Genomic DNA, 144,179 nt, shown 5'->3' with positions numbered 1-144,179 from the left:
TGAAATCTGAGACCATCCTTCCTATTTGTCACACTCTAAACATGGTCCTGGTAGATACCAGCAGTTAATTTGCAAAAGGACAAGCATAAACTGTAAAACAGAACTGGTTCCTGAAATTCTAACATTGGAAGGGACCTTACAGTTCAAGCTCAGACTTCCGTTTTACAGGTGGAGATGCTAAGACCCAAAGAGACTGAGTCACTGCCTGTCTAAGATGGCACAGGAAGTTGGTTTTAGTCAGGACAAGAACCCAGTACTCCTAACTTGATATCTCATGGATTCTCTGCTATGCTTTTACTAAGGGACAAGAAAGTGACTCAAGAGTAAATGGGGCCGGCGCCGCGGCTCAAAAGGCTAATCCTCCACCTAGCGGCACCAGCACACCAGATTCTAGTCCTGGTAGGGGCGCCAGATTCTGTCCCGGTTGCCCCTCTTCCAGGCCAGCTCTCTGCTGTGGCCAGGGAGTGCAGGGAGGATGGCCCAAGTGCTTGGGCCCTGCACCCCCATGGGATACCAGGAGAAGCACCTGGCTCCTGGCTTCGGATCAGTGCGATGCACCGGCCGCAGTGCGCCGGCCGCGGCGGGCATTGGAGGGTGAACCAATGGCAAAGGAAGACCTTTCTCTCTGTCTCTCTCTCTCTTACTGTCCATTCCGCCTGTAAAAAAAAAAAAAAAAAAAAAAAAAAAAAAAAAAAGAGTAAATGGTCAATTCTCCCACCTAATACACACACCCATCCACACAAGTTAAAATGAATAACACAATTACTTCTGAGACAAGCAGATGTCAACCACCATGGTAAGAGATTTCAATTATCTGACAATGCTTTCGCAGGAAAGACATGTAAGACTTTCCAGAGATTCTAGTGGTGTAACAAACTAACATGATGGTCAAAAGCCAACATCTAATGCTTCTTTAATACACCAAACTCTCCTTAGGAGATTGTGCAGTTTATTCACCAAACTTTAAAAGAGAACTGGACAAACTGGACAGATTCAGAACAGAGAAACAGATTCCAATGGAATCCACTGTCCTTCCTGAAAAATGAATCAAGGCTAGAAAAGGATGGCCTGGGTACCTGGTGAACTCAGTGCCAAAAAGGAGCTAAAAGAGAAGGGCAGATTGGAGACGTCAATAACTTGAGGTTGATCACAACAAAGACGTTCCTTGAACATCCAGGTAACCATGCCCTGGAATGGCCTACAGAGGGGTCTTGAACTTTTCTTCATCAAGAAGTGCTTGTATCTGCCTAAAACAGACCCTAGAAGGCCCAGCTTTGTGACACAGTGGTTTGACCTGCTGCTTGCAACACCTGTATCCCATGTCAAAGTATGGTTCAAATCCCAAATGTTCTGCTTCCAATCATGTGAGAGGAGGAATGAGGGTGCCTGGCTGTTCAGTTTCCTGGGGCACCCAGGGGTCAGACACCAAAAGAGAATAGCATTTAACAGTCAAAGGAGCTGCCCTTGCAGGAGGACAGTAGAGGAAACTCACTGTGGACTGTTGATGCTGCCTATGGCTAGTGAGAACTTTTAAGAACTGGATCACATGGCTCAGGTCCTGAGAGATGAGAGGTAGGAGAGAAAAGGCAGAGAGAATATGTGTAAACTGGAGAATTTTGGAGCTTGACTGAGATGCAAAGCACCATCTGGCCCCTCTCAACCCCCATCTCCCCTCATCAGCAGAACGGCCATGAGGTGTAGGGTCTCTCTAGATAACAGCCAAGGCACACAAACAGCAGGCACCTTCTGAGCCCTGCTAAGGCTTGTGAGTACATATCTCAGCATTCACATGATGGACCCTAAGCTTAGAGCCCCAGTACTCGCTCTTTCATTCTAGTCTCCCTACAAGCCTAGTAATACAGTCGATATGTTATCTCAGTTTATTGGATGCTCAAAGAGCTTCTCCCCTGGGGTGGGCATTTGACAACACCAGTTAAGAGAAATCATTTGGCAATGCCATATCCCATATCTGAGAGCTGAGATGCAAATCCCAGTTTCACTCTCAATGCCAGCTTCCTGCTAATGCGTACCCCTGCAAGGCATCAGATGATGTCTCAAATACTTGGGTCCCTGCCATCCATGGGGGAGACCTGGCTTGACTTCCAGGCTCCAGGCTTTGGCCTGGTCCAGCCCTGGTTATTATGGCCATTTGAGGAGTGACCCATTGAATGGAAGATTCATATTCATTCTCTCTCTCTCTCTCTCAATTTTTTTTTGAAAAAAGAATTTCCTTTTGACCAAAGTAAAAAGGCAGAAAATAAGAGAACTGCGATTTGAGCCTGCATCTGTCTGACTCCAGATTCCATATTCATTGAGCCAAGCCAGGTGTATTTTCAAGGTACTGAATCACTAGCCAATGCTTACTATCCAGATAGACATTCTTGCATTTTCTCTCCATTTGAGGCACAAGGGAAAAAGAGGTGGCAAAAGATGAAATACAAGGCTTTTTGACACAGATGAAACTCCTTGAAAGTACTCAGCTTTTTAAAGTTAGCTCTCTTGGGTGTTCTTTTTAATATGCATGTCACAGTTGATAAGGTGTCAGCAGGAAGGAATCATACACTTATGGCAGACATCTGAAGAACATAATTGCCCCAGCTGACATGTGTGACTGCTCTTTCATTATCATGTCAAGAGGACAGTTCTGCTTATAAATTGTTTGCGGTGAAAATAAAATAGGAAGCACTTGCTTAAAGTTTATTATAGCCTTTTAGAGTAACATAATTATAATTATAAAGTGTTCTTCCTTGGTGTGAACATTTTTATTTGTTCTTCAGAGATTTTCTTTTAAGATCAGAAAATGTTATTTCGGTAGAAGATGTTAAGCATAAAAGTTCCATTCATAGAAACTTTGCTTGAGTGCTCATCCAGGCTTTCTGGAAGGAGTTAAGTGTACAAGGCCTACTGCGGATTAAGGACATCCCACTATGCTTCCTTGAGGCTGCAATTCTCCTGAAACATCAAGGCCCCAAACTAGCATCAGTTTGCAGTAGAATTTAAAATGAAAATGGGAATGGGATTTATTAAAGTCAGGGCCAGGGCTCTCACCACCAGCAAAACCAATCAAACCAGAAGTGCCTTTGGCATGTGTTAAAGGAAAAGGCCACTGGGAAGGGTCCTTCCCATGGGTCAATGCCAGGATATACTCAGTATTCATACAAGCATAGGTGTGAGAAGGCACTTAGAGACTGCCTATCCAATGCATCATCTCACAGGTGATATAACTAAACTCTGAGAAAATGAGTGCTTTACTTGATATTAAACAAGTAGGAGGTCAAAGAACTAGGAAGCAGACCCAGGGGAAAAGGGGGAAAGAGGAATCAGGCAAAAATGTGTCCCTGATATTCCCCATCTTCCTATTCTGTTCCCTATGTTCAGCGAAGTAGGAAGGTGGAAAATCACACAGCAGACGGCTGCAGAGCAAGCGTTGTAGGTAAACATTATTCTCTGTGTTCTGCTGAACAGGATCCGATCCATACCACCTGACTGCTGGAGAAAAGGAGTTTAGTTATGTGACCAGAAGATGGAAGAACCTGATGCGTGTAAAAACATTTCCTTGAAATTTTCTATCCCCTTGTCTTCCTTAACATCTTTATTTTCATGTTCTTTTCTTGTTCATAAACTCAGAGCCCACTAATTGAAAAGGAAAGAAGATCCTCTTAAGGAAAAGCCATGGAACCCATCACAAGTTTACATAAAAGTATTTCCCCTATTCTTCCTCCAAAAATCTGAAACCATTTGCAAAGGTAACTGTAAACCAGAGAAACAAATTTCCAGAGTATTCAGATTCTTGGAAGATTGTGCAATAAAAGATCTGAATTGTCATTAATAATAAAAAACCCACAACATCACCCTTATTCTCTGGTTAAAGTGAATCCCCATGGAAGCCAGGTCATAAACGAAGTTTTGCTGCAAGGCCATTTCAGAGAGGGTCTAATGGGACTGCAGACATGTCCTGTGGTTGTTCCTCAATTCCCAGGTCTACAATCAAATAAATAGACAGCAGCTAGAAGAGTTCTCATGTTCACTCTCTAGTTTATGGAATAAGAGCCATTATAATAGGATAGACCAAGTCTTGAAGCTACCCCAGTCTTAGCCGACATAAGTCAGAAACAACACTATGTATCGAGAGGAATTTCAGAGACTAGCATGTCCCTGTAAGACCTAAAAGAAAAGGCATGGGGCATTGGCGCTGTGGCATAGTAGGTTAAACCTCTGCTTGCGGTGCTTGCAGTCCATATAGGCACCCGTTCCAGTCCTGGCTTCACCACATCTGATCCAGCTCCCTGCTAATGGCCTGGGAAAGCAATGGAAGTTCTTGGGCCCCTGTACCCATGTGGGAGACACGGAAGAATCTCTTGGCTCCTGGCTTCCAATCAGCCCAGGTCCATCCATTGTGGCCATTTAGGAAGTGAACCAGCAGATGGAAGACTTCTGTCTCTCCCTCTCTTTGTCTGTAACCTGTCTCTCTAATAGATAAATAAATTTTTTAAAAAGAAAGAAAGGGAGGAAGGAAGAGAGAGAAGGAGGGAGGGAGGAGGGAGGGAGGAAGGAAGGAAAGAAGGGAGGAAGGAAGGAAAAAGGAGAGGAGAAGAGAAGAGAGGAGAGTAAAAGGGGTGGATGGGTGTTTAGCCTAATGGTTAAGATGCCCACATCCCATATCAATGCGCCTGGGGTGAATTTCTGGCTCCAGCTCCTGATTCCAGTTTCCTGCTACTGTGCACCCTGGGAGACAGAAGGTGATGGCTTAATAGTTGAGTCTTTTAATAGTCCAACCACCCTCATGGGAGACCCAGATTGAGCCTCTGGCTCCCACCTTTGGCCAAGACCCCATGTGCTCAACTTTGATTGTTCTTATGCCTCTTCTTGCTCAGATGTGTATGACGTTGTGGCCCAGTTCTAGCCATTACAGACATTAGGTGAGTGGATTAATGATTAATTAATTAATGTAATAAAAAATAATAATGATTGATCAAATAAAAAGAAACAGGAACCACACTTTCTGTCATAAATCCTTTCAGTGTTTTGACCCCTTGGGAAACCTGATGAAATACAACAGATGACGGTTGGCTGCTGTAAGCTTAACCAGGTAGCAGCCTCAAGCACAGATGTACAGATGCTCTTTCCAGATGTTGTATCTTTATTGCAGCAAAACGATATGGCCTTGGGCACTTGCTGTGCAAGTACAGATCTAGAGATGTGTTCTTCTGTAACCCCATCAGTAGAGAGACTACATCAACCATCTTACCTAAGGGCCAACCTAACTTCCTGTTATGTCAAAATCTAATCAAAAGGGATCTTGATCATCTTGATACTACACAAAACATAGTAGTGTTCCTCTAAACTGATGACATCACACTAGCAGAACTGATGCATAAAATACTTTGGTTGACTAAGAAATATGCATTATGGTAGAAAGTACAAGAAAAGCCCTATGAAGACATAGGGCCCTGCCACTTCAGCAGTTTTAAGCAACTGCCAAGGGTAAGCCATGACATCCCCTCTATAAGACATTGTTTCAATGTTTACCTCCTATACTAAATGTTTGGTTGTCTCTGGATTTTAGAGGTCATACATGTCACATTTGAAAATACTAGCACACCCACACCATGTGTCAGTTATCTGACAATTTTGGATGAGATACAGGCCAGGTTTAAGTCACCTTCCTGCTCAGATGTGTATGACGTTGTGGTACAGCAGGTTAAGCTGCCACATGTGACATCTGGATCCCATATTAATGTGCCCATTCAAGATCTAGCCACTTTGCCTCCAATCCAGCTTCCTGCTAATGCACCTAGGAAAGCAGCAGATGGTGAACCAAGTACTTGGGTCCCTGCCCAATAGGAGGGGAGATAGAGACCTAGAAGGAGTTCCTGGTTTCTGGTTTTGGCCTGGCCCAGCCCTGGCTGTTGTGGGCATTTAGGGAATGAACCAGCAGATGAAAATTTACTTACTTTCTCTCTCTCTCTCTCTCTCTCTCTCTCCCCCTCCTTCCCTCACTCTCACTCTCCCTCTCCCTCTCACTCTCTCTCTCCCCCTCTCTGTACCCTGCCTTTCAAAAAAAGATATTTTCAAAAAAAAAAAAGGTTGAATGTTACTAAAAGTATTCTTAGCATATCATGTGAAATCTAAAATTTAAAATCTTTGGAAAGCCCAAATAAAAGAGCCTAGTACAGATTCCCTAGTATTTTGGAGCATAGCTGAGCAGTCTACAGCAGAAAACTATGTGCCACTTGAAAAGTAGTTCCCAGAGTGCGACTGGGCCTTAATGGAGATGGAACAGGTCCAGAAAACATGATTAAATCAGCAGAACAGGGAGCCTAGACCCCATGTGCTCAACTTTGATTGTTCTTATGCCTCTTTTTAAACTCATGACTGTGGCTTCATTGGGGGTTTCCTATAATAACCAACAGAGAAGGGCAAAAAGCAGGAAGGGCTCACAGAAGGACTGGGAAATATGATGGTGTTAACAAAAAAGCAGCCTACTACCATAATACAAGCCCAGTCAAGAGTAGCCTCGAAGGTCAAAGGAAAAAGTAAGCTATCCTAGTGAGTATATCTACAATCAGAACACTTGATGATCCAATTTGTATGCAGAGAGAAATGGCTAGAATAAAGTATTGCAAGCTCCTGGAGTGGTGGCAAATGGCTTGAGTGGTTGAGGACCTCTAAGTAACAAGATTGGAAGACTGCAGACAAGAGTATTGGGGGAAGAGTTACAGGAGTGGATTTATGGAATGGACATCTATTTCTCATGTTAATCCTCTGAAATAAGCAGAGAGGAAACTCAATAACCAAAGACAACAACTCACCTGTGGATAGTTCCACGTCTCTCTTCTTGGCCACCCTGGTGTTTGTGCAATGTGCCCATGAACACAGTGCATGTAATGCCAAAAGTGGAGGTTATGTTAGGGTTCAACAGTATGGGCTCCCTCTCACCAAGGCAGATCTGCCCCCTGCCAGCACATCATATCTAATTTGATATGGAATCATTCCTCAAGGAGTAAAACCAACCACTTGCTGTACACATTATAGCCCTTACACCCTGGGAAAAGTAAAAGATCACGCTACTGTAATAGACATTCTCCAGCTAAGAGTTTGTTTTCCTTATCCTCAGTGTCTCTGCCAGCCCCTTTATCTTAGAGCTTACAGAATATTTCATCTATCAACATGAGACCCCAGATAATTTTTTTGCCAACCTGAGGAACTCCCTGATAGCAAAAATGATGCTCTCTCCATGTACCCTCTTCTCTGAAACAGCCAGTCTTGTAGAATGGTTGGATGTTCTTAAAAGTTCACTGAGGTGTATGCTATGGTATACCGCCCAAATTCCATTTCAAGAATGAAGGAGGGGCCAGCATTGTGGTGAAGCAGGTAAAACCACTGCCTGGAATCCCAGAATCCCATATTTGTGCCGATTTGTGTCCTGGCTGCTCCACTTCCGATCCAGATCCTTGCTAATGGCCTGGGAAAGCAGCAGAATATGGCTGAAGTGCATGGGCCCCTAGAGGTATAAAGGCAGCCTTTTTACTCCACCTTAAAAGAATTCTGACAGGCTTTTCCATCTGCTGAGTTCTCTGTAGGGAGGATGGGGCCTTTGCTGTGTTGCAGCACAGTCCAAGTTCTCTGTCTGCCCAATCCTGGTTCCTTTGTATTCCTTCACCATAGGTGGTGACCCAAAGCATTGCCTAATAAAACTGCTGCACCATGAGCTCTGTCTCATTTGTGCTTTCTATCCTCATGACTTTAGATTCTACTGAGTTAGAAATTCTGGATTAGGGGTAGATATTTGGCACAGCAGGCAAGACACTCACTGGGACACCTCCACCTCGTATCAGAGTGCCTAAGTTCAAATGCCAGCTCAGCTCTAGATTCTAGCTTCTGCTAATGTATACCGTGAGAGGCAATAGGAAATGGCTAAGGCACTGTGTCCCTGTCACCCATGTGGGACACTTGAATGGCATTCCAGCCTCCTGGTCCGTTTCAGACTGGTCCAGCCCCAACTATATATGTAGACATTTGGGGAGTGAATCAATGGTTAGGATATTCATATTCATTCTCTCTCTCTCTCTCTCTCTCTCTCTCTCTCTCTTCATCTTTCTGAATCTAAAATAAATAAATAAATATTTTTTTAAAAAATTCTGGTTCAGAGAAGGAAGTAGGAAGCAGCAGTATGAGACTCACAGTCAGGAGTCTAATGAACTTGTAGCTGAGACCACCACCTGATCAGTTCGCTCTTCATGTCAGCGGCCCAGCAGACACACAGGGAGTTACTGAGGTAGCAAAAGAGTTACATGAGGAGCCAAGTGTGCTCCCATCCAAAGGGAACAGGGAAGAATATGTTTGGAATCCAAGGCGTGCTCTGGAGTACTTATTCCTATTTCCATACTCAAGGTGTCAGTACAAAGAGCAAATGTATCACCCATGTCTAAACAAGGGCAAAGAAATTAAGAGTTCAGACCCCTAGGGGCTGAAGGTCTCTGTTATCCCAAAGCTAACCAACCCAGACTGGCCAAAAGGGATGACTGAGGCTGAAAGAAATTGGTTATAGAAAAGGGAGAATGGAAATGTCAGCTAAGGTTTCAGGAAAGCTCCTGTAATGGAAATTGTACCCGTTTCACTAACCTTCTTGCCTGAGGTCACTCAGACTGCAGCTAACCACCACCATGAAAAGGACTTTGTGAGTGATTAGATTTATAATTCCTTTCTAGGGGAAGAATGGAGAAAACAGTGTTCTTACACACATATGGGCACACACACGTGCGCACACACACACACACACTTACACACAAAAGAATTTGCTCCCATTGGTAATATGGGGAAATTATCTGCATGATGTAAGTGGGGAACTATAGAAGTCATGGGTTAGACACCACCCTAGCTCCTGGCACCTCACGCCTCCCATCCAGTTCCATATGCTTTCTCATCAAATTTAGGCAGTTGCATCTTGACACTGCCTTACCTCCTATCTGTGACCTACCTCTGTCCATTCTCATTCATGTGTTGCTCTTCTAAATTAATTACTCTGGTGGCCAGATGGATATTGCCTCTTTGTATGGACTCTTCTTCCTTGCCTGAGTTACTCACCATGGTCCCTCACTCCTGCTACCTGAGATGGCACTTACTAATAAAGTAACAGCTCAGGAGTCCTTTAGCTAATGTTCTATTTTCTTAGGAAATTAGAAAGCCTACAATAGTCACTGCTGATTTTATTATTGTTATTGTTATTAAGACTACTTCACCAGTTTGTTGGAAAAATTATTATTACCAATGCCCATAAAATGGTTAGAAGCAAGGGCTAAATACTACCTGGCATCATTAACATTACTATTAATGTCACTGTTAGCTCCTAGCCACAATCCCCATCCCTTTCAATATTTATATTCTGTAAAAGTGGGGTTTTTCCATAAAAAAGAGGATATGTTTCAAGTTGTCCCTGCCCCTCCTTTAGCTGAGGGGGTGAGAGAAGTGCCAAGGTAGCTGGGGACCATGCTGGATTACCAAAGCCTTTGGATTATTCTAAACTTTATTAATGTCTCACCCTTGGGATTATGTATCACTAATTGTCTTTTTGATTTTATGATGTTCTGTGATATTTCATTTATATAGACCGGGGGACCCACTTGAATACCCTTCTAGGTTCCTGAGGCTGACCATGGCTTGGTGCTTGCTAACACCATGGACTGACGGACAGACTGAACTGAGTTTGATCTTCTGGATCCTCCTGGCACTCTCAATCATTCATCTCACCTGTCTACATCCACAGCAAAACATGAACTACTTGTCTCTAGCACTTCTTTCCCATGGTCCTATAGCTATTTCTTCTCTAATTAAAGATTATTTTTATTATACAGAGAAAACTATACTTTTGTGAGAAAAGATGCAAAAGATCCCCTCCCCAAGAGGTCTTAAATCTCCCTGAGATACTCTGCCCCAGCCTAAAGCTGGTCTGAGTGCCATGATCCTTGACCTGAGTGCTATAGATCCTTGTCTTGCACACCTTGGTATGAATTTGTGTGGTTGTGTGGGGACAGGGCACAGAACCATCAAAGCTGAGAAATGAGGCCAACACCTCCAGCAGATCCAACCCCAGATCTTCTATGATCCACATGTAGGGGCTGAGTGAGTACGGGGAGTTTACAAGTAAACGATGTGGGAGAGAAGGAAAGTTTCTCCCATATCACCCCACATTTCTCTGTAACCATTTTCCACATCTATTTCTGCAATGTGTGGGTCACAAACTGGCTCTGGGACTGGCTCTTGTTCTTGGTGTTTTAATTTGCTCTCACTGTTTTCAAAATTAAAGGGGCTCTATTTTTACTTCACACCTACCTGCCTTCCTTTCTCACCACATTGCTTGGAATATAATCTGTCAAAAGAGAAAAAAAAAAAACTGCCCCCCACTCCCCATCCCCGCCTTCAATGTCACCAAGACTTTTATCATTGTCAACCAAAAGGGACAGCAGCTGTTAATGGCTTCCATGGATACATCAAACTGAGGGAGGAAGAAACCCACAGAGCTCTGTGTGTTCCCTGCCAACTTCATTACTTTTATGGCTCACTTAGGTATCCTTTAGATAAAAGATTCCCCACCTAAAGAGTTTCATCTTTGAGGTTCTATAAAAAACAATCATTTTTCTGGATTTCTTTTCACATCAGAAATTTTAATTACTGAAAAATAGCCTTAAGAACTTCAGTTCTACTGCTATAAAAGTAATGATAACTTTCAGACATTCTACAACAGGGAAAAACCTGGTATCCATTAGCTTTTAAAACTGAGGCAATACAGTGTTGCAGTTCTGAGCATGACCTTAGGATTTTACTCAGGACTAGATTTTAGTTCAACCATTCTACTTACTAGCTAATGGTTGTGGGAAATTAATTAAATTCTTTAAATAAGGGAATCCTCTTCTAGAAAAATGATAAATAAAGTAATATGTAGAAATCATTTAACCAGGTACCTAGATCATGGTAACTAGTCAGTAAATGTTAGTTGATTTTAATTATAAAATCAACTTTCCTTAATTTACAGATCGGAACTGATGGTCAGAGAAGGGGAGTTAATGAGCTAAAGATGTAGGTCTTGAACAGTGAACAGTGAACAACTGAACATAATAATCAGAGACTCTATCCCTTAAAAAAAAAAAAACTCATATCATAGGCAAATGAATGGATGTTCCAAACAGGAAAATCACACTATGTCTATTGAAAAGAAGGCTTGTCTCTCCCATACACAGACAGAGACCAAGTAACAAATTAAAATATGGAAGAACTATAATCCTGTCTTTTTAACACTTAAAATTGATGTGGAGAGACAAGAGATTACCTTAATAAGATAATGAAGCATTTTCTAAGCAAATGCTGGGTACGTGAAACAGGCCAGAGATTCTTTCTTCCTTACAATGAAGAGGTGAGAAACCCCTGAAACAGCCCGAGAAGTCTTCTTGACAAGACTAGGTCATAAGATGGGGTTTCCGATTGGGCAGCCAAAGATGGAAGAAAATAACATGAACAAGGTCCTAGCATTGGGAATGCATTTATCTAGGAAGACATCGCCAAAGTCGTTAACTCAGGGATTTCACAGAAATACAGTCTGTATTAGTAAAGTCAGGCTTCTACAGTGGATTTCATTTCATTCAAGGAGTGTACAGTATCCTTTTTTGTTACTTTGAAACATTAAATATTCTCATATGCCAAAATATAAATGGCAAATGATTCAGGGACAAAAGGCATATATGTAAACACAGTATTCTATAGTACCAGGAGCATGCTGTCCTTTGTTGTCATTAAACATTTCCTTTTTATCCATTAATTTGCTTAGTAGGCTTTCTCTTTTAAGATAAATCATTACAAAAACACATTTCAGCCCATTTTCTTAAATTCCAAATCAATGGGAGTTGGTTCTTCTGGGAAGCTGATGCTGAGACAGAGCTAAGAGTTTTTTTATAAAGTACATAATTATGGAATAACTCATGCAAAAGGAAGAGGGCAGAAAAGTGGGTTAGCCAAGTGGAGATGTCAAACCACGGTGTATATCAGACTAAGTCTCCGCCAGCCCAGTGGGGTGCTCTGGAGTCATTAATTGGGTGTAACTGGCAAGACTCTTTTTAAAAAAAGATTCATTTACTGATTTGAAAGGCAGAGTGACAGAGGGCGAAGGGAGGAAAGAGGAAAAGAGGAAGAGAGAGAGAGATGGATCTTTCATCTGCTGGCTTACTCCCAAAATGGTCTCAGGAGCCAGAGCTAGACCTGGCCAAAGCAAGGAGCCAGGAACTCCATCCAGGTTTTCCACATGGATGGCAGAGGCTCGAATACTTGAGCCATGATCTGCTGTTTCCCAGGGGCATTCTCAAGAGTTAGCATAGACCAACGGCAAAGGAAGACCTTTCTCTCTGTCTCTCTCTCTCTCTCACACTGTCCACTCTGCCTGTAAAAAAAAAAAAAAAAGAATAGTCAGGATGCATGAGGTATAGCCAGGACCTGAACCGACACTCTAATATGGGATGCAGACATCCCAAGCTGCTGCTTAACCTGCTATACTATGTTACCAACCCCAACAGCAACACTCTCGCACAGAAACCTGCTATACTATGTTACCAACCCCAACAGCAACACTCTTGCACCGAAGTCTTCCTTAATCACTCACAGGGGCCACACTGAGAAAAGCAGTGAGCTCAGCTCAAATGCTGAGGTGAACCATAAATAGTCAACAGCTGCCAACTTCAGAGAACCACATGCCCCACAGTTGGGATAGAGAGATGTTTCTTAAGCAGAAGATAACTGCCTCATTTCCATATCTGCCACAGTTCACCTCTTGTGTTGCATGAAGCCATTGCTCCAAACAAGTTTGAGAGGAAGTTTCTTTGGGTTCTTGCAGCCCTCTTTATCAAAGCATAAACTGAAAGGAATATTAATGACACAAAGTACAGTCTCATTGCTGCCCTTAATCTTAGGGCCACAGCTGCTTCTGAACGATTTCCTCCACATGATGCACTAGAATCTCCATTTATCCTTAACAACCAGCATTGCGGATCTCGGTGGCTTTTCTGCTGGTGTGACCAAAATCCTGTTCCTTTGAAATATGAGCCCTAAGTAATCCTATCTTTTTAGGTCAGCTTATGCTGCACTTGTCCATGCGTAGACGCCACTGGGCAAGGGAATACCATGAAGTTCTCCAAGTGGATTACCCACCCCTACTGTGTAACAGCAATCTTACCTCTTCCTGTTGCTCAATAACTGCTGCAAAGCTGCTAATTCTTCTTACCTGTGTGTCCCTGAGTGCAAGAGTCCAGAGCTCTCAGAAGGTAGACACAGCTTACGGTGTACTGAGATCCTTACTTGTTTCTCCCGGCGTGAGTGTTCCCCTTTTTAAAACATTAGAGCTCCTTCAATGTGTCAGAGCCTAGAGTTGCAGTGGGGAAGAAGCAACAAATTCCCCAGTAGGTTACTTGGAATGATGGTAAATGAGGCCATTCTTATTTTCATCCCTTAGTTCCAGGACTCATGTGTTCTTCCTTTGGGGGGGGGGGGCACACCACCACACAGCGGCCTCTAATGTAAGTGAATGCACTGTCTCCTGGAGCACTGAATCTGACCTGTGATTCAGCTGTAATCTCAGCAAACGATCCCAACGCTCTTCTAGACCAAATGCATCCGAATGAAGCAGTATGATGACTACCATGAGCATATACAGAGGAAATGCTGCTGGTACAACTATGGTGAGTGTAGGGTAGTTACTCACATAGCTTTCTTTTTCCCCTGGTCTTATTTGTTCTAACCCTCCATGTACCAGCTTATAACAGAATGCTGCAGGGTACACATGGTTGTATAACTTGGTGTTTCACCAGGACCTTACACATCATAGGAAGCTCTGGACTCATGATCATTTGGTGTCCAATGACCAATCATTACATCTTTATAGGAAATAGCAAAAGGCCTGATGGTTTTGTGTCAGAAATTCAGAGGTGTGCATTCTTATTCTCATATTAACATACTTTGCTGAATCAAAAACCAAGCAGCAGAGCTAGTTGTGTCGCAACCTGGACACATTACAAATGTCTTTCTAGTTTGGAGCCCCATTCAAAGGTGGCTCCCTTCATGTCACCAAGTATTTGGGCCCAAACACTATTCCTGCACTGAGAATTTGGTACCTTCAAAAGCCCATTGCTATCAATGGATTAAATTCTATGAAAACCTCCACTACCATCAGACCTGGTCTGTAAAGAGAATCAACACTGAAATTCGTACTGCTGCTTCCCAGTGCCTCCTAGTGGCTTTGGTAAGTTGTAAGGCTCCTTCCAATGGGATGTAAGCCTTTGATGGGCTTTCTGGTCACAAATATCTCCATTCCAGCAGGCCTGCTTCCCTGAGACTTTTATTCCCTTCCTCCAGGATCTGCAACAGCAATTCTGGCATCTCCATTTCACATAGCTTGGACCATCATTTTTTCTTGCTTTTAGAAATCACCTGTTTTAAGACAACCTGGTGTATGAGGACAGGCTAAAAAAAGCAGAAGGGGTCATGAGACCAAAGAAATGTAGAAAAAATTTAGAATTACAGAGCTTAACTTATTGACGGGACAAAACCAGCATCTGGAGTGGTAAGAGACAAATAGATCTCTGCATTCCAATGCAGTAGGAAGGAGTTTATATGCTAAGTTAGACATACATGGCCATGGCCAACTGGAGTATAGCCAGACATCCTCAAGAAATATTAACAGGCCAAGCATCCATTAAGGGACATTCTACGCACTAATTCTTGGCATGGGACACTGGTAGAATGCCTTAATGACTTAATTTATTCCATAGTTTGGGATGAGTGCCAGGATCACCTGCTGGCAAGATGGTGGTTATGACTTAGGCAGCTGCAGTCGTGTCAAGTTGAATTCTTACACTACCGTAGCAGTGAGTCTGCACCACACCCTGGAGTCTTTGCACAGTACCAATTCCTTTGTCCTAAGAGAATCATCATTGTATCTTTCTTATCCAAGATCATGTTTAAAACTCTCAAAATCCAGGACCATGGATATTGCCCTGGACCTGTCAGTACACACTGACTGGGTTTTATAGCTTACTCCTTTGGAGTACAGTACCCAGGACATCCCCAACTAGGTCACGCTGTTAGTTAACTCTAATACAGGCCTAGCAGTCAAAAGAATAGCTAAGGCTATACCTTGATTGGGATGGGGTAGGTCTATTACAATGCAGAGGATGGCCTACATATATATTACCTGGTCTATAATGGTTTCAAAAGGAAAAGGTGACATTTTCAAACTCAAATACTTAGAAAAATCTAAGGGCCAACATCTTGGAAGAAGCTAACTAGTTGTCCCTTTAAAGATAAAGGCCTCCTTATAAGTTACCAGAGAGGACTTATGACCTTTTTAGTTTTCAAGGAAAAAAAATAATCTTCAGTTTTTTATTATCCATACAACAGGCAGTAACACAAAAACAAGAAGCCAAAATAAATACATAATCAGCCAATTCCATTTTCCCATAAATTCTTTCTGCTGTACTTTCCAAATGCCTAAATCATCACATTGAAACATTTTCTCTATTCACCAGAGAAAGTTTTTACAGTTGGACTAACGTCTCATATGAGAGACTCTCTGTGCCCCCACCTTTCCAATACCACTTAGGATAGCGCTGTCATTACCAGCCAAGCCTTGAGTGATCCAGACCCAAAACCACATCTCACCACCTGTTTTCTTCAAACATTCCTGGGACCACTGTCAATTAGGTCCTCTGGGAAGCAGATACTGAGAGTTAAGAATGCAAACAGCAGATTGAAGAGTAACACCTCTGAAAAGAAAAGAGAGGAAGTAGAACTGGGTAGAGAGAGACAAAATTGTAAGGCATATTGGAAAAGTCTCTGCCAGCTCAGTGCAAATATTTGGAGCAACCATTGTCCATTAGGCAATCCCAGTTCAAATGCTAAGGTAGATTTGAAAAAGAAAAATACGGTTGTTGCAACTAAAAAACAAGTCCTTACTTGAAGGAGGATCTGAGCACTGCATATCTGTTTGCCATTATGATGTCTAAAATAATAAGGTTTTACCCTACATGTGGGCCTGAACACATACTGATTTAATTAAGGCCCAAATTCCCCAAGTGGGTACTTGGACAAATTCTGTGAGGCTTAATGAGTCCCTCAACCTTTGCTTCTCTCTAGAAGCCTCTCATTCCCTCAGTTCTTTGCTAGTATGTAACCAGCTATCTTCTTGACATTTCCACATCAAAATAAATTGGACATAACCTTAGAGGCAGAAGCAAGTAAATATAGCATACTTACCTTTAAAACTGTGCCTCATTTTTTAACCAGCTGGTTCAGAAAAGGAATGTCTCTCATTTGAATCAACCAAAGAACTCAAGTCAGTGGCTACAAATTCTCCAATGAGACTCTGAGTGTGGAACAGCTCTCATGCTGGCATCTTGCAGCCTACACAGTTCATTGGTCCCAGCACAAAGTGCTGAAGATAAAATAACTGCCTAAGCCATCATCTTAAGCTTGCAGGATTTCTGAGAGTAACAGAAAATTCTACAACACTGAGGCAAGAGTAGATAAGACATTCATACTACAAGCTCTTGCTTGAGGGTCATTTCTTGATAAAGTAGCTCTTCAGAAGCAGAAAGTGATATCATTTTCAAAATTTTCATTTGTTAGCACTTTGGAGCACCTTTGGACAAACATGATTTCCAAAAATTGAATCTCCAGCCCATAAAACCACAAATTTCTTCTCCCCAAAATAATTGCTACTGATCTAATAATATGCTAGAAACAGTACTTGAAACAGTAATGAGGTTAAATGGGGATATTATCAAAGAACAATCTGATCCAGAAGCATGAAAAGGTGCTTCTCTGAAAATGAAGAAAGGTGTGTCTAACCCCCCCCCCCCCCCCCGAGAAGAGGGAAGTGAAAGAACTGGAGGAAAAATAAAAGAAGAAGCAATAGGTTTTAGGATGCTCCATGGCTCCATAAAGGCAAAGAGGCAAGGAAGAGCTGGGTAGAATCAGGACCTTGCTGAAGGAAGTGTCACGTAAGCTCAGGGAGAAAACCACATGGGACATGGTCAGTGAACACTCCCTGAGTACATTTACTTCAGAAGGCTGGGATCACCAATGCAGCTGGTGGCTCAAGGTACCAGGAGAAGATTAGTTTTGCCTAAGGTGAAGTAAAATCAATAGTCACTTCTCACATTCCTAAAGACCACACCCAGAGAGTAAGTTCAGTAGGACTCTGGGGATAGAAGGAAGACCAGCTGTTAAGAAAGACAATGAAGGCCGGCACCGCGGCTCAATAGGCTAATCCTCCGCCTAGCGGCGCCGGCACACCGGGTTCTAGTCCCGGTCGGGGCGCCGGATTCTGTCCCGGTTGCCCCTCTTCCAGGCCAGCTCTCTGCTGTGTCCAGGGAGTGCAGTGGAGGATGGCCCAGGTGCTTGGGCCCTGCACCCCATGGGAGACCAGGAAAAGCACCTGGCTCCTGGCTCCTGCCATCGGATCAGCGCGGTGCGCCGGCCGCAGCGCGCCAGCCGCGGCGGCCATTGGAGGGTGAACCAACGGCAAAGGAAGACCTTTCTCTCTCTCTCTCTCTCTCACTGTCCACTCTGCCTGTCAAAAAAAAAAAAAAAAAAAAAAAAAAAAGACAATGATGCCAAGTTTGTGGCAGAAACAGCAGCTCAGGAATGGATGCATGATTTGTGTGATCTAGTGCAAAATGAAAGATGGGGGGTCTCTTGTTCAAGTGATTTAGAATTTAGAGATTGGACAACTGATCATTAGGCCAAGTGAACATGTGGCCTCACATTCATGAACCTACTTCTAAAGCAGCTGATTGTATTATTTATTGCTATGGAAGGAGAATTAAGCTCTGCCACTGAAAAAAAGCACATCAAAAAGTTTGCTGACACATTTTTAAATTTCTACAGCTGCCTTCTGGTCAGAAATTATTTACATTCTGGGATGTGCATTTGGAGCAGTAATTAAGATGTTGCTTGAGAGGTCCCTGTCCCCTATTAGAGTATCTGTGATTATGTCCAGCTTTGCTCCTGATTCCAACTTCCTGCTAATGTGAACCCTAGGAAGTACAGGTGATGGCTCAAGTAATTTAGTGCCTGACACCCATGAGGGAGCTTTGGATTGGGTCTTTGGTTCCTGGCTCCAGCCTGGCCCAGTATTGGCTATTGTGAACATTTGAAGAATGAACCAGAAAAGATTCTCTCTCCCCCTCTCTCTCTCTCCCTCTCCCTGTCTCCCTCCTTCCCTCCCCCACCTTTTAAATAAATAATTTATATTCTTCCCACTTTCAAAAGTCTCATCCCTTTTGTCAACTCAAAATCCTGAACCTTGGCATTTATATCAAGTTCAAGTATACATGGCCAACATCTGTTTAATTATCTATTGTGGCATTAAAAATTGCACCAAACCTCAGTGATTGAAACATTTACCATCTCACAGTGTCTGTGGTCAGGAATTCAGGAGCAACTTACCTGATGGTTTTGCTCAGGACATCTCCCAAGGCTGCTGCCAAGATACGGTCATCTGAAAGTCCCACTGTGGCTGAATTTGCAGGGCAGTCACTCATGACTTTTGTCAAAAGGCCTCATTTTGCTTCTTGGCTACTGGATAGAGGCCTTAGTTCCTACCCACATGGGTTTTTCCACAGAGATGCCTGAATGGCAAAACTCCTCAAAATGGATGCTATAAGAATATCACAATGCCTTTTTACATACTAAAATGAGGCATCACACATCATCACTGCTGCTGTATTTTATGGGTTAGGACAAGTCATTAGGTCTAGTCCCCACTCAAGGGTAATTAAGTGAGGGCAGGGCATCAAAGAATTGGAAGACCTATTTTTAAAACCACCACACTGAACAAGTCAGTACTCACAAAGAGCATTATTTTACTCAAAAAAAAAAAAAAAAAAAAAAAAAAAAAACCTTCCTGTAAGAATATTATTAGCCAAATGGAAGTAGTAGAAAAAGCAGTGGGCCCAGGAAGTATCCCAAAGCCTACCAGTTGTAAAAAGGAGCTCCCTGAATTTCTGTGAGTTCAAAACTCATCCCCCTCAACACTGCTGATATTATTCTATCTTAACTTAAACCAGCTTGGGTATGGCTTGGGTTGGAGTACCTTCCTACGATGCTAACAGAGAGAGAACATGGTGATGTGGGTACAGGATCTGCAACCCAAATGCATGAATACCGTAGACCTACCAGAACAGCGCAGCAGATTCAGCACAGGAAGTGACTGGTGCTTGGAGAGCACGCCAGGGCAGACATGACATAATATAATATGGGCAGTTCTCTTTGTCAACTTCTCTATTACCCTTTCTGCATTTCTTTCCTTCCATCCTGTGGAAGACTAGACTCCGTTCCCTGCACTTGGTCCTCCAAAGTTAGGAAACACAACCTCAAAGCTGCCCCAAAAGCCTGAAGGCCTCAGGTATCAATGCACCATATTCTGTAGTCATGAAAGAAAGAGGGAGGGAGGGAGAGACGGAGGGAGGGAGGGAGGGAAGAAAGTATTGAAAAATTTTATCTGTTCTAATTTTCTCACAGGACTTTCTAAATAGCAAAAAATATGTAGCAAGAACCTAAGCTGTGTATCTATAATGAACTTGAGAGACCTAAAAATGTCTTCCTTGGCATGTAGGAAAAGCCTGTATCTCAGGAGTTAAGACTTTCCAGAAAATCAGGAGAAAAAAAAAAACTGTCAATTAACCACTCAGGCAGTACACTGGATGGGGGAAAGCAAAACTTCCAATCAATCCCATCACTTCAATCCTTTTGCAGTTTTACCTTGAAAAATCTTGGGGTATAACCCAGAATCCTAAATCATACAGCCATACCTGGATCTGTAACTAAGACCAGCTATGAACAGTTCTGTGACTGGAGCCCAGAAGCCTGTGACATGGGAGGATATGGTAGCCCCTATGCAAGAGAAGGAGAAGATGGACACTTCCAAAAGAAGAGGGCTACATATCTCAGAAGATGTGGGAAGGATTCCTGAGCAACTAAAACAATACTGACAACTTTCAGGAAAAAATGAAAGCTGCAGCAAAGTTAAAAGTCATCAAAGGGAACTGAAGTGTGGTCTTGCCATCCCATGAGCCTGTTTCAAACACGAAGAAAAGTACAAAGAAAGTATGTTCTACCTACTGAATTTGACTACCATAAATAAAGCAAACTCCAACACCCCAGTATGGGTAATATCAGTGAGAAGTGTTTGGGGTAGGAAAGAGAGACATCAAAGAAAAAACTCACACGTGTTAGGAATGCCTTGAGCTAGCCAGGTAAGACAAGTGCTTAGGGACTCTTGGATGACTCCCTGGATGAGATTTGAGGTATTTGGGGGAAAAAACACAGTAACCGCTATGAGCCAGAACAAAATTTGTTAACATTGATTTATGCCACAATTATATCATCTCGGTTGCTGTTGCTCAGGAAACCATTGACTACTGAAATAATAATGCCAATGAGCCAAACAAATTAAAAGTATCCATTTTAGAAGTGATAGAGAGCATCAATTGAAAGAAGGCAGAAGAGAACCAAAATTTATAGGAAAACTACCAAGTCCTGGGCCTGAACTAGGAATTTTATGTAAAGTGTCACTTAATCTTCAGAAGCCATCTGTGATTCTCTGAAACAGAAGCTCCTTGAAGGCTGAGTTTTTGTCCATTTGGTCATTGCTGTATCCCTTGTACCTGATAAGCAGCCTATAACTTAGAAAGTGTTTAATAAACACCTGTTGAAAAAAATAATTACTTCTGTTTCTCATTTGGTAAAACTAAGATTCAAAGTAATTAAATGGCTCAAAGTGACAGAGTCAGCCAAGACTTTTTTAGCACTTTGACTAACAGTTTTAAATGTACAAGACAAAAATTTTAAGGTAGTAATACAGAGAGTTTCCATATACCCCTCACCCCATTTCCCCTATTAACATCTCATATTAGTATCTTTGTCACAATTAATGAGTCACATCCAGCATCCTGTACTTTTTAAATCCTGACTCTGTTTCTCCTACCTCTCCCAGCCTCCAGCAGTCAATTTTCTCTGTTTAAAGAATGCTCTCTGTGTTTGGCTTATTTCACTAACCATGGTGTCCTCTAGTTCCATCCATGTTACTGCAAACGGCAGGATTTTGTTCTTTTTTGAAAGCTGAATGGTACTCCATTATGTATATCTATGATTTTTTTAATCCACTCATCTGATGATGGACACTTTGATTGACTCCATATTTTGGCTTCTGTGAACAGTGCTGCTATAAACATGGTGGTACAGGTATCTCTTTGATACAATGAATTCAATAGTAGGATTTCTGCATCATATGAAAGTTCCATTTATAGCTTTTTAAGAAATCTCCAGACTCTTTTCCACAGTGACAGCATTGATTTACATTCCCAACAACAATCTATAAGAGTTCCCCTTACTCCACATCCTCACCAGCACTTGTTACTCGTTGTCTTTTTGATAATACCCATTCTGAAAAAGGAGAGGTAATACCTCATTGTGGTTTTAATTAGCATTTCTATATGTATAGAAGAGGGCTACATATCTTAGAAGTGGGAACACAGCAGACTCATAGAATGATAATCACCTTAAGGAGCATTCTGACCTCAGAATCAGCACTTAAGGCATTCTGGTCTGGATGAAAAGCCCACGAGAGCAAGGAAACCCAAGACACTGTGGCAAAAAGTATCCTACATCTTCAGGGATGAGACCCCAGTAAAAAGAAGGGGTCATCAAAGGAGGTACTTTTCTCTGAAGGGAGGAGAGAACTTCACTTTGCTTATGGCCTTGTCTAAATATGGACAGAGTTTGTGGATTCAAAAGGCTTCCATAGCCTAGGCAACTCATGTCAAGAGCCTCTGGTGTCACTGACGTCATACATAAGAGAGTTAATTGCTAAATTAACAACAGGAGTCACTGTGCTCTAACTTCCCATGCAGGACCTCTGTCTTCAAAGAGTTATAATTATATCTAAGTGCTTGCAAAAGATATATCATTCTTGGGAGCTTCTTCAAAATTAATTAAGTTTCTTAAAAAAAAAGTGAAATTAACTTCAAGGTGCAATGACTTTGAACAGCCCTTGTCTCAACTGTTGAGGAACAGTTTTTTCTGTTGTTTGTTTTTGTGCAAATTATTGAACCCTTTATTTAGTGTAGAGTTGGTCATCTGTGTATAAAGTTAATCAAAAATGGATGCTCGTGGAAAATGGGACTGAGAATGGGAGAGGGAGGGGAAGGAGGGTTAGGAGAGTGGTTGGGAGGGTGGGTATGAGGAAAGAATGACTATATTCCTAAAGTTGTATTTATGAAATGCTGAGGCCTGTGCTGTGGCATAGTGAGTAAAGCCACCACCTGCAGTGCCAGCATCCCATATGGGCGCTGGTTTGAGTCCTGGCTGTTCCACTTTGGATCCAGGTCTCTGCTATGGCATGAGAAAGCAGTAGATGGCCCAAGTTCTTGGGCCCCTGAACCCATGTGGGAGATCCAGAAGAGGCTCCTGGCTCCTGGCTCCTGGCTCCTGGCTCCTGGCTCCTGGCTCCTGGCTTCAGATTGGTGCAGCTCTGGCTGTTGCCACCAATTGGGAAGTGAACCAGTGGATGGAGTACCTCTCTCTCTCTCTCTCTCTCTGCCTCTGTTTCTCTCTGTGTGTAACTCTGACTTTCAAATAAATAAATCTTTTTAAAAAAAGAAATGTATGAAGTTTGTATTCCTTCAGTTAAAGGTTTCTTTGGAGAAAAAAAAGCAGGAGGACACAAGAGAGAAGACTTCCTTCAACAGTTTTTTAAGGATTTATTTATTTATTTTATTTGAAGGGCAGAGTTACAAAAAGAGGGAGAGACACAGAGACAGAGATCTTCCATGTGCTGGTTCAGCCCCCAAATGGCCACAATGGCCAGGGATGGACCAGACAAAAACAAGGAGCCAGGAGCTTCTTCCAGGTCTTCCATGTGGGTGGCCACAAGGACTTGGGCCATCTTCTGCTGCTTCCCAGGCAGATTAACAGGGAGCTAGATTGGAAGTGGAGCAGCTAGGACTCAAACCAATGCTCTAATATGGGATGCTGGCTTCATAGGCAGCAGCTTAACTGCTAAACCACAATGCCAGCCCCCATCAACAGTTTAATAAACATACTGGACATGCTGCAATATGTGCACTTTGATAGAAAGAAAAAGTATCCCAATGAAAAACAAGAGGAAATAGAGTGAGAGAAAAAAAAAAGAAAAGAACAGAGCACAAAACATCTAAGAGCTGTAGCAAAATATCAAATTGTTGTGGGAGTCAGAATCTGGGTGTTTCCAGCTGTATTTATTTCAGGTTCTGGACTTGCATAAGAGATAGATTCAAAGCAAAGACATAGATAAAGTGTAAGAATGGGAACAGGGTTTGTTTAAAGGGATGAAAGAGATAATACAAAATGAGAAGTGAATTGGGACAGTCTCATGAGGGAAAAGCATACACACTCTAGTTTGCTCACCCCTTTATCAGGTAGGGGTGGTGTTTTAATTGAATATCCAAATGAGGTGAAGTTTGGGTGGGGTTTAGTGCACATGATGATATCTGGGAAGGTTTCATAGCATCTCCACATGGAGCATCATGTGCATGTTCATGGTGGCATCTTCCGCATGATACAGGAAACTCAGGTGCATGCTGGAAAAGTGGGTGTGTGGAATCAGCATGGACGGTGTTGGAGTTGGGGCAGTGCAGGGCTACAGTAGGGGACAACTGGTAGTCTCTTAGCTCCTATGTTCACTAACTAGCCCCCTACTTAGCACATATCAAGTGATCTAACATGTAAAACCCGGAGTCCCACCAAGGAGAAACAAGAATAAGAAAGGGGAAACAGAAATAATTGAAGAGTAACAGCTGAAAATTCTCCAAAATTAATTAAAGGCAACAATAGATATGGAAACCTCAAAGAAATCATGCATGATAATGAGCTTGATGATAAAGAGAGAATCTTAAAAACAGAATAAAAAGAAACATTACACACAAAGGAATAAGGATTGACAGACATTTCATCAGAAATTATGTAAGTCATAAATTAATCTTTAAACAAATTTAAAATATTATTAGTTATTCCAGAGTCCTTTACCTGGTGAAATTAACTTTAAAAATTAAGGGGTAATAGGCCGGCGCCGCGGCTCACTAGGCTAATCCTCCAACTTGCGGCGCCAGCACACTGGGTTCTAGTCCCGGTCAGGGCGCCAGATTCTGTCCCGGTTGCCCCTCTTTCAGGCCAGCTCTCTGCCGTGGCCCAGGAGTGCAGTAGAGGATGGCCCAAGTACTTGGGCCCTGCACCCCATGAGAGACCAGGGTAAGTACCTGGCTCCTGCCATCGGATCAGCGCGGTGCGCCAGCTGCAGCGCACTGGCCGCGGCGGCCATTGGAGGGTGAACCAACAGCAAAGGAAGACCTTTCTCTCTGTCTCTCTCTCTCACTGTCCACTCTGCCTGTCAAAAATAAATAAAAAAATTTAAAAAAATTAAGGGGTAATAAAGTTTTTTTTTTTTCAGAAAAACAAAAGATAAGTCAATGACAGCAAATCTGCACTACAAGAAATCCTAAAGGAAGTTCTTCGGGCAAACAAACTATATTTATAATACAAGATGAAAATTTGGATTCACACATATAATGGAAGAGCACTGTATATGGTTTAAAAAAGATGCAAAATTGATTTTTCTTAGTTTTGAAGATTTATTTATTTATTTGGAATTCAAAGAGAGACATAAAGAGATCTTCCATCCACTGGCTCACTCCCCTAGAAGGTTACAAGGACCAGGGCTGAGCCAGGCCAAAGCCACAATCTAGGAGCTTTATCCAGGTCTACCATGTGGGTGGCAGGGATCCAAACATGTGGGCCACCTTCCAGTAATGTTCCCAGGAACAGCCAGAACACAAACCAGTGCCCATATGGGATGCCAGTATCACAGGTGGTGTCTTTACCCATCATGCTACTCTGGTCCCATTATTTTTAATATCTTTAAAAAATCAGTGACTGTTTAAAATGAAAGAAAATAGGGGCTGACAGTGGTACAGCAGGTTAAGCTGCCATCTTCAGTGCCAGCATCCCATGTGGGCACCAGTTTGTGTCCTGGTTGTTCCACTTCCAATCCAGGTCCCTGATGATGCACCTGTGAAGGCAGAGGAGGATGGCCCCTTGCTTGGGCCCCAGGACCCACGTGGGAGACCCAGAGGAAGTTCCTGGCTCCTGGCTTCAGACCAGCCCTGCTGTAGCAGTTGCAGCCATTTGGGGAGTGAACCAGCAGACAGAGGATCTCTGTCTTTCCTCTCTCTCTTTTTCTCTCTTTCTGTAATTCTGACTTTCAAATAAATAAATAATAAATAAATCTTTTTAAAAAATAAAAGAAAACAGATCAAAATATATCATAAGTCTTATATACAAAAGCAACAAGTATGGCAGCAATAGCAAAAGGGATGGGTGGGAAGAAATACAGTACACTATTGTAAGGTTCTTACAATATTATAATATAATTAATGTAATATATAATTATATATTATATAATTATAATTAATACTATAATATTATTTGTTGGCAGAACTGATACATTAAAGAGATAGACAGAAACATTTTAGTTTTTATTTACTTATTCAAGAGACACAGAGGAAGAGGGAACTCCCATCCATTGGTTCACTACCCAATGCCAGCAATATCCAAGGCACGGCCAGGCTGAGTACAGGAACTTGGAATTCAATCTTAGTCTCCCAAGTGGGTGGCAGAGAGAAAAGCATATGCATCATCAGCTTCTGCATTAACAGGAAGCTGGAATCAGGAGTGGAGACAGACTTGTACCCAGGCACTCCAGTATGGGATGTGGGTATCCTAAGCAACATCTTAACTGCTATGCTAAATGCCTATGTCCAAGAGAAATGTTAAACCATAGATCAGGGACCAGCATTGTGATATAGTAGGTAAAGCCACTGCCTCTGATGTTGGCATTCCATATGGGTGCCAGTTCAAGTCCTGGCTGCTCCACTTTCAACCCAGCTCCCTGCTAATGACCTGGGAAAAAGAGCAAAAAATGATCCAAGTACTTGGTCCTGTGCCACTCATGTGGGAAACCCAGATGAAACTCCTAGCTCCCTGCTTCAGCCATCTAGGGAGTGAACCAATGGATGGAAAATCTCTCTCTGTCTCTCCCCTTCTCTGTGTAACTCTTTCAAATAAAAATAATTTTTTAAAAAAATTTAAAAATTATAGAGCAAAAACTAAAAACTAAGACAAAGAATTATAACTAAAAATACATACACATAATATATATTCCTATAAATATTTATATAAACATATATGTAGTGTGCGTGGTGGGGGTAAAACTGCATCTCCATGTGGAGATAAAATGGAATGCTAAAAAAATGCTCAATTAAAACAAAGTCAGATATGGAAAGGGGGGGTGATGAGCAAAAACTAGATGGAACAAATGGAAAACAACTAGCAAAAGAATGAATTAAGTCCAATCATATAAATAATTGTATTAAATATAAATAATCTAAACACAATGTTAAAAAAGATTGCTAGGATGTATTTTTCTCTGAAGGGGGAAGAGAATGTCCACATTGCTTTTGACCTTGTCAAAATACTAACGGAGTTGTGTCGCTCCCAGTCTTCGTGGAGGAGCAACACAGGACCCTGCGCTGTTCTTTTGTCTGCTCGGCCCTCCCCGGGTTTGCTGCTGGTTCTTCCCGGGTTGGCTGCCGTCCCTTCCACCTCCGTGGAAGGGCGGTTCCCCCTAGCCACTTTCCCCACTTCCGCGGGGGAGCGGCACACCGCCGGCCGGCTCTCTCGGGGGCTGCACAGGTGTTCCTCTTAGATAGATGTTCCCCTTAGATGTTCCTGGTGCATGTTGTCTCTCTCCTCCTTTATAGTCCTCTTCCGCCAATCCCAACTCGGCTGCCCACACGCCGAGTACGCTGCTCTCCTCCAATCAGGAGCAGGATCAGCTCCTGGAGGTCATCACTCAAGTTGGCAAGAGGCAGCTGCGTAGAAGCTGTTTTCTCCTCTCCCAGCACCATATTGTGGGAGAGCAGATGCATAGAATAAGTCTTAATTCCAGTAACTTAGTCTAGTCCGAGTTGCTTCCAGTTGCTCCCCATAGAGTTGTGGATCTAAAAGGCTTCCATAATTCAGGCAACTCATGTCAAGAGCCTCAGATGATCACTGACACCATACATAAGCATGTTAATTGTTAAATAAACAATAGGAGTCACTGTACACTAACTCCCCATGCAGGAAGTCAGTCCTCAAAGAGTTCGATTATGAGACTTAATAGTAACACTTGTTCTCAAAGAATTACTTCATTTCAGTGTATTAAGTGGAGGATATTCTTGTGTTTCATATATTATACTTAGGTGTAAGTGCTTGCAAAAGATGTGTCATTCTTGAGTTCTTCTTTAAAGAAAATTAAGTTTCTAAAAAAAAAAAGCGAAATTACCTTTGAGATGCAATGACTTTGAACAGCTCTTGTCTGGCCTATTGAAGAACCTGTTTTGTTTTGTTTTTTCCTTTCTCAGACAAAGTGTTGAGGTACTCTATCTACCTAGAGTAGAGTTAATCTTGTGTGTATAAAGTTAAATGAAAATAGATCTCAGTAAAAAACAAGATGGGGAACATGAGAGAGAAGAAGAGGGGTGGGAGTGTGGGTGGGAGGGCGGGTACAGTGTGAAGAATTACTTTGTTCCTAAAGTTGTATTTATGAAATGCATGCAAACAAATAAAATTTTAAAAAGATTGCCAGGTCAGATTTTTAAAAGATGTGTATCCTATATATAATAAAATTCACTTTAAATATAAAAGTATAGATAAGTTAGAGTTAAGCTGATGGATATCTTGCACAAATGAGCACAAGAAAGCTGGAGTGACCATGCTAATAAGGAGACTTTAGAACCAGGACCATTAGAGGGATGAGCGGGGATGTTAAATAAGGATGAAAGGCTCTCAGATGGGTGTTTGGCACAGGTATTTCAGCTGGGTCTTGAGACAACCACATCCCATAGCTGAGTGCTGGGTTCAAATCTCTGCTGTGCTTCTGATTCTGCTTCCTGCTACTGCCCATCCTCAGAGGCAGCAGTGGTGGCTCAAGTACCTACACCTCTGCCACCACACAAGAAACCCAGAATGGGGGCCGGCGCCATGGCTCACTTCATTAATCCTCCACCTGCAGTGCCAGCATCCCATATGGGCGCCGGGTTCTAGTCCCAGTTGTTCCTCCAGTCCAGCTCTCTGCTGTGGCCAGGGAAGGCAGTGGAGGATGGTCCAAGTGCTTGGGCACCTGCACCCACGTGAAAGACCAGGAAGAAGCACCTAGCTCCTGGCTTCGGATCAGCGTAGCTCTAGCCGTAGCAGCCATCTGGGGGGTGAACCAATGGAAGGAAGACCTTTTTCTCTGTCTCTCTCTCACTGTCTAACTCTGTCTGTCAAATAAAAGAAAAAGAAAAGAAAAGAAAAAGAAACCCGGATGAGTTAGAAGTTCCTGCTTCAGGCTGGCAGTTGGAGGCATCTGGGGAGTGAACTAGTGAATGGAGGACATTCTCTCTCTCTCTCTCTCTCCCCCACCCCTTCAAATAAAATGAAAATAAATGTTTTAAAAAGGATTGTATGATAGCAAAGAGGCTGAAACACATCACTTAAGGAGTGAGTGAGAACTTTGTCTTTGGTCCTTTTTAAGCAGAACTGTACTTTTTGTTTCAAAACCCATGACTGTTTTAAAAAAAATCTTCATATTTCCAGATTTAAGTAAATTACATCCTAGGGTACAAGAGTGATGAGATCAAAGGAATGCTGTCAGCCAGCTCGGAGATGGAATGGACCCCCCCTTGCAGAGAGGGACTATTTAGAGCAACACCATAAGGTTAAACTGGAAATTACTAAGGTCCTTGGACAGCTACTTAAACTATCTATGGCTTCAAAATTCTATTAATGCGTATTTATAAATGCACAGTAACTACACAAAATGTGAATTGTTAGAGTGCCAAAATGTCATAGGCACTTCCCCTAAAACATGATAAACGTGTTTGTCTTTTTAATTGTTAAAGCCATAGTATTTATTCAATACATGCTACATGGTGATATGAATATATAAATTGTTATTCCTCAAATATTGAACATTCAGTGCCTTTAGCCTTCATTGTCTCTATTGTATTTAAGCACATTAACGATTGCAGGGAGTTTGCTAACACCAGCATTTCTAACTGTGATTATGATAAAATAACCACTATTTGCATTCTCAGGGTAGAGCACCAAACTGGAAGTCAGCAAACATGGCTTTAGAATGAACTCTGTGACTTCCTACTTCTGTGACCTTGCCCAAAGCCCCTCAAGAGGAAGGGATTTTTTTCTGTTCTGTTGAATATAGATGTTGGATTGTGCATGAATGCCAAAGAGAAAATTCTCACTTTAATAGAGGGCTCTGGATTTTTTAAAGTTTTCAAAGAATCAAGTCTCTAACAGCGCCATTTCAGGGCCTGTGATTGATACTTGCTGAGGAAACCACATCCAATTTGTTTCTCTGCTTCTGCACTTGGAGTTCCAAGCCCAAAGTCAAGCCCCAGGTTCCATACGCAGCATGGATTCCACTATAACTCTGTCAATAGGAAGTTTTCAGGAATCATGGATATCAGATTACTCTTCCCATACTGACATATTTAAAGTCCACACACTCATTTTCACTCATCACAGTCAAAATTACAAAGAATGATAATATGCATGGTTGGTACAGTGTGAGGGAAGGTGCACTGTCACATAATGGAAAGAACAAACTAACAAAATCGTTTTGGACATTAGTTTGGCAGCGTCCACCAGACATTTACATATTCTTCCCTTTGCCTCAGCAATTCCAATGGTAAGAATTTACCTTATTTTAAAAACCTATACATGTGCATACAGATACACATGTAATAGTAAACAGCTGGAAGAAACTCAAATGCTAATTAATTGAGGATTGGTTGAACAAAGTTCAGTACAGCCAAGCAATGAAATGCCATTCAGCCACTAAGAAACATGAAAAAGATCTATACGTACTGATAAGGTGCTCAGAAGAAGTTGTTAGTAAATGAAATATGAAAGTTGTACAACAAAATGTAGACTACGACCTCATTCACAACACTGTAGCTAATTATGTAGACATGTTTATATTTTCATGAACAGACACATATGTATAACATATGAGATAACATGGACAAAGGGAAAGTCTGAACAACCACGCACTGCAGCTGCCATGACAAGGTGCCTGCTAGATCTTTTACTGCCTACATAAACAATGGATTCCAGCTGCTGTCCCCTCAAATCCATCACTCCATTCCCTGGATACGGATCTCAGCCCTCAACTAAGTGCAGAAGAAATACAAAGGCAGGCCCTTTTCTGAAAGATGCAGAATTCCTGACAGGAGACTTTGTCTCAAAGATTCCCTCATAGGCATTTTCCTAGTAAATCTCTTGCATGTCTAATCTCAGATTGGCATCTGCTTCTTAGTATATCCAAACACCAATTTGACAGTGCTCGCTTAAGGGAAATGGAAATTTTTTGCTGCAAGTAATATTCTTTGCAATTATTTTTCTTAAAGATCCAAAAATAATAGTAATAGCAACAAAATCCACAGGCTCAATGTAATTCCCTGTGTGGCAGGAGCGCACAGGAGCATGTGCAGAGACTCTCACTCCCACGTAGGTACTCTGGCCCTCCATCAACACAGCAGGTAATGACTCCTGCTAATGTTTCAACAGCAGTGTACAGTTTTCAGTCTCATTAGATTTCTTCCACAATCTTGGCAAGTAGGTAGGTTTTGCATTATAAATTAATTTTTAGAGCGATAACTTCAGCTCTCTGAGTTCTAGACACCTTGATTCAACCCAGTGTTCCTTCCTGTTTACTAGATTGCCGCTCTGTACTGGAGACTCTAGGACCTGGATGAAAACCCTAGGGAACCAGCGGGCTGTGCTCAGAACTCACTTGGCAGCTCTGACCAAACATCGGCAACCAGGCCCAGCTTTCTTGCCTGCAGGGTGTGTTTGTGGAAGAGGCTACACTAGCCAGAAGACCTTGACAGCTCTGCACAGTACCGAAAACTCATTACTAGAGCAGATGGTTTATAGAAAGTAGGTCTTCATGGCTGTACTGTAACGTACTGATGGTTTAAATCCTTTTGTAACCTACCCTTCTTTGATGTTTGACACCAGCTAGGAGGAAAGCCAGGCTGGAATTCCATTCCTGAGCACACAGCAAGCAGACAAAACACCATGTTCTGTTTGGAAAGGCAAGGATACAGACTGGCGGTGGCTTCAAAATTTCATCTGTTTTGTCTCTGCTCCCATTGCCCCCAAAATGACAGAGGCTCCTGTTCTCCCCCTGAGGACCAGGCCTGCAAACACACGCCTCCAGCTTTAGACTACACTAAGTGTTGATCACAAATATTGTCATCACTATTATGGTCACTTAATATTGGCCAATTAGAGCAAAACTATAAGGCTTTTTTAAAAGTCAAATATTTTGGAAATTTACCATATGCTAGGCAGTGTTCTCAACACTTTGGTAATTGAGTTCTCACCCAAAAGGTAAATACTATCCTAACTTCACAGACAAAATAAAACCCTGGAGTCAAGAGATGTTAAATGACTTGTCCAAAGTCACACAGCAGTCAACAGTAGAGCTGATGTTTAAACCATGGTAATATGACTCCAAGCAAGCTCATTTCATCAAACTACCTGTTGCCAAAGAGAAAATAACACTTTTAAAATGTGCTAACATGCAGGCATGGTGGTGCAGTGTGTTAAGCCACCTCACACAACCATATCCCATATTGGAGTGCCTGGGATCAAGCCCCACCTTTGTGTCTGATCTAACTTCCTGCTCATGCACACCCTGGGAAGCAGATGATGATACAAGTACACGGGTGTTGGCCAGCCACATGGAAGACTCAGACGGAATTCCTGGCTCCTGGCTTTGGCCTCACCCAGCCCTTGCTATTATGGGCATCTGGGTAAACCAACAAATGGAAGATTTCTTTCTTCTTCCATAGCCATGTTTCCAATTTATTCTTCCTCCTCTCCCCACTCCAACAGAGGCATCTTTCTACCTTCTTTCCCCATTCTCTCTTTCCTGAGTGATATTTACTCTGCAGAAATCCTGCCCTCAAACCATAGTCAATTAAGGCAGGATATACAATCTTACTGAACCTATAAAGCAAGAGGGCCATTTGCTTGGCAGGCATTGAAGACATATCTGATCAGACAAGGCTAAAAGAGATGATAAATGGTTTAGGAGGAACCAGAAAGTGTTCTGTAAGAGTTTGTGATCCCGGGATAGGCTGAATGTAGTTCCACCAAACAAGTTCTGTAAGTTCTCCCAATGCCTCTGTAAACTGAAGATCGGCTCCAGATTTTTAAACTAGTATGAGACTCGTGAACTGTTATCTCCAGGAGTAGCCTAAGAAAATGAATACAAGAATGTGGGGAGATGGAAGACTATTGAGAAGTGGGAAGACATTTCAAAAACTTCATGGAAAAAAAGAATTAAAAGACAAGTTTATTTTGGGGCCCAAAACTATTCACACACAGTTTTTCATAAAACATTTTTCCATGAACTTTTTAAAGACTACTCATAATTTCATCAAGAGAAATGGGATTTTTCTTTAATAAGGGTTTAATATTTCCTATAAATCAGAGGTATTGTAAGTCAAATCAAGGCTAGCACCACCAAATTAAGCACCTGTACAGGAGACTGCACTAACTGTTCCCAACCACCCTCCTTGGAGATCATCAAGGGTCTGATGTCTTCTGACCAAAACAAACAGAAAAGGAATAGCACCTGCATCAACACCCACCACCTCCAAGCCAAGCAATTCTTTGTCGGAATCCCAAGGGGTCAACAATCCCAAATTTTTGAGGTTGCTTCTCTATTTCTCCCAAAGAAAGAAACCTGAGCGAGGAGGGTAGTGCCAATTCCCTGCCTGGGTCAGTGAGAGTACAAGCAGAAGACAAGAGAATTCTCCAGAAACTCGAGGGAGGCCAGCAGTCAGCCACAGTCAGCAGAATGCTAGCTCCCCGAGAACTCGCTCCCAGAACATGGGCCATGTGCATGGTCTCTGAATTGCCAGGACAAATCTAAGATGCAGGGGAAACAGAGCCAACTGCTGGCCTGAGCAACAGCAGGAAAAGGACAAGAGGAACGCTGGGTAATGCTGCTTCCAAGATGTGGGTTGCTGGGGTCAGTACCCAGAGGGAAGCACCTTAAGTAAGAAGGAAAAAGATGAAAGATACAGACAAAAGTAGAAGTAGTCCCCCACCAGCCTGGGGGGAGGCTTATGACCACTCTGTTTTTTGATGTTTGGAGAACAGGGCCCTTTTAGTTCTCCTCTAAACTAAGTGGCCTCCATGGATGACAAGAAAACATAAAGAGAATAGGAAGGAAATTCAGCAACAGTCTAGTGGAGCCAAGGGTAGGACTGAATAGTTCAAAACCAAACTAACAACAAGAAAGCCATTTCAAATGATCACTCAAGCTCTTCCAGCTTTGGTTTGGTTTGATTTTCTCAGATGGTAGTCACAGTGGGTCTCTACCTTGCTTAGCCATAGTAAAAACCATTTGTGTTATTTGAAAAAGCAGGTAGGTCTGGAGGAAACATTTGCCATCACAGCTGTAATCATGGAAATTTTTCCCATGCAGGAATAGAAGCCAGCTCATGAGCCTCCTATTTAGGCACAGTATAGGGACGTATTTTAATGTCAATATTTCAAACGTGACTGCTTCTCCTAAGATTGTGCTTCCCAGACACTATCACGTCTTTTATTATTATTTTTTTTTGACAGGCAGAGTGGAAAGTCAGAGAGAGAAAGAAAGGTCTTCCTTTTCCGTTGGTTCACCCCACAATGGCCCCTGCGGCCAGCACGCTGCGGCCAGTGCACGGTGCTGATCCGAAGCCAGGAGCCAGGTGCTTCTCCTGGTCTCCCATGCAGATGCAGGGCCCAAGCACTTGGGCCATCCTCCACTGCCTTCCTGGGCCACAGCAGAGAGCTGGACTGGAAGAGGGGCAACCAGGACAGAATCCAGTGCCCCGACCGGGACTAGAACCCGGTGTGCTGGCACCCCAGGCGGAGGATTAGCCTATTGAGCCACGGCACCGGCCTATCACATCTTCTAAAAACTCCTTCCCTTCTCTCACCATCCACTATCTGAAGAATGCATCCCCCTTCTACACTGTGGCCCCAGTTAACCCTGTACACTTTCTTAATCATGGAGGTTTTCAGGACAGCCTTTCTTTCAAATGGTTGATTGTTTCTATAAATCATAAATCATCAAGTTTCTCATATACCCTATTATGCCAAAAATAACATAAAAATCTTCATTCTAGACTTTTTGTCTCAATTCACTAAAAAAATAAACCATTCACCCTCTACCAAAATATTGATAAGTTTCATGACCAAAAATAAATGTGAATGCCATAGCTTCCTTATTCCAAACCCATGACAGATCCTGTTAACAGAACACAGAATTCTGTCATCAAGGCCACATTCTACCCAGAAGCAACAGAATAAAATCAATAGAATCTTCAATAAGGAGTCATTGTCAATCAACTCTACATTTGTTCTAAGCATTGTAAACTTATAAGATTTCACTGCTGAATGGATTAATGTAGTTCTCTCTTACCAAGATGTCCACATGCCAAGGGATCTATATTTTAAATCTGAACCTGCAAAGAAAATGCATCTTAGAAGGCCACCAGCTGTTGGCCGGCGCCGTGGCTCACTACGCTAATCCTCCACCCTGCGGCGCTGGCACACTGGGTTCTAGTCCAGGTCGGGGCGCTGGATTCTGTTCCGGTTGCCCCTCTTCCAGGCCAGCTCTCTGCTGTGGCCAGGGAGTACAGTGGAGGATGGCCCAAGTGCTTGGGCCCTGCACCCCATGGGAGACCAGGATAAGTACCTGGCTCCTGCCATTGGATCAGCTCAGTGCGCCGGCCAGAGCGCATTGGAGGGTGAACCAACAGCAAAGGAAGACCTTTCTCTCTGTCTCTCTCTCTCACTGTCCACTCTGCCTGTCAAAAAAAAAAAAAAGAAGAAGAAGAAGAAGACCACCAGCTGCGTGGATAGTTTCTTTGCCCACCAAAGCACTTCTAACAGTAGAATGTGGAAGTTCAAGTAATGGCAATGTAGAACTGAAGTTCCATCTAGAGCTTCAAATGGAATCACTGGGAAGACCTCAACTCTATCTGAGCCCAAAATAAGCCCGGTATATAAGTAAAAAGATTTCTTTAAATTGCAACATTGTATGTCTTACAGAAATAAAGTTACTGAGTCATAAAACCATCTCTTTTTATAATAAAGCATCAAAGATACAAAGCACTCTATATGCACCAGGACTAAGTTCTCTCTGGTTGCCAGGAAAGTTCAAGAAGTGTGGAAATGTCTTCTGGTTCCCTGCAGCTTATCACACTGTCAGAAATGTAGGCACACATGAGTCATGCCCATAAAAGATGATTTTTCAGATGTATTTGTTATACCAGAGCTATTTCTGAAAATGTTTGGTGTCTGGAGATTATTTTAAGGATGATAATTAGCATTCATGCACCACCTCCAGAAGTACTTCTGTATTAGTAATGCTGTTTAATTTCTGAATTTATAATGTCACATTTTATGAGTTCAAATACAGATGGAGACAAGACCCAGTGTCGACTGTCACTTCTAAACAGCACCACCGAACTGCCTGATAACAGGTTACAGGGATAATAATAATAACCTGAGACTTTTGGATACATTGCTGTAATTTTCCACTATGGACCCAATTTCAAAGATTGAATTCCAGGCTACAGGAGATAGCCTAGTTCTTTAGTAAATTTATAAAGCAGATAAGTTTTGAAATTTGAATAAAAAGGGTAGTGAGCTATTTTCCTTTGAACACAGAAGAAAGGACAGGTTGCCAATTATAGATTTCACAAACCATTAGGATGATGTATTCATAAGTTTTTTCCCTCTCAAGTTAAAAATCATCATAATGAAAATACAAAAAATTTTGTAAAGCAAAATCATTTTGTGTTGATTCCCAATTTGGAAGTACTTGGAGAATTCAGATTTGCAAATATCTTATGACTTTTTAAAAACATTTTATTAATAAAAATAGAACATAATTTGGGGTGACATTACAATATGGGGGTGACATTCAATATTAGTGTGACATTCAATGTTAGTGTGACATTCAGTACAAGTACATGAACTGATCAAAAGAAGGCAGTCAGTAATTCCTCGTCCTTGACACTGCTTTATGATTGAATACTTGGAGTTTCTTCTGTTTGTTCATACAATAGATACTGGGCTATTTTTCTTACATATTTTAAGAGTAAAATACAATAAACATTAAAAAAAACCTAAATGCCCTAGAGTCGGATAAAAGTAATAGAAAATTGTCATCATCTGCACAAGGGAATAATATGAATTCATTAAAGGTTCCTTTGAAGAATGTGTAAATAGGAAAATATATGAGAGCACCTGGCCTTCCAAATAGATGAAAATAAGCAAATACTTAAATATATATCTCACATATATATATTTACATACACAAACATGTTGACAGTAGTTCGTTACAGGATGTCTAAAAGTGCAGAATAGAAAAAGGAACTTATTTGTTGTTATAGCATATGAATTTTTGTTATAATCAAATTAATTTAAAAAGTAATTTCACATGCAATGTAATTGCAATTTTTTTACAAAGAATGAACTTATTCATAACATTTCTTTATATTTTCCAAATATTCATTTTACTTGTTTTTATTTGAAAGGCAGAAAGAGGGAAGAGAAAGAGCATGGAGCTGAGAGTGAGAGAAGGAAAAAAAGAAAGATACAGAGACAAGGAGAAAGTCCCCAGCCATGGTTCATTTTCCAAAATCCTGCAACAACCAGGGATGGGGCAGGCCAAAGTTGGAAGCTGGAAACTCAATCCAGGTCTCCAACATTGGTGTCAGGGACCCAAGTACTTAAGACATCACCACTGCCTTCCAAGGGGAGCACTGCAGGAAGCTGTAGTCAGGAACAGAACCAGGACTCAAATCCAGGACACCCACATGGGATAAAATCGTCCCAGCTGGCATCCTAACTGCTAGACCAAATGCTATCCCCATGTTACTTTTTTAAAAAGTAAAATATACATAATTTTTAAATATATCACAATAATCTCTAATACAACTCCTTTAGACAAAGTAAAAATCACCAAAGAGGGCCAATGGGGCTCCCCACAGTGTAGCACATGAGACTCTGGCTCTCCAAAAGTACACTCTGCAGCTAAGACAAAGACCACAGAGAACTTTAAATGGCATTGCCATGAAAGTTACACTTTGCGGCTGGTGCTGCAGCTCACTAGGTTGATCCTCTGCCTGCAGCACCTGTACCCCAGGGTTCTAGTCCCGGTCAGGGCACCGGATTCTGTCCCAGTTGCTCCTCTTCCAGGCCAGCTCTCTGCTGTGGCCCAGGAGGGCAGTGGAGGATGGCCCAGGTGCTTGGGCCCTGCACCCGCATGGGAGACCAGGAGGAAACTCCTGGCTCCTGGCTTCAGATTGGCGCAGCATGCTGGCCGTGGCAGCCATTTTGGGGGGTGAACCAACAGAAGGAAGACCTTTCTCTATGTCTCTCTAACTCTGCCTGTCAAAAAAAAAAAAAAAAAAAGTAACACTTTGCATCAGAAATCTATGCTATTCTACTGAAACATCAATATACATAGGATCTTATTCCTTCTTGGCATTGAATGCCAAAGAGCTGATTTGCTGGGGGGTGGGGGGGAAGAACGTTATTCATTATTAATAATCAGAATAAATGAGACTGAGATAAGTTTATTTTATCCTTTTAAAGAATGAAGACAAGCAGTAGGACTTCAAAAATAAAGGTTTCATATTACTAAAGTACCTATGAACTAATTTAGAGTTGATGACTGAGTTATATCCAGTTATCCAAATCATCCTTTGTATAGTGAACAAAAAGGCAAAGCACAGTAGTGACACAGAAAGATACTAAGAAGCATTGTTCAATTGAGAAACCAAATTATACAACAATATGGATAGCATGATTACAATGAATGTAGATGGATGAGCAGATGGGTTGGTGGGTAGATGGATGATGGATAGATGCATTGATAGACTAGTGAGTGGGTGGGTAGATGGTTGGATGGAAGGACAGAGGGTCCTCCAGAAAAAACTGTAAGCTTTTCTAAAGTTTACTCAACTAACTACAGTAGAACAGGTAGACAAACGAACAAATGGATTGATGGACAGACAAAGGGAGTAAGGGTGAAAAGGAGGGGGGAAGAGAAGGAGAAGACAATAATCAATGACTAAGAGTTGTTTTCCTGAGAGGTGACACTCTATTTATCTTTTAGTTCCTCCTTTTTGCTCCTTGACATTTTATACTTTCCCACAATAAACTTGAGTTTTTTAAATGTTAAGTTAAATTGATGATTGAAAAAGGAGCTGGGCATACAGAAAAATTCAATAATTTGCTGAAGTTCATCCAGTTAGCTAGAGTAGAACTTGAACTTCAACCCACACTTTTGAACCTTAGAGGAGATTCTGTGTATAGTCTCCGATAAGAGGTTTTAAATGTTTCTATTCTAGTAAGACAAGAATGCATGCTTTTTATGTTTTAGGAAATCTTCATACATTAAGTCCAAGAACCAATAGCATCCCAAGGTCAAGGACAAACTCATATGCTAGATACAAAAATAATTTTGACTTCCTGAGAGAGATGATGTTGGGTCTGTTTTTTGGCTCATTGCTTCTTTTTATGCCATCTGAAGAGCTACATTGAAGAATTCCTCTCTGGAAACTAGGAGCCAAAGGACCCTTTTTTAAAATGCTGCCGTAGTGGAAATTAAATTGGCAGTGTTATTGGCTACTCTAAACCTGTACTTCTCCAAAATAAATGTTCTGTTTCCACAGATCTCAGCTCACTGACTTGCAGAACAATCTGGTACTTTCATCAGGAAGACTGATTGCCACAATGGCGGTTGCTAGAAACAGCATCTATTGTCCTGATTATTCATTGTCAAGAATTCCTTGTAATCAGATCAGTGAAACATTGTTATCCCAGAGCAGTCCCTGCAGGGTTGCTTACATGGTTATCTGCGAGCATGTGCAGAGGAGGGTTTAGACTGTACTGTTTGAACACAGGAATGAAAGTTTTCCAAATTGCTTCAGCTGTTCCTGCTAAAAATGCCAGCCTCATGCCCATCTCCTCCTCCCATGCAGCACAGGAATGCAACTGAACAATATTGAAGCACAATATCAGTGTGCCATCTAGGCAAGCTGATATATATGTGTTTGGATAGATACACAAGCAAAATGCCCAGGCAACATCAATGTACCTACCAGCCTCAAACAATGATAACAAAAAGAATGGTGAGAGAATGAAAAAACTTCTTAGAGCTTCAGCAGCTATTTTTCGGACAGATTCTGTTCTCTGACGAGCTGAATGTGTGAATCTCAGCTGAAGTGAGGAGAATTCCAGAACTTGAAACTTGAGTGAAGATGCTCCTAAGTCATCTGGGGGTGCCAGATAGGACGAAGGCTGAGGAGGAGCCCCACATTCAGGATTCGTATTCCTGTCCTAAGTTCTTCTACACTTTGGTTCTGTGCCTATGTAATGCATACTGGTGTCCATGTCCAGCTTGTCCTTCACACACCATGCGGGATATCTACCTTGTTTCACTTATGCATTATGTTCTCTCATACCGTTCTGCCATACTCTGAAATCCTGCATGTGGAAGATGGTGCTTTCGTTAATACTCGACTCGAGTGGAAGGGTTACAGGGAATTACCTTCAGTTCTTAGACTGAGGTCACAGACAAGAGCTGCTCACTTCGAGGCAGCAAAGGCAGAAACACTGGCTGGACCAGAGCCTCACCAAGTGAATTAATGCCATGGTCCAAGGAGGCCAGGGCCAATGAACCAGCCATCTTCTACATGTGGTTGTTTCCAGATAGTTCTTTTTTTATTTTTTGACAGGCAGAGTGGACAGTGAGAGAGAGAGACAGAGAGAAAGGTTTTCCTTTGCTGTTGGTTCACCCTCCAATGGCCACCGTGGCCGGCGCGCTACAGCCGGCGCACTGAGCTGATCCGAAGCCAGGAGCCAGGTGCTTCTTTCTGGTCTCCCATGTGGGTGCAGGGCCCAAGCACTTGGGCCATCCTCCACTGCACTCCCTGGCCACAGCAGAGAGCTGGCCTGGAAGAGGGGCAACCAGGACAGAATCCGGTGCTCCAACTGGGACTAGAACCTGGTGTGCCAGCGCCGCAGGCGGAAGATTAGCCTATTGAGCCACGGCGCCGGCCTCCAGATAGTTGTATCTATCACATCACTTATTTGTTCCAGAGAAAGGTTTGGTGGTTCTCTCTTGTACAGTTGGACACTCTGTATTTAAATACACATACACACACATATGTATACACACACACACATGCATACATATATATCTGACCCAATGGTCTCAGTTTCTCAAATTGCAGTGGCACTAACTTTACCTACCACAAGTATATGAGCCCCTTAACCATAACTGGCAGGTGTTTAATGGTCTGAAGTATGAGAGGCCAACAAAGGAGATGGTTGGGGTGTAGACTTTGGACTGATCTGTTTGTTTCTAAAATGTGTTCTCCTGGGAGGATGACTCCTTCCAAGGAGGGGAGGGTGTACAGATTGACGAGTAGGGTACAAGGCTAAGGCAAGATGACAAGACACTAGACAACTAGGGATAGTCCCCATGCCCAGAACTAAAATTATGCAAAATAGGTGAACCAAAACCTGCTTACCCGGTGTTGCCCACTCTTTTGCAGTAATCACAACAAAAGTTCAGCTCCCATCCTGACTCCTTACTGCCCCGCGTAGCACCACCCCTGCCAAGACACGGCATGCCACCCCTCCTGGCAGTTCTGATTCATAAATGTTCTTTTCAGTAGCCATCATCTCCTCATCTCTTGGCCTTCTTGCACCTCCATATTTTCCTAGTACACATATTTTAAAGCACCCTTATGCTATTCCTAGCAAACAAGTCCCTATGAATCAGGTTATGAACTCCTATTGCTTACTCAATTTAATTCATCTCTGAAAATTTTCTTGCTTCCCACCATTCTGGAGTGGAATTTCAAAGAATTCATCTGTGTATGAAGAGAGCCTTGGGACACTACCTAAACATGTGTCTGTGGTCATTGGCCCCCAAACTATAGTGAGGTGTCTTTCCCATAAGAGTGGATGGGACCTCTGTTCTTAAGTGCAGCAGTGCAAGGCTGCCATACAACTTCAACTCAACTATATAGAGTTGTAAAATATGCAACAGTGTATAGGACTGCTCCAAGAAAAGAAAACATTAAAACCTGCAAATCCCCAGCTAGATGAGTCTTGGGTAGAAATTCTACTAGCTCGATTTTACATAGTGGATAGAAATGAACCTAAAAAATAAGAGGAAAACTTATTCCTTGAAATCTTGCATAAAGTGAAGGAAAGTTAGGATTAGATGTATGACAGGCTTGAGGAAGGTAATAAACGGAATCAGAGTGTTCCTCCACCTTGTGCTAGAATAGGCACCCAGCCATTCCAAAGAGGGCTTAGTTGTCTATAATGGGCTGTAGACAAAACTCTCAGTGTGGATGCCAATATGAAAGCCAGCTCAAAATCCCATTTGTACCAGAGCTATGTTCTGAAGTCAACGGAACTAGTTATATTAAGCACTCTCTTAATGTGACATGGTATTTAGTGGGAAATGAAGATTGAATAAAACCTTTTGGCTACTCCTTGACTGGAGATGACCTAAAATATACATCTCCTTGACATCAGAAGAATCACAGTAAAGTCAGCCTCAAAGAGGGAGGACCCTCCTAGTGCTGGCACTGAGACAGTCTACCCATGACAAACTGGTACAGAAACAGGTGCAAGCAAATTTTAAAATCCTAACACCACTTCAAGGCAATTTGCTAAAATGAAACATTGAGACCTCACCGTATCTAACTTGCTTCCTCATTTGAGAAAATGACATTCGTGAGAAAATGCTTTATTTTCATCAACAGCATATGTATTGGATGCCAGGTTTATCTTTATTCAGATATGCATTTTAAGGTTGTAAACATATGGTTACAATTTCGGTGGAGCTGTTTAGGACATTTTTATGGATCAAATTTTTAGTCCTGACATCCTACCCAGGTTCAGAGATTTTTTAAACTGCTGCAGGGCTCTTTGCCTCCTAAAGGCTCATTTATAACAGAAATTGGCTTTGGAAGTGTTTATATGCTCTTTGGTGTTGTCTATAATTACTTTCTCAGCTGAAGTGGCGGTAAGGAGGGAGACCCAGACTGAGAAAGGAGATGAGAAAAGCCTGAATAAATAAATAAAAGTACCTTATGGGGAATGTCTTTCACCTCTCTGGTCTTGTAATTTTCTCCCCCTCACCCCCACAAGTGTAATCGGAAAAATAAATGCCCAAGTTCTACCACAGATATTAAAAGAGACATCACTGGGCTTTTTTATGTGGGTCTCCTGGGCTTGGATTTTGAATAACTTCAGTGTAAAGGGCAGTGTCCAGAGAGGAGATTGGAATAGTGACAATGCAGTCTTGACCATGGCTCTTTAGACACACTTGAGAAAACCATTTTAACTTTACTGGCGAGAGTAAGAAAAACATGTGAATATCGTATGGACAAGTCCAGAGTAGGATACTCGAGAGTAAAATTGTTATGTGAGGGTCACTGAGTTTACACTCAAAACTTGCACTAGATGATGTGCTCTGATGTAATCCAGAGACTCTGCAGTCTGCAATAGACCTAACATGAGATTTGAGGGGGAAATGCACCGCCCTTGAAATCAGTGAGGCGGAGTAGTCCTTCCCTTCTTTCTCCTATTTCATTGCTTGACTTGTTCCAGTCAGCCTGGCAGAGCTCAGCTCACTCCTGTCCCTCCCGACTTTGCCTACTTCCTGAACCTTGACTGCATACAAGGAGCAGAAACACAGAGCCTTCTCTGAAAAAGAAGCGGGCAGGCAGGAACCACCAGGCAGTGATCTCCTGTAAGTCAGTGTGTCGAAACGTGGCCACCACTCACAATAACAAAGAGATGGCACCTTTCCATTCATTCATCTGTGGTGCTTATAAAGGCGTGAGTGGTATTTTTATTTATTTCTTTTTATTTGAAAGGGAGAGAGAAAGAGAAAGAGAGAGAGAGCGCAAGCGTGCGCTTCTAGGTACTGGTTCATGTTCCTATTGCCCACAACAGCTGGGGCTGAGCCAGGCAGAAGCCCAGAACTAGGACCTCAGTCCAGGTCCCCCACATGGATGTCAGCAACCCAAGTATTAAGCAGTTGTCTGCTGCCTCCCAGGGTGCATATTAATAGGAAGCTGGATCAAAGGCAGAGGAGCCAGGACGCGGATCCGGTACTCCATTATGGAACGCAGGTACTCCAACTGCTATCTTAACCTGTGCAGCAAATCCTTCCATCCATCCCAGTACAATTAATATTTAATGTGACAAATATACAATCTATAATGATACATATTAAAAACAGAAAATTTTTAAGACTGTTTTTAAATTTTAAAAGCAAGCTTCAGGAGCTAGCGCTGTGGCACAGTAGGTTAATCCCCTACCTGCAGCGCCGGCATCCCACGTGGGCACTGGTTCTAGTCTCGGCTACTCCTCTTCCTATCCAGCTCTCTGCTGTGGCCTGGGAAAGCAGTGGAAGATGGTCCACGTCCTTGGACCCCTGCACCCACGTGGGAGACTAGGAAGAAGCACCTGGCTCCTGGCTTTGGCAGGTGCAGCTCTGGCCATTGTAACCATTTGGGGAGTGAGCCAACGGATGGAAGACCTTTCTCTCTGTCTCTCCCTCTCACTGTCTGTAACTCTACCTGTCAAATAAATAAATAAAATCTTGAAAAAAAAGCAAGCTTCTAAACAGTAGGTATAGTACCCTGCACTTCTCTTGTTATACTAGACATTACTTATATATGTATGCTTCTCTCCACATAGACTACCTCTGCAAGTAAACACAAGAAATTAACAAAATGGTTGTATCAAGGGGAGAAAACTGGACAGCCTATGGTCAGAAGTAAGAGGAACACTTTCCAGTACATACCATTTTGTTCTAGTTCTATGATAATCACATCAACCAGAAATTGATAAAAGCTAAATAAAACAATGATTCACTTGGTCTAGTCTCAGAACAGTATCATCTCTAAAGAAATTATAGTCAACAGACAAAAAAGGTAAATTTGGAAAAATTCAAGTGTTAGATTTGCATGTCTTGAATTCACAGAGGAGGCTTACTTCTCTGTTCTCCTTCCCTTCATACCAGCCATACCAGAAACTCACTCCCCTTTCCTCTGAGCCTAGATCCCCTCACCTTTTCTCCTTCCCCTTTTCCTCTTTTCTCCAGATTTTGTACAGTAAAGTATACAAACTTAAAGTTTAAAGCCCCAAACAGATTGACTCTGGATGCAGGACCCACTTAGAGAGCAGGTAGGGGAGCAGAAGCTCTTTGGTTGAGCAGCGAAGGGGGTGGACAAGATCCAGCTGACTGTTCACTTTCCATCCCATTTCATAGTATTTCTTGGCCTATCCATAGAATTAGAGGACTAGGGCGTTAGAAAGCAGGCATCAAGACACAAGGATATAGTCTGCTTCATCTCCCCAGGAGGACTGACCTTGCTAGTAGCAGGTCCAGGCAAAGGGCCAAGAGAGCCTTGTGTTCCTAACCATACCTTGTGTGGTACAGGCCAAAGTGGTGAGAAAGCAACATGCATGCTCACACTTTTTATGTGTTATGATTTGTGATTTATAATAAGAAGTATGTATTGTGGTCTTTATCCCCAGTTCCTGACACAGAACTGCTAAAATCCTCATCATTTCCTGAGCAATAGTGTTAGCTTCACCTTGTATTCTGCTATTTGGTCTCTGATCCCAGTTTCTGAAATGCAGTTCCTCAGTCACAAGAGCATCACGTGTTCTAATGACTCTGCCTGGATCCCTGGATAGGGGCTTCCAGAGGATTAAGAGAAGGACCACATAATGATTAGAATCTTGGTACTTTCATCCCCATCACCAGCTCCTGGAATGAGGAAGATCCACTAAAGACTACGTAAATCATCCATGATGTTCATGTGATAAAACTTCCATAAAAATCCTGAAGTACAGGATTCAGAGAGCTTCTGGGGTGGTGAACAAGAACAACTCCACATGCCGTGAGAGTGGTGCATCCAGCCCCAAGGGGACAGAAACTCTGTGTCTTTGCACATTCATACCCTAGGCATGCTACCTTCTTGGAGCATTTACTATTTCATACACTGATCTATAAAGTCACTTTTTATGTTAAACCCATCTAACATGTTGAATTTTCTACAGTCTATCTCATACAAATTAGTTATGCTCATGGGAAAATTTCTTTGCTATATGGATTTTTTTACATCTTTCTTTGGTTTAGAGATACCATCTCCAGCATGAATCAGCAGTCCATGGTTCCTGCTCCTGGCACCAGATTATGTACATACTTCCTTTTCAATCACAACTATTGGACGGGGGATGTATTAGCTAGTTTTTCAATATAACGAAAGAGTTGAGGCCAAGTAGACTGATAAGGAAAGGGGTTTTACTTGGCTCTCGGTTCTGGAGATTCAGTGCCGTAGCCTTGGCATGAGCTCTGCTCTGGGAAGCGTCTCACAATGGGTGCTGTGCCGTGACAAGAGTACGTGCAGCAGCAAGAGACCACATTGCCAGAGAAGAAACTGGAAAGGGATTTGGGGGTTAGACTCAAGCTTTTCATGAGAACTGGCTCCCTGGAGAGCTCAATCCAGGAGACTAGCATTCTATTCTGAGAACAGTGGCCTAAGGTATTCCCCATTGAGCTAAGAATCTCCCACCAGGCTCCATCTTTTAAGTGTCTACTCCACCTCCCAACACTGCCACACTAAGGACCAAGCTTCCAACACCCTTGGAGGACACACTCAAACCATATCCAAATCATGCGAAGACTGTAATTGACCCAAGAACAGCGTCTCCACAGGCTGACCTGCAGCCTGTACCACCAATGCAGCATGACATCACAGAGAGGTGCTCACGAATGGAGCTCCATTTCTATCTCATGGGTAGCAGCAGGGCAGGGTCGAAAAGGAATAGATTCCAAGAGAAAAACTTGACAGCTGAAGGAATGTGCGGAGGGAAGCGGGATCACAAACAGAAGGGACAGAGGAAGCCAGGGAGCAGAGAGAGCACAAAAGACTGATGCTGCCTTGAGAGAAGCCCGACAAGCATAGAGAGACCAAAGCACTCACTCCTTTTGTAAGTCTCGAAATTTTATATTTCCAAGAAGAAGCCTCAGTTATACATATGATTCAAGCCCATCACTTGAATTTAAGTGGGCTTTTTTCCCACTTAAATCCAAAACAATTATTCTAGAATATGGGTTCTGAGACAGTAGTGAGTGATTTTGTCCCCCAGAAAACATTTGACAACATCTGGAAACACTTTTGATTGTCAGAACTGGGCAGGTGAGTAGGTTGCTATCATAACCTAATGATAAAGGCCAGCGGTGCTGCAAAACACTCTACCACAGTGCTCAGAGCCCCACAACGAAGAAGTGCCGAGCCCAAAATGAGAATACTTGAAAAACTCTGCTGTAGACTAAGATTTTTTTAATGATTTCTCCCTTTGCATTTGTGATTAGAGCCCTTTCCCACTCTGCAATAAAACAAATATTGACCTATATTATCTTCTTTTTCTATGATTAAATTTAATAGTTTATTTTTCTTGGAAAGTCTAATAATGAGAAAACTATATTAACAACCAGGAGGTGAGGAAATAGACTAAACTTAGAAAACAGGTCACAATGTCATCATTCCTGGGATTAGCATATATATATATATATATATATATATATATATATGAGAGAATATAGCAAGGATTCTCACAATCTTCTTGATTAAATCCACTCTTCTGTGAAGGTGAACTGGACAGTGTGAAAATCTGCATTCCCTCTAAGTAGAGAAGCAAATGCTAATAAATTTAGCAATTGCACTGAAAATATAGAGCCTATTCATGACAAAGTTGATGACATACAAGACACTATATTCACTTGATCAACCAAACATTCCAAAACGACAGGTTGGGGTAGGCCTAAGAAGGTGGTACTCATGATATTGGGGTCAGCACAATGATCGTCAGGTTTACTGGGCAGAAGTCTTTCTGGACAGGATTTTTAGAGGTGACATGAGAGGGCGAAACCAGAAAGATTATCTGAAATTTGTGCCATAAAGAGGGGTATATAAAGTCCATAAATCATGATAAAATTTTACTCTTTTGAGCTGGTCTTCCGATGTCACATTCTCTGCCTCTTTCTTATTGCCAACATTATGAGGTCCATTAAGTTTCCTAGGATTCTTTGAAGCAGATTATTTCTGTTCTCACATCACCATAACAACCCATATTCCACAGTAAATAACAAACATGATTAGGAAAGACAGATGAAAGAGCTATCAATGCAAGAATATAATCCTCAATTCAGAACTTCCTGTCCCTTGGGAGAGACTCTCATCTAGAAATGTAGTTGTCTTTCTGTGAGCTCTTGGTTGCTTGTAACAAATACCACTTACACATTAGCATCACTCAGATTCTCTTCTGTGTGTCTAACCTGAACCAAAGATTAATTCATTCAATCTTTCAGTGGCCTGGGCAGTGCAATAAAAAAAAGGCATTTTTTGCCCACTTACTCGAGTTTCTATCCTTATAGCAATGTTAACTGCAAACCAAGCAGTTTCTTGAAATTTCAAATAGCAGCATTTTTCTGATCTGTGCTTACCAACCAATTATCACGATGACTCAATTAGGAAATTCTATTTCCTTTCACTTGACTCTTAGAACTTCACATTCTTGTGTTCAGTCTTTCCTCCATACATTTATACCTAAGCACCAATACCTTTAGACCTAAGCACATCTACCTCCTCAGTACCTATGGGCTAAAAGAACACACACATAAATTCAGCTATGTGAAAAATATCCAAGAGGAAAAAATGAATAACCAGGACACAGAATATGACATTTCTTAATAAAAATAGAAAATATCAAAGCCAAACTTGGAAAATGTACCTCTAAAACAAAAAGAAAGAAAAAGTGAAATGTAAAAAGTTTAAAACCCACTATGCATCAATCTATAAGAAAAAATATACCAGTTCCAAAAATTTTACTCCCAAAAAATATGAGAATAAATAAATGTTCACTAGCAAGCAGTCGTAATTCAATGAGATTAAGAGTGAAAATTATTAACATTTTTCTTGTGCAACACTCTCATATAGACAAAAGGTTGGCAAATCTTTTCTGCAATGGTCCATACAGTAAATATTTTAGCCTTCACAGATAACAAGATTTCTTTTTCAACTAGTCTGCTCTACTACTATAGAGTGAAATAGCCAAAGACAATACAGAAATGAGTGGGTTTGTCTATGTTCTCATAATACAGCCTATAGACTTTGGAATTTGGATTTTAGATAATTATCACATTATGAAATGTTCTTCCTTTGATTTTTTTCAATCACTTAGACATTTAAAAACCATTCTTAGCACAAAAGATATGCAAAACAGGCAGGAAAATAGACTTGGCCCTTGGCAGTTCTTGGCTGTAGTTTAATGCAGACTAACATCTCCCAGTCATGAAGTTCTCAGGATACCTCATTGGGAATCACAGCTTAATAATGTCCAATTCTCCTTGCTCTGTTTACTGAGCAACCTTCTGATCTGCTATCTAATCAGTGCACATGTATACTTCCTTCTAGCGAGTTTGATCTATCAGAAAACCAAATAGATTCTAAGAACAAGAGTTCTTTCTCAGCCGGCGCCGCGGCTCACTAGGCTAATCCTCTACCTTGCGGCACCGGCACACCAGGTTCTAGTCCCGTTCAGGGTGCAGGATTCTGTCCCGGTTGCCCTCCTTCCAGGCCAGCTCTCTGCTGTGGCCAGGGAGTGCAGTGGAGGATGGCCCAAGTGCTTGGGCCCTGCACCCCATGGGAGACCAGGAAAAGCACCTGGCTCCTGCCATCGGATCAGCGCGGTGCACCGGCCATGGTGGCCATTGGAGGGTGAACCAACGGCAAAGGAAGACCTTTCCCTCTGTTTCTCTCTCTCACTGTCCACTCTGCCTGTCAAAAAATTTAAAAAAAAAAAAAAAGAGTTCTTTCTCATAATATGTAATAGATTAGTTTTAGATTGAAAATAACCTTATAAGTTTATTTATTATCCCTCCAAGTTCATTTAACCATTCAAAGATCCAACATTTCATGGCTAAAGGAACAGAGTGCGTAATATGGAGGTAATAGCAATTAATAAATTCCCAGATTGAGCAGAATTGCTCCACTTCATTACTATAGATTCTAGCACTTCATTGTCAACTCAAAGTTCAAATTGAGGAAGTTATAAGTTGAATCAACTGCTAATCTTATCATTGATTATTATAAAGACAAAAACTAACCATAAAATTTGAGGAGCCCAAGGGCCGGCGCCATGGCTCACTTGGCTAATCCTCTGCCTGCAGCACCGGCATCCCATATAGGCACCGGGTTCTAGTCCCAGTTGCTCCTCTTCCAGTCCAGCTCTCTGCTGTGGCCTGGGAGGGCAGTGGAGGATGGCCCAGGTGCTTGGGCCCCTGTACCCACGTGGGAGACCAGGAAGAAGCACCTGGCTCCTGTCTTCAGATAGGCACAGCACCGGCTGTTGCAGCCATTTGGGGAGTGAACCAACGGAAGGAAGACCTTTCTGTCTCTCTCTCTGTCTCTCACTGTCATAACTCTACCTGTCAAATAAAAAATAAATAAATAAATAAATAAAAAACTTGAGGAGCCCAACCATCTAAATAGATGCACATAGAGTCATAATGCACTAAGAATGACCCTAAATGGAAAAAGAATTCCAATAACCACCTTGCTGCAGTAGACACAAAGTAAAAATAAATAGCTAACATATAACTAATGATAAAAATATTCAAGGATGAGACTCATAAAATTAATGAGTAACCATTAATCAATAATTACTCTGAAAGTAATTGTATAATAAATAAATACCTAGTTTTATCTATGCTGAATGGCCTCTACAATATAATTAAACAATCATGGAATAATGTCAAACCCGTGATTCCCCAGACTTCAGCTGCTGGATGGTCAAAATGGATTCCATTACTAATTTTCTCTCATCCTTGTCCTCCTGCACAGATGAGCCAAACTTACATTAGCTTCATTTTTTAAGGTGAAATCCTTTTTTATGAGCCTTCTGGGGCTATTATCCAACTGTCTGTCCCACCAGCCCTTTGGACATAACATGCAGGAATCCAGACACAGTGGGGAAAAAATTAAGAACAATTCTGATATTGGCAGAGTTGAATTTCAAATCTTAGCCACTGACTATAATTAGCAACTCAAATTTGGGACAAATTGTTTAACTTCTCTGTGCCATGGAGAAACAGAAAGACATAGAATTTATCTGGTTTTTGAACTCTTCTATAGCAAAGAAGGAGGAAGTGGAGGAAGAGGAAGACGAGGAAAAGGAGAAAAGAATCTTCATTTAAAGTGTGGTTTGACCCGGAACCCCAAAACGTAAAACTGGGAAAGAAGAGCTATTCTGTTGAAGAGCTATCAGAGGATCAGGAATTCTGCTCACTCTGGCTCCCCGTGGTACATACAATGGTCTCTAAAGCTCCCCCACTGAATTCTAGACAACTGGGCTGCAGTTTAAAAACAACTGTTGTCATGAAATCCTCTATAAATGAGGAAGCTACCAAGAAAATGAAAAATGGCCCTGCCAACAGCCAGACAGTGATGTTCACAACTAAGCATAAACAACGATATAAACAGTGCTTGGGCAAGGTCATGCTGCTGCTGTGTTTGGAACAAGACAGAGACAAGGCCACTCCACAACTTCAACAATGATAAAACATCCCCTCTCTGACTAATAAAAATGACTGTGGTTTCCCTTCCTATTAAAACTCCTAATCCAGCTTCAGCCCACCAGTCTCTGTGATAAAATTTATGAAGATCACTAGGCACCAAATTGCTGCTACTTCTCGAACATCATCCAATCCCAAGCCAGACAACGCTCTCCTAACTCCCCCTGGCATCATCCAACATAACCCTGCTGCAGTTCCTCTCCAGTGTGTTCTTCCATGATACAGAAAGCTCAAGCAACCTGAAACTTTTTAGCTCCAGTTATATCCCTGGTGGTCTTTGGCCTTAATGCTACATTATTAGCATTCTAAGCAATGCCCTCAAGAAAAACAGAGCAGCACCTGAGCCCCTGGAGTAGGAAACAATCATGACAGAAACAAATGGGAGCTAATTCCAATCTTTTTTCAACAAAATGCTACTGATCTCTGCTTTTTTTTTTTTTTTTTTTTTTTTTACAGGCAGAGTGGACAGTTAGAGAGAGAGACAGAGAGAAAGGTCTTCCTTTGCCGTTGGTTCACCCTCCAATGGCCGCCGCGGCTGGTGCGCTGCGGCCGGCGCACCGCGCTGATCCGATGGCAGGAGCCAGGTGCTTATCCTGGTCTCCCATGGGGTGCAGGGCCCAAGTGCTTGGGCCATCCTCCACTGCACTCCCTGGCCACAGCAGAGAGCTGGCCTGGAAGAGGGGCAACCGGGACAGAATCTGGCGCCCCGACCGGGACTAGAACCCGGTGTGCCAGCATCGCAAGGCGGAGGATCAGCCTAGTGAGCCGCGGCACCGGCCTGATCTCTGCTCTTTTAGTAATGATGGGGAGGGAGAGCAGGGAGAACAGAGCGAACCTAGATGAAAACCCATGTGTTACTACTTGACAATGACCGTAAGCTGGAAAGGAAATTCACACCCTCCCTGAATGCTTTTCGTGCCACTCACAATAGAATGCACAGGCACAGATACTAGAAAAGGCTGCTTCATGTAAATTCAAAGATATGTCAACTATAAGCATCTACAAACAAAGCCTAGTCTGATAAACATCATTCTGGGCTGGATGTTAACAAAAAAAAAAAAAAAAAAAACAAAACTCAGGATGGTCAAAGACTACCTCACACAAACAGGAAGTCATGGCAATTACCTTGCTGGTCTTGAATGAAATATCTGCTTTTCTCTGGGCCTTCCACATAGTGTCTCGTCTATAGCATTTCTTGAGTTAGATTTCACTGGGCAGAGTCTTCCCTAAAGTGAATACCGCAGAGCTGAAACCAGAAGTGGGTTCTGTGTGCAGTGTCCACAGATTAAGAGGGTAGGTTTTGCCCAGCCTCACCTGGCCAACAGCATTGCCAGTCCACAAACATTGGAAATTATTTTGAATCTTTGTTCTTCCTAAGAGTGAGTAATGATAAGGGTTAAAGATGTGAGATACTGAAGGTAGTGACTATACCAGGAAAAAACTGGAAGAAAAAAACTGCTTTAAATCCCATAATGGGCCCAAAAATTCATGATGACTTTGCAGCTAATGCCTCTGTGACCCTTAACTAGTTGCTTTACTTGTTCATGGAAAAGTTGGAAGGCATAACCTATGACATTTCTTCTAGCCCAATGAACTAGACTCATGTCTCCAAAAACCAAATATATTTCTCAGGATTAATCTCCGTGCAAGGCTGTCTACTTAGATCCTCTCCAAGCATCATCAGCTCATTTCCACCATTTCTGAACTATCCTTGGGACTAGCTGAGAACAGGTGCATAGATGCAGGCATGTGGGATACAAATACATTTACTGTGTGAACAAATTCCCTAGGCTTCTGCAGTTATCTGTATGGTGAATGAGACAGATGGATTAAATAATTAAACTGTACTACTAAATTTTAAGCACACTAGCAGAAGCTCTCAGAGAGCATTCATTGAGCTTCTAATACATACCCAGGTAAACTAACAATATGATGCACTATTGTGCTTCCCAGACTTGCCATCTGCTAAGAGTGATCTTCCTTCAAGGTCAGCACTGGTGCCACCTTCTCTTTGCTTTCTCTGGCTGCCTTGTCCCCAGACAGAGCCCACAGAGGAAGCAACTTGTCTCTTAGGATCCCAAAATATCTTATACATATATTGCACTAGATTTTATATGTCACTCAATGACCAGGTTCTGTTTTTCTTGAGTGGAATTATATATTCATCTTTCATCTCCAGATATATAGAATTTTATCAACATGCCATGCATTATATCAAATTTCCTCCTAAGTGTGTGCTTTAATCTAACAACAAACATAACCAATCTCTTCAAGGAAACAGTAACTACATATATGCAATATACTCATCTGCTGCTATTTCAGCCCTTGGGCTTGGTGTTCTTGTACACGGCAGAGAAGATCACGAGCTACATAGCTGAGCAGCCCAGCACAGAAGCCCTAGGAGCAACCTCTAAATTTGCCAAAGTCTTCCCAGTTTTAAATATTCACAGTGACTTTCACATGGTAAGATTCTGCTCCAGACACCTTCCAAGAGAAAAACACTCTGATCTAAACTTGTTGCAAACATCGAGAGCTATGCAATGAGAGTTTACACCACATCTGCCATCTTTACATTAACACCTGCTCCCTGGAATGGGAAGTACACATACTTTGTATACTAGTTAGGTCCTGACAAAGTCTATATCCTTCAACTTCACTTTGAGCAAAGCAGAGTCTCTTTCTGTAAAAGACATTTAACTTTGAAATGTAGGGATGAGACAAGGAAAACTTAGCCAGCTGCATTTGGACTTGATACTGCATAACATCAAGTGTTCTTGATAACCAACCACCTTACACCCCCCCCATCTTACTCTGTAAAGTGTCTTTTTGTGGAACTGTGCAAAGGATATTAAGGGGATCTGTTCCCAAACCCTACCCAGACAACAGCTATATGAAGCCAGCCTATTTCCACATGGTTACATCCTGTATCTCCACAGCATAACCTGGGACTGGTTTTCTCAAACAGAAGCATAATAAGTAACTCATAGTATTAGCTTACCCGGGCATTTATAAGAATCTCAGTGAACATTCTCTGTATGGCACCTCAAAACTTTTAATAGTGTGTTTTAAAATGTATTAGTGTAATTCACCTATTTGGTCTATCTGTCTCATTCACCAGACAGGGACCTCCAGAAGTTCTGGGAATCAGTTCACACAATAAACACACGTTTGGTTATCCCACATTCCCGCATCTATGCACCTGTCCTCAGCCTGTCCTAAGGATAATCCAAAGACAGAGAACTCAATTCCTGCCTTAGAAAAACTCGCTGAGGACCAGTGAATTCCTTGAGATCCTACACTTATGCATCTTTGAACCCTAACACAGAGTAAACAGTCAATATTTATTGAAATGAAAAATTATTTTCTTGAAGGCAAATCATTAATGGTCAGTATGAATCCAGCCCTAGCACACAAATGAAACTGCTCTGAATAATCTCACCAAGAATCCTGACCATCATCTGATATCCAGGAAATATTTTCAGTTTTATCTCTCTTGATCTGAGCACCAGCCACTGAAACTCCTGTCCCTTTGGCCACTGTCACCCTCTCCTCATTTGTTACTTTTCTCTCTGGCTAGACCTTCAGTGTGTAAATGACACCTCTTCCTCTGATCAAAGAATGATTGATTTCCTATACTGTGTGCTCTACTTTTCTGAATCTTTAATGACTTTATGGAAGAATACCTATAATTTCAACCCACATTATTTATTATTGTTTATTTGCTAATAATTCTCCAATCTATTTTTCTAAGCCAGATTACTCTTCTGAGCTTCTTGGTACCCAACTGCCTCCTGGATGTGCACTTGTTCCTCATGCGGGCAACCTAAATCAGCATGGTCCATCTTCTCCCTTCATTTCTCTACTCACACCCAAGTCTATCTTCTCTCTCCCACACTTGATATTTTCTTAACCCATCTTGTACTGTTATAACAAAATTCCACAACTGGGTAATTTATAATGAACAGAAATCTATTGGCTCATAGTTCTGGAGTCTGGGAAGTCCAATGTCAAGTTGCCAACATTTGGGAAAGATCTTCTTGCCGCATCATGACATGGAAGAAGGGGGAATGGTGAAGAGGGAAAATGGAGCCAAACTTCTCCTTTTCTAATGGCATGAATTCCACCAATGAGAGCAGAGCCCTTGTGGCCTAAAAATCTTTCCAAGTTCCCATCTTGATAAACCCATCTTTACCGTTATAATAGCAATTAAATTTCAACATGAATTTTGGAAGGGACAAACATTTAAACCATGTATCTTGGTGAACTGTACCATCTTCATCTACCCCCACACCAGAGATCTTGGAGTCATTCTAAACTCCTCCCTCATTATCATCTTTCATAAAATTAATCTCCAACTAAGTATTTCTCAATTTCTCTCTTCCCCTAGATCCTTCCTAATTTTATTGTTTCTTATTTGAAATAGTCCCCAAAGACATTTGGTATGCCAGTTAAGATGCCACTGGAGATATCTCAACAGAATGCTTGGATTCAAGTCTTGGCTCTGCTCCCAATTTCAGCTTCCTGGTAATGCACACGCAGGGAGGCAGCAGATGATGGCTCAAGTATTCGGGTCTCAGCTTCTCAGGTGGGAGACTGGCTGGAGTCCCTGACTCCTGGCTTTCTTCTGGCCTGCCCCAGGCTGTTGTGGACATTTGGGAGTGAACCAGCAGATGAGATCTCCCTCTAAGCCTATCCCTCTCCCTCTCTCTCTCAAATAAAGGGAAATAAAGAGTTTTTAAAGATATAATCTCCAGAGGAGTTTATTCTGCCTCCATTTTCTTCTACCCTCAAACAATCTGTCACATCTGCTGAAAGATCTTCCTAATATGCAAGTCTAACTGCATCACTCTCTGCTTAATACAATCTTATCAGCCACAACCGCACCCACCCTTCACTGTCTTTGAGATGCAGTAGAAGGAGATGCTCCTTCTGCTCCTGAGCAGGGCACAAATGGCCCTCCCTCTCCCCAGCATCATCTCCAACAGCGCCCTCAACCCAGTGCTCCACCCATGCTGCTGGGCAGTTCCCTCCCCTGGGGATCAGGGCACCTGCAGTGCCCTTCCTCTCCTGTGTAGCTGACACTCTGTTCTCCAAACAGCACAAGCATTTTTGCCAGTAGAATTTTCTGTCCTGATCCTACCCTAGGCTAGACTAGAGGACCACCTTCTGTCTCCCATTTCACACAAAGAGTTTCCAGGCTGCAGGGCTATTTAGAGATTCTCAACTCCAGCTGCACATTAACATTCACTTGGGCATCTAAGTATCCAGAACCCAACATCAGTGATTCTGATTTAATTGCTCTAAGAATCAATATAATTCTCATGCGTACAGGGCTTGATGCTTCTCAAGCTGTAAGGGCCAATCTCCTGGAGACCTTTTAAAAATGCAAATTCTGATTCAGCAGGTCTAAAAAGATCTGAGATTCTTCAGTAATAGCAAGTTTGCAGCTGTTGTTAATCCTAGTAATGACAATTGGAATAGCAAAGGGCTAGATAAATCCTGACAGTGGCTGGCCATCCAGCGGCAATAAATTTATTAGTAGCCAGAGTAACTCAAAATACTCTCCCTGGGGTAGGCAGCATTGTGCAGAGGGTTAAGCTGCCACCTACAACACCAGCATCCATATGAGCATCCATCTGAATCCGAGCTGTTTCACTTCTGATCCAGCTCCCTGCTAATGTGCCTGGGAAAGTAATGGATAATGGTCCAAGTACTTGGGACCCAGCCACCCATGTAGGAAACCCAGAAACACAAATGGAATTCCTGGCTCTTGGCTTCAACCTGGCCCAGCCCCAGCCATGTGGAGAGTGAACCAGTGGATAGATTTTCTCTCTCCCTCTCTCTCCCTTTCCCTCCATCCCTCCCTCCCTCTCTCTATAACTCTGCTTTTAAAATACATCAATAATTTTAAAAAAGATTCTCCCTAGCAAGGAAAGTTGATGTTGCTGTAACATGTAACATAGCCTGGTTCCAGAAAAGTTTCTGAGTATCTTTGATAACTCTAAAGTCATGGATTATAGAAGTTATTATCACCTAAAGACCTAAAGCACAAAGAGAGGGAAATGATTTGCCCCAAATAACACAAAAGAAATAATAGAACTGAAGTCTAAACTCAAGTGCCAGCCAAGTATTTCGATAAGAAGTAGTCGGAACAACTCCTTCCAAAAAAAACTCCAAAAAACTCTAGCAAAAATTTGCTGGTGAGAACAAGGAAACCAGTGTCTTGGGTCCAACACTGATGGATGTGTGTTGGGCTCCTGAATGAACTTAATTGTGCCCAGATATGGTAAATGACACCGGAAACTGTGCACTGTGGAACACTGGTCTGTCAAGGTGTCTAAGCACATAAAAGGCAGCAGCAATAAAGAAATTATCTTCTTTTTAAAGATTTATTTATTTATTTATTTATTTGAAAGGCAAAGTGATTGAGAGAGAAAGAGAGAAAGGATCTTGTCCTTTGTTTCATTCCTCGAATGCCCACAATAGCCGAGGCTGGGCCAGGTCAAAGCCAGGAACAAGGTGCTCCATCCAGGTCACCCATATAGGTGGCAGGAACTCAAGTACTTGGGCCATCATCTGCTACATCCCAGGCACATTAGCAGGAAGTTGAATCAGAAATGGGGAAGAGGGTGCCTGAACCAGCACTCTCTGTGAGATGTGGGCATCCCAAGCTTAACACAAAGCTATGTCACATCATTCCCCCACCCCTCCAAAAAATTATCTTAATAATCCAAGCACCTATCAGAGTGCTGATACCTAGACAGTCTCCAGGTAGGAGCTGGAGCCAGTGAAAGGGTGATAGGATGTATTATTCCCCAGGTCCCTCATACAAATACACCTAAGATACAAGTGTTACAGGCATAAATCCAGTAGTGTTTTGTTCTCACCAGACAACCACAATGCAAACACTTTTATTAATTTATGGAGGAGCAAAGAAGGGACTCGAAGGGTGACCTCACCATTCTCCAACCAGCAAAACTGTTTGCCAAAGAACAGCGAACCATGGAAGGATGGGTCATATTGCTCAGACGTTAAGCTCATGTGCTTTGGTGTCAGTCAGAGCTGAGTTTTAACATCACCTCCACCATTTACTCACCATTTTGGGCAAGTCACATAATCTTCTGAATCCTCAGCTTCCTCATCTATAAAATAGAGAGAATGAATAACTTCCTATGAGGATTACTATAAGGATTAAGTTCAATAATTGTGCAAAGCACTCATCACAGTGTCTAGGAAACTGCAGAAGCTATATAATAAGAGCTCAGCGGGGCTGGCGCTGTGACGCAGCAAGTTAATCCCCTGACCTGAAGTGCTGGCATCCCATATGGGCACCGATTCGAGACCTGGCTGCTCCACTTCCCATCCAGCTCCCTGCTATGGCCTGGGAAAGCAGAAGAAAATGGCCCAAGTCCTTGGGCCCTTGCACTCACATGGGAAACCTGGAAAAAGCTCCTGGCTCCTGGCTTCGGATCAGCACAGCTCCAGCCATTGAGGCCAACTGGGGAGTGAACCATCAGATGGAAAACCTCTCTCTCTCTCTCTCTCTCTCTCTCTCTCTGCCTCTCCTCTCTCTTTGTAACTCTGACTTTCAAATAAATAAATAAACCTTTAAAAAAAATAAGATCTCAGCAAGAGTTCTGTTGTAGACTGAATGCTTATGTTTCCCAGATTCCTGTGCAGAAATCCTAAGGTGATGGTATCACCCCAACATGATAGTATTAGGAGGTGGAGCCTTCAGGAGGTGATTAGGTCATGATGGCGACTAAGGCCCCTATAAAAAGGCTCCAGAGAGGCCCTCACCCCTTCCACCAAATGAGGGCACAGCAAGAAGGTACCATCGAGAATCCCAGAAACGACTGTCATCAGACACTGAATCTGCCAGCTCTTGATACTGGACTTCTCAGCCTCAAAAACTATAAGAAATAAATTTCTGTTGTTTATGAGCCATCAGTTATGGTCTTTTGTTATAGCAAGCCAACGAAACCACGGCAGGCACTGATGATGAAAACCTCCCATGCCAGTGCTGCCTTCATGACTAATTCTAAAAGCAAGGTTTATGGCCACCATCTGTATTTCAGATTTCTTTCCTTGATAGAGTATGCAAAGACTGAAAAAGCATCTCCCCATTCTTATTTCCTCTTTTCATTTTTTAAGATAGGAGATTTAATGTTTCATTCTAATTATCTTAATCATATTCTGTTTTCCCTCTACTATTGTATATGAAGTGGGTAGACGATAGTTAGATCTACTGAGTAGATGAGAGATGGAAAATTTTTTGCATCTCAAGACAATACCAACTGATTGGGAGTGGCTGCCTGCACCACTGTGTTAAGGATTTCAGTGCTAAATTGAAGCTTAGCACAAAAAAAAAAAAAAAGTGCACGATGATTCTGTGATTAATGAGTATATTCAGCGAGTATTTGTCATGCCTCACTTTATTCCATCAATGGCAGGATGGTGAATAATACCACCCAGGCAGGATCATAATTGACTCAAGGAGGAAATGGACAGCGATGGCAGAGAGTAGGAGGAAACGTTCATGAGCCCTCTTACACTGACATGGAGCTGTCTTTTCAAACAGTCGCCCAGTGTCCCTGTCAACTGCCCCTACCCATCCACTCTTTACCCACCACTGCCCTGCTTCCTGACTGCGGGGTGACCTGTACACAGTGGGTCAGTATGGCTTGTATGCCCTCTGGCTCTAGTTGGTCTTGGCCATGGGAGAGCTCCTACAACAGCTAGGAATGAGGAAACAGAGCAAAATCAATATTGTCCTGGATCTCTCCTTTCAAAGGTTGACTCAGGTTGACTGTGCTGCTTGATTAAAAATCATTTGATCTAGGACCAGCGCTGTGGCACAGTGGGTTAAAGCCCTAGCCTGCAGTGCCAGCATCCCATATGGGCACCGGTTCAAGCCCCAGTTGCTCCAATTCCAGTCCACTCTCTGCTAACACACCTGGGAAAGCAGCAGAGTATGGCCCAAGTCCTTGGGCCCCTGCACCCATGTGGGAGACACAGAAGAAGCTCCTGGCTCCTGTCTTCAGATTGGCTCAACTCCGGTTGTTGCAGCCATTTGGGAAGTGAATCAAGCATGGAAGACCTTTCTCTCTCTCTCTCTCTCTCTCTCTCTCTCTCTCTCTCTCCCCTCCCCTCTCCTCTCCTCTCCTCTCCTCTCTCTCTTCTCTCTCCCTCTCTCTCCCTCTCTCTCTCCCTCTCTCTCTCCCCCTCTCTCCTTCACTCTCCCTCTCTCTGTAACTCTTTCAAATAAATAAAATAAATATTAAAAAATTAAAAAGTACATAATTTGATCTTCTCAATGTGGTTGATTCCAAGTGATTCGCTCTTCTTCCATGTCTCAATACCATTCCCTCATCCCATCCATGTGGCATTAGAGTGAGAACAGTCCCAATGCTGCAGATTCTGAGTTTCTGCACTATTCCTGGAGGTTCTCTCCACCAGGAATGAGTAACTCCTTTATAAAAGAACCTCAGCAAACTATATTATTTGAAGGGATCACCTCTTCCCTATTGGAACCCTGACTGAGAGATTGTGCCTTTGGGTCACCCCTTTGCTGGAAACGCACACCCATGGGCATTTATATGAAAGAACGAGTAAGGGTGGATATCTTTTTACAGAAGGGAAGAGTGATATGTGCATGGAGAAAAGGGGGATGAAATGGATGGAGGCAGCAAGCAATACAGATATCTGCCATGCCCACTTCATCTATTTCCTTGCATATCCTAAACTGCCCACCTGTGGTCAAGATCTTCCTTTGTTCAGGAATCAACTGATTGGGTCAAAGTAGATCCAACCATTAATAATCCCTAGTTTGATCTGATCAGACTGTTGTTCCCATGCTGGAGAACTAAAGCTCAAACATACCTGCCATCTGGATGCCAGTGAAACAAAGAGATACAGATGTATACAAGGGAGATGAGTCCTGTTAATAGCAAAGAACTAGAGTAAGAAGAGTACTGTGGTCTTGCCATTCCCATCCCAGGCCTTTCCCACCAAGCCTGCCCTTTCTGGGGCCAAGCTGTACCATTCTAGCTCTCTACACTGGGGGAAGTAAATGCTTCTCAGGTTCCTATTTAAAAAGAAACACACACACACACACACACACACACACACACACACACCGTTTACCACCCCCTCAGTGCTAAGCAAGCCCATGTGTCATGAGTTTGAGTAAGATGGAGTCAGGGGAGGAATGAGATTTCCACCCCCAACCCGAAAGGTGCTCGTCCTTGAGGGTCACAGTCAGTGGTCCTGTGAATCATGCTCTAGGCAACCACACCTGAAAGCCCTCATCTGGACTACAGCAATCCAGCTTCTTAGTAGGAGAGAGACTGCACAAACGCACGGCGCCTCTGCCCTGTGTCCAGCCTCCGGAGATAAGGCCTCTATGGCCAGCACAGACATGGGAAAGTGCTATAGCTCTCACTCTTTCCCATACAACAGAAGGTGAGAAAACACTCAGAGAAAGGATACCTCCAAGAAGGCAGGTGCTGAGAGAGCAATCAAAACACTATTTAGAGGAACAAAAGGCAGAAGAATTAGGGCAGCAGGCCTCTGTCCCTTAAGCAGGAAGCAGTAAATCTCACCCCAATTCTATTTCAGTTAGACGCTTTTTAAGCTTCTCCAACTCTTCAATTCACTCTTCAATAGCCCTTTTCATCTCCCAAGGTCCAGATCAAACGCCTTCTCGTCTGTGGCGCCTTCCTACGCACAGTCAAAATTAACTGCTCCTTTCTCTGCACCCTTGAAGCCCCGCTAGCCCTCTCTTTAGCAGTTGTACTCTGTAAGATATGTACACATTTGTCTCCCCCAAAGGGTTTGTGAGGTTGCTCATGGCAGGGATCTTCATGGCTGCTGAATAGAAACCAGACCTCGACCATAGTAGAAGGATATTAAATGCTCAAAGACTTAGACAATTTCTCACTTTTACTATCGTTAAGAAGTTAGGTGCCCCCCCTCCTCCCACTGCCTTTTCCTGATATATTTTTTCACTTCTGGTCAAATAAGAGGGCCTGCTATGCTTGCAGAACTGACTTCACTCTGTCTGAGCCTGCGCTGCACCTCAGAACTGGAACCTGAGACAAGGGCTTGGGGGGATGGAAGTGGGGTGAATGCTGGGAAAAAGTGACATGGAGGGAAAGCCAAACTGAAAAGTGTTATTACGTTGATTCTTTCTTGGGGAACTGGAGCTGCCCTCTCATTTGGGAACACTTAAGAGCCATGTAGAAAATAAGAAGGCCGGCGCCATGACTCACTTGGCTAATCCTCCATCTGCAGCGCCAGCACCCTGGGTTCTAGTCCCAGCTGGGGTGCCAGGTACTGGTCCCGGTTGCTCCTCTGCCAGTCCAGCTCTCTGCTGTGGCCTGAGAAGGCAGTGGGGGATGGCCCAAGTGCTTGGGCCCTGCACCCGCATGGGAAACCAGGAGGAAGCACCTGGCTCCTGGCTTTGGATCGGCATAGCACTGGCCCTGGCGGCCATTTGGGGGGTGAACCAACGGAAGGAAGACCTTTGTCTCTCTCACTGTCTATTACTCTACCTGTCAAATAAAAATAATAAAAAAAATTTAAAAGAGAAAATAAGAAAATACCCCAGAATTTTCCCCCAAGGTAAAAAAAAAAAAAAAAAAACTGGGGAGAGGTGGTGCGAGGAATGGAGCCAGCTACGTGGCACAGTGGGTTAAGCCTCTGCCTGCAGCACCAGCATCCCATATGGGTGCTGATTCAATGTCCAGCTGCTCCAATTCCAATCCAGCTTCCTGCTAATGTGCCTGGGAGAGCAGTAGAAGGTGGCCCAAGTGCTTGGACCCTTGCACCCACGTGGGAGACCCAGAAGAAGCTCCTAATTTTGGTGTGGCCCCACTCCAGCAGCTGTAGCCATTTGGGGAGTGAACCAGCAGACAGATCTCTTTCTCTCTCACTCCCTTTCTTTCTGTAACTCTGCCTTTCAAATAAATAAAATAAATCTTTCAAAAGGTGGGGAGCTTATCCAGGAGCTCCCCTTACACATCAGTCAAGGGCTGCCTGCAGGATGTTACCTCTCTCACACTTCAGGTATGTAATCATGCATGACCAAGCAGAGGGCCAGGGCTCAAGAAATGTCCAATATACATCCTTATGATCACTGTTATCAGTCCTTTGTGATTGTTATACACTCTAGGGAAGATGCCTCATCAATCCTAGGATGATGATTGTTAAATTAGTAAAAAGAAAGTGTTGGTGGCTGGCGCCGCGGCTCACTAGGCTAATCCTCCACCTGCGGCACCAGCACACCAGGTTCTAGTCCCGGTCAGGGCGCCGGATTCTGTCCCGGTTGCCCCTCTTCCAGGCCAGCTCTCTGCTGTGGCCCGGGAGTGCAGTGGAGGATGGCCCAAGTGCTTGGGCCCTGCACCCCATGGGAGACCAGGAGAAGCACCTGGCTCCTGGCTTCGGATCAGCGCGGTGCTTTCATTCTCCCTTTGCGAGGGCTACACCGTGCAGCATAGGAGAATGGGAAGCTGTCACACCTGGAGCCAGAACGGAGTAGCCGCGCTGTTCCCAATCAGCAGCACCATCACTGCACACAGCTCCTTCAGATTCAGTCCTGCCCAAAGAGCGCTCCTCCTTCTCTCCCAGCCTCCACCAACACCGCAGCTCATCCAGCATGGCCTCCTTCCTCTTTGAGCCAAACATGCATGTCCTCATGCAAATCATCTCCAAAAGAAGAGTCAACGCCTCCTAGTCCATCCCTGCATGCACTGGACATGCCCAGGCGGTCTGAACTCCAGCAGTGCCCTCAGACCTGGCACAGGCCATCTCTTCAGGATCACAGCGACCAGGAGAGAGCTTTGGGAGCCAGTCTTTATAGGCGTGCGCCTTCGAATCCTGAGACTGCAGTTTAACACCAAAAAACTCCAAAGGTTTTTTCTACGTGTTGTTTTGTTCCCCTACTGCCACAAAATAAAGTCCCATCAGATGTCCTGAGTAGCTTTTTATCCTAGCATTCTCTCACATCACTTCACTTTAAAGGGAAATGTGTTAGTTGGTTAGCAAAAGTCCCTAATCTTCAAGAGGACCCATGGGCACAAAAAGTTCCTCTGGATGTATTTTTAAATGACATAGTTTCTTAAAAGGGAACTGAATTGATATGCAACATCAGTTCTTAATTTTGGTTACAGAAAAAAAAGTAGATGTTCACAGTGTACTACAGCTTGGACCAGCTATTTGAAGAATAATGGCTGAAGAAAGCCAAGAACAAAATAAACTAGCAATAAAATGAGGTGGCATATTGACAGCTGAGATCTTGTGTGACATCTGTGGGTGGTTCTGTGGCTCCAGGATTAGATTGTTCTCACTTCAAAAGAGCCACCCATGAACTCTGTCAATCAGCAACTCAGTCACACATACATAAAACATTCTCCCCTCACGGCATCCTCAAAAAAATGATAATAATAATCCTTAAAGACGATGCTAAGGAAACAGTGTATAGATCATATGTGTTCCTGTGAAAGACAGCATTTTTCTCCTTGACTAGCTTACAAACTGAACTTGAATTTTTATCCAGCATTTACGGTGCCTCACTTTCACAAAAGGAATTCAATTTATTATTCTCCTTGGATTTCAAATAAAACAGTAACATCAAAGTCTAACAGAAAATGAAAGCTCTGGTTCAGGCATTATTTTGTTTTCCTCTCCCAAGTAAATATTTTCACTTGCTAGAGGAGCTTATGCTGATGTGTCTGTAAATTGAATATATTTTTTTATGAGAAGGTAAGTAGCTGGGAACAAAGGGACACAAACCAAAGTTCCCCTGCGCTCTGTTCCGAGTGACCTCCAACCCACTGTGCGGATGACACGTTTAGGAGGAAGATGATTTAGTCTCCATGGAAGCTCAGTTTGTGGACTCTGCTTTGGCAGATTGACAGCTGTGCTAAATGATGTTGAAATTACATGTAATAGATTTTAGATTATGTCTATTGTCCACCAGGGACTGAAGAGCCCCATGCAGTGAGAGGAGACTATTTGGTTTGCTTCTTAAGCTTCATTCCAGAGTCAAAAACAAAAATAAACAAACAAAAAAAAGGCATGGACTCTTTTTATTAGAAATTGACCTTTTTTGCTTGCTGGGGAAGGTGATAAGTACCAAAGTAATTAACTAATTAGAAGCTGCAAGTCCAGAATAACCACTGCTTCTCCTTTCTAGAATAAAATCAGACCATGCTCAATGCAATTCAGGGTGGAATTTTTACCCCTAGAAATAAACCAAATACTCACTTTTTTCATGCCTAACAGCGCATTAGTGAATCAGCCCAAGTTGGCATTTGGAATTTGACTCCTTTCAGGACTAGTGGGCTGTTGACCTCCAAATACTGATTGATTGATACACATGATTTTTATTTTGTTTATGCAAGGGACAGTAGGGTTTGAGTGAAGATGCCCAGGAGAAAGAAAATCAAGGGAAAGGACACAGGTGCCAGCTCCCAAAGACATAGAGAAGACGAAGGAGGGCAGGCTTGAAACTAGGCACAATTGTGAGGAACCCCAGGACCTCCAGAAATGACTGAGGAAGGCTAGGGAGGAATGAGCACCTCCATGAGAAGGCAGAAGCATCATAGCTAAGAAACGTAGAGAAAAACTTGACCATGTCTGTACCTAAAGCTTGGGAGGTGGAAGGACACAGGTTACCCTAGGTACCTGGGTTTAAACAGCTCTCTGGGTGCACCTTGACACAGTCACACTCCGCCTTTCTCCTTTTAAAGTAAAGTTGGTAGTTTGCTCAGTCATTAACACCTCCGCTCAAATGATTTGAATCTCTTCACAGGAAACCAGTGGTTTATGAGACAACTGGACAGAGAAGTAGGAAGGGGACAAAAGGAGAAAATAAGTGTGAGAAAGACATTTTACACTTTATCAAAACCTGAAATAGCATTGCATTTTTATCACCACCATCCCCCAAGTCAAGCGTCCATCCAGAGGAGCCCAGATCCTGTTTCTGCAGTCTAGTCACACCCAGAGGTGTCTTGGAGTCCTGCTATTCAAAGTGTGGTCCAGGACCAGCAACAGCATCACCTGCAAACCCATTAGAAATTCAGACTCCCAGCCTGCCAAAGACCTCCTACATCTGCCTTTTTATAAGATGCCAGGTGATTCATATGCACAATGAAATTCACAGCCAGCTCAGATAACCCGTCTTCACCCTTTAGAGTACTGGGGGAGGCGGAGAGGCGCCACTTGGAGAGGAATTCTGAAGGTCAGGAAAATGTGAGCTCTCTCTCCCTTTAGGAAAGGAACTCCCCAAAGTCCAAGAATAAAGGGAAATAAGAAAAAAGATATATATATCTTCACAGAAAGAAATGCACAGGACACATAAATCAGAAAACAATGGATCTGGGTATTTACAAGGTATGAGGGGAGAGAATGGTGTTGGGATAAGAGGGGAGTGACACTCTTCTTTGGCATAGTTTTGACTTTTGGAAGCACATTAATATCTGTATATTCAAAAATAAAGTGAAATCACCAATGCTGGAAACTTAAGGTAAATGAAAACAAGTGGACCAATTGTACTTCGTATTTCAAATGAATACTGCAACCATTGAGTTAAAAGCCGAAGAACCAGTCCAAGTAACTTATAAATGCAGTATCTGGAAACCCCAGTCTTGGGCAAGACTGAGGTTGGAGATGGCAGCCAACAAATCCTAAACTCTTTTGCATTTGTGTGCCTCTTCCGCAGATATTGGCAAAGCAATTCTGAAACTATTTTAAATGTATTATGAAGCTGAATAAATGTGTAAATGTATTGATGTTGTTGGGAGCCATGGGTCAACGCCGGCTTCAGACACACACTGGTGGCCATGGGATAAGAGTTGTTCTGAGCCTCACATCAGAAACAATTTATGCAGGAACCAAAGCAGGCAGAGAGAGTTCCACATACACACACAGAGGAGAAGGGGAAGTGAGGATGGTGAGAGATTACAACAATACAGCCTAAGGCAAGAAATGCCTGTGACCACTGCAAGACAGAGCAGATATTCTCTCCTAGCACCTGCAGAGGGAGTGTGGCTCTGCCCACACACCCTGTCCTACACAACTGTGAAAGAACACATTTTTGTTGGTTTAAGCCACTGGGTTTGTGATAATTTGTTACAGGAGTCTCAGGAAACCTGCAAGGTAGATGTATTATTATCTTTACCGACAAGACACAGAAACAGAAGCAACATACCCAAGGTCCAGAACCAGGAGACAGTAGAGACAGTATTTGAACCAGCAAGTCTGTTTCTAAAGACAGCCCTTATGACCGCTATTTCACTCTTTCCATCAAGCAGTCATTAAAGAAGGTAACCATAGTGGAGTCTTTAAAAAAGTTCATGAAAAATGCATATAATGAAAAAACTATTCATGGATTTCAAAAATCTTTGCACCAAAATAAAGTTACTTTTATATTCCATTTTCCACAAACATTTTGAAGTATCCTCATATACAGGGGACAGCTTTCTTCATCAATTTATGTAGGAAAGCAAGTTATAGAACTATATGTAGGAATATTTTGGTAAATAAGCACGAAACCAGTAAAGATTCATTAACATTCCAGGAATTAAAAGACATAAATACCCAGCTGAGCTCAAAAGAAAGGAAACTCTTCCAATAGCAACAAATGGAGAAAGAACATAAAGCCAAAGGGTTTCACATTCACGAAGGAATTATGAACTGGGTTTAAGAATGTACAAGATAGAAGGGAGGAGTTGAAACCCCTGCATAAAGCAGGATTCTTGAAGGGCTGCCCCTCTATGAAATGGACTAGCTTTACGCCAGTTGTTAGCTCGGGGGAGGAATAAGAAACTTGCCTTTACGGGGAGAAGATCTCCCCTAGCAGGCCCAGAGGCCAGTTGTGGCACAGTAGATTAAGTCCCGACTGGTATCCCATATCAGAGTGCTGGTTTGAGTACTAGCTGCTCTGCTTCCCATCTAGCTTCCTGCTGATGTGCCTGGGAAAGCAGAAAATGATGGCCCAAGACCCAGTTGGAGTTCCTGACTATTGGGTTTCACTTGGTCCCACTTTAACCATTACAGCCATTTGGGGAGTAACCAATACATGGAAGTTCAGTCTCTCTCTTTCTCTCTCTCTCCCCGACTGTGTGTGTGTGCGTGTGTGTGTGTATGTGTGTCTCCCTCTCCCTGTTACTCTGCCCTTCAAATAAAGAATTCTTTTTTTTTTCTCAAAAAAAAAAAAAAAAAGAAGCAACCAATCCCACTATGTTCCCCACATGTATATGGTGTCTGAGTTTGTACAATCCATATGGTATGGGAGTCTCCAGCCAATATATTAGTGTATAAATGGACTCCAAATAGTGAAAACTATTTTGCTGGGGCTTCCAGCAAAAGCAAACACACAACTGTTTCTCAACAAGCTTTTCCAAGCCCAAAGCATACAGAACATTCTAAGGTACATAAAAGTACATCTCAAAAGTATATCCTGGCTGAAAATGAGTTCACAATGAAAGATTACAAAACAGAGGAGAAAGGGTCGATAGTCATGGCCAGCAGGAAGATTTGTATGGTCAATAACTGCCCGAAAGAGATCATTAAGTAGTCATTTTTAAAATGATACAGTAAAAGGACTTGAAAGCACGAGGAAAGGTTATGCACCATATCAAAAAAAATTGTTGACTTGAAAACTAGAAATGAAATGTAAATTCCATAAACAAGATAGAGAACATATTACAGGTGACTGATAAGAACACAGATAGGAGAAAATCATCCAAAATGCAGTAAGGAGAGATAAAGAGATAGAAAATATGAGAAGGCAGATAAGAGGGATGAGAAGGTTCAATTACATATCATTGGAATTCCAGAAGAAGCAAAAGTAGAGGATGAGGTAAAAGCAATAATCAAAATATGATGGCTGAGGCCAGCGCTGTGGCATAGCGGGTAAAGCCGCCACCTGCAGTGCCAGAATCCCATATGGGTGGCAGTTCGAGTCCCGGCTTCTCTACTTCCCATCTAACTCTCTGCTGTGGCCTGGGAAAGCAGTGGAAGATGGCCCAAGTCCTTGGGCCCCTGCACCCATGTGGGAGACCCAGAGGAAGCCCCTGACTCCTGGCTTTGGATCAGTGCAGCTCCAGCCTGTGCGGCCATCTGGGGAGTGAACCAACAGAAGGAAGACCCCTCTCTCTCTCTCTCTCTCTCTCTCTCTCTCTCTCTGCCTCTCCTTCTCTCTCTATGTAACTGACTTTCAAATAAGAAAAAAATCTTCAAAAAAAAATGATGGCTGGGAATTTGTAAGAATTGATGGAGGCGGGCCGGCGCCGCAGCTCACTAGGCTAATCCTCCACCTGCGGCGCCGGCACACCGGGTTCTAGTCCCGGTTGGGGTGCCGGATTCTTTCCCGGTTGCCCCTCTGCCAGGCCAGCTCTCTGCTGTGGCCCGGGAAGGCAGTGGAGGATGGCCCAAGTGCTTGGGCCCTGTACCCGCATGGGAGACCAGGAAAAAGCACCTGGTTCCTGCCTTCGGATCAGCGCGGTGCGCCAGCCGCAGCGCGCCAGCCGCAGCACGCCAGCCGTGGCGGCCATTGGAGGGTGAACCAACGGCAAAAGGAAGCCTTTCTCTCTCTCTCTCTCACTATCCACTCTGCCTGTCCAAAAAAAAAAAAAAAAAAAGAATTGATGAAGGCGTGGGTGTCAGGGTAGGCAGAACACAGCACACTCAGTTGGTCATCAGGAAAAGTTTAATGAAGACGCTATTTTAAAGGAGAAAGCAGGATGTAGGAAAAGTAAATGACAAGGGACAGAGGGGCTAGTACGAGCAAGGAGGCCAAGGGCAAGCAGGGTTGCCAGAACTCAGCAAAAGGGCTGTATGGAAAGGTTGCCCAGAGCAGTGGCTGTGTTTTCAGTGTAGGGATGCAGCCAACCTCCGGGACACCAGGATGGAGGGAGCCTGGGAGATAACACCAATGGCTCCATCTTCTCCTGGAGCCTCCCACTGAGGAAAGTCTACAGGAAATTAAAGGGCAAAAAGATGCTGTTCTTCATCTGCTTTCAAGTAAAGGGGTGGTCACAGCTCCCCACTGTAGCCCCATGGTACTCATCAGGTTCCCTACACCCCGTCCCCACCTTCATAAATGGCCCCTAGGCAGTGTTGATAAGCAATGTGACATCTGCTCCCTGCCTGGTCCGGGACAGCCTTTACTGATCAGTATCTACATACAGACGTACATTGTGAACTCACATGTGTGTGTGTGTTATCCATGTGGATAGGTGGGAGGAGATACGGGTAGGGAGGAGAGAGAGACCAAAAGTAAACTCATGAAAATACTATCATTTACGGGATTTGAGAGTTTTCTTTTTACTTATTATGTTTTCTAATTCTTCTTATACAAATGATGTATAATGGCATGAAAGACAGAGCTTTGATAGTACTAAGAGTCTATAGAAAAATGTGGATTCCTAGCCAATGTGTTTGCTGCTGGATTTTCATCACCCTTACCCCAGACTCCCTGTCTGATGTCAGAGCTAGAGAAGTAAATCAAGATTAGCTGGGTGGAAAAAGAGGGGGAATTCAAACTAGGTATTAGGCAATGGTTTGCCAATAGCAATTCATCTTATGGGTAAAACCATATGTATCCTTGCTTATGCTCAATAAAATGTAATCGCCTAAATACTGCTTGGCCAGACCAGTAGACATTCAGCCCTGTGAAAGACAGTATGAAGTTCTACAAAACCTATGTTGAGTCTTAGGTTTCATATATATAAGAAAGAATTTTATACTTTAAAAAACAACAATGAAATTACATCTCTGACTATGTAGAATATTTCAAGAAATACGAAGCTGAGCGTTCACCTTGGCCAAAATTGAAGTTTGAAGTTGTGTGCATAAATGCTTGCTAGATTTTTTTTTAATCTACTCATGCAGCTAATCATTGCTTGAAACTCAAATATCCATATGATGAGACTCAGGTAAAATCTGCCTTTGATAGATGAGAAGGCGGGTCCTCATTTCATCTCTTCTTGCTGAATGTCACTACCTCAGATGTCACACATCCCCTGTACAGCACAGGAAACTGTTTGGATTCAGAGGAAAGAGCGCCACCTACTGCAGCGCTGCTCAAACTTAGCAGTTCACTGTGCTGGCTCCCCAAGGCTTTCCACCTGACTGTTCCAGCTCAGACTAGTTTGTGAGAATTAACAAGATTTCAGCTGGGAGTTGGAGGGATGGGAACCTATGGCCACAGGCCAACACTTAACTATATTAGAAATCCCAAGTCTTTGGTGAGAACTATTTGTTATTAACATTGTAATGCTATTAGGCAGGAATGATGATTGATGGAAGTCATTTTACTAGGCAGTCACATGCAAGTGTCAATTTCTTGGCATTTATATGAGAAACGACATCATCAGCCAATTCTCTAGTGAGGAGAGAGAGGATATAAAAGCCAATAGAGTCCGCTACAGGCCTTTTAGTTCTTAGCAGGAGCTGCTACTTGCTTAAATGCCTACCCACAACCCTGGAGAGAGTACCTAACTCCTACTTTCACCCTTTATTTGAGATTAAAAACTCATGTACGAGTGAGGGAGAAATGAAGAGGCTTTGCAGATACATATATGGTTTTATTCTACAAAAAATAGACCTTTGTATACCTCAAACAGGACAGAATATCAGGCTTAAGCTCAGAGATCAGACAAACAAAAGAGAGTTGTTGGGTCAGGAAGGGTCATGGAAGATTCCACTGATAACTGATGGAGCACATCACAAAGGAAGTCATAGCCTTCTCTTAAATTAACTGCAAGGGGTGCAAGTGCTTAAAATGCCACTTGGGCTGCCTGCATCCCATATCAGAGTACCTGCGTTCAAGTCCTGGATCCACTTCTGATTCCAGCTTCCTGCTAAGAGTTGGTGGTGCAGTACTTGGGAGGCCTGATTAAGTTCCTGGCCTTTGGCTTTGGCCTGGCCCAGCTCCAGCTATTGCAGGCATTTGGCGTAAACCAGAAGATAGACTATCTCTGTCTATCTCCACCTTTTTCTCAAACAAATTGAAAATAATTCTCAAAAATGAAATGCAAGTACAACTATCTTTGGCCTTTGGCTCAAGCCCTGATTGGCAGACAAATGCACATATGCCCTTCTAGCTCTAACGTTCTATGGCAACTTCCACGCACATTAAACTGGGTGATAAAACACAAACCGCAGCCCACAGCAGTGTCAGAGCCAGAGTCCCCTGGCCTCTCTCACTACTTTATGATTTCCTACTCCATCATCCAAAAGGCCCACAGAATGTCTGGTTCAGCAGCTGTGCCTTTGGGTCTAGAGCATGTTCTGTTATTCCTCTCATTGGGTTCTATTTATTGTAGAAATGAAAACTTGGGTATAGTGAAATTTAAAAAAAAAAAAACAACTCTCATGGCCCCACAAGCAAAGGGATTATGTACACAATGTGATCATAGATGCCTCCTTCCATTCCTTCCACTACTTTGTCTCTTCTTCCTAACCAGCTAAGAGTCACCTCATCACTCACACTTCCACCCACTCATTTGTTCATTTTTCAAGCCATCTGCAGTGAATTCTACCATCTGGCAGCCTTAAAGTGCAATGACCTAGTAGCCGAGTTTTATGGATTTCCAACAAAGAACAAAATACTCTCTATTATGTCAGCAGTTTGGCACTGTGAATTGGCACAACGCTTGCCACTTTTCTTGGCTCATCCTTGGCTGCCTCCCTTACACACACCCAGTATTTCACCAGCTTCACCCAGAGCTGCTGACCTCCTTCCCAAGTCCACACCAGAACTGTGAGATAAAATCACAAGCATTTTGGAGGAGGAGGAACATAAAGACCATAACTTTTCAACATTTTGTGGTGCTTTGCAATCCTTGTGTGTGCCAATTCTCAGTGTTTTTATCAGCAAGGTTTTTTTTAAGATTTTTTTATTTATTTATTTGACAGATAGAGTTAGTGAGAGAGAGAGAGAGAGAGAGAGAGAGAGAGAGAGAGAGAGAAAGGTCTTCCTTCCACTGGTTCACCCCCCAAATGGCCGCTACAGCCGGAGCTATGCTGATCTGAAGGCAGGAGCCAGGTGCTTCTCCTGGTGTCCCATGCGGGTGCAGGGCCCAAGCACTTGGGTCATCCTCCACTGCCTTCCTGGGCCACAGCAGAGAGCTGGACTGGAAGAGGAGCAACCGGGACCAGAACCCGGTGCCCATATGGGATTCTGGCACCACAGGCAGAGGATAAACCAAGTGAGCCACGGCGCCAGCCCATGAGCAAGTTTTAATGTCATCTACTTTCCTAAGTTCCTTGCCTCCCCATCTCCTTCCTTCATAGAGGGCGAAACATAGAAAAGGGAATGAATTTTCACTTCCTGCTCACCTCCCTCCATCGCCACATCTTTGCCTCCACCTCTATCCAACCCACTGTCCCTGTGAGATGTTTCTCCTCTTGTCCAGCACTAGTCCTTCCTTTGATCCCAAGCTTCCTCATTTCCTCAGAGACCTGGCTCTGTTGTCATCGGCATCATTGACATTATTGTCACCATTGTCATCATCCTCATCATCATCTCTCTTGTTTCTTTCATTCAGGACTCAATTCACAAATATGATTACTAGGAGGAGGAGGAGGAAAGAGGGAGAAATGGAGGGAAGGAAGAAAGAAGAAAAAAGAAAAGAAAAAAACTTGCTCAAGACATCATCTGCTCTGGTTTTCCCCTGAACAAATTGCCCATAAAAGTGTGATCTCCAGTTGTGTGTCCACTTCCTCACCATCTACGGTTGCTTCATCAATGCAGTTGAGATTCAGCCTCCACCACTTTGCTGAAAGCTAATTGCAGTGCATTTGTGCCATTATGTGTGCAGTGCTCATCACACAGCGCCTGGCTTATGGTGAAAGCTCAGCGGAGGCTAAGCACAGACACAGGCCTTCTCTGGACATCACCTCCTCGTGGGTAGGCAGATGAGCACTCTCCGGGACTTCCCCTCCCTGACTTTCCTCCATCAGCAACGTTGCCTTCTCTGAAAAATCTCCTCTTCTAAGTCCCTTCTCTTTCCTGGAGTTTCTCCCACCTCTGACTACTACTTATCTCTTCCTCTGTAGGCTCCAATACCTTTAAGCCTTAAATAAGGGCCACTTTCAGACTTTATCTCCTGGCTGTGTACTCTTGCTGAGTGACTTCATCAACTCCCATGAAAGCAGCTACCATCTATAATACATGATCATTAATGTAATAGGATGCAGTGGTGACTAAGTGCACACTTACCATGCCCCAGAGGTCTACTACTACCTTAATTTGTGTAACAAGCACATGCGTTCCTACTATGCGCCAGTTCTACAGTCCTATCCACTGAACATCTCCACTGGAATGATCCACAAGCATCTAAACTCAGCATGTATAAAATTCAAATTATCTTCCTACACATACACACACACAAACACACACACACACACGTGCAATTATTCCCCCCTCCCTCCCTCCCTCCCTCCCTTTATCTCTCGTTTCTGTTTAACTACATTATACCACCCATGCATGAAGTCAGCCAAGTAAAAAATTTAGTAGCAAAATTAAATCACTCTTCACCCAACCCTTCTCCAAAAACTCACTAACTCCTGTAAATTCTACCTCCTCAATTCTCTACAACCACTCCTCTCCTTTCCTCAAAAGAATGATCAGAGTCGGTGAACTCAAAAGGCTTCCATAGCCTTGGCAGCTCATAACAAGAGCCTAGGGTGATTACTGATGCCATAAACAAGAGTGTCAATTTGTTAAGTCAACAACAGGAGTCACTGTGCACTTACTCCTCATGTAGGATCTCTGTCCTTAGTGTGCTGTACATTGTGATTTAATGCTATAACTAGTACTCAAACAGTATTTTTCACTTTGTGTTTCTATGTGGGTGCAAACTGTTGAAATCTTTACTTAATATATGCTAAACTGATCTTCTGTATATAAAGAGAATCGAAAATGAATCTTGATGTGAATGGAAGGGGAGAGGGAGCAGAAAAGGGGAGGGTTGCAGGTGGGAGGGAAGTTATGGGAGGGGAGCCATTGTAATCCATAAGCTGTACTTTGGAAATTTATATTCATTAAATAAAAGTTAAAAAAAAAAATAAAAGAAAAGAATAAAAAAAAAGAATGGAAAAGTCTACATCCTTTTCAACTACATTACTGCAACAACCTCTTAACGGGTCTTCCATTTCAATCTTATTCCCTTTTAGCCATTCTTTACAGTGGCCTTTCTAAAACATCATCTAATAATAGCACTTCTCTGTCAAAAAAAATTGGTGGATCTCTATTGCCCCGGGATAAAATCGAAACTCATCAAAGTGCCAAAAACCTAGTTCCCACCTACCTACCCAGGACCATATCTCAAAATGCTTCCCATTCTCTCTATGACTGTGCCCATAGTGCTACCGCTAAGAGCCCCTCACCCTCTTCCTGTCTATCCGGGTTTTCTCACACATACACACTCAGATCAACCGATCTCTTCTAGAGTATTTCCTCTGCTCTTCTCCTCACATCCCCAGTCTGAACTAGGTGCTGCCTTCCTGGGAACATGAAAGCACTCTGTCTGCCCTCTGCCCTAGAACTTCTCATACTTCCGTTTGTTCATATCCTCCCCGAGGCCAGGGATCTTAGTTATTTGGCATCTTCATCATCTATCACAGCACCTGGAAAATGGCAGAGGAATGAAGCCATATTGAAAGCCCACTGAATCCAGTCCTCATAGTTTTTTGCTAGATCCAAGACTCTACAAACACACAGGCACACAGAGCGGCACTGCTCAGGACTGTACTTCCACGTGATTCTTCAGCCTGCAGGAGCTCCCACTCCACCTGACCCCACCCAGTCCCCATGTGCACTGATGCCCCTTTCTGGCTCCCTCACTAATGACACCCTGAACCTTCATGACAGTGCTCACCAGCAGAAGAGAAGAGGCCGTGAGCAGAGAAAGCTTCCATCTTCCACTAGAGGAGCCCCAAAGCAATACAACCTCTGCCTTGATTTTGTTACGCACTTGTAGCTAAAGCTTCTCTGTACCTCTGACTTGCACACCGTAGCTCTGCATGAGGCCCTAGGTAATGTCCGTGGTGGCTGGTATCAGAAATCTAAGTAATGAATGCTGAACTGACTTGGTCACCTTCCTTTCCCACAATAATACATTCTTTTCACAGGAAGCAGATATGCCTGCCTCCTTCCTGCCTCCGTGTTGGTGTTCAGGACCCCATATCCTACCACACTTGCCCCGGCGGTTCACTGTACGTGCTTAATCACCACCCACACCAGACCTGATACACACCATGGTGAGCAAGGCAGATACATCATGCAGACAACAAGACCCGGACCAGAATTACCAGGGTGCTGCAGCTAGCCTGTCATACCCTGGCTCTGTCACTTTCTAAATTCAGTGTCCTTGAGCAACATATTGTAACTGCTCTAGGCCTTGGTTTCCCCATATGGGCGATAATATAGTGGCTGCTTTAAAGTATTGTTATGATGAACAAGTTAAATCACGTTAAACACGATTGGCTGATACACAGCAAGTGCTTTCTATGAGTTATCTAGCATCAATATAGACTAACGGAAGACATACAATAAACCAGATGAGAAAACTAATTACTGGTTGTCATACAAGTAACAGAGAATAATGGAAGTGGTCAGAGTGGGTTATGTTAGATGAAGCCGGAAAAGACACTTCAAGAAGGCAATTTAAGATGTGAAGGTGGAGAAGGAGCTTCTGAGCTGGGAAAAGAAACTTCCTGGCAGAGGGACAGAGGAATGGCACATGCCAGTCCCTGTGATGGGAATCCTTGCACTGAAAGAGGGGCAGTGAGCTGCACGGGATGAGTGTGGGGCAGAAAGACATGGTAGGAGAGAGGAAGGGCCAGGTTGTGCAGAGCTTGTGGGCTGCAGTAAGGAGTTTCAGGGGGCTGGTGCTGTGGCGTAGCAGGTAAAGCCACCGCTGCAGTGCTGGCATCCCATATGGGCACTGGTTCAAGTCCCAGCTGTTCCACTTCTGATCCAGCTCTCTGCTATGACCTGGGAAAGCAGTAGAAGATGGTCCAAGTCCTTGGGCCCCTGCACCCATGTGGGAGACCTGGAGGAAACTCCTGGCTCCTGGCTTTGGATCGGCACAGCTCTGGCCGATGTGGTCATCTGGGGAGTGAACCAGCAGATGGAAGACCTCCCTCTCTCCCTCCCTCCCTCCCTCTCTCTCTCGCTCTGTGTGTGTGTGTGTGTGTGTAACTCTGACTTTCAAATAAATAAATCTTTTAAAAAATAAAAAATAAAACGTCCCTACAGCTTTTAAAAATAAAAAAAAGAAATTTCAATATCATTTAATAGTAAATGGCCAATGAAAGCCCTTGGGAAAATTTAAGCCGGATAATTAAGCTATTGCAGGTGTCCGGGATAGGGAAAGTAGTGACCAGCACCAGGAGATGAGTGGAGATACAAGGAATTAGTGATATAGAATGTTGTCTGCAGAGAAAATGCAATGGTCTCACAGAAAAGAGCTGGCTGGAGTACTGAAGATTAAGAGACAGTGAATTTATGGAATACTACACAGCAGTAAAAAAAGGTAAAGAAATCTTGTCGTTTGCAACAAAATGGATGACACTGGAAAACATACTTAGTGAAATAAGCCCATCCCAAAAGGACAAATACCGTAGGTTCTCCCTGACCTGTGAGAACTCATAGAGTACCTGAAAGAGAATGCTATAGTCATGAGAGTAACTCCTCCCTGTGAACCCACAGGACTCCTGGCATCCACACATCTTTCCATGCTCTTGTCGCAGGGGAGGAGACAGCCCTCCTCCACCTGAAAGCCCTTCTGTCGGGGCCAGCATTGAGGTGCACCTGGTGAAGCTGACACCTGTGCCAGTGTGTGTCCCAGCTGCTCCACTTCCAACCCAGCTCCCTGCTGATGGCCTGGGAAAAGCAACAGAGGATGGCTCAAGTGTTTGGGCTTCTGCACCCACTTGGGAGACCTGGATGAAGCTCCTGGCTCCTGGCTTCAGTCTGGCCCAGTGCTGGCCATTGCAGCCATTTGGGGAATGAACTAGCCATGGAAGATCTCTCTTGTCTTTGTCTCTGTAACTCTGAGTTGCAAAAATCTTAAACCCCGCCCCCCACCCTGGCTCCCAAGGGACACTCATGGATGGCTAAGGGCGATAGCGAATTTCTTGCTCAAGAACCAGCCAGAGAATGCCTGCAATCAGAACAGTGAAGGACAGGGCAGCCTGCCAGTTTCATGGATGCTGAGAGAACACACAAGACTCCTGGGTCAGAGACAGGGGACTTTATTGTCCTGACAACAGCAGTGTCCAGACTAGTAGCAGCTTCTTGTATTGGTTCCCTGAATTCTGATTTCCCCAGGGCAAGGCAGAGGGCCAGGGGCACCTGTGTGGGCAGTGGATGTTTTTACAGGGAAAGTGCCCTCAGGGTCCCTGACTATTTTGTAACTGGCAGCCAGCATGCCTACACTTTGTTCCAGAGGGAGGGAAAATCTGTCTTCCAAGGCTGCTCACTATATAATACCATAAAGAGAGCAGAGACAGAGGCTTACAGTGCATGTGCTGGGAAGATGGGCAGGTGTGTGAGAGGCACAAAGAGTGGCCTCCCAAGGCAGGCATTTGACCAAGTGGTTTTGTTTTTTTGTTTGTTTGTTTGTTTGTTTGTTTTGACAGGCAGAGTGGACAGTGAGAGAGAGAGACAGAGAGAAAGGTCTTCCTTTGCCGTTGGTTCACTCTCCAATGGCCGCCGCGGCCGGCGCGTTGCGGCCGGCGCACCGCGCTGATCCGATGGCAGGAGCCAGGAGCCAGGTGCTTTTCCTGGTCTCCCATGCGGGTGCAGGGCCCAAGCACCTGGGCCATCCTCCACTGCACTCCCTGACCACAGCAGAGGGCTGGCCTGGAAGAGGGGCAACCGGGACAGAATCCGGCGCCCCGACCGGGACTAGAACCCGGTGTGCCGGCGCCGCTAGGCGGAGGATTAGCCTAGTGAGCCGCAGCGCCGGCCGACCAAGTGGTTAAGATGTCACTTAGGATGCCCACATCCCATATTGAAGTACCTGCGTTTGCTCCCCAGCTCCAGCCCCTGATGCCAGCTTGCTGCTGGTGCAGAGCCTGGCAGGCTTGAGTGATGGGATTCCTGTCCCTCTTATCCCCCATGTGGGGGATCAGGATGGAGTTCCTGGCTCTGGGCTACGGCACCAGCTGTGGCGAGCATCTGGGGGAGTGAATAATAGATGGGAACTTTCTTTCTCTGTCTCCTTGTCTTTCTCTTTCTGCCTTGTAAATAAATAAATCAAAATAAAATTAAAAAGAGAAGGTGAATTAACCTCCCTTACTATAACCTAAAAGAGAGATGCCTTCATACGTAAACATAGTTTTGTGTGGAAGACAGAATTCACCATTGTCCACTGCACAAAGCAATGATGTACTGAGTACCCACAATAGGGTACAGCCCTGAGGCTGATTGGTCACATGCACAAATATCTTTTTTCTCCTGACACATATCCCTAAAATTGTTGTTTCTTAAGTCATCAAACTTATTTTATAAACCTTATAAATACTTAAAAATAATTAAATAGGTACTAAGCTATAATAATCATGAAAGAATTGACGTGTTAGGTGATTTGTAAAGCAATAGATTTATCTTTTAGAGATTATATTGTTTTACAGTATTTTGTGAAGCCCTTTCACAGTAAACATACGCAGTATGCTTATGAATATTTCATAGAAATTGGAAATAATTTTATTTTAAATGACCATGTTGATATTGATGATCAAACACAATTGTTTCTTAATCTTAAACTCTTAGTCAAGAATATAGGCCTGAAAAGAGCAGTGAGGTTTACTTCATGAGAGTTTTGGAAACTCAATTTGGCCAAACAGGGCCCACGTGCAGTCTCTACTTGCTGTTTCCTGTCTCAGGTTCAAGTAAACTCAATGCCTAGTGAAGTCATCAATTGATATCCTCTTTTCTCTATCTCCAGTCAATCAAAGCTTTCTCTTTCATCATCTCACTCTTGTCATTAAAAAGTAGGTTCCATCTAAGAGAAGTAAGACATTCTGGTCTCTGAAAAACCCAAGTAAGCATTTCAGACATGGAAAGCCAAGACACTGGCAAAAAATATCCTACATGAAAGATCTCTGTGAGTGAGACCCTAGTGCAATAAAGTGGTCATCAAAGAAAGGAAGTACCTTTCTCTGAAGGGAGGAGAGAACTTCTACTTTCCTTTGGTCTTGTCTAAATACTGATGGAGTTTGTGGATTCAAAGGCTTCCACAGGGGCCAGCACTGTGGCACAGTGGGTTAACATCCTAGCCTGAAGTGCCGGCATCCCATATGGGCACCGGTTTGAGACCTGGCTGCTGCACTTCCAATCCAGCTCTCTGCTGTGGCCTGGGAAAGCAGCACAAGATGGCCCAAGTCCTCGGGCCCCTGCACCCACGTGGGAGACCCTGTAGAAGCTCCTGGCTCCTGGCTTCGGATCGGCACAGCTCTGCCCGTTGCAGCCATTTGGGGGAGTGAACCAATGGAAGAAAGGCCTTTCTCTCTGTCTCTCCCTCTCACTGTCTGTAAATAAATAAAATCTTTTAAAAAAAGGAAAAAGGTTGGGGCTGGCGCAGTGGCTCACTTGGTTAATCTTCCTCCTGCGGTGCTGGCATCCCACATGGGCACCAGGTTTTAGTCCCGGTTGCTCCTCTTCCAGTCCAGCTCTCTGCTGTGGCCCGAGAAGGCAGTGGAGGATGGCCCAAGTACTTGGACCCTGCACCTGCATGGGAGACCAGAAGGAAGCACCTGGCTCCTGGCTTCAGATCGGCACAGTGCCAGCTATGGAGGCCATGTGGGGAGTGAACCAATAGAGGGAAGACCTTTCTCTCTCTCTCTATCTCTCTCTGTCTATAACTCTACCTGTCAAAGAAAAAAAAAAAAGAAAGAAGGCTTCCATAGCCTAGGGAGCTCATGTCAAGAACCTCGAGTGGTCACTGATGTCATATATATGTTATTAATTGTTAAATTAACAACAAAGGAATCACTGCACTAACTTCCCATGCAGGACCTCTGTCCTAGAAGAGTTGTATTATAATTATGCCTAAGTGCTCGCAAAAGATGTATCATTCTTGGGTGCTCCTTTAAAGTTAATTAAGTTTCTAAAAAAAAAAGTGAAATTAACTTCAAGATATAATGATTTTGAACAGTACTTGCTCAACTGTTGAAAAACAGTTTTTTGTTTGTTTTATGCAAGTTGTTAAATTCTTTATTTAGTGTAAGTTGGTCTTCTGTGTATAAAGTTAATCAAAAATGGATCTTCGTGGAGAATGGGACTGGGAATGGGAGAGGGGGGTGGAGGAACAGGAGTGGGAGTGTGGGTGGGAGGGTGGCATGGTGAGAAGAATCACTATAGTCCTAAAGTTGTACTTATGAAATGCATGAAGTCTGTATTCCTTAAATAAAAGTTTTCTTTGGGAAAAAAAAAGAAAAAGGAAAAAAATCAAAGTCAAATGACTAATACTAACTTCCTTCTCTAAACTCCCAAACCCCATTATTTCATCCCAACTGAAAATAAAATACATGTAGAATTGAGTCTCCAAGAAAATTTCTTAAATGAAGAGAGTGGAGGTGTCAGCACTGTGGCACAGCAGATTAAGCCTCCACCTACAGTTCCAGCATCCCATAGGGGTACTGGTTCAAATCCCAGCTGCTCCACTTCTGATACAGCTTCCTGATAATATGGCTGAGAAAGCAGCAGAAGGGGCTGGCACTGTGGCATAGCAGGTAAAGCTGCTGCCTGAAGCGCCAACATCCCATATAGGCGCCAGTTCTAGTCCCGGCTGTTCCACTTCCTATCCAGCTCTCTGGTATGGCCTGGCAAAGCAGTTAAAGATGGCCCAAGTCCTTGGGCTCCTGCACCACAAGGAAGACCTAGAGGAAGCTCCTGGCTCCTGGCTTCAGATCGGCACAGCTCCAGTCATTGCAGCCAATTGGGGAGTGAACCAGCGGATGGAAGACCTCCCCCCCTCTGCCTCTCCCTTTCTCTCTGTGTAACTCTGACTTTCAAATAAAAAAAATTAATCTTTAAAAAAAAAAAGCAGAATAAGATGGCCCAAGTCCTTGGGCCCCTGTACCCATGTGGGAGACCTAGAAAAAGCTCCTGGCTCCTGGTTTTAGTCTGGCTTATCCCTGGTCATTGTGGTCATTTGGGGAGTGAACCAATAGATGAAAGACATTCATTCATTCTCTCTCTCTCTCTCTCTCTCTCTCTCTCCCTCTGCCTCTCCATAATTTCACCTTTCAAATAAATAAATATTTTTTTAAAAAAACTGAAGAGAGGCTAAATGGTTTTGCACTCTGCACAAGGACAGCCTATCGGGGCTGGCGCTGTGGCACAGTGGGTTAAATCCCAGCTGCTCCTCTTCCAATCCAGCTCTCTGCTATGGCCTGAGATTGCAGTAGAAGATGGCCCAAGTCCTTGGGCCCCTGCACCCACGTGGGAGACCCAGAAGAAGCTCCTGGCTCCTGACTCCTGGCTTCAGATCAGCACAGCTCCAGCCATTACAGCCATCTGGGGAGTGAACCAGCAGATGGAAGACCTCTCTCTCTTTCTCTACCTTTCTCTGTAACTCTGTCTTTCAAATAAATAAAATAAACACTTAAAAAAAAAAAGGACAGCCTATCACCAGCCACTATCTGGGAAGCAATAAAATATATTCTTCCCACTTTAAAGGGGCATTCCACTTGCAATTGGTTTTGTTCCAGTTTTGCTCATACTGATTGATAAACTTGTATGCTTCAGAATTCAACAACTTCTAAGAGTAATGATGCCCATCCAGGGAACACAGCCATTGGCCGTGACTGAAAATGCTCCAGCTCATGAGAGATTCATTGGCTGAGACAGGAAGAGATTTCCAGACCGAGACAGGCAGGGCCTGCATCCATGATCAGCAGGAAGCAGGGAACAGAAGATAGGACGAGATCTTGCAGTTCCTTCAGTATCCCCTGAAGACTAAGGCTCGGGAACCTCTGAGGAGGGAATGATGTGGGGAAACTCAGGGAGACAGTTCCTGAGCTGGAGACCACACCACCCCAGCTCCCAGGTAGTCCTATCACCCCACCTATCAACCAGATGACCCCTCCCCAGGATGTGCCTGGGACCCGGGGGCAGCACTAGTAAGCCCCCCCCTTTTCAGAGCTCCTAAGGAACCTGGTGAAGAGGAGGGCTCGCCCTCTTTCTCCCCTCATAGACTCAGGGGAAGCAGGGTATGGAAGTCCCTCTTTACCATTCCTGGCCCACTCTTTCTAAATAAAGCCCTCATGTCTCTCTGTATTCTTCTCACCACATAAATAAATGCTGGGGGAAAAAAAACCTGAAGAGAGTAGAGAACTTTGGTCAGAGGGAAACAAAGGAGAATACCAGAAAATTACTCAAATTTTTTTTAACTTTTATTTAATGAATAAACGTCCCTCCCACCTGCAACCCTCCCCTTTCCCACTCCCTCTCCCCTTCCATTCACATCAAGATTCATTTTCGATTCTCTTTATACACAGAAGATCAGTTTAGCATACATTAAGTAAAGATTTCAACAGTTTGCTGCCACACAGAAACATAAAGTGAAAAGTACTGTTTGAGTACTAGTTATAGCATTAAATCTCAATGTACAGCACACTAAGGACAAAGATCCTACATGAGGAGTAAGTGCACAATGACTCCTGTTGTTGACTTAACAAATTGACACTCTTGTTTATGGCCTCAGTAATCACCCTAGGCTCTTGTTATGAGCTGCCAAGGCTATGGAAGCCCCCTGAGTTCACTGACTCTGATCATATTTGGACAAGGCCATGGTCAAAGTGGAATTACTCAAATTTAATGGCTACTGGCTCCCTGTCTGTTATGATGGCTTTCAAGACAAAAGCTCAAGGAAATTAAGATGTGTTCATTATGTAAACTTAGAGAATGCCAAACTAATGTGAAAGCTAATAGCCCTCATAGGAAGGTCATATTTCTTACCATCCAGAGAATAAGCAAATTCAGAGACTGTACAGGATGAAATAGTGAAGAAAATAAGCCGAGCCAGGACTGGGAGATAAGACAGACTTTGTGAGAAGTCAAGCCAATTACCATTTGTTCAGTCAATGCATGGCTGAAGGCTGGTAAATGGGAAACCAGCCAAGGGATTCAAGGATAAAGTGTATTTAAAGAATACTATGAGTTAAACATTACTCAAATAATAATTCACAAGTAATCTGGCTGTTTAAAAATGTCTGAATGAAGAGGGTGTCAACTCCATTGCTGAGCTTGGAATTCCATATACTGTGGCAAGTTTATAAGCATGTAAGTGAAGTGCAAGTGAGAACTGCACGTCTCCAGGACGGCCATCGTTCATGTTTATGTGGATCTTTCTCTAGCCTGGCCGAGTTGCAGAAGGTCCCATTCATCCATTCAGTCAACACACAAGATGGGAAGCCTATCTGCTCATTTAAGACACTGTTAGGACCAGACTGGAAACTGGCCCAAAAATGCAGGGAAATTATAAAATCCAAATGAAAGCAAAATCAAAATGTTTATTTTTAAATGGGGCACACCATTTTTGAGGGAGAAAATGAAAAATTAAGTTAAAAAAAGTAGGGTAAGTGAGAGCGTAGAAGAATATATCATCATCATCAGAAATCTCACAAATCCCAACAGAATGACAGGCTATCTTTCTCCCAAAAACATCTGAAGAAAGTCCCACCTCATCTCCCTGCTTTTGGCCCTGTGCTCCTGCAAATCTCTTCTCAACACAAAATCCAGGGAATTCTACTAAACTTAAGTCAGCTCACGCCTCTCATCCCCTCTAAACCTTCCAATGACTTCTTCCTCTTTCATAATAATTGCCAAATCCTGCTAGGCCCCACATGATGCTAAATTCTGAGGCCCAGAGCAGAAGTCTGCATAGACCATTCTCCATTTATTTTTGCCCTCTCCCCACCCTCCCCCAACACCCATACCTCCTTGCAGGTTGTGGGAAATATCCACCCCATGGTACAATTCTTGCCGGGAGGCAGGACTACAGCAAGGCAACAGCAGAGGGACTGCTCCCTGTACCCGCTCTCTTCCTGCCAAAGCAGTCACATTACCCAGGATAGGCCAGTACAGACTGTGTTTTTGCCTCACCCCTGCAGTTCAAAGACATAGGTTACTTGCAGTAATGAAATCAAGCGCACAGCGGCTGTCCTGTTCCACATGGTGGGCAGCAGCTCCACCAGTACCAAAGGTCCCCCTCCAGTGTGCTCACTGGAAGATCGCAGGCAGACAGCGCTGGTGCTGACCCTGCTCCGGTGACTGCAGCTCCTTCCACTGGGCAAGTCTCCTCTTTTATTCTGAGAGTTTCTACAGCCTTGCAACAGATTTTTTCTGCTTAGATTAGCTAGAGTCATTTTCTATTGTTTACAACCAACAATGATAACCAGTAAGAAGAGCTTTGTTGCACATTGTTGGATCCCTGAATATGAAAAGGAAGGACTAGGGTCCAGTAGGGTGCAGACAGCCAAGTTATTCTGCGCATGGAAGTGGACACAGTTGTGTGTCTTGGGGTACCCAGAGGGTGTGGCCTAGGATGGAGTCTTAAGGACAGAGAGCAGTCTGAGTAGGACAGAGAGAGCCTATGAAGGGAAGGGATCAGGAAACAAAATTCAGTAAGCACGAAGAGGAAAAGGGAAGAAGAGAGAAATGATTTTTAAAAATATTTTATATAAGAAGCTTAATCTAAACAGCTTTGCTACTTGGAATCCTACCTCCTGCCCTGCGTCTTATCTACCCTAGAGTTCCTTTTGTTACTAGAACTGCTTTTTGTGAAGGCTTGTCTCAGGTGGGATGTCATTCATTAGAGCAGAATGAAACAAAAACAAAAAAATAAGGGCCTAAGTAAATCTTACTTAATTAAGCAAAAATACAGTGAAAGCTGGGACATGTAGTCTGCTTCTACAGGACTATTGATAGGCTTTGTCATTTGGTTGAATAATTAATGCATTTTATTGCTTGCTGGTCATATAATTTAGAGGTGGATTTACTCAAACTGGAAACTTTGGACTAATCAACAAAGGATGTTCTATTTATGAAGCTTTTGTGGTTGGCAGTGATAATAATTCCATAAGCATCACAAGGCAGCCACTGTATGATTCCAGGCTAATCTCCTGGATTCATTCATTCTCTCTCTCTCTCTCTCTCTCTCCCTCCCTCCCTCCCTCCCTCCCCCACTACCCCCTCCCTCTTCCTCTCCCCCTCCCCCTCCCTCTTCCTCTCCCTCTCTCTCTCCACGCCCACTTTCGTGTCATACTCATCTTTCTGGCTCCACCTATCTGTGTGTGTCTGAATGCACTTATCTACTTCTTCTTTGCCAATTCCTCATTTCATGTTCAAAGGGTTTACTGCATCTCACACAGATTTATATAACATAGCAAAATAACAGATTCAAAGTGACTGAGAAGAGAAAGTAAAAACAAGAACACAAGGTAAGTTCAGAGGTGAGCCTGGCATAAAAATGCATACTATGAAATCCTACTCACAAGCCTCGGATGCCATAAATTTTGCTCAACACTCTACAGCAGCCATTCCAAAGGTGGGAATAGAATTCTGTGCCCATAAGATAAAATTATAGCAATTGCTCAAGCTTTCTAAATATGCATAGTAACATAATTTATGAAAATGATGCATCACAATGACACAATTTGTCAGAAAATTCCTCTCCCACACAAATGGCTCTGCCACACTTAATAAGCAGAAATAACTGGCAGAAAGTTCACTCACCTTCCCTGCTGGAAGAGCTGGTTTCCCAGTGCACCTGATGGGAGTATTATTTCACACAGCAGGTAATAAATTTGTGGAAGTCATTACCCACAGGGAAAGGCGCCGGCAGGAAATAGAAATGGATTCAAAAGGGTTGGTCAAATCTATAAATGGTGAAGCCATAAATGGCTCCTATTCTCCTTGTATTTAATAATATTTTACATTGTGACCCACCTTACCTCCTTCCCTGCTATCTTAAGGTGTATCCTTACTGCTCTTCACCTCTTTCTGATGGAATTTCTAATGACAAATGTGGTAGTTGATGTATATTTATTTCTATATAGAAACTACAGATTTTTTACTCTTTCTAGTATATTCAAGTTTCATTGACATTGTTTAAGTACAGCTAATTTATTTTAACAGTCTTTCCATTTTTGGTATATCTTGTGACACTATGTAACACAGAACTAAATTAATCATTCCAGTGCTGTAGTTGCAATGTATGCACCACCTTAAAACAAATCAATTATGCTTTGACAAACCAACTGAAGTAAGCCCAGCCCTGGGAACATTTTGGAAACTTTATCATTGTTAAAGGCCCCAAATGGAGCACGGAAGTTAACTGGGGCTGGGCTGATTCAGCCTGAGGGGAATCACTTGACATAGCAAGAGTGGGGTGAGACTGCAGTAGCTGGTGTCTCTTCACCCCATGATCCTGCCTGTCCTGAAGTGGGGAGGAGATGGGGTCTCAGTCCTTGCTGAGAACCAGCACGGCTGCTGCTGCTCCATCAGTAAGGTGACCCATCCACATGAGGACAGGCAGAGACAGGCGGCAGATAGCCCCTCGAAATTCCCTGTGTGTGAAGATGAGAGGCAGGACCCTGAGGAGCATCAGGCTACTGTCTTTTCTTCAATTTGGGGAATCTCTGAGTGTCTGGGAAAAAAGTAGTCAGATGACACCTGCTGCAGTGGCTTCCTAGAGAAAGAATCTATGGGCACCCGGAAGAGAAATTACTATTAGAATGTCTTGGTCATACCTGGAGACACTGAGGTTCAGATGGGTGGAACTCTGTGGCCACTTTTGATTTTCAGGAGTTGTTCTTTGGGATGATTTTGGAGGTGAGAGTTTTGGAGGGTAATGACAGTAGTTTCACAGCCACAAAGGTCTATTGTTCACTGTTTGGGGATTTTGAGAACTGTTACCAACACAGCAGAGGCAGGTCACCCAACCTAGACACTGACCAAGAAACGGAAACTTCAATGCTCTCCTGAGTCTGCCAGGCTTACTCAGAGCCCCAGGGAATAAGGAAAATCACCTTGACCAAATTCCCCAACTGCTCTGCATCTTATTCCTCATGCACAAAACTGCAGTTCCAACCTCCTGCATCTCTGGCCTGGGCTCATGGTTTAGTTGATGTCAACAGCAGAGCTAAGTCCTCTGATGAGGGTGCTGCTGCCTGGATAAACTCGCATGATGCTTCTGAGGAATGACTTTTATCCTGGTAGCAAGAGAGAGACACTTCAGGATCTTCCTGAAGAAATGCAAACATAAGTCTACATATGCTAACATTTGTGCAATGCAAGAATTGTTTGATGGTTTCCAGGGACCCATCAAGAGATGTGTGGGAAAGCAAAGTGGGCTACGTTTTCTCTTTAAAATTAGGGGGGAAATGACACCTATCGCAAGGTGTTGATCTTTAGATCAAAAGAAATTTGATCTTTAGATCAAATGAAATCATAGGGAGCTACCATGGTGTCACTCATACATAATGTCACAGATACTGTGGTGACTGTTTCTGTGAGGTGGCCATAGATTTGGGGGAGGGGGCAGGGAACTACAGCCCAGAGATGAAGAAAATTCCCCAGGGTTACATAAGTAGGAGGTGGTAAAACTGGTTTTTAAACATGCCAATCTTTGACTCCAAAACTCTTGCTCTTAACCAGAAAGTGTGAGTATATTCATGACTCATTGGGCTTTTAGGTTGTGAGTGTGTGTGGATATTGGAGTCAGTGTGACCAGGATGTAATAGCTGACTCTACCACTTGTATGTAGTGACTCTAGCCAACATCACTCATCTTCCTAGAACTCAGTTTCCTCATTAGTGAGGCAGAAGTGGGATTCTATTTGTAAAGCACCCAACAGGAGGTAGTCCTTCAAAAAGTGATAGCTTTCTTCCTGAATCTGAAATATCCACCAAGAAAGCCCTGAGAAGAGGTTTGGATGTGCATGGTTATTTGGAAGGTGATACTTGGATGTGCGATTGAGAAAGTGGGGACAGAAATGGGAGAAAAGTCCAACAGGGGCATGTTGGTGGCCAGGTGCATTAGCTTTTCATCACCACAACCAAATACCTAAGACAAGCTACTTAGAAATGAAGAGAGCTTTACTTATCTCACAGTTGGGAGGTTCAAGTCCAAGATCAAGTGGCCCAACTGGTTTGGCCTCTGCTGAGGGCAGCAGAGCAAATGGAGAGGAAGAATTGCATGGAGAACCAGAAAGCAGAGAGAGTGTGCCTGGGCCTGATTCAGGCTTTTATAATCAACTGTCACCGGAGAATTAGCACCTAAGGGCATGCCCCCAGGGTCCAAGAGACCTCCCACTCCATCCATCCCCTAGAAACAATAACTGGATTAAGTTCCCTCTCTCTTAGTACCATTAACTAGAACTCTGAGATTTAAAGTCCTGCCAGGGTTCATGAGCCTCCAGCTCCTTGAGACTGTGTGAGAAAATGTGTGGAAGCAGCTCAGGATCAACCCCAGGGAGGTAGCAGTTCCCAACCCTGCGTGCTCAGAGGAATTACCCAGAGGGTTTGTTGACACAGATTTCTGGGCCGCATCTTCAGTTTCCAGGTCAGTAGCTATGGTCACAGAAGGGCAGAAATTTGCATTAAAAATATTTTTATTTATTTTGTTTTGTTTTGTTTGAGAGGCAAGGAAACAAAGAGACAGATAAAGAGCTCCCATTCAGTGGTTCATGCCCCCAAATTCCCACAATAGCCATGCTTAGCCAAGCTGAACCCAGGAGCCAGAAAATCAAGCAAGGTCTCCCACTTTGGTTACAGGGACCCAACTACTTGAGCAGTTGCCTGCTGCCTTTTAGTATCTGTGTGCCAGGAAGCTGGCATTAGGAGCAAATCCACAACTCAAACTCAGGGGCACTCAGATATGGGAAACAGGTGTTCCCCACAGCCTCTTAACTATCAGGTCAAATGCCTACCCCTGGAGTTCGCAGTTTCAACAAGTGCCCAGGTGAAGCTGATGCCACTAATCTAGGTGCTCACTTTTTTTTTTTTTTTTTTTGACAGGCAGAGTGGACAGTGAGAGAGAGAGAGAGAATGGTCGTACTTCCATTGGTTCACTCCCCAATGGCCACTGCGGCTGGCGCACCACGCTGATCCGAAGGCAGGAGTCAGGTGCTTCTCCTGGTCTCCCATGGGGTGCAGGGCCCAAGGACCTGGGCCATCCTCCACTGCCTTCCCAGGCCACAGCAGAGAGCTGGACTGGAAGAGGAGCAACCGGGACAGAATCTGGCGCCCTGACTGGGACTAGAACCCGGTGTGCTGGCGCCGCAGGCGGAGGATTAGCCTATTGAGCCGCAGCACCGGCCTAGGTGCTCATTTTTAAGAACCATTGTGCTAGCAGGTGGTAGGCCAGAGCATGTAGCTTCCGACACACTCCCTACTGGCTGAGATGATCCGTTGCTGGAGAACTGTCCTTGAGAATTATTAGCTCATGCACACCCATTTCTGGGTTGGCCTGCATTGGCCGAGCAAGTTCACACAGTACCAGAGCGAGCTGTAAGGCAGATGAAAAGAGGAACATTGCTTGAAACTAGGAAGCTGTCAGTGTGCAGGCAACTGTCTCTCACGGTTTATCTGATGAGTCCAGACAAAATGAAGTAAAGGCTGGGCATCCCTATTGTTGCTGCATTAGTGGTCATTACTAGTCTCTAAGCTGAAGGGCTCAGAGTCTCAAGGTCATGGATTGTGAATGTGGAAAATGCCCTCAGCCTGAGGATGACAACTGCAGTAAAAAACTCCCATAACAGCAATTTCTTCAGCAAATCCAAGGAAGGGAGAGACAAGAGGCCAAGCCCAGAGCAGCTAACCGTGAGTGGCTCTTCAGTGACCAGCAGACCCCCTGTGGCCCCACACAAATCTCTGATCCCTCAGAGGTGCCTGCAGGCTCCAAACAGTGCACATTGCACATGCAAATCATGTGGAGCACAGCCCTCTCCCACGTGCTGTGTGCCACTGGAGGAAATGGCTAACACTGGTGATAAAATGGGGCTGCTCCATTATTCTGTTCCGCGTGTACATTTAATTGTCAACACTGCAATTTCTCTAACTGCAAATAAGCACAATCTCATTGCCCATCAATTGTTTGATAGGAGAAAAGCAGGCAGTTTGGAGATGATTTTGAGATGAGAAACATCATTATTATGTTTTTATGTGGGGTTTTGCTTTCATTCTTCACTTCCCTTGCTCTCTCCTCAGTGATTATATTTTTCTGCAAATTCAACATCAAAATACTACAGCTGAAACAAAAGATTCCAGCACTCAGTCTGAATCCTAAGGCTTCCATTTACTAATTTATGTGTCTTTACTAGTTGGGATTTTTCTCATCTTTCCCAAAGCATGTTCATATCGTCGGACCTTTTCATCCCCATAACAATGCCTTGAGCCTGGGGACTTGGCAGGAACTCCACTGGCAAATGAAGAAACTGAGGAACAGAATAGCAAATTGACTCATCTGGGAATGGACTGGCATGGCAGAGCTCACTCCCACCAATCTGCAGAGGGTTATGTTCCGTTTTACTCAAATGCTTAGAAAAATATTTGGAAATATGAATCAATAAGGACAGAAAATTTCCCATATGGTGGCTCTTCAAAAAATTCATAGAAAATGTACATTACGAAAAACTGTGTCACTTTTTGCACTAAAATAAATGTTCTTTAATTCCATTTTCCCATAAACTTTTTGAAGTATCCTCATTGACTCTTTCTTTGATTCAAGCAAGTAGTAGAGCTCTCTCTCATTGTCCCAGGGAAGGTAAGTGAGGTAGCCTAGCCCTTGAGGATTGTGTACACGTAGGAAGCCAGGTAAAAGAGCAGAGAGGTGTCAAGATGCTCCAGAGATATATGATCATGGAGAAGACCTCCCCCAGACTAGAACAGGCTCCCTGGGAGGCAGGAGGAGTGGAAAGGAAGAGCAGATCTCACTTTCTGGCAACATAGCCAGGGAGGGAGCAAGATCCTGCAAGAAAATTCTGAAGGTCTATGACCCCCTAGGAGAGGCCCCGGGACTCAGCAAAGGTTCCCAGAGTCCCAGCATGTTTAGGAAGCCACAGAGGTGGCTCAATACCAGAAAGAACCACGAAGACATAGACCTAGGCCTCAGCCTAGAGAAAGGTCACTCCACCCCTCCCCAGAGACCCTCTAGTTCTTCCCATGCCCCAGACTTGGCACACAGTGATAACCCCTGGAAACTTGACCCAAGCCATGAGGCAGAGGACAAGAGGTAGGGCTGGAGAGGGACTTCTCAGAATGGCTGCGTATTAATTATTCACCAGAAGAAAGAATACAAAAGTTGAGTGATATTTCACATGCTGAACTTTGGGGCTGGTATTTAAACCTGCTAGAGTTACCTCAGTACCAGCAACATTTAACCAGGCAGGTCTTGGGTAAGATGATAAAACAGTGAATATTTCTCCAGGCCAATATTTCTTGCTGCTCCAAGCTGTTCCTCTGCTGCCTCCTGGCTCCAGGGCTGCATCTGCCAATGTCCTTGCTCAGGAAACACTAACCACTATCACCATTAAAACACTACTCTGAGGCAAGCATTTAGTCCAGGGTTTAAGACATCCATGTCCCACATTGCAGTACCTGGATCCAGGCTCTATAACCAGCTCTGGTTCATAAGTCCTGTTCCCTGCTAATACAAATATCGGGAGGCAGTGGTGCTGGTTCTCTCTCCCTCTCTCTCTTTCTCACTCTCTGCTCTCAAATTTTTTAAAGTGCTATCCAGTTGTACCAATTAGATTATCTCATAATTACATGCAATCTTCTCCATGTTCCAACTCCTAGGAGATGAGATGCCACACAAAACACAAAATCCATCAGAAGCAGCATATCATTCTGCAGAAAGTCTTAGATGAGGACATGGGGGTCAGAAGCGCAGGGATCTGAATAAAAGTTACTTTGGAAAAAGAGCTGACCTATGTGCTTTTCATCTTTACTGAGAGTGAGGAGCGTTTGAATATGATCACCCAGGACAAAAATAGCATTTTTAAAATCTGGGCATGACCATTAGAGCACTGTAGACACACAAACCTGCAAGACAAAAGATTCAGAGCCACTACATTATATGAACTCATAGAAGGCTTTGAAACTATGGAAAACTGAGAAAACAGTGCATATCCTAGCTCTACCATTGACATCTGTGTGAGTTAGGACAAGCATTGCAGATAATTGTTATCTCACAAGTTATTCTAATATCATCATCATCATCATCTCTACTCCTACTTACAGTTTGAGAATTTATCATGGAGTAGGTATTATTTTAAGTGCCTTTCAGCTGCACACAAACTGTTTGGAGTATATATTGTTTTTTTTCTCTAGTTTGATACAAGTAAAACACTAGGCATAGAGTGGTTGAACAACTTTCCCAATAAGACAACAGATTGCAGAAGTAGGGAGCAAACCCTGTAGTGTGAGGTAGGTGCTGTAAACCACTCTTATATACTATGTATAGGGCTTCAGGAGGATTTCACAAGGTAAACCAGTATTGTGTTTCCTTTATTATATAGCCATGTGCAGAGTATAGACTCATGAGGCAAGCAGCCCCCCACACACACACACACACACTCATGATAGATTAGTGAGCATTCTTGGTTGCCTGTAGGCAATATATCACTGGTAAACCTAACAGAAAAGGAATTTCCCAAAGGAAAATGAGTGACTCACAGAATCATAGAAATTCTGGCAATCAAGACTTGAGAAGAGGGGTTGGCGCTGTGGCGCAGTGAGTTAACGCCCTGGCCTGAAGCACCAGCATCCCATATGGGCACTGGTTCAAGACCCGGCTGCTCCACTTCAAATCCAGCTCTCTGCTATGGCCTGGGAAAGCAGTACAAGATGGCCCAAGTCCTTGGACCCCTGCACCCACGGTGGAGACCCAGAAGAAGCTCCTGGCTCCTGGCTTCAGATCGACACAGATCCAGCCATTGCAGCCAATTGAGGAGTGAACCATTGGATAGAAGACCTCTCTCTCTCTATCTCTCTCTCTCTCTCTCCCTCTCCTTCTACCTCTCCCTCTCTCTCTCTTTGCCTCTCCTCTCTCTGTGTAACTCTGACTTTCAAATAAAAAAATAAATCTTAAAAATAAAAAAAGACTTGAGAAGAGAGGCCAGAACTGTGGCACAGGGCTTAGCTGACACTTGGGACACTGGCATCTCAGATGAGTGCCAGTTCCAGTCCCAGCTGCTCTGCTTCCAATCCAGCTATCTACTAATGTGTGTGCGAAAGCAACAGAAGATGGCTCTAGTGCTTGGGTCCTTGCCACCCACATGGGAGATCCAGATGGACTTTCAGCCTCCTGGCTTTGGCCTGGCTCAGCCTGGCCATTGCAGCCATTTGGAGAGTGAACCAGTGGATGGAAGATTTCTCTCTACATATCTTTCTCTCCCTCTCTCTGTAACTCTGCCTTGCAGATGAGGACAGTGAGGCAGAGTTACAGTCCTACCATCAGAACCCATCATGAGCACTGCTGACTCCTACAAAACATAATTCTGCAGAGCTTGTCACCCCAGACACTCCTTTGCCATTCTGTCTGACCTTAACTCAGTCACAGCCACCGGGAATAACGGGTGTCTGTCCCCAACCCAGCCCATCTTTTGCTTCTGCTTCAAGTTCAAAGGGCACCTGTATGAAATGGTTGGCCACACTTAGATCATAGGTTCACCCCATACGCTGCTAGGTGTCTATAGCAGCCAGCTACTGCCACACCATGCTGCATTATAAGCCACCGCAAAACGCAAGGCATTGGTTTTTTCTGACTCTCTATGGGTTGGCTGAGCTAGCTTGTTTTAGATTGCAGGTCAGGACCAGGTCTTCTCCACACATCTCTCAACCTCCCTGGACCAGAGCTTCCTTTGCTCACATGCAGTGTCATCAGCATAAGAGCATACGATGAATACATGATGCACCTCAAGGCCCTGGCCCTGACTTGGCATAGCGCCACTTTCACCTATGTTCCATGGGCCAAGTAGGCATACAGTCAATCCCAACACTAGTAGAGAAGGCAAATGTGCTCTCCCACTTTAAAGGGAGCCTGAAAAGTCACATGACAAAGGGCATCTATACAATAACCAAGGAGGGGGACTGCAAAGTCACTCTTCTACATGCATCAAAAAAGAATAAATACATTCCCATCTTCCGAAAAGTAGAGTGCTCAGCTTCTAGTCAACCAGGATCAAAGAAGGCTGGGGTGATGTGAAGGGGGTCTTCTGTAGATGAGATCAGCCCGAGGAACCTCACAAATGAGAAGTCGCCCAGCGCTTCTTCCCACTTCACAAAGTGAGTTCCAACCACTGCACAAGGGTCAGCATAGGGTCAAGATTCTACTTGTATTTCAAGTTTTTGGAGAAATATTCTTATTCAGTATGTTTCAGCCTAGAATACCCATCAACGATGTTATTTCCCTGGAGGATTTTTTCAATTTTTATTAGAAATGACAGCTCTTTTATTAAAAAGTAGGAAATATTATATTAAAAAATACAAGCAACAGTAATCAGGTGCTAAGGGATATGAAAAGTCCTATCTTGTGATAGGAAGGGACTAGCTATGTCTTTAAAGGATTTGTGGTTTGAGTGGTTTATTAAATCTGACACCAGGCCTGCAATTACCACCAATTATTTGGTCATGGTGTCAGTTCCATTTAAAGTGAGAAAGTTAGCGATGGCAACAGCTTATTTTTAATAACTGATTTCAGAGAAAACCACTATGTGTTCAATTGCTACTCCTGACTTCCTGACCTCCAAATAAAAGCCTTGTACCTATAGGGTTACTGGCATGAAACCACCCCAAGAGAGCAGTCACTAGATGCGATTACAGTTGATATGATACACACTCACTCAAGCAGCCATCCATCCTACCACAAATAGGTGTACAGCCTCTGCAGGAAATGCCTTCTAAACATACCAAGTTCAACTCCAGTGTGGAGGACCCCCACCCACATTACTCCAGGCAGGAGAGATTTCATAACTGCTTGTACTGTGATGAAAATGTGTGAGGAAATGCATCCTTCCAGATCGATAAATCTCTTGACTCTTTTAATAAAGAGCTAAGTGGATTTGTTTGTTTGGTTTTTTGGTTGGTTGGTTGGTTGGTTGCTTGAATTTACAGCCCTTAGGATAAATAGACAGCTGTCAGAAAGAATGATAGGACAGTGGCCCACCCCTCCAAGATTAGCCCATGCTACTGAGAGAGTAACTCCAAATATGAAGTTGCCAAACCTCAATGAAGTCACTTTTTTAAAAATGCGCATTTTTTTCTATTTCAAGGCACCACTTTCCACAAATTACATCAAATTCAGCTAATTAGGCCCTAAGTACATCTAAGCGTTTGTGTTTATTGTCATGATCATATACCCTTAGGGGGTTTGCTTGGATTGGCTTCCTTTTTTTCTCTTGCTCCTTTAATTTACAATTACAACTCTGGAATGTAAATAATAGCCAACATAATCCAGACAGCATAAACTGAAGGCAGCCAATCCAAATGATGCATGAATAAATAAGGCGTCTAGATTCAGCATAGGCATGGAGAATGGCTACTGGCAAGAGACTAGACTGAGGTCATCTTTTTCAATGTCTGTCAGTTTTGATGGAGTGGGAGAGAAGAGAGAGATGGAGAAGGAGGAGGATATTGGGGAGAGTGGTGCATGTTCTTATTTAAGCAGACAAGCAAACAAAGACAGAGGGGACCTTGAAACCTTTCAGTAAAGGCTTCTAACTCGAGGCAACACGGGTCATCCTCTGTTCATATTCTGAAACTTCAGCACGAACACAGCTGCTTGGGGAGATGGGGGCTGAGACAGAAAACCAGCGGGGGGGATGAAATGTGACAACCTGCTTCAGAAAGGACATATTCGATGTGTTTTCCAGTGGAGGTTTCTAAATCGTACGGCACTTTCAGACAAGGTTTCCAAAGAACTCCTTTCTCCTCCTCGTTTCAAGCTTCTCAATCCGTAATGCTCTTATCACCGAGAATCACCAAAGAAAAAGGTTCTTCCCAGTGAGTTTCACAAACTACATTTCAGTCTTCAGAAGACGTGTCTCCCAGACAGACTCAGGTATCGCTCAGCTCCTCTTCGCCTGTCTTCCCCAGCAGCACCACCCCCTGATTGCAGATAGATTACTTGTCTCCCAGAGGCTCAGTTTTCTCATCTGTGCAATGAAGAGGTTCAGCTACACAGAACTTAACACCGCTTCAACATGCAGCTTTCAGAGTCTCGGATTTTGGCAGCAAGCCTGAAAGCATTTTTGAAAGGCACCCTGTATCCTTAACAGTGCAAGGCAGGACATTCTAGAAACACAAAGAGAAAAAAAAAACATACTTTTTAAGATGTTTATGTATTTGAACACTATGCACTGGTTTACTCCCTCAAGCGGACACAGTAGCCAGGATTGGGCCAGGCGGCCGAAGTCAGAAGCCAGGTGCTTCATTTGGGGCTTCCACATGGGTGCAGGGGCCCAAGCACTTAGGGCGGACTCTGCTGTTTTCCCAGGCACATCAGCAGGGAGCTGGGTTGGAAGTGGAGCAGCCAGAACTCCAACTGGCACCCATATGGTATGTCTGCACTGCAGGTGGCAGCTTAGCCTGCTATGCCACAGGCTCTGAGAGAGATGTTTTATTTCATTTTCCCCAGAGAGCTCTTATTTAAGGTATACAAACTTCATGCATTTCAAAATACAACTTTAGGAACATAGTGATAGTGATTCTTCCCACCATACCCACCCTCCCACCCACATTCCCACCTTTCTTCCTCCTCCCTCTACTATTCCCATTCTTATTTTTTACTAAATCTATTTTAAATTAACTTTCCTATATAGAAGATATATATACTCTATACCAAGTAGAGTTCAACAAATAGTGTGAAAAAAAAAACTGTTCCTTAACAGCTTTTGATTTCTCTCTTGATTTCTCTATGATCCACTGTTCATTCAAGAACATGCTGTTCAGTCTCCATGTGTTTGCATATGTTCTCAAGATTCTTGAGTTGTTGATTTCCAGCTTCATTCCAATGTGGTCAAAGATGCATGATATGATTTCGATATTTTTTAACTTGCTGAGACTTTCCTTATGGCCTGGCCTATAGTCTAACCTAGGGAAAGTTCCATGCACTGGTGAGAACTTGTATTCTGTATCTGTAGATGAAAAGTTCTGTAGATATCTGTTAGGTCCACTTGGTCTATAGTGTCGAATAACTGTTGTTTCCTTGTTGATTTCCGGTCTGGTTGATCTGTCCATTGCTGAAAGTAGGGTATTGAAGTCCCCCAATACTATTGTATTTGAGTCTATATCTCCTTTTAAATCCATAAACATTTCTTTTAAATAGCCAGGTGCCCTGTAATTAAGTGCATATACATTTATTTTAGTCAAATCTTCCTGTTGAATCTATCCCTTAATCATTGCATAGTGCCCTTCTTTGTCTCTTTTAACAGTTTTTGCGTTAAAGTCTATTTTGTCTGATATTAAGATGGCTACAGCAGCTCTATTTTGGTTTCTGTTAGCATGGAATATCTTTCTCTATCCTTTCACTTTCAGTCTGTGTGTACCTTTGTTGGTGAGATGTGTTTCTTGTAGGCAGCAAAAATAGATGGGTTTTTTAATCCATTCTGCCAGTCTGTGTCTTTTAAATGGAGAGTTGAGGCCATTTACACTCAAGGTGATTATTGATAAGTAACAACTGGGCCCTGCCATTTTTCCATAACCATTCCTATTGTTTACTTTGGATTTCCTTTGTACTTTAACTGGGAGATTTTCTGCTTCACCTTCTTTCATAGTGATGACCATGTTTCTGTGTTTCTGTGTGTAGCATATCCTTAAGCATCTTTTGTAAAGTTGGACAGTTGGTGACAAATTCTTTCAACTGCTGTTATGAAAGGTCTTTATTTCATCTTCATTCATAAATGAGAGTTAAGCAGGGTACAGTATTCTGGGTTGACAGTTTTTTTTTTTCTTTTAAGACTTGGAATATATCTCTTCCACTGTGAGTCTAATTGGAGATCCTCTGAAAGTAATCTGGCATTTCCATTTCTCTTGTGAACATTTTAGAATATTTTCTTTATATTTTACTGGAAGAGTTTGACTACATTGTGTCATAGTGAAGATCTTCTCTGGTCATGCCTATTAGGAATTCTATTTACTTCCTGTACTTGGATGTCCCTTTCTTTCTCCAAATTGGAGAAGTTTTCTGTAATTATTTCACTAAAAAGGCCTTCTAATCCATCCTCTCTACCCACTCTTACAGAAATCCTAAAACCCATATATCAGGTCATTTGACAGTATCCCATAGATCACTTAAACTGTTGTTTTGTTTTCTAATTTCTTCTTTTTTTTCTAACTCAGATATTCTTTCTTCTGCCCCACTGATTATGAAAGGCTTTCCACTGCATTTTTTATTTGTTCTATTGAATTCTTCACTTCCAATATTTTGTTCAATTTCTCTTTAAAATCTCAGTTTCATGAGAAAAATTTTCTTTCATGTCATGTACAAATTTCTTCAGTTCATGGATTTACTTCTGATTACTTCTAAGTAATTCCATCATCAATTTTTTGAATTCCATTTCTTGCATTTCTTCAGTCTCTTCATTTTCACATTCTAGAATGGAAGTACTGTGTTCCTGTGGGGGTGTCATGTTGTCTTCCTTATTCTTGTTTCTTGAATTGCTGTGTTTACTTTTAGGCATTTGTGGAGATGCTTGTTGGCTTTTATCTTTGGACTATGCCTCTGTGGATTAGTGGAGTGTCTGCTCTTTCAGTGAATACCCTGAGGCATGTGCTGGGTATGGCCAAAGAGCTCTGTTCAGTGCTTCAGGGTGAGGGGAGTGTCCAAGGTGTGGTAATATTTTTATCAGAGGGAAGGTTTGTTCAGCTCTGTTGGCATTAGTCTCACACTCTCCTCTCCTCCAAGGAGACCAATGCCTGGGTACTAGCCCCAGTGGGAAAATATTCATCAGCACTGCCACAAGAACCACACAAAGGATCTGTGCAGTTCTTGGTGTGAGCACAGATCACACCTGAGCATGTAGAGCTGCCCACAAAAGGCCCAGCCACACCCTGCACCCTCACATACAGCCACAGTGTTTTCACAGTCCCAGCACATGAGGCTCCCACAGTCACAAGCACCCAGTCCCTTATAAACTCTCCCAGCCAGACTCAGGCATCTCCTCTTGGGTGGTTGCTGGGTACACACTGGTGTAGTTGTTATGTACATCCAAAATGGCACCTGCCTACTCTCAGCTAGTTACCGAACACCATGCCAGGTGGTCACTGATTGAGAAATGTACCCCCTTTTTTCCCTCTAGGTTGTCAGGTACACTGTCTCCCACAGGGCTCCAAACCAGACTCACACCAGGCTCTTCACGCAGCTTTATCACCAATAACTTGGGCTGCTGCAGTCTGGCCTTGCCTCACTCTCCAAAGCTGGTATGGAGGCTCTAAGCTGCTGGGGTCCTGAGTTGTGTGCATCCACATCTTCCACATAGATCCATAATGTCCCTCTAATTTCAGTAGAGTTTCCTCTGCCATTTTGCCCCTAATTCTTCCTGGAAACTTCACTCCATATTTTAACTATCTTTCCCTAAACTAGAGCAGTAACCTCCCTCCATATCCCACCATCTTGGTGCCTCTCCTCAAGAGAGATGTTTTAAAACAAAGATTGAGCTTTCAGTAATGGACAAGTGAAGATCCTATCAAAACAAACACTCTACAAACAGCTACAATGAAATATGGATAAAATATAGGAACATCAACGTGGAGGAACAAGAGCATGAAGAAAATACTCTTTAAGGAGTCCAAGTAGAAGCGAGGTACTATGTGGAGTAAGCACACAAGCTGCTGCTGCTAGCCTGAGAGCAGCTTCAGGTAGCACATGCTGAACAGTGGAAGCAGGTTGGGGAGAAAAGCAACACAGTGTTTTTCTGGCCTAGGAAATCAAAGAACCCAGCCCAGGGCAATTTCAGTCACCAAAAAAAGGAAAAATTTTGGATGAAAAAGTAACAGAAAGGAGATACCTAAATTCTGCCTGTCTATATCTCTAGCTGACTTCTAAGTCATACACGCATCAGGTAGACTCAAAGCACCTCAACTAAAGGTAAAAGATCTGAGCTGAGTTTGGAACTGGAAAATAAAAGGTGGTAGGGTAGGGGGATTAGAGGTTTTATCCAACACAGATAACTATGTGCTAAAATGAAAGAAATATGACTTATCAGGAGGAGTTAGTAGAATCCAGAATCCCTACAACATGAAATTCATTATCTGTATGACCATGACAAAATCAAAAATTACTCAAAATACAACACTTGATTGAGGAAAGTGGGTATCCCAAGATGAAAGCCACAGGGAGGCTGGAGAGGAAAGTTATGACATTTATTCTACCACCTCTCTCCTGCGGGGAGGTCTATGTTAGACCATTACACAGTATTTTAAATTTTTACCTCCTTCATACTCTTTGATCCCAAGAGCCATTTGATCATACAGGATTGTTACACAACTACATGCATGCCCTGAGCAGCCACAAGCCTATTCTTTAATACAAAGTGACTTTTTGCCACCTTTTGCCCCAACTGGTAGGTCTAGATGGATTCTCCAATTTTCCCTGATGATCGGTTGCCTGAAATCCATTTTCAATGCCAATATGGTTCTAGTCAAGGTTGTTGATTACAAACCATAGAAATGAACTCTAGCCTGTTAAACAGAAAAGGAATTTTTATTTTTAAGTAGCACATCAGGAAAGTAACTTCCTGCCTCCAATCATGGCAGAGTAACAAAAAAAGCATTCTCCTCAAAAAAATTTTTAAAGATTTATTTATTTATTTGAAAGTCAGGGCCGGCGCCGCAGCTCACTAGGCTAATCCTCCACCTAGCAGTGCCGGCACATCGGGTTCTAGTCCCAGTCGGGGCACCGGATTCTGTCCCGGTTGCTCCTCTTCCAGGCCAGCTCTCTGCTGTGGCCAGGGAGTGCAGTGGAGGATGGCCCAAGTACTTGGGCCCTGCACCCCATGGGAGACCAGGAGAAGCACCTGGCTCCTGCTTTCGGATCAGCGTGGTGCGCCGGCCGCAGTGCGCCAGCCGTGGCGGCCGCTGGAGGGTGAACCAACGGCAAAAGGAAGACCTTTCTCTCTTTCTCTCTCTCGCTGTCCACTCTGCCTGTCAAAAAAAAAAAAGAAAGAAAGAAAAAAGAAAGTCAGAGTTACACAGAGAGAGAAGGAGAGGCAGAGAGAGAGAGAGAGAGAGAGGTCTTTGATCCACTGGTTCACTCCCCAAATGGCTGCAACAGGTGGAGTTGGGCCAATCTGAAGCCAGGAGCCATGATCTTCTTCCGGGTTCCCCACATGGGTGCAGGGGCCCAAGGACTTGGGCCATCTTCTACTGCTTTCCCAGGCCATAGCAGAGAGCTGGATCAGAAGTGGAGTAGCCAGGTCTCAAACCGGCACCCATATGGGATGCCGGAGTGCCGGTGGCTTTACCCATTCCACAACAGCGCCAGCCCTCAAATTTTTGAGGTAAAATTAGCAATAGAAATTCAAGAAATTTAAGGTGTACAACTTAATGTTTTTATATGTGTACACAATGTGAAATGATAAACACAAACTTATTAACATATAAGTCACAGCTGCTATTTGTGTTCATGATGAAATCCCTCAAGATAACAAAATGAACAAATTCTGGAGTTCTAATGTACAACAGTATGACTGTTGGGGTCTTAAGCCTGAGGCTGACCCCTGACCAGCAGGGGACAGTACAGACACTTCCCAAAAAGGCGAACAGGAGAGGTAAGGTCGACGGGTCAAACACACAGCAGCACCTGTGAGTTCTGTCGAAGCAGGACCTACTTTATTGAGGAAGTGTACAGGCTTATAAAGCTTACAAAAGACATGCACAGTAGGGGAGCCAATCAGCGAAAAGGTCATGCAAGCATGGGTGGACCACGCACAGGGGCATCTTAAGCAAAGTATAGGGATCACGCATTGTCCACGTGTCCAGAACCAAAGCGGACCTATCCCTGGCAGTGGTCTGATCTTACATAGTTTAACCACAGCAGCCAGAGACATGCCCTCGAACATCCGCCAGGTGCCATATTGTAATGGAGGTTTTAGGCAATGCCCAACATATGACTATAGTTAATAATACTATATTTGCATACTCAAAATTTGCTAAGAAAGTATGTCTTATGTCTTAAGAAATCTACTTTAAATATAAAGATCAAACGAGCTAAAGCTAAGAGATTGAAAAAATATACCATGCAAACACAAAGCATAAAAAGGCAAAGTGCTTATATCAATACCTAACAAAGGAGATTTCAGAACTAACAACATTTTGAAAACTAAAGAAGTGATAATGGGTTAAATTTATAAAGAAGTGATCAGAAGCACTATGCTTAGACCACAGCAGGAACACTGAGAGCCTTGGAGCAGAGCAGAGCATAGCCAGCCAGAGTAACTGACAGGGCCACATGTCTAAATGTTTTCTGCTCCCATGATAACCACTGCCACTACACTGGAAACTGCATCCCATCGCACTGTGTGTCATCTCTAAGTGTCTATGTCCCTCTCACATTCAAGTCCAGGGCAGGCGTGTCCAATGGTAAGATCTGCTTCATGTACACAAAAGCTTTCATTGCCAGGGGGTAGAAAGAGGAAATACCTGATTCCTTCATTTCTAAATTGAGAAGCATGGCTCTATTTTTACCAAGATTTGTGATTTTAAGGACACCCACAAAGGGAATGAGATTCAGATCCTAGGCCACCAAAATGGTCACCTTCAGCAGGTATTTCACATGGAAACGTGATAAGGATCTATAGCAAGGGCTTTATGTCATTTTCTGTTAACTTTCGTACAAGTAATTCTATTTTTAGATGCTAACCTTTTGAGCACAGCACTGCGGCTGCAACCCCAGCATCACATATGGGCACTCGTTCAAGTCCCGGCTGCTCCACTTCTGATCCAGCTCCCTTCTAACATGCCTCGGAGGTCACTGGAGGATGGCCTGGTGTTTGGGGCTCCTGCACCCACAAGGGAGACCCAGAAGAGGCTCCCGGCTCCTGGCTTCAGCCTGAAACTTCCCCAGCTGTTGTAGCCATTTAACGAATGAACCAGCAGATGGATGATCTCTCTCTCTCTCTCTCTCTTTCTCTCTCTCTCTCTCCTTCTCTCTCAATCTCTCTCTCTCTCTCTCTCTCTCTCTCTCTCTCTGTTACTATGCCTTTCAAATTAGTAAATAAATCTTTTTTTAAAAAAAAGTGAACCTTTTAAAAAATTTTAAAATTATCACCATGATCTAGGTATAAGTAGATTCAACTGAAATAGTATTTATAATGATGTCAGTCCAGGTAATTAGATAACCTGTGGTGTAGATCAGTCACATTCTCAACAGGAAAAGATGCCACACTCCAAATCAGATATTCACACAAGTATTTACAGAAAGATGTTGTGGAAAACACACAACAGACGGTGAAGTGATGCTGCTGAAACCCCACAGCCTGAAAGGACAAGAGGAGGAGGAGTCACTTGGTCTCAGAAGGAAAGAATTGGCCTCAGTGGAAGAACACTGACAACCTAAGTTGACCTTCCAAGGAGAGTAAAGGGAATAAAATACCTGTTCGTTGCCTCTTCTCTTCCTCCCTCCCCTCCTATCCCTGCCAAGGCTTTGCATTGGCAAAGCCAACAGAAACCCAAAAGGCACAGAAACCCTTTCATAGAATCCATGAGCTCAGCTCTATGTTTTCTGAAATACTATAAGTAATGCATGCTATTCTTTTTTAATTTTAATTTTTATTTACTTGAAAGGCAGAGTTACAGAAAGACAGAGACAGAGAGAGGTCTTCCATCTGCTGGTTCACTTCCCAAGTGGCTTCAATGGCTGGGGTTAGGCCAGGCTGAAGCCAGACCAGGCTGAAGCCAGGAGCCAGGAGTTTCTTCCAGGTCTCCCACTTGGGTGCAGGGGCCCAAGCAATTGAACGGTCCTTTGCTGCCTTTCCAGGCACAATAGCAGGGAGCTGGATTGGAAGTGGAGCAGCCAAGACTCAAACTGGATGCATGCTATTTTTATAATCAGAAAAAACAGTTCACAAAAATGGTATTTTTCTAACAAATCTATAAACAATAATAAGAACCAAGACCCTTATGAATAGGGAGAAACAGAGCATGTTTTTATGGATGTACTGTATTTGATTCAACAAACAATCATTGACCCCCTACCACACACATACTATTCTAGGTGCTGGGGAACCAGTGGTAGAATAACTGTCTTTAGGGAGCTCACCTTCTCTAAAGTGATGTCAAACTTTGGGCTGGAGAGTGAATGCAGACAGGGAAGTATAGAGGCTGAAGCATGGCTGTCCACAATGCCACTCACTGCACGTTATTATGATGTGCTTGAACCTGATGGGTAGATAAGCACCAGGAGCAACTGGCTGGAGAGCGTGTGCTGAGATCTTGCTTCATGTTGCAAAAAAACACAGAGAATGGGGATGTTTTCAGCATGATTGCCATTCTAGGATCTAAACCAAAAGCGGTCTATCTGACCACGCTATGATAAACAGGGAGACCAATATTCGAATATTCTTAAAGAATGAGCATTTAATAACTAGGAGGCAAAAAGGGAAAGCAGACAGGATGATGTGTGTGTAACTCTCATAACAGGTGTTCAATATATCTGATATTTCTAACCACTGCAAATAAATTTAACTTGTCACATTTATTTCAAGAAATGGGTAGTTAGTATAAATGTTGTACTAGGATTAAGATGGCCTTTAAATGTTATTAGTTACCAGAAACCTTTCCTTAACACTATAAATTAGATATAATTTTTACAAAAATTATAGGCTACAGAGCCTTTATGGTGAAATCCACAAGAAGAAATTAAGCAATGAGTCATACACCATGTAAACACAATCAACCAGAACCAATTTTCAGGCCTCTGTCAAGGCTGTATTTATAGGATGGTATAGCTAGGTCAGTCGTGTTAGAAGAAGGGCCATGCACTATGCTCTAATTACCATCCCCAGAAACCTGTTAGCAGGACACAGATCAGCGTGGTGGTCAGGTGATATGTGTGATTATGTTAATGAGCTGGTGCAGAGATGGCCAGAGCCACTGAAGGCATGTTTGCACGTTAATGAAAAGAACGAGATGTGTGGTATCACCCCTCCTGAATGCTGGGCATCACTTTCAGTCTTTAAGAAACCGCAGATACCTAGGATGTACCTTCAACTGAAGGGATCCTTAAAGAGGGTTGTAACAACATGGAGGGGCTGGCGCTATGGCATAGCGGGTGAAGCCTCTGCCTGCAGCACCAGCATCCCATATGGGTGCCGGTTCAGGTCCCTGCTGCTGCTCTTCCAATCCAGCTCTCTGCTGATGGTCTGGGAAAGCAGTGGAAGATGGCCCAAGTCCCTAGGACCCTGCATCCACATGGGAGACCAGGAAGAACCTTCTGAATCCTGGCTTCGAATCAGCCCAACTCTGGTTTTTGAGACCATTTGGAGAGTGAACCAGCAGGTGGAAGACCTTTCTCTCTGTCTGTAACTCTCTCTCAAATAAATAAAGAAATCTCTAAAAAAAAAAAAAAAAAAAAGTCCATTCAAGAATTCTGGTGTGAACTTGAGAAAATTTGGAGCTCTCTTTGCTTCAGTTTCATTATTCAATAAAATGGAAATAGTAATTATAATCAGCTCATTGAGTTGTCAGGAAGGTTAAGAGTGAATACACTTAAAGTGTCTGGGCCTCTTTAAATATTAGCTGTTTCTGTTGTTACTTAAAAGTCATACTTCAGAGAAACCACATGGCATCAATTCCTCAAATCTATTTTGGTCTTCATATGAGAAAGCATTATCCTTTGCATGTCTTAGAACATTTTTTTTTATCTTTTATTTAATGAATATAAATTTCCAAAGTACGACTTATGGATTACAATGGCTTCCCCCCCATACCGTCCCTCCCACCCATAACCCTCCCCTTTCCCACTCCCTCTCCCCTTCCATTCACATCAAGATTCATTTTCAATTATCTTAATATACAGAAGATCAGCTTAGTATACATTAAGTAAGGATTTCAACAGTTTGCTCCCACACAGAAACATAAAGTGAAAAATAATAGATGATTTTTTTTAAATGATGATGAAATCAGATTTCAGCTTTCAGCTACATTGAGACTAGCATTGATCATCTTGAAGTGCCAGCGAACACTAATGTAGGTTCATATCTAACATGATTTGAAAACAATGAAAGAAGAATTCTTACCTCTAATATGTTATAGGACTTTCAAAATAAATTTTAAGGGGCTAGCATTGTGGCACAATAGATAAAGCCTCTGCTTGCAATTCCAGCATCCCAGATAGGAGCGCCAGTTCAAGTCCTGGCTGTTCCACTTCTGATCCAGCTCTCCACTAATGCACCTGGAAAGGCAGTGGAAGATGGCCCCAAGTATTTGGGTCCCTGCCACCTACATGGGCGATCTGGATGGATTTCCGGGCTCCTGGTTTCAGTTTGGCCCAGCCTTGGTCATTTTAACCATCTAGCGAATAAACCAGTAGATGGAAGATCTCTTTCTCTCTCTGTCCCTCCCTCTCTCTCATTCTGCCTTTAAAATAAATAAGTAATATAAAAAAATAAATTTCAAGCTATTCCTCCTCATAGGTAATAGAGGTAGTAATCTATGATAAAATTTAAGGGACTTCCAAAAATCACAATTCCACAAAATAGCTTAAGCATCTATTCCAAAAATAACTATATACAAAATTAAATGTGACAGAGCCTTGCACATGAGAGATATCATGAACTCAGGAGACCAATATACAAATACAATTGTAATGTTAGTATGTTTTTATTAATAAAAATAAAATTAATGTACAAACTTCCTTTTACCATATATTAGTACAGTTTATCAGGTATTTGAAATTTATGGAAGAAAAATAGGCACAAAGACAATGAGATTGGGTGGTCATTATCCAGCTATCACTACTCCTTAGAAACATACTAGATGTGGGGCCAGCGCCGTGGCTCACTCGGTTAATCCTCTGCCTGCGGCGCCGGCATCCTAGATGGGCATTGGGTTCTAGTCCTGGTTGCTCCTCTTCCAGTCCAGCTCTCCTCTGTGGCCTGGGATAGCAGTAGAAAATGGCCCAAGTGTTTGGGCTCCTGCACCCGCATGGGAGACCAGGAGGAAGCACCTGCTCCTGGCTTCAGATTGGCGTAGCTCAGGCCATTGTGGCCATTTGGAGAGTGAATCAATGGAAGGAAGACCTTTCTCTTTGTCTCTCTCTCTCACTGTCTGTAACTCTACCTGTCAAATAAATAAGTAAAATCTTTAAATATAAATATAAATATATACTAGATGCTAAGGGAAATTAATCTCCTCTGATATAAGGACAGAGAAAATCAAGGATCAAGCCCAGGACTTAATGGTTCAAAAGACTGAACTTCAAAGAAGGTGCAAAGCCCACAAAGGAGGTGTGCAGTGCCACAGCCAGAACCCTGCTTTGGAGATCCTAGGACCTGACACGCAATGGAGATATGTGGGAGGACAACCTGAAGATTTTTGACTCCCAGACTCCTCTGAATTTTATGAACGCAAAGAAAGTCCATCCTCCCTGCCAAGTGACAGCCCTCCCCTTTCTACCTGCTCCTGGAAGACAATTCAAAGGCCTAGCCCAGAAATACAACAGGATCTGCTCCACTTCCTTTTCTGATGAGTAGGCTTATAACTGGGGCTAAATCATAGCACAACCTAGCTGAGAATGTACTGGGCCTGGCCAGGAAGGAAAAGGACTATAAAAGCACAACAAATTTATCCCACATGTCATATCATGCACCAGCACATACCAGAGTACTTGGACAGGACTTCAAAAAGTTCATGGAAAATGAAATTCAAGACAAATTAATTAATTTGGGTGTAAAAAATTTTGAAACGCATGCATAATTTTTCAAGAAATTGCATTTTCCATGATGTTTTTGAAGACCCTACATATGCATGGATTTGAATTATTTTTGCACCAAAATAAATCTTTCAATTCTATTTTCCATGAGCTTTTTGAAGTGCCCTCATACATGTGGGGCAATATTTTGATGATGCTTAATTAAGGTGACTCTAGGTTTTAGATAGGAAAGTATTCATTGAGTTGAGGGTGATCTTCTAAGATACAGAATTTGTATCTTGGCAAAGTCCCCAATAGGTGGTGCTAGCTTGCTATGAAAACAACTTCTAGAAACATTAAATAGATTATAATCTTCCCCCATTCAACAATGTAATGCCAGTATTGCCATGGTAAATTGTGGAGAAAGGATTTAAAGCTGAATGAAAGTGGTTAGATTGAAATGGAGATACTAGGCATGGCCAGAAGCCATGTTCAATGATTAGGTTCCTGAAAGACCCAAGGAACACACCCTCTACCAAGACTATAAGGAATGCAGTGGAGAGAAGGCACCAGCACTAAACTGTGATGCTCCTCTGTACATCACACATGCTGGTAGGAGAGGCTCTTAATCTAGTTGGCTCCCTAATAGCAGTAGGGTATGTTGGAATCCGAGAACAATGAGAAGAAATGATAGAGGCTAACAGTTTACAGCTAAGGGGATTGCAGTAATGGTAACAAATGGAAAAGAAGTTGGTATGGCAGCCAAGGGGCTATAGGGACTTGTGTGGGTAGTTAATGAAACACAGAATTCCTAGAGTTGAAACAAATGAGTACCACTGAGTTTGTATCAGTGGAAGAAATGAAAGATGAGTCCCTGGAAGACTGGGGATGGTAATCCCAAAATAAGGCATGATCCTGAGTGGTTGCCAGACTGTCTCAGTTTTAATACCCAGAACACATTAACTGAAGACTGGCCTGCTCCCCAGGAGGAGGGATGCTCTACAACTACAGCAAGCCTATGCTGCAATGATTGCTCTGATAGTTATCCCAAAGGTACCTATGGCCGTGTACGCAGGAAGAGAAATAGCCAGGACTGTGAGACATAACCAGGGCTTAACAACCTGAGATGAGATTTGGAGATTTGGAGTTTATCATGGACCCCCATTAGAGTGAGGGCATATGGGTAGTATATAAAATGGAAATACAGCCAAGGTATGGCTTACAGTGGGCCCACTGGACCCACAGATTAACCCAATGGTCCTTTCCCTGGCACCAACTGTATGGTTAACAGTTCTATTTCCCAAGACCGAAAGGGAGTTGGAGAGGAACTGTAGAGACTAATGCTACTCTTAAAGATCTAGAGGATTAAATTTGTCCACTTAATTCACCACTCTGCTCCTACAGAGTAGATGTGTCCTGGAGGGTTAATGTAAACCAAGGCAAAAAACTTTTTCTATAAAGAACCAGATGGTAAATATTTTAAGCCTTGTGGGCCTTATAGTCTCTGTCACAGGAATTCTACGCTCCCATTATAGTGTGAAAATAGTCACAGACAATTGTGAGTGGCTATGTGTTCCAATAAAACTTTATTTTCTCTAACAGACAGAAGACCAGATTTGGCCCACAGGCTGAAGTCTGCTAACCTTTAATGTGGACTGCCACAAGGTTGACCAAACAGTAACCCACTAGAGCCACTGTGTCAGAAATGGTCTTTTAGAGCAAATTAATACCACATCAGGTACATGGTGTGTGGCTATTGATCTGCTAGTTGAATCAGAAAAGAAAATCAAACAATTTGCATTTGCGTGAGGTGGATGTTATTTGTCTACAATTTCCCCCCAAGACTATATTAGCTCTCTGGACTTTGTCATACTACAACACAAGATGACCTGGACCATCTAGACATCCCTCATTACACTGATCCGCCACATTAATAATATGCTGATTGTACTAGATGCACAAGAAGTAGCTCAATGAGACTTTGCAAGAAACCTACACTCTGATGATGGATGATAAACACAAGTGTTGCCACTTTAATAAGTTTTAGAATAATGGAGTCAGGGATATAAAAATAAATTCTTGCTTCTTGTACTTCCTACCACAAGGAAGGAAGCACAACACATGCTAAGCCTGTTTTGGTTTTGGAGGAGCATATTCTACACCTGCATTACAATGTGTAGTGTATTAACCATTAGCCACACAAGGCTACTTCAGTTCTTCAGTTTCACCAGCCACATTGCAATGGTTCAATAGCTACATGTTGCTACTGGCTACCCTATTGACAACAGAGGTACTGACTATTTCCATCATTGCAAAAAGTTCTACTGGAAAGTGCTATGCAACCAGTAATACAGAATGTTGTAGTGACCAAAGAGCAGCTGCTTTTGGCTGGAGTCCATTGAAGGAAAGAGTTCTGTGGCAGGCCATGCTGCTGTGAAATCAGTCTTGCCACATAGGCCAGATGTTCCAGCAGAACCTGGGGTATGGAGGTATCAAGGGTGGGCAAAGATATCTCAGGAGTTAGTGGCAAGCCTCAGTGGGAGAATCAGTAAAGTCTCCTGGGATTCAAGAGCCATCGGTACTGGAGGTTAGGGACACTTTTAGAGCTGGGGTAGGAGCAGACGAAGGAGTGCTGTTTCAACAATGGTGGGTGCTACACTCTAAGGTTCTGGAGTAACACTATGTTATCCACCCTGGAGAATAAGCTGTTGCTTGAAAAACAACTTTCTGGCATGCTGCAAGACCTTGGAATACCCAAAATGTCACTTGCTCCTGCTCATGTTCCTTCTAGAATATGTCACTTCCATGATGCAGTGGGTGACTGGACATACTTTATCATATGCTTTGATAGGTCTGATGGGACCCAATTCATGATGGGCAGGTCCAGATGTATGACAACTTGGTGTTTCTTAGTGAGATATTCCTTCTTTGCCAGGTTTAGGAGTGTGTCCATGATCTCAAATTCTGCTGGTCAAATTCTACTGTGCAACACACAGGGCCTTATAATGTTGAATATAAGGTGGCATAGGGGAAGCAATACTCTGAGAGAATGAAATATTCATAGCAAGATGTAGTATAGATGTCAAATCAAACATCTTTTTGGTGCATTGTGTGCCCAGTAGGAAGAGGTGGCACCCAGTAAATCATTTGGGTACCTGTTGGTCCTCCCTTGCTCAGTTATTACTTAAATAATACAACCACTCCTTTCTGAGAAGGGTGTGGTTACCAAGTTTTTGAACCCCTCAGGGTCTGGTTCAGGGTACTAATTAAGCCACTGAGACTAGCAGTCTTAGGAAAGGTGAGAAGAATCTAGAATGAACAGTGGAAGAGGAAGACAATGAGTGTCAACTGCAGGCCCAAGCCCAACTCAACTATGGGGTGGTGGTTTATCCCATTAACCTCCCCCTTCTAATTTTTCCATCAGGAGGAATATCCCAAGGACCTGATCCACACGAATATAGGGAGAAGTGGAGCTAAGACTACTATGGACTGTGGCAGACTGGAGAAGCACCACACAGATCCCTCTCTAAGGAAGGCTTACTGCCCAGCTTGGAAGAGAATGCAGATTCCTTTAGGGTGTGCCTCAGTTACAAGAACTGATTTGCCCAAGATCTTGTCCTTCCTGGGGGCAGGCCACATCCAGTGACTGACTGACACAGGCATGCAAAAGCTCAGCCATGTGGGGCCAGCATTGTGGAACAGCAAAGGCCACTGCCTGAGACACTGGCATCCCATATCGGCGCTGGTTCAAGTCTTGGCTGCTCCACTTCCTATCTAGTTCTTTGATAATGTGCCTGGGAAACTAGAAGACGACAGCCCAAGTCCTTGGGCCCCTGCCACCCACAAAGGAGATCTAAAAGAAGCTCCTGGCTCCTGGCTTCAGACTGGCCCAGCTCCAGCCTTTGAGGCCATTTGGGGAGTGAACAAGTAGATGGCAAATCTCTTGTGCATTCTCTGTATCTCTCCCTCTATGTGTAACTCTGCCTTTCAAATAAATAAATAAATAAAAACCCACCATTTCAGGCCCAACATAAGGTAATTCTGTTCGCTCCAGAGCTACCCAAACAGCTGAGTAAGACAATCAGGCCTACATCACTGTTAAACTTCTCCCTCTGCCCAATTCTGCTTCATTACCTTCCTCTCCCAGTATCTGGTCTACAAAAAAAATCTCACACTTCATCTTAGTGTCTACTTCTAAAGAACACCAACTGCAACTCTCCCTCTCCCTCGCCAATCTGCTGTATGTGTGTGTTTGGAGCCCAGATCCACGGTACAACCTCAGCTGAATGTAATGATAAAAGAAAACATCTTCCTCTTTTCCCTCCAACAATTTCTCATTTCCCTAAGAAATTATGACCATCCCAGGCTGCAGGACCACCAGTGTCAAAGGCAAGTGGGCCTGCCCCACTGCAGATCTTTAGACCATGGGCAAGTGACAACACTGGAACAACACCGCATGGCAGCAAGAGGAACAGCATCCAAGAGAATGGGAGTATTCAGCTGGCTACACAGGGTTCTGTCCTTTCTCCCGAGAGGACAGCGACCAAGACTGACTCCTGCAAGCAAGTGAATACTCTCGGGCTTTTTAACTTTTACTTTTTAAAGTTTTGCTTCGAGCCGGCGCCATGGCTCAATAGGCTAATCCTCCACCTTGTGGCGCCGGCACACCGGGTTCTAGTCCCGGTTGGGGCGCCGGATTCTGTCCCGGTTGCCCCTCTTCCAGGCCAGCTCTCTGCTATGGCCAGGGAGTGCAGTGGAGGATGGCCCAGGTGCTTGGGCCCTGCACCCCATGGGAGACCAGGAAAAGCACCTGGATCCTGGCTCCTGCCATCGGATCAGCGCGGTGCGCCGGCTGCAGCGGCGGCCATTGGAGGGTGAACCAACGGCAAAGGAAGACCTTTCTCTCTCTGTCTGTCTCTCTCACTGTCCACTCTGCCTGTCAAAAATAAAAAAATAAATAAATAAAGTTTTGCTTCGTGAACTAAAACTCAGAGATGATAAATGGGGGGGGGGCAGAGAGAAATGAGAGAGAGAGAGAGAGAGGTGGAGAGTGAGAGATACTCTTATGTATTATAGCTACAAGTTAATTTAACTTGAATACTAAAAGCAATATGAACTCATTTTGTACCTACACACTTGGAAAACAAAACATATTGACTACAGCTATTCATGGGGAAAAACAGGTTATAATACAGTATGCTTAGTATGAACCCATGATTATGAAATTTATATAAACATGCTCACATCAAAAAAGATTAAAAGGCTTAAATGTTGTTAGTAATTATTGTGTCAGGAAGGTGTTTTTTTGTATTGTCTGAATCCTTCGTGATGACTGTATTTTGGCAACAAGGAAAAGTTATTTTAAATTTACTGAAGTGGTAAATCTGCTCCCTAAACAGCTTTACTTTTTGCAAACAGTGGTGTGGGCTATTTTTCTAAGAAATACAAACATTCCCCCTTTCTTTCATCCTAGGTAATTAGAACAGGGCTGTCAGGTTGGAAACCATTTCAGATGTCAGTCTCCATTATGGTGCAGAAAGGCAGGAAATAAGCCATGGAGATTTTAATTGTCCTCATAACCTGAGTTAAGGAAGGAGACATCTTGGTGATTTTTGCTTCCGAGAGGACGGTGCTGTGACCAAAGCACCTCTTGGATGCTCACAGAACCCTCCGTCCTCTTCCGTGAGCACTACTAAAAACATATCACGCAGAACTGTGGGAATACACGGTACCATCCATACGCTCTGAGGGCTCAGCACTTCTGCAAGATCACCTATGCAGGGTCAGCTTGAGCTTCTCCAACAGGGAAATCAACTCCTGCTGAGCAGGCCCACGTTCAGACTACAAGAACCCCAAACGCAATGGATCCCAAATTTAATTTCCCCGAAATAATGTACCCTGTATGTGTTCCGCTCTTACCCCTGCCCTGACCCACCACCTCACTAGATTATGAAGTCAGTGACCCAGCCTTATTTCTCTAAGTCACCAGGGCCTAGACCACTGCAGAAAACACAGAATCTGCTACAGTTGTGCCCATGGAATTGGTAATGAATGAATAAATAATGGGTACTCCAGTGATTTTTCTTTAAAAGTCCAGATCCCTTGGTAAGCTTCCGCCTTTGATCAGCTTGTCTGTTCAGTTCCCACTGCCCTTCATTGAGTGTGACCCTGTGCTATCTTGGAAGCAGTTGGTTTCTGTCAATCCCTTTGTGCTAATTATCTCAGAGCCCATACCCAAGGTCATCTATTTCAAGGATTCTGTTTGGGTATCAACACTTTATGTATAGTAGTATTCTCCTGTTAACCCTTCTAAATAAGATTTGACAGAAAAAGGCATTTTTGAAATTTAAGGGTGAAAGAGTGGTTCAGTACAATAAAAGCTCAGTAATTTGAAATAAATGAAAGGAAGGTCAGCCTGACAGTGAAAAGTACAAATTATGAAATCATTTTTTAAATAGAGAATGAATGCTTTCAAAGATATGAGGGTTATAGACCAAACCAAAAGATGTACCTTTAAAAAAAAAAATGATGGGGCCGGAGCTATGGTGTAGTGGGTAAGGTTACTGTTAGCAGTGCCGGCATTTCACATGTGTGCCAGTTCAAGACCTGGCTGCTCCACTTCCAATCCAGCTCTGCTATGGCCTGAGAAATCAGTAGAAGATGGCCCAAGTCCTTGGGCCCCTGCACCCACGTGGGAGACCTGGAGGAAGCTCCTGGCTCCTGGCTTTGGATTGACACAGCTCTGGCTGTTGAAGCTAATTGGGAGTGAACCAGTGGATGGAGGACCTCTCTCTCTCTCTCTCTCTCTCTCTGCCTCTGCCTCTGCCTCTCTGTAACTCTGCTTTTCAATAAATAAATAAATCTTTTTAGAAAATGATGTCACGTTACTCTGGGGAAGAGTGAAGGAAATGCAAAGGCAACCAGAGGCAGAAAGAAGCAATAGGGCTGGGGGCAGAGCCTAGAACACTGAAAAGAGCTACTAGTAGGAGCACGGCTTCTCTGCAGTGGCGGCTGAGATACCCACAAGATCAGAGGTGGCTTAGGAAATGCGAGTGAGGGAGCATCTGCCTCGTTTTGATCTGACTGTCTTGCTAAAATCACAACAAAAACAGACTCAGGGCTCAGCGCTAACCAGACATCACTCCCTGTAGTAGTGAAGAAAGGGATTGTAAATTAGAAGCGAGCTTCTACTGACATCCAGTTCAGGTCCCTGTGCAGTGTTGGGTTCTGCAGGGACCACACACACCATAGAAGTGACCAGCACGGGATCTAGACTGCCCACCTGGGCCCAAACTCCAGGAGGGTGAATGCATTCCTCATGAAACTCGGAAGAAACCAAACGAAAGCCTGTAGAACACGGTAGCAGGTCAGAGCTGGACTAAGCACCAAGCACTATCCGGTAAACAATGTAGATGACATGAAACTCAAGTACAGTCAGATGGGGGCAGGGGAGGAGGTCGGTTATACTGACAAGAGGAACGCAGATTCAGGGAGAGAAGGGTGTAGATACAACGCAGAAGTGGGAATGGGTGTGGGTTGTGCTGGGGGTGAGAGCTGAGGAGACAGAGTGGAGGGGGCTGGCAGGTCAGGAGTCCACCAGCTGAGGTGAGGAGAATCATCATGAAGCGCCCGAGTCCTGGTCAGTGGTTACAGCATCGCAGTAAATAAGGCAGACAAGGCAGGGTGGACATCTGGCCAACACTTCAGTCAGTCCTTGGGAGTCATATCATCTCATTTGCCTCCCACAGCTGAGTTGCTAGGTTTTGGTTTTTTGGTTTTTGTTTTTGTTTTTGTTTGACAGGCAGAGAGGACAGTGAGAGAGAGAGAGAGACAGAGAGAAAGGTCTTCCCTTGCCGTTGGTTCACCCTCCAATGGCCGGCGCGGCCGGCGTGCTGCAGCCGGCGCACCACACTGATCCGATGGTAGGAGCCAGGTACTTCTCCTGGTCTCCCATGGGGTGCAGGGCCCAAGCACTTGGGCCATCCTCCACTGCACTCCCTGGCCACAGCAGAGAGCTGGCCTGGAAGAGGGGCAACCGGGACAGAATCCGGTGCCCCGACCGGGACTAGAACCCGGTGTGCCGGCGCCACTAGGTGGAGGATTAGCCTAGTGAGCCACGGCGCCGGCCAAGAGTTGCTAGGTTTGAGTCCCGGCTCTGCTTGCAATTCCAGCTTCCTGCCTTTGCACACCCTGGGAGGCACTAGGTGATGGCTCAAGTACTTAGGTCCCAGTCACCCATGAGGGAGACTAGAACCTCTCTCTCTCTAATTAATTAATTCAATATAAAAAAGATAGACAAGGTCCCTGCCCTCCCTCGAGGGACTTATAGGAACCACACCAGCTACCATTTCCTATCAAAAGAAATCTTGTTGAAAATTTGGTGGTGAGATGAAAATCACACATAATAAAATCTAAAGGAAATAAAAGCAAATCACCCTGCCCCACCCTCCCAACAAAACAGTTTTCACCCAGCTTTTATTTGTCAGGCAGAGGAAAGTGGCCCTATAAACCAGTAAAAGCCAACAGCTTTGCCAATGCATTTCTTTACAAGTGTGAATAATCTGGGAATATAGGTGAGTTGAAGTCAAAGAAAGGAGGAAGTGGAGAGAGAAGAGCTTCCAAAATAATTATACCACTATTAAGGAGATCACCTAATCAGACTAAATACACTACTGATTTTTTTTTTGCGAAATGCTGAATCATGCCTTAAATTATATCTCTGTTTACTTATGAAATTATTAATACATCAAACATTTGCAAATAAATCTAGTTTCTAGGAAGAATTTCAAATTGAATGTTTTCTCAATTACATGGAAAAGCTCTTCATAGGATAATCTAAGTTGAGAATAATAATACATCTTCAAACATTTTGATTCCTATCTATTTCCTTCTCTTCTTACAAAATAGTTAATGACAGATTGATTTCAATTTTGGGCTGCAAATATTATGTTACAGAGCTGCTGCCAAGTGTAAACATCTCCATTCACTTTCCTTTAAATTGCACAATTTTATTGAATAAATTATTCAGTGTCAGGGACCCAGACATGAGAGCACATTGCTCCAAAAGAAGGTGAATATTGTAGAGAGCCTGGCAAGTTGTCATGGCACATTGGGCATGACCCAATACCTCTGCTCGCACCCTCAGTACCCACCATGTACCTTAAGCTTCTGTGCCGGAATCACAAGTCCAGAAAACTCAATTTGGTAAGTGTGGGGAGACAGATCTTAATTGAAAAGTTCGTTTCTAATAAAATGCGAGGTGGTAAAAGGTTGGGCGGGCAGGGTAGATCATTTGAGTCTTTATTAATAACACCAATTCATTTTAATTCAGTGAAGCACATAATTGGCATCAAGCTTTTCAAGTTCACCGCACATTCCTGTGCTTGGAATCCCTAATATTTTTAAAACTTTTCTTATTTGGCAATAGACATTTTTATAATTTGCATTTTAACATGAGGTTCCTTGTAGCTGGCTTATACTAATTATAAGTGTGTTGAGTTTTATTAAGCCAGTGGTACCCATTGGCCAGTGACAAATCTTCCTAAGTCTTAACTTGAATTCCCTGTAATTATTCTGCAGTCAGCTAAGACTCCAGCAAAGAGATGAATGAGGCCCCTTGAGATTACTGCACCTTGAATAATCAGAGGCGGCCGACGGGGTCAATTACTGTTTCAGCTTGTTCCATAGCTGCTGCATGTAAATCCGTTTACTAGGAGCTTAGAGAAAGCATTGATGTCATTTGTTTCATTGCCTTTATCTCTGCAACTGCAGCCATTCCATGATGCAAGACCCTAAGGGTTCAGACAGACCATCTCCATGGGAAGTGAAGGAGGAGCAGCAACAGGGCTGTATTTTTGTAAAGGAGACAAAAGAAAACTTTCTCTTACACACAGGATGGAAGAGACAGAATTGTCAGTTTAGTGAAAAGAGCTTAGGACTGAGAATCCAGTTTTCTAATCCTCCTTGGCTGAGATAACTGACCAGCCAATCACACCAAGATGAGTTTCTTTGGGGACCTTGTATTGCTATGCAATTCGGTACAACAAGAAATATGGCATGCAGTGGCAAATCAAAAGAAGTCAAGGCAGAAGGAAGAAGTTTACTATGAAAATAAAAACAAACATGTGACCTGGTAACCCATAATCCTCTAGTCAGTGCAGAAGCTGCTGAACCAAAGCCTTTGTGTGCCCTGAAGAAGTGTGCACAGTATTTCTGGTTTAATTTAGTGACAGCCTTTTGGTGCCTCCTGGATATTTCTGAAGATATAAAGATCAATAAGGATAGCCTCTGCCTTCAACCTTCTAAGTTCAAAGAAAAAGCTATAAACAAGGAATAGTATTAGCAAACAGTGTGGATATTGTTCATTCAAATAGGATTCAGGAAGTAAATTTCAGAATTCAGAGATCCCAAGCCTGAACGTATGTTAGAATTTTAGTGTTAAAGCATTTTGCCTAGATTTCTCAATCCAAACTTCAAAGGGTAGAACCCTGAATTTATCTTTTTTTTCTATTGAATTTCTTTTTGCAGCAAATTTATTGATTTTTTGAACAGTTCATCAGGATTTTTGAAAAGGATTTATTCATTTTTATTTGAAAGGCAGAATTAGAGAGAAAGAGAGGGGAAAAAAGAGATTTTCCATCCACTGGTTCATTCCCCATGAGGCAGGGGCTGGGCCAGGCTAAAGCCAGGAGCCAGGAACTCTATCCAGGTTTCCCACATGGGTGGCAGGGGCCCAAGTACTTGGTCCATTTGCTGCTGCTTTCCCAGGCTCATTAGCAGGGAGCTAGATTGGAAGAGGAATTGCTGGGACTCAAACCAGTACTCATGTGAGATGCTTGTGTCAAGGTGGTAGCTTCATCTGCTGTACCACCATGCCAACTCCTATCAGGAATTTTTATTTTAAAGACTTTCACAGATATATAAGAATTGTAGAATTGAGTCAGGTGAATGCTGTGCACCCACACGATCTTCTGGTGATGCTGCCATATTCAAGCAGCCAAGCTCTGTTACTGAGAGTTCCCCCAGTGATGCACCCTTTGCATCACCATCAACTGCTCTCACTGAAGGAGCCCTCAGAAGGTCACCTCAGCATATCAGAAAACAGGAAGCGAAAATAATCTGTACAATTATTTGAGTGTTCAATTTTTATTCTCTGGCATCAACATCAGTTTATTCATTGAGATCTGAAAAAAGAAAGAATTTTTAGCATATTTATTTTCTGCTAAGCTTAAATTAGAATATAAACACCCTAGAGTGACCAGAAATTCAAGGCCACAAGGCTCTCCTGACATTGCTGGGCTTGAAATGGACCCTGCACTCCTGAAGTTATAATTCTACATGTTTCTAAGAACAAAGAAAATGAATATATCCCCAGTAAGTTGTTTATGTATTGGTTCCTCAGCTTATTTTACCTTGTATTTTGGGAGATATATGGGTGTTTGTTAACTAAAATGGAAAAATAGAAATAAATATAATTCAATATCAAAGGATATATAAAAGCAAGCTAAAATTGCCATGGACATGAGAACCGTCCAGAATAATTACAGATTTCTCTCTGGTCTTTCTGATGGCATAACAAAAAGACAATGGTTACATGATTCAAATTAAAACTTAGAACTTGCTCATCTCATATGGGGAAAAAAAGAATTGTAGCTAGTTGTGGAGTATCATGTGATGTTTCTTTTTTATTACTATTTTTCACACACATTACAGTCTCTTTGTTTATAAGTTTTTTTTAACTTTTATTTAACAAATATAAATTTCCAAAGTACACCTTTTGGATTACAGTGGTTCCCCCCCCCCATTACTTCCCTCCCATCTGCAACCCTCCATTATCCCGCTCCCTCTCCCATTCCATTCACATCAAGATTCATTTTCAATTATCTTTATATACAGAAGATCAATTTAGTATATATTAAGTAAAGATTTCATCAGTTTCTACCCACACAGAAACACAAAGTATAAAGTACTGTTTGAGTACTAGTTATAGCATTAATTTACATTGTACTAAACATTAAGGACAGAGATCCTACATGGGGAGTAAGTGCAAAGAGACTCCTGTTGTTGACTTAACAAATTGACACTCTTTGTTTATGGTGTCAGTAATCACCCTAGTCTCTTGTCATGAGTTGCCAAGGCTATGGAAGCCTTTTGAGTTCGCCAACTTCGATCTTATTTACACAAGGTCACAGTCAAAGTGGAAGTTCTCTCCTCCCTTCAAAGAAAGGTACCTCCTTCTTTGATGGCTCGTTCTTTCCACTGGGATCTCACTCGCAGAGATCTTTCATTTAGGTTTTGGTTTTTTTGGGTTTTTTTTGTTTGTTTTGTTTTTTTTGCCAGATTTTCTTGACTTTCCATGCCTAGAATACTCTCATGGGCTCTTCAGCCAGATCTGATGCCTTAAGGGCTGATTCTGAGGCAAAAGTGCTGTTTAGGACATCTGCCATACTATGAATCTGCTGTGTATCCTGCTTCCCATGTTGGATTGTTCTCTCCTTTTAATTCTATCAGTTAGTATTAGCAGACACTAGTCTTGTTTATGTGATCCCTTTGACCCTTAATACTATCATTATGATCAATTATGAACTGAAACTGATCACTTGGACTAGTGAGATGGCATTGGTACATGCCACCTTGATGGGATTGAATTGGAATCCCCTGGCACATTTCTAACTCTACCATTTGGGGCAAGTCTGATTGAGCATGACCCAAATTGTACATCTCCTCCCTCTCTTACTCCCACTCTTATATTTAACAGAGATCACTTTTCAGTTAAATTTAAACACCTAAGAATAATTGTGTGTTAATTAAAGAGTTCAACCAATAGTATTAAGTAGAACAAAAAAAATACTAAAAGGAATAAAGTATTAAGTTGTTCATCGACAGCCAGGACAAGGGCTGATCAATTCACTGTTTCTCATAGTGTCCATTTCACTTCAACAGGTTTCCTTTTGGTGTTCGGTTAATTGTCACTTATCAGGGAGAACATAAGATATTTGTCCCTTTGGGACTGGCTTATTTCACTCAGCATGATGTTTTACAATTTCTTCCATTTTGTTGCAAATGACCAGACTTCATTGGTTTTTTTTTAACTGTTGTATAGTATTCTATAGAGTACATATCCCATAATTTCTTTATCCAGTCTACTGTTGATGGGCATTTGGGTTGGTTCCAGGTCTTAGCTATTGTGAATTGAGCTGCAATAAACTTTAAGGTGCAGACAGCTTTTTCACTTGCCAATTTAATTTCCATCGTGTAAATTCCAAGGAGTGGGATGGCTGAGTTGTATAGTAGAGTTATATTCAGGTTTCTGAGGGATCTCCAAACTAACTTCCATAGTGGCTTTACCAGTTTGCTTTCCCACCAACAGTGGGTTAGTGTCCCTTTTTCCCCACATCCTAGCCAGCATCTGTTGTTGGTATATTTCTGTATGTGAGCCATTCTAACCGGGGTGAGGTGGAACCTCATTGTGGTTTTGATTTGCATTTCCCTGATTGCTAGAGAACTTGAACATTTTTTCATGTGTCTGTTGGCCATTTGGATTTCCTCTTGAAAAATGTCTATTGAGGTCCTTGGCCCATCTCTTAAGTGGGTTGCTTGTTTTGTTGTTGTGGAGTTTCTTGATCTCTTTGTAGATTCTAGTTATTAATCCTTTATTGGTTGCATAGTTTGCAAATATTTTTTTCCATTCTGTCGGTTGTCTCTTCATTCTCCTGTTTCTTTTGCAGTACAGAAACTTCTCAATTTGATGCAATCCCAAGTGTTAATTTTGGCTTTGACTTCCTGTGCCTCCAGGTCTTTTCCAAGAAGTCTTTGCCTGTGCCTATATCTTTAAGGGTTTCTCCAATGTTCTCTAATAATTTGATGGTGTCAGGTCGTAGATTTAGATCTTTAATCCATGTTGAGTGGATTTTTGTGTAAGGTGTAAGGTAGGGGTCTTGCTTCATGCTTCTGCACGTGGAAATCCAGTTTTCCCAGCACCATTTATTGAATAGACTGTCCTTGCTCCAGGAATTGGTTTTAGATCCTTGATCAAATATAAGTTGTCTGTAGATGTTTGGATTGATTTCTGGTGTTTCTACTCTGTTCCATTGGTCTATCCACCTGTTTCTGTACAAGTACCATGCTGTTTTGATTACAACTGCCCTGTAGAATATCCTGAAATTTGGTATTGTGATACCTCTGGCTTTGTTTTTGTTGTACAAGATTGCTTTAACTATTCAAGGTCTCCTGTGCCTTCATATGAATTTCAGCATCATTTTTTCCAGATCTGAGAAGAATGTCTTTGGTATTTTGATTGGCATCGCATTGAATCTATAAATTGATTTTGGGAGAATGGACATTTTGATGATATTCATTCTTCCAATCCACAAACAAGGAAGATTTTTCCTTTTTTTTTTTTTGGTATCCTCTTCTATTTCTTTAATATTTTGTAATTCTCATTTTAGAGATCTTTAACGTCCTTGGTTAAATTGATTTCAATGTATTTGATTCTTTTTGTGGCTATTGTGAATGGGATGGATCTTAACAGTTCTTTCTCAGCCGTGGCATTGCTTGTGTATACAAAGGCTGTTGATTTTTGTGCATTGATTTTATATCCTGCTACTTTGCCAAACTCTTCGATGAGTTCCAATAGTCTCTTACTAGATTACTTTGGATCCCCTAAATAAAGAATCAAATCATCTGCAAAGAGGGATAGTTTGACTTCTTCCTTTCCAATTTGTATCCCTTTAATTTCTTTTTCTTGCCTAATGGCTCTGGCTAAAACTTGCTGAACTATATTGAATAGCAGTGGTGAGAGTGGGCATCCCTGTCTGGTATCATATCTCAGTGGAAATGTTTCCAACTTTTCCCCATTCAAGAGGATGCTGGCCGTGGGTTTTTCATAAATTGCTTTGATTGTATTGAGGAATGTTCCTTCTATACCCAATTTGCTTATAGTTTTCATCATGAAAGGGTGTTGTATTTTATCAAATGCTTTCTCTGCATCTATTGAGATAATCGTATGGTTTTTCTTCTGCAGTTTGTCAATGCGGTGTATCACATTGATTGATTTACGAACATTGAACCATCCCTGCATACCAGGGATAAATCCCACGTGGTCTGGGTGGATGATCTTCCTGATGTGTTGCTGCATTCTATTGGCCATAATTTTATTGAGGATTTTTGCATCTATGTTCATCAGGGATATTGGTCTGTAATTTTCTTTCAATGCTACATCTTTTTCAACCTTAGGGATTAAGGTGATGCTGGCTTCATGGAAGGAATTTGGGAGGATACCCTCTCTTTAAATTGTTCTTAATAGTTTGAGAAGAATTGGAGTTAGTTATTCTTTAAATGTCTGGTAGAATTCAGCAATGAATCCATCCAGTCCTGGGCTTTTCTTTGTTGGGAGGGACTTTATTACTGATTCAATTTCTCAGTTATGGATCTGTTTAAGTTTTCTATTTCTTCATGGTTCAGTTTCATTAGGTTGCATGTGTCCAGGAATCTATCCATTTCTGGTAGATTTCCCTGTTTGCTGGCATACAACTCTTTCTAATAATTTCTGATGATTGTTTTTATTTCTGTGGTGTCTGTTGTTACCTTCCCTTTTTCATCTCTGATTTTATTGAATTGGGTCTTCTCTTTTCTTTTTTCAGTTAGTTGGGCCAATCGTGTTTGAATTTGTTAATTTTTTCAAAAAACCAGCCGTTCGTTTGGCTATATTTTGTAATTTTTTTTGATTCAATTCTGTTGATTTCTTCTCTAATTTTAATTATTTCTCTTCTCCTACTAGTTTTGGGTCAGGTTTGCTGCAGTTTCTCTAGATCCTTGAGATGCATTGATAGCTCATTTATTTGGTGCCTTTCCAATTTCTTGATGTAGGCGCCTATTGCTATAAACTTTCCTCTTAACACTGCTTTTGCTGTATCCCATAAGTTTTGATATGTTGTGTTGTATTCCTCATTTACTTCCAGAAAGTTTTTGATTTCTCTTTTGATTTTTCCTATGACCCAGTGATCATTCACTAGCATGTTGTTTGGTCTCCATGTGTTTGCATATGTTCTAAGGATTCCTGAGTTGCTAATTTCCAGTTTCATTCCACTGTGGTCTGAGAAGATGCATGGTATAATTTCAATTCTTTTGTATTTGCTGAGACTTGCTTTATGGCCTAGTATGTGGTTAACCCTAGAGTAGGTTCCCTGTACTGCTGAGAAGAATGTGATATCTTTAAGTATAGGATGAAAAGTTTTGTAGAGATCTGTTAGATCCATTTGGGCTATGTTGCCAATTAAATCTGTTTTTTCCTTGATGATCTTCTGTCCGGATGATCTGTCTATTTCTGAGAGTGGAGTATTGAAGTCCCCCAGTACTATTGTATTGGAGTCGAAGTCTCCCTTTCTTTAAGTCCCTTAGCATATCTTTTAAATAAACTGGTACCCTGTAATTAGGTGCATATACATTGATAATCATTATATCTTCCTGTTTAATTGATCCCTTAATCCTTATATAGTGCCCCTCTTTGTCTCTCTTAACAGTTTTTGTGTTAAAGTTTATTTTGTCTGATATTAAGATGGCTACATCGGCTCTTTTTTGGTTTCTGTTGGCATGGAATACCTTTTTCCAACCTTTCACTTTCAGTCTGCATGCATCTTTGTTGGAAAGATGTGTTTCTTGTAAGCAGCAAATAGATGGGTTTTGTTCCTTAATCCATTCAGCCGATCTGTGTCTAATGTGACCATTGATAAGTAGTAACTTTGCCCTGACATTTTCCCAAAGATATTTCTTTTTTTTTTTATTTTTTGACAGGCAGAGTGGACAGTGAGAGAGAGAGACAGAGAGAAAGGTCTTCCTTTGCTGTTGGTTCACCCTCCAATGGCCACCATGGCCGGCGCGCTGCGGCTGGCGCACCACACTGATCCAAGGGCAGGAGCCAGGTACTTCTCCTGGTTTCCCATGGGGTGCAGGGCCCAGGCACTTGGGCCATCCTCCACTGCACTCCCTGGCCACAGCAGAGAGCAGGCCTGGAAGAGGGGCAACTGGGACAGAATCTGCTGCCCCAACCAGGACTAGAACCCGGTGTGCCAGCGCCACTAGGTGGAGGATTAGCCTAGTGAGCCACGGCGCCGGCCCCCAAAGATATTTCTAATATATGCTTTGAACTCCCTGTGACCTTTTACTGGGAGGTTTTCTTCCTTTACCTTCTTTCATATTGATGGTCGTGTTTCTGTGTTTCTGTGTGTAACACATCTTTAAGCATCTTTTGCAGGGCTGGATGAGTGGCAACAAATTCTTTCAATTTCTGTTTGCTATGAAAGGTCTTTATTTCACCTTCATTCACAAATGAGAGGTTTGCAGGATATAACATTCTGGGCTGGCAGTTTTTTTCTCTTAGTTCCTGGGCTATATCTTGCCATTCCCTCCTAGCCTGTAGGGTTTCTAATGAGAAGTCTGCTGTGAGTCTAATTGGAGATCCTCTGAGAGTAATCTGACATTTCTCTCTTGCACATTTTAGAATCTTTTCTTTATGTTTCACTGTAGTGAGTTTGATTACAGTGTGTTGTGGTGAGGATCTCTTTTGGTCATGTTTATTGGGGATTCTATGAGCTTCCTGTACTTGGATATCTCTGTCCTCGAAACCTGGGAAGTTTTCTGCTAGTATCTCACTAAAAAGGCCTTCTAATCCTCTCTCTCTCTCTCTCTCTCTCTCTCCATGCCTTCAGGAACTCCTAGAATGTTGGGTTTTTTAATAGTATCTTGTAGATTCCTGACACTATTTTTTAGATTTCTAATTTCCTCTTCTTATCTCTGGTTTGACTGTATACTTTCCTGTGCTCCGTCTTCTAAGTCCGATATTCTCTCTTCTGCTTCACTGACTCTGTTTTTAAGGCTCTCTAATGTGTTTGTCATTTGATCTATTGAATTCTTCATTTCATTTTGATTCCTCCTTAATATTTCATTTTCGCGAGAGAAATTTTCTATCCTGTCCAGTAAAGATTTCTGTAGTTCAAGAATTTGTTTTTGAGAACTTCTTAATGTTCTTATCAGTTTTTTGAGATCTGCTTCTTGCATTTCTTCTATCTCATCATCTTCATAATCTTGAATTGGGGTGTCTTTTTCATTTGGGGGCGTCATAGTGTCTTCCTTGTTCTTGTTACCTCAGTTTCTGCGTTTGTTGTTTGGCATTGTGGAGATATTCTTTGGTTTCTTCGCTGTTGTGTTTTTTTCCCATTATATTATGACTCTAGATTAAGTGGACTGTCTGCTTTTGATGGATCCTTAGAGGCTGTAATGAGTGTGGCCAGAGAGCTCTGTTTTGTTCTTCAGGGTTAAAGGTGTACCAAAGGTAACTCACCCAGGTTGTTCTCTCTCTTGCTTGCTCTCTCTCTTTTTTTTATTCAGAAGGGAAGTAATTCTGCACAGCTGAGCTATTCTCCTTGAAGGCAATCAGTGTCTGAGCACTGGTCCCTGTGGGTATAATATTCATCTGCTCTGTCCCAAGGACCACACAAAGGATCTGTTCAGTCCTCAGTGTAAGCTCAGATTCCCCTGCAATCTCCCACTGGGTTGCCAAGGTTACCGAGTTTGTGGCATCTCCCACTGAGTACTCACGTCTCAGGCACTCCGTGAGTTCTTTCACACACCCTGAGTTTTTTTTCACAGTCTTAGTTTCCACACATTCACTAGGTCTTAACCTCCTGTTATTTTTCCCCACCAGAGTCAGGTTTTTCTGCTTGGCTGAGGGCAGGTGCAGCCCTGAGGTGGGGCAGCTGTTACATATGTCCAAAATGGCGCCTGCTCTGTTGTCTTGTTTGCCTTTGTAAGGTGAGTGGAGAGAAAGAATTGTGTCAGTACTGGTCCCTTTGGGGTTTTTTTTTTTCTCTCCTCTAGTTAGCCTGGTGAACTTTCCCCCACAGGGCTTCAAGCCTTGTTCCCTCTAGGCTCTTCCTTCCACTTTCCTGCCAGTGTCTCAGGCTACTGAGGTTTCACCTCACCTCCCTTTCCAGTGCTGGTGCATAGACTTGGCAGCTGGGGTCCCAAGCCATGGGCACCTGTGCCCTCCATGTAGGTCCACCATGTCCCACTAGTTCTGGAAGAGTTTCCTCTGCAGTTTTTTCCCTAACTCTTCCCTGAAATTACAGTATCTCCACTTTCATTAAACTCTTTTCCCGGACTATCAGTGTGCTCCCTCCCTATTCTGCCATCTTGGAGCCTCTCCCACATTACAGCCTCAAACTCAATGGCTCTCCTAAATAAAAAGCTCAACAAGTGAAAAGTGAAAAGACCATAGCCCAGTAAGAAAATAGGCAAGGGCTATAAACAATGAAAAGATATTCCATTTCACTTGTATAAAATAGATATTAAAAGTCACAAAATGCTTAATACCACTTAATGTTTTAACCAGTCTATTAAGTCATTCTTTTTCAGTTATCATGGCACCAGAAAAGCTTCAAATTTTGAGCTCAATACCACCATTATAATAACTTTCCCCAAGTTAAAGAAAGAAAAGGTCACACCTTCATTAAATCTCCAGACAAGGAAATAGAAAAGCATCCTCAGTCAATCCAGAACCCAGATTAACTTGTCCCAATTCACTTTATCTCAACCTTCTGCTTTTTAGTAATTTGTTTCTAAAGTGAGGCATTGTTTTTGTTTTGTTTTGTTTTTGCTTTTTATGCAGTCAGGGATAGCAAGAGGTGCCCGATTCTAGGTTTTAACGTGTATTTTTTTTCTGTGAGTGTAGGGAAGGATCCACAGACAGTACTGTGGAAATGTGTTTAAATCACTTCTAAGAACAGGTGAAAACATTTGGGATGTAAAAGCAGCAAGTGTGATTTTTAAAGCCTGCCGAAGATTTTGCTATAAATGATTAAAAATATGAATTTCAGCACAATTACAACACTTCTACTTGATGAAAACAACAGAACCAGAATCCGAATCTCTGAATTTCCCAGGATGCTCTTTCCACAAGCAGCTCCTCCCTGCCTTGTTGGCAGCTGGCAGGGAGTAATGGAAGTTTTGGCACATACACTGGAGGTACAGTTCCTAGCCCACACCAGGACATTTCTTTAGATAAGAAATGGACGGCAATGGAAAGAGAACATTTTCACTGTGCACTTAGTATATGCTGTCTCAAGGCTATTCACTTACTTAGAGAAACCAGAGAGCTAAGAATTCACATTTCTCCCTCTAAAACCTGTTAGCAATCAATAGATACTTAAGGGGTTGGCGCTATGGCACAGTAGGTTAATCCTCCACCTGCGGTGCCGGCATCCTGTATGGGTGCTGGTTCGAATCCTGGCTGCCCCTCTTCCAATCCAGCTCTCTGCTATGGCCTAGGAAAGCAGTAGAGGATGGCCCAGGTCCTTGGGCCCCTGCACCCACATGGAAGACTGCAAAGAAGCTCCTGGCTCCTGGCTTCGGATCAGCGCAGCTGCAGCCATTGCAGCCAACTAAGGAGTGAACCAATGGATGGAAGACTTATCTCTTTGTTTCTCTCTCTCACTGTGTATAACCATACCTTTCAAATAAATAAATAAATATCTTTTAAAAAAGATACTTAAATAGTAAATCACCATGCATGGCCTTTGGATTTACTTAAAGTTGGAGGAGACCAGGCCTGGCAATATGGTTCAACACCCCACAGTGGGACCAATAGGTATAAGCTAGAAAAGTCCTTGGCCAAGGAAAGAGGGATGGGAGCAAATAAGTACATATGTTAGGTCTGTGTACCTGAGGGAGTGACAGCCAACATAAGGAGGAGCCCCAGTACTAGCAAGGTAAATTGCTTGCAGGGGTATCAAGTGGCAGTGTTTTTATTACAACACTGGGGACTCTGAGGGGGCATGAAACTAGGATCCTCCACAGAGCCCAGTTCTTCTAGCTGCAAGGGTTCTGTTCACCTCTCAAGAAGGTCCCTACAAAGAAGAGAACTTCATTTCATACCCTCCCAAATAAAACTATGCATAGCCTGCTGGGATGATTGGATACCTTATGCAAAAGAAGCTGGGTCCTTATCTCACACTATACATAAAAATTAACTCAGATGTATCAACAACCTAAACATAAGCACTAGAATAAAGCAATGGAATAAATCTTCATGACTTGGATTTAGCAATACATTCTTAGATCTGACACCAAAAGCACGTTAAATAAAAGAAAAATAAATAAGCTTAGCTTCATAAAATTTAAAAACTATTGTGCATCAAAGGAGATTATTAAGAGTGAAAAAATAACCTATAGAATGGGAGAAAATATTTTCAAATCACATATCCATTATACACAAAGAACTTTACAGCCAAAATGCAAAACAACTCAATTTTTGAATGATCAAGACGATAGACATTTCTCTGAAGAAGATATACAAGTGAACAACAGTACCTGAAAATATATTCAACATTATTAGCTATTACAGAAGTAAAAATCAAAATCATGTGATACGACTTCACACCCATTAGGATAGCTACACTAAATTTAAAAGTTTTAGTGGAAAATAAAAGTATTGCAAGAATGCAGAGAAATTGGGACCCTCTTACACAGCATGTAGGAATGTAAAATTGTGCTACCACTGTGGAAAGAAAGTTTAAACATAAAATTACCATATGACCCAAGGATTCTACCTGTAGATATAACTCTAACAGAAACGAGATAGATAAGCAAATATTTGTACACAAATGTTCATATCATCATTACTCACCATAGCCAAAAGCTGAAAGTAGCCTGCATGGCTATTAATAGACGAATGCATAAATAAAATTTGGCATCTACAAAGAATGGAATAATATTCAACCATACAAAGGGTTGAAGTACTGATACATGCTACGGTGTGGATAAACTCTGAAGACAAGCCAAGTGACAAGAAGCCAGACTCAAATGGTTACTTTTGTGTGATTCCATTTTATATGAAGTAGTCAGAGCTGGTAGAACCACACAGAGAGAAAGCAGAGCGATGGCTGTCAAGGACAGGAGGGAATGGCAGTGGCCCCGAGGAGTGAGTGCTGAATGGGAATGAGGTATTATTTTGGTGTGGTGAAAATGTTTTAAAATGAGACAGAAGTGGTGGTTGTATGATAATGTGAATGCACTGTCACTGCATTGTACACATTAAAATAGTTGATTTTATCACATAAAAACCTCTTCTGAATTTTTAAAAATCTGTGCAACCTGAGAGAAATGCAAGTCTGCAACTCTGCTGTTATTTTGCAAGTCAGTGAGTACTGGATATGCTACGAGGACATTGTGACTTGAAAATTAGAATGCAAGGGCCAAGGCCCTTGGTGGGTGAGGGCTGGAGTCTAAGAGCAGGGGTCAAAGTTAAGAAGATGGAGGCTTCCCAAGAGCTGTGTCTGCAAGGGTGCCCTGACCCAGGAGTGACACTATAGTTTGATGAAGCTACAGATTTGTTGTTAAATTGGACTGTGGAAGAGGAAACCTTGTGGGGGGCAGCATTGTGGCATAGCAGGTTAAGCCTCCACCTGTGGCACTGGCCTCCCATATGGGTGCTGGTTCGAGTTCTATCTGCTCCACTTCTGATCCAGCTCTCTGCTATGGCCTGGGAAAGCAGTAGAAGATGGCCCAAGTCCTTGAACCCCTGAATCCATGTGGAAGAGACCAGAAGGCTCCTGGCTTCAAATCGGCCCAGCTCTGGCCATTGCGGCCATCTGGGAAGTGAACCAGTAGATGGATGACCTCTCTCTCTGTCTCTCCCTCTCACTGTCTTTAATTCTACCACTCAAATAAATAATAAAATCTTTTTAAAAAAATCTGAAGAAGACTAGATCAAGTAAAACTGAATCTCAGCTAATGCAGCTGAGGGGTTAGACAGTGGAGGGTAGACACAGCAGGCAAGCCTTCCACTGCCTCTCATGGTTAACTCAGCCATGTTCCAAGAGGTGCCCAAAATGAAGTAAGTGAACATGGTCTTCACAAGAAAGAGCCCCGTATAGGAAAAGATCCAAGCAACTGAAGCACTACCCCAGGGTCCCATGGTGGGAGTGGGGAAGCATTTGCAATTATGCACTGTTGAAGAAAGCAGACAGAGACAGTGTTTATTGAAGGAAGGGCCACCTACAATCTTCCTGTCTTTTCTCTTAGCTTAAGATAGTTTCAAAAAGGGACTGCAATCTAATCTTGCAATTCCATAAAAGTTAATTAAGAAGGGTTTGTTTCTGGAGGAAGCTGAAGAAATCACTACTCATTTGGTAAAACTTTAAGGTCATTAAGAAGATCTATTTTAAAAAGCTCAAAAATAGATCTGCTGATACTGATAATTGTCCCTGTTTCCTACACATGCACCCAATGACTTTTGAGCAACTCATGATGCTTCTCCTGACTGCAGAAGTGGAAATCACCCATTCCTGTTCACTACGTTACAAAGATCAACCACCTACGGCAGCCTCCTAATTCTAACATCCCACCATTAGAGAGACGCTTCCTCAGATCTGAGAGGCATGACGTCCTAAGGAGACCATTTGAAAATGGTCTCTGGGAAGGGCTGGGTCGTAAATGTTTTTGTTCAGCCTTTTACAGTTTTCTGACATCCAGTTGGGAGGGAGGGATGCAGAAACAGCACACTGGGGAATTACCAGAGACAAGAGACATGTTGGAACAGATAGGAAGGCAGAAAGGAGCATCAACAGAAGCGAGAACATGAATTATCAGTGACTGACTTTGTTTCTGAAATTTCATTTATAGCTGGGACAACTAAGAAACTCCTCATAATCAGCCTGGCTTAATATAAGGAAAGCAGCTTCAAGAATCTGTTACTTCTTTTAAAACAGAGCAAATAAATAGACTTCTTCAATGTGTGACAAAAGACTTTTTTTTTAAATGCAATATTCTTTACAGGCTGTTTAGACAAACAAATTGGTGGGATGCAGAACCCAGGAACATACAAATATTTATGGGTACTGATTTAAAATAAGCATGGGACTGAAAAGCAATGGGGGGGGGGGGACACACACACACACAAAACTGTGTTATCAGTAGGGGGCATTAGGACAACGGGAGACCCCTATGGAAAACAGAAAAATTTGACTCCTATCTCATTCTCTGAAAACTTAACCGAGGTAGATCATAAGCCCAAATGCAAAAGGTAAAACAAAGGACAAAACACTTTAGAAGATGATGTAGGAGATTGTTGTCATATGCTATGAATGGAATGCTTGTATCCCTTCCCTAAAAATCTCAGGTGGAAATGCTAACCACCGTTGGAATGGTACAAGGAGGCAGGGTCTTCGGAAGGTCATTAGGTCATGAGGATGACTATGGAATGGGCTTAGAGCCCTTGTGAGTGGTCTCTAGCCCTCTTTCCTCCATGGGAGACTGCAGTGTGAAGTCAGCCATCTACAACCCAATGAGGCACTCAGCAGCGCCCAGCCGCATTGGCACCCAGATCCTGGGCTTCCAGGCTCTGGAAACTGCGGTAAATGCAGTGTGCTGTTTGCAAGGCACCCAGGTACTCTTTTTTTTTTTTACAGGCAGAGTTAGACAGTGAGTGAGAGAGAGAGAGACAGACAGACAGACACAGAGAGAAAGGTCTTCCTTTTTCCGTTGGTTCACCTTGCAAGTGGCCGCTACAGCCGGCGCATTGTGGCCAGCACACTGCGCCGATCCAAAGCCAGGAGCCAGGTGCTTCCTCCTGGTCTCCCATGCAGGTGTAGGGCCCAAGCACTTGGGCCATCCTCCACTGCACTCCCGGGCCACAGCAGAGAGCTGGACTGGAAGAGGAGCAGCCGGGACAGAATCCAAAGTCCCAACCAGAACTAGAACCTGGGGTGCTGGCGCCACAGGCGGAGAATTAGCCTAGTGAGCCGTGGCGCCGGCTGGTACTCTGTTATTCCAACCAGAATGGACTGAGACGATGTTCAGGGCAGACAAAGTGTTCTTGAGTAAGACAGAGAAAAACACAAATAACACAGGGGAAGGCTGGTAGGAATAGTTGGGCTGTCTTTGAATTAAGAACTTACGCTCATTAAACAACACTGTGAAGAGAGTATAAAAGCAAACCAAAGCACGGTAAAACATATTTGCAACACAATTTTCAACAAAGGGCTCTGTCCAGACGATAAAAGAACTTCTGGAGCCATTGTTGTGGTGTAACAGGTTAAGCCACCTGCAGTACTGGCATCCCGGACGGGCGCTGGTTCAAGCTTTGTTGCTCCACTTCCAATCCAGGTCTCTGCTAATGGCCTGGGAAAAGCAGCAGCAAACGATCCATGTGCTTGGGCCCTTGCACTCATGTGAGAGACCAGGAAGAAGCTCCTGGCTCCTGACTCTGGCCTGGCCCAGCCCTGGCTGTTGTAGCCATTTCAGAAGTGAACCAGCAGATGGAAGATCTCCCTATATACCTCTCTCTCTCTCTCTCTCTCTCTCTCTCTCTCTCTCACTGTGTAACTCTTTCAAATAAAAATAAATCTTAAAAAAAAAGAAAGAATTGAAAAATCAGGTTTAAGACAAATAACCAGTAGAAAAATAGACAGGAGACTTGAACAAGTACATCCTGAGAGAGAATATTAAAGTGACTCAAATGTATTAAAGGTTTTGAACTTCAGCTTCATTTTTATTACAGAAATATAAAGTAGGATCACAATAAAATATAAGTGAAGCCATAATAATAACTCATCTTTTTATTTTTAAAGCTTTTATTTATTTATTTGAGAGGTAGAGTTACAGACAGTGAGAGGACGAGACAGAGAGAGAGGTCTTCCTTCTGTTGGTTCACTCCCCAGATGGCTGCAAGGGCCGGAGCTGGGCTGATCTGAAGTCAGAAGCCAGGTGCTTCTTCCCGGTCTCCCATGTGCGTGCAGGGGCCCAAGGACTTGAACCATCTTCTACTGCTTTCCCAGGCCATAACAGAGAGCTGGATTGGAAGAGGGGCAACCAGGACTAGAACCAGCGCCCATATGGGATGCTGGCGCTGCAGGCGGAGGATTAACCTACTGCACCACAGCGCTGCTCCCAGTAGCTCATCTTTTTAACATCAAGGGTTACAGAAACTTCCATATGTGAGCACTGCAAGTGGAAGAATCAATTGCAACAATCATCTTGGTGGCACTCAGCAAGGTCTATTGAAGGTCGACACACACACATTTTATGATCCCTCACCTCTACCACTAGGTATGCACCCTACAGAAATGTGTGCACATACACACCAAAAAGCTCCCGAAAAGGCATACATTTATGAAAATGTCAACATTATCCTTTGTAGCCAAATGACAATGAATCATATTATTCAACAACAGCAATATTGAAAAATCACGGACTTATTCAAGGAAATAAACACAACAGTGACTGAGTGATTTCCATGTGAGTCGCACAGACACAAATAAAATATTGATTGAAAGAAACCCCACACAAAAGAATACATTTGAGACCATGCACATAACATTCAGAAACAGTCAAATCTGAAGTTTGTTGTTAGCAATCTGGTTACCTCAGGGGAACAGGCAAGGTTGTGATCGACAGGGGATATAAGAGACAGATTTCAGAGGGCTGAAGCTGGGTGATTACGTGATGTTTTGCTGAGCTGTACACTTAAATTTTGTATATTTTTCATGTTTTCCATTCATAAAAGTCTTATGAAACAATAGCTATCCTTTATCCCAGTGTGGTTTTTTTTTTTTTTTTTTTTTTTGGCTTCCCATTACTGTAACAAAGTACCTGAGGTTTATGCTGGCCCACAGTTCAGGAGGTTCAAAGTCCAAACAACTCAGCGCAGGCTCTGCCCAGGGCCCATGGCTGCATCGCATCATGGCAGGAGCATGCCTGTGTTGCATCTGTGTCTGATGTCTGTGCCTCTTCCTCTAAATCCCCCAGGATTCAATCCTTGGGGCTCAGCTCCAATGACCTAGTCTAATTTCATCCCCTTTTCTTTATTTGTTAGAAAACTTTTATTTAAGGTATACAAACTTCATGCCTTTCATATATACAAATTTAGAAACAGTGACACTTCCCAACCTACCCACCCTCCTGCCGGCACTCCCACCTTGCTTCCTCCTCCCTCTCCTATTCCCATTCTTATTTTTTTTTTTACAAAGATCTATTTTCATTAACTTTATACATATAAGATCAACCCTACACTAAGCAAAGAGTTCAACACACAGTATGACAAAAAACTGTTACTCAACAGTCAAGACAGGACTGTTCAAAATCATCATATCTCAAAGTGAATTTTCGCTTCTATAGATTACATTTTAATTATCACACAGGGAAAACATATGGTATTTGTCTTTTTGGGAATGGCTCATTCTTATCCTTTTTTAAAGATTTATTTATCTATTTGAAAGCAACAGAGTTACAGAGGGGCAGAGGCACACAGAGAGCGAGGTCTTCTATCCACTGGTTCACTCCCCCAATGGCCGCAAAGGCTGGAGCTGGGCTGATCTGAAGCCAGGAGCCAGGAGCTTTTTCTCGGCATCCCTTGTGGGTACAGGGGCCCAAGGACTTGGGCCATATTCTGCTGCTTTCCTAGGCCATAGCAGAGAGCTGGATCAAAAGTGGAGCAGCTAGAATTACAAATGGTACCCATATGGGATGCCAGCACTGCAGGCAGTGGCCTTACCCCCTACACCACAGCGCCGGCCCTGGGACTGGCTCATCCTAAAGGTCTTCCTACAAACACCATAGTGGGGTTATGTTTCTGCTCACTTAATACCATTAACATAAGATTTGGGGGATTAACTGCTGCATGAGTTTGTCGGGACAAATATTTAAACCAAGCACCCAAAAAATTGTATTTCCAGAAATTTAACATTAAAAAGTTAATAAATGGGGGCTGGCACCATGGCTCACTTGGTTAATCCTCTGCCTGCGGCGCCAGCATCCCATATGGGCACCAGGTTCTAGTCCCCATTGCTCCTCTTCCAGTCCAGCTCTTTGCTGCGGCCCAGGAGGGCAGTGGAGGATGGCCCAGGTGCTTGGGCCCCTGCATCCATATGGGAGACCCGGAGAAAGCACCTGGTTCCTGGCTTCAGATTGGCTTAGTTCTGGCTGTTGCGGCCATTTGGGGGGTGAACCAACAGAAGGAAGACCTTTCTCTCTGGCTCTCTCTCTCTTTCACTATCTAACTCTATCTGTCAAATTAAAAAAAAAAAAGTTGATAAATGGATGAAGACACAAAAATATATTCATTGCATGTTACTGAAGTAGTTAAAAAATTGGAAATCATCTAATGATCCAATGATAAGATATTGGTCCATTAAATTAAAACATATCTAGGGGCCAGGGCCGGCGCCGCGGCTCACAAGGCTAATCCTCCGCCTTGCGGCGCCGGCACACCGGGTTCTAGTCCCGGTCGGGGTGCCGGATTCTGTCCCGGTTGCCCCTCTTCCAGGCCAGCTCTCTGCTGTGGCCAAGGAGTGTAGTGGAGGATGGCCCAAGTACTCGGGCCCTGCACCCCATGGGAGGCCAGGAGAAGCACCTGGCTCCTGCCATCGGATCAGCACGATGCGCCGGCCACAGCGCGCTAGCCGCGGCGGCCATTGGAGGGTGAACCAACGGCAAAGGAAGACCTTTCTCTCTGTCTCTCTCTCTCTCACTGTCCACTCTAGGGACATATCTAGGGGCCGGAGCTGTGGTGCAGCAGGTTAAAGCCCTGACCTGAAGTGCCGGCATCCCATATGAACGCTGGTTCTAGTCCCAGCTGCTCCTTTTCCAATACAGCTCTCTGCTATGGCCTGGGAAAGCAGTAGAAGATGGCCTAAGTCCTTCAGCCCCTGCACCTGCATGGGAGACCTGGGAGAGACTCCTGGATCCTGGCTCCTGGCTTTGGATCGGCACCGCTCAGGCCATTGATGCCATCTGGGGAATGAACCAGAGGATGGAAGACCTCTCTCTCTGTCTCTACCTCTCTCTGTAACTCTTTCAAATAAATAAAATAAATCTTTAAAAAATAATATATCTATACATTGAATATGACATATTAAAATAATTGCTATAGATTTATATTTGTTCATGTGTAAGGATAGCATTATAGACTTTTTAAAATTTTCCATCTTTATTGAAATATGATTGACAAATAGGATTGTATAAATTCAAGGTATACAACATGATTCCAACATACATGTGAAATGATTACCACAATCAAGTTAATGAACACACCTATCACTTCACTAAAGCACCATTTTTTGTTTTGTTTTGTGATAAGAATACTTTAAGACCTGCAAATTTCAGGTATACACTACAATATGATATGATAAACTCTAGTCACCATTCTATATATTATCTCTCCTAAACTTAATCCTCTGATAACAGAAAGTTTGTAATCTGTAACTAGCATCTTTCCACTTTCTGCATTCCACAGCCCTTGGCAACAATCATTTTACTCTGTTTCTATGAGTTCCACTTTTTATTTTCCACATATAAGTGAGACCATACATTATTTGTCTTTTCTCTGACTTATTTCACTTAGGGCAATGCCCTCAAGTTTTATCCATGTCATCACAAACGACAGGATTTCTTTATGAATGAATAATGTGGCATTACATGTATGAACATCACAATTTAGAAAACACTGGCAAAAAGTTTCTCAACATTGGGTTTAGGGGCCAGTGCTGTGGTGTAGAGAGTAAAGCCGCCACCTGCAGCACCAGCATCCCATATGGGTGCCAGTTGGAGTCCTGGCTGCTCCACTTGTGATTCAGTTCCCTGCTAATTTGCCTGGGAAAGCAGTGGGGAGGATGGCCCAACTGTTTGGACCCCTGCATCCACATGGGAGACCCTGAAGAAACTCCTGGATCCTGGCTACAGATTGGCCAAGCTCCAGCCACTGAAGCCATTTGGAGGTGAATCAGTGGATAGAAGATCTCTCTCTCTGTCTCCCCTCTCCCCGTAACTCTGCCTCTCAAATCAATACATTTTTTTAATATGACACCAAAAGCACAAGCAACAAAAGCAAAAGCAAATAAATGGGACAAATTAAACTACAGAGTTTCTGCACAGCAAAAGAAATAAACAACAAAATAAAAAGGCAAATTATGGAATAGGAGAAAATCTTCGCAAACCATAGATCTGATAAGGGGTTGACATCCAAAACATAAAGAACTCACACAACTCACTAGTGAAAAGTTAAAAATAAGCCAATTAAAAAGTGGCAAAGGACCCAAATACACATTTTTCCAGAGACATTAAAATGGCCAATAGTTACATGAAAAGATGCTTAACACCAGTAATCACTAGAGAAATTGAAATCAAAAACACAGTGAGCTATCACCTCACACCTAAGGATGGCTGTTATCAAAAAAAATGACAGATAAAAAGTGGTGAAAATATGGAAAGCATGGACCATTGTGCACTGTTGGTGGGAATACAAATTGGTACAATCGTTATGGAAATCAGTATGGAGTTTCTTCCAAAAGTAAAAAACATTACTAGCACATGATCCAGCAGTCCACTCTGGGCATCAAATACACAGAATCAACAGCTTGAAGAGATGGTATCCATACTCCCACGTTGACTGAAGCACTATTCACAATAGTCAAGACATGGAAACAACCTAAGGATCCACCAACAGATTAATGGACAAAGAAATTGAGGTTATATTATATTAATTGAGAAAAAATGGTCTCTACACTAGAATAAGTTTTTTAGTCCTAATTTTGGAAATAATGCATATAAAAATATGGTCAAATAATCAACATGTTAATAGTTAATATCTCTAGTAGAATTTTGGTAATTATTTTTCTAATTTTTCAACAAACACAGATTGCTAAACTTATAAATAATAACAGCTATCATTTACCGAATATGAACTGTGTGACAGACGTTAATAAAGACATAAAAGATATTTTCCCCATGTGGTTGTCACAAAAATCCGGCAGGATAAGCTCAGTTATCTGCATTTTGCAGCTCAAGAGATTAAGAAGAAGTAAATAAACAAGGTCACAAAAAAAAATCAGTCAAAGTCAGTCCATTAAGCAGGGTCCCCAAACATTCCTACCACAGGACACAGTGAGGATGTATTAAACGTAGGTTTCCTAGCCAAATTGTGACCCCAAGTCCTCTCATTCTGTTCTACACCAAAAGTTTCTTTAACTTCATAAAGTAGGCCAATTGGGAAAAATAAAATCTTGATAGATGCTAATTGTCACACAAAGTAGGAGTAATAATGAAGACAACTGCTACTATTCACTGAATGATCTCCATGTGCTGAGTATTATCCTTGTAAACCCCGTTGTCCTACAATAGACTGGTTACATGAATGGCTGCAATTCTTCATCTCTCCTTGTGCCACTCAGGTTCTTTGAGTGTGACTATGCATTGTCTTCCTGCTCCTACTTGAGTTTCAGCCATGTGGTTTGCCTTGGCCAATGAAATATATAAGCTCCTCCATTTAAGATGGAGTTCCATCCTGACACCATAAGCTGAAAATAGTAACTCAAAACACACTTAATTCACTTAACCTACTGGACATTACAGTTTAGCAATGCAGTTCACTGTAGACTATCTGTTGTTTGCCCTCATCAGCATAAGGCTGACAGGAAGCTGCAGCTCATTGTGTTAACCCACATTGAGAGAGTATCTATCATACTGCATATCACTAGTCCAGGAAAAGATCTAAATTCAGAATTCAAGGTGCAGTTTCTACAGAATACATACCCTTTTTGCACCACTGCAAAGCAGAAAAATCATAAGTGGAACCACACTGTCAGGCACTTTCTGTAGTAGCTACCATAAAGGCAGTCAGAGGCTTAAAAAGTGCTTCTGTGTTGCTGTGTACTGCTCTCGCCATCACCATGAGACCATGCCCAAGCCAGCATGTGGAAGACACAGAACACACTGAACACAACCAGTCACTTGAGTCATCATCCCAGATGAGCCACCCAGGATTAGTCAATATCAGTCAACCCCCCAGAAAAGGGATCAGGCCTTCACAAGGTCAACAGAGCTGCCTGGCCAACATAGCACTGAGATGTTGTGGTTATTTATTATGTAGCATCATTGTAGCAAAAACTGGTACAGACTCCATGAAGTAAATAGTACATTGTTATTATTACTATTGTACACAGGAGAGAAACAGACTCAGAAAAGTCACAGATAGTATGTGGTGAGCCAAGATTCTGTCCTAGGGTTATCTTACTACAGAGGATCCACTTTTAATTACCATACTACATACCCCTCTACATAGGCACTATGTATAACATATTGCCTCTACAAATGCACTCCCAGCTACAGTTTTAAGTGGAGCTCCATAAGAGTCTATGCATGCGTGTGTGTGTGTGTGTGTGTGTACACAAATATGTGTGCCAATCTTTCTGTTTAGCTGTTCACTGACTAGAGACTTAAAATTTGGAAGGATTATTTCTGACTAACTCAAACATCTGAGCTGCACTTAGCACTTTTACAAAGCTGCCTGATCCTAGTCCTTGTGGTTTAAACCAACAGTTTTGTGCATGGGGACTCATATTTTTCTCGCTCTCCCGCACTCCCTCTCATGTAGTCCTCAGGTATTTAATTTCTCGCAGATGCCTTCAGTGCTGACGTGCAGCCCAATATTAATTTGTGTGCTTCAAAGATTTGTCCTAAAAAATGCTGATGACACCAATAGAAGATGTAAAGTTTGACCTTCACTTACACAATGATTGGCATTGACTATAATTCCTTATGAGATTTCTCATCAGCAGCATGCTGATGCCTGCAGCCAGAGAGCATAATCAGTGGTTCTGTATCAAAAATTACTTTGCAGTCAGGGTAAGGTAACAAAGTCTCACAGTTAACAGGTAGAAAGAACAGTTGTTAGATGGACAGTAATCAACTTTTGATGGGCCCTGTTAACAATTTACAGAGATAATTAATGGATAAATTATATACCCACCTGCAGTTTTGCTTTCTAACCAGAAATCCTTAATACCAAGGCATCAAACAGCATGAGAGCTCACAGGAGGTTTGGGGCCAGATGCTGTAAACTCAGATTCTCTCTCCGGGAGGAAGGAAAGATTGAACAAGTAGCAAGAAGGTCAGCTGAAGAGATGGCCTCTGTCCCAAGGCCCCTCAGGCTGACAGGTGCAGCAGTCATCCTCCTGTGCTCTGAATCGCTCTCCACTTTGGCCTACTCAGAGCCGGGAGGTTAACCTGCAAGGAACTTGGTTGGGCTTCCTTGCCTTTGATTTCCAGTTGGTTCTGCTGGGCAGGGACCCCTGGTAACAAATCAAGGGGATGGGGGTGGGGGGCCAGCACTGTGGCTCTCTTGGCTAATCCTCCACCTGTGGTGCCGGCATCCCTTTTGGGCACCCAGTTCTAGTTCCGGTTGCTCCTCTTCCAGTCCAGCTCTCTGCTGTAGCCTAGGAGGGCAGTGGAGGATGATCCAAATGCTTGGGCCCCTGCACCACCATGGGAGACGGGGAGGAGGTGCCTGGCTTTGGATTGGCGTAGCACCGGCCATGGCAGCCATTTGGGGGGTGAACCAATGGAAGGAAGACCTTTCTCTTTCTCTCTCTCTCTCTCTCTCTCTGTAACTCTACCTGTCAAATAAATAAATAAATAAATAAAAATTAAAGAAACCAAATCAAGGGGATGATAAGAGGGAAGTAGAGGTATTCATTCCCTGGTGTTCTCCCTATGATGTCACAATTGAGTGGCTATGTCCCTCCATCAAAAGTCTCAGCTCCTTTAGAGATGCCCTTGCCAGGTTCTAGTCCCAGTTTCTCCTCTTCCAGTCTAGCTCTCTGCTGTGGCCCAGGAAGGCAGTGGAGGATGGCCCAGGTGCTTGGCCCCTGTACCTGCATGGGAGACCAAGAGCACCTGGCTCTCAGCTTCGGACTGGAGCAGCCATTTGAGGGGTGAACCAATGGAAGGAAGACCCTTCTCTGTCTCTCTCTCTCACTGTCTAACTCTATCTGTCAAAAAAAAAAAAGAGAGAGATGCCCCTTCCACACATCCCTCCCTAACTCTGGATCTGCCAAGCACTTCTTGCCTTCATTTCTTCCAATCTATAAGTAATAATAGATCCACTGCTTATTGCTCTAGAATTCTGCACCATTTCTTATGATTTTTCCCTATGCCATGTGCAATACTTGTAAATCATCTGTTTATGATACTTTTTTGATCTATCCCACTGTGAGTATGCTAGGACTGATCTACCATGTGACCCTGAGGAAGACCTCTTACCATGTGCCATCTTCCTGATCCACAGAATAGAAAGTAAAAAAAGCCTCCCTTTCTATGGGGATGGCCGAGGGGTATGTATGTGTGTGCTTGTGTGCACCTAATGTTGATATCCTTGAAAGGGTTAATGTCGCTCCCCCTCTTCGTGGAGGAGCAACACTGAACCCTGCCTAGGCTTCATATCCGAGTCACGGCACCATTATGTCGCTCCCCCTCTTCGTGGAGGAACGACACAGGACCCTGCGCTGTTCTTTCGTCTGCTCGGCCCTCCCCGGGTTTGCTGCTGGTTCTTCCCGGGTTGGCTACTATCCCTTCCACCTCCGTGGAAGGGCAGTTCCCCCTGGCCACATTCCCCACTTCCGCAGGGGAGCGGCACACCGCTGGCCGGCTCTTCTCGGGGGCTGCACAGGTGTTCCTTCAGCTAGATGTTCCCCTTAGATGTTCCCTTAGATGTTCCCGGTGCATGCCGTCTCTCTCTTCCTTTATAGTCCTCCTCCGCCAATCCCAACTCGGCTGCCCACACGCCGAGTACGCTGCTCTCCTCCAATCAGGAGCAAGTCCTACAGTTTATTGGTTGAACTGGAGGCAGCTGTGCGGAAGCTGTTTACTTCTCTCCCAGCGCCATATTGTGGGAGAGCAGATGCATAGAATAAGTCTTAATTCCAGTAACTCAGTCTAGTCCGGATTGCTCCCCACAGTTAACTGCTACAGTAAGTAAAAATACTATTACATCAAGTCAAGCTAATACTCAAAAGCATGAGCTGGGGTTGCAGAACACAAAGGAATTAAATGCTAGTAAACACAAGGAGAGGTGGAAGTGTACAAAATGACTGACCTAGGGCTTCCATATACAAGGGATAGATGAGAAAGAAAAGAGCAGAAATTAGACTTTCTTTGAACAATTAGCACTCATAGGGTCAGTTCTCACAGCAAATGCAGTGACCTACCCACCTGCCCATTTCTGCTCCTTTTCATCACATTTCCTACTTGGAGTCCACTGGGAAAGTCTTGGCTTTGTTGAAAATTAAGGCACGTTAAACCTACAGACATCAGAGATGAATGAATACAGAAAATCTGGAGGTGAAGTTCAAACTTCATTCAGACCACTACTTGTCGACACTTTAACCTACTCTTCCTGGGACCCTCCTCTGAACCAGGGGCCTGGTCCTTGTCCCTAAAATTGCACTCAACTAGCTTTCCTCATTATGTTAATTGCAGGGTAAGGTGTTAATTCTTACGAAACTTTTTTAAATTTTTACTTAGTTGAGAGAC

The sequence above is a fragment of the Oryctolagus cuniculus genome, chromosome 12 (assembly GCF_964237555.1).
Source record: "Oryctolagus cuniculus chromosome 12, mOryCun1.1, whole genome shotgun sequence".
Taxonomy (NCBI): domain Eukaryota; kingdom Metazoa; phylum Chordata; class Mammalia; order Lagomorpha; family Leporidae; genus Oryctolagus; species Oryctolagus cuniculus.
This window is presented reverse-complemented; position numbering follows the sequence as displayed.